This window comes from Nerophis lumbriciformis, linkage group LG25 (assembly GCF_033978685.3).
Source record: "Nerophis lumbriciformis linkage group LG25, RoL_Nlum_v2.1, whole genome shotgun sequence".
NCBI lineage: Eukaryota > Metazoa > Chordata > Actinopteri > Syngnathiformes > Syngnathidae > Nerophis > Nerophis lumbriciformis.
Window position 1 is genome coordinate 1516626 of NC_084572.2, and position 144179 is coordinate 1660804.

Sequence of the window (144179 nt, forward strand, 5' to 3'; positions counted from 1 at the left end):
GAAGCCACGCCCCCTCCAGCTCCATGCGGACCTGAGTGACGTCAGGTGCGCAACACCACGTAAATCGTTGGCCAACCAAAAAGTAACCTCAGTACGCTATAGCCAACATTCACCAGGAGATGGCAACAGACAAACATAGATCACTCTATTACATTCCTCCCCTTTTAGAAATGTATAGAAGTTACTCAAAATAAAAAATGCAGCAGCTCGATTAAAAAACTGTACTTAAGCCACATTCTTTTCTCTTTTTTTTAGTACTGAACTCTTAACCCTCATTTGTAAAAAATAACATGCTTATTATACAAACAGTATTTGTACACCTTTAACACAGATTTTTATACTGTCTTCAGAGATTCAGTTTTTTTGGTGGTACTCGAAACATTTCTGGGTACCTGCGAAAGGGTGTTCAGCATGGTTAGAAAAATAGTGACAGAGAATAGAACAAGGATGGACAATTCAACCCTTAACTCAACAATGAGTAGATGAGTGTTATGTGTGTGTATATGTGTAAATAAATGAACACTGAAATTCAAGTATTTCTTTTATTAATATATATATATATATATATATATATATATATATATATATATATATATATATATATATATATATATATATAATAAAATATATATATAGCTAGATTTCACTGAAAGTCAAATATTTCTTATATATATATATATATATATATGTATATATATATATATATATATATATATATATATATATATATATATATATATATATATATATATATATATATATATGAAATACTTGACTTGGTGAATTCTAGCTGTAAATATACTCCTCCCCTCTTAGCCCCGCCCCCAACCACGCCCCCGCCCCACCCTGACCACGCCCCCCACCCCCCACCCCCAACCTCCCGAAATCGGAGGTCTCAAGGTTGGCAAGTATGCTTCTTACAACAAAAAGGAGTAGAAAGAAGCAAAGCTCACGGCAGGGCCGGCCCGTGGCATAGGCCGTATAGGCAAATGCTAAGGGCGCCGTCCATCAGGGGGCGCCACGCCAGTGCCACAAATCTTGGAGAAAAAAAAAAAAAGTTGGTACTATTATTTCTAAATACAAAAAAAAATCCCACGTTAATTAAAATGCAAAGTAAAGCCTATATAATAGAAATATTATTTGTTACAACATTACCCCCCCCCCCCCCCCCCCCCCCCCCCCCCCGCACGGTGCGCCCTCTCCCTTCCCGTATCATGACTCTTTTTGGACGTCACCACATCAAAAAAATCAACACAAGATGTCAAAACGGTCAAAACTGTCAGGTGCCCAGGGAAGAAAAAAGAGAAAAGAAGAGGAGGAGAAACGAGAAAAGACAGAGGTAGCAGGTAGGTAACATTAGCCTACATGAAATGATTTGTCTGTTACAGAATGTGATAGTAACCTGGCTTTTTAGCATTATGCTAATGTTACATGATTCGGCAATTGCTAATCAATAAATAGCTAGTTCTGTTTTAACGTCGGGTTAATATTGTGGAGGGGGCTAAATTGTTATGGAAAATAATAATGTAACGTTAGGTAATTACTGTACTCCCACCTTACATTCCTCAGGGACATTTGTATTAGATCTTTTAAGCAGGTGTTTTTTGTTTACATTGTTATTGCCTTCTGGTTAGCTAATGTTTGCCCTGCAGGTAATAGTCACTTTTCCACCCCTTTATATATTAGGTATAGTTGTAAGCCTAGTTGTTAAAGTGCACATCATTAATGTAAATTAAGCAATATGTATGTAAAAAATATTGTATTTCATATATTCATTTTTTATTTTTTGCATTCATTTATTTATTCATATTTTTTTTTAAATCTTGTTAACTATTCTGATTGTTAATTTGCTTTCTTTAAGTAAAAAAAATGTCAAAGACAAAGCTATTCGGTTTCTTGTGAGTATATACACTTCACTGCCGATGTGGGGGGGCGCCACCTAAAATCTTGCCTAGGGCGCCAGATTGGTTAGGGCCGGGCCTGGCTCACGGTGCATCCGGAAAGTATTCACAGCGCTTGACTTTTTCCACATTTTGTTAAGGCCTTATTACCAAATATAATGAATATGGTATGGTAGAGTGGCCAGACGGAAGGCGTTTCCTTCGTAAAAAGCTTGCCAAAATGTACCCGACAGACTCTCACACCATGAGAAACAAAGTTGTCCGGTCTGATCAGACAAAGATTGAACTCTTTGGCGTGAATGCCAGGCATCATGTTTGGAGGAAACCAGACCAGGCCAATACCATCCCTACAGTGAAGCATGGTGGTGGCAGCATCATGCTGTGGGGGTGTTTTTCAGCGGCAGCAACATGGGAGACTAGAGGGAAAGATGAAGACAGCAATGTTCAGAGACATCCAGGATGAAAACCAACGCTTCCCATACAAACCTGATGGAGCGTGAGAAAGAAGAATGGGCAGAGAGGAATGGGTGAAACTGCCCAAGGTTAGGTGTGTAGTTGCTGCCAAAGGTGCACCAACAAAATATTAAGCAAATGTTGTGAATACTTATGCACATGTGATTTTTATTTTTTTATAAATTAGAAGAAAAAAAAAATCACAAACTGTTCACATTGTAATTTTGGGGGTATTTTCTGTAGAATTTTGAGGACAACAATGCATTTATTCCAGTTTGAAAAAAAGCTTGAACATAAAATGTAGAAAGAGTGAATTGCTGTGAATACTTTGAGTATTTTGTTCCGCACAGTAGCTCAGTTACAAAGGATGGAAAGGATAAGGATGGAAAGGATAACGCACACAAGGACACAAAAAAAGGACGAAAACAAAAGGTATAAAGTAGACAAAAAAATGTACCATAGTAGCAATATAAAATATAACATATATGTAATATTTACAAAATATATATACAGTCAATATATATATATATATATATATATATATATATATATATATATATATATATATATATATATATATATATATATATATATATATCATAATATTATATAATATACAACAAATCCCAATTACTATGTACTTTACAGTATTTGTAACAGCTGCAGCAAAAAACAAAAATACTATTTTCAACTCACTTTAGTCAATCATAATTTTAAAAAAAACATATTTTTCCATGTTGTTTGTGATTTATGTTGCTTGTTTAAATAAAGAGTAAAAACAAGTTAAAAAAAAAAACACATATTTTTCCATGTTACTTGTTTAAATAAAGAGTAAAAACAAGTTCAAAAAAATAAACACGTGTTTTTTTTGTGTTGCTTGTTTAAATAAAGAGTAAAAACAAGTTGAAAAAAACCCACATATTTTTCCATGTTGTTTGCTTGTTTAAATAAACAGTAAAAACAAGTTTAAAAAAACACACACGTATTTTTCCATGTTGTTTGTGAGTTACGTGGCTTGTTTGAATAAAGAGTAAAAACAGGTTAAAAAAAACACGTATTTTTCCATGTTATTTGTGAGTTGCTTGTTTAAATAAAGAGTAAAAACAAGTTTTAAACAAATAAACATGTATTTGTCCGTGTTGCTTGTTTAAATAAAGAGTAAAAACAATTTAAAAAAAACACGTATTTTTCCATGTTGTTTGTGAGTCACGTTGCTTGTTTATAGATAAACAGTAAAAACAAGTAAAAAAACATGTATTTTTCCATGTTGCTTGTTTAAATAAAGAGTAAAAACAAGTTTAAAGAAAACCCGTATTTTACCATGTTGCTTGTTTAAATAAAGAGTAAAAACAAGTTTAAAAAAAACACACATTCTTCTATGTGAGTTACTTTGCTTGTTTAAATAAAGAGCAAAAACAAGTTTAAAAAAAACCCAACGTATTTTTCCATGTTGTTTGTGAGTTGAGTTGCTTGTTTAAATAAAGAGTAAAAACAAGTAAAAAAAAAAACCACGTATTTTTCCATGTTGTTTGTGATTTACGTTGCTTGTTTAAATAAAGAGTAAAAACAAGTTTTAAAAAAAACATATTTTTCCGTGTGGCTTGTTTAAATAAAGAGTAAAAACAAGTTAAAAAAAACACGTATTTTTCCATGTTGTTTGTGATTTATGTTGCTTGTTTAGATAAAGAGTAAAAACAAGTTTTAAAAAAAAACACATATTTTTCCGTGTTGTTTGTTTAAATAAAGAGTAAAAACAAGTTTAAAAAAAACATAAACACATATTTTTCCATGTTGCTTGTTTAAATAAAGAGTAAAAACAAGTTTAAAAAAAACACACGTATTTTTCCATGTTGTTTGTGAGTTACGTGGCTTGTTTAAATAAAGAGTAAAAACAGGTTAAAAAAACATGTATTTTTCCATGTTATTTGTGAGTTGCTTGTTTAAATAAAGAGTAAAAACAAGTTTAAAAAAAATAAACATGTATTTGTCCGTGTTGCTTGTTTAAATAAAGAGTAAAAACAAGTTAAAAAACATGTATTTTTCCATGTTGTTTGTGATTTACGTTGCTTGTTTAAATAAAGAGTAAAAACAAGTTAAAAAAACACGTATTTTTCCATGTTGTTTGTTAGTTACGTTGCTTGTTTATGAATAAAGAGTAAAAACAAGTTTAAAAAAACACATCTTTTTCCATGTTGTTTGTGAGTTACGTTGCTTGTTTAAATAAAGAGTAAAAACAAGTTTAAAGAAAACCCGTATTTTACCATGTTGCTTGTTTAAATAAAGAGTAAAAACAAGTTTAAAAAAACCCACATATTCTTCTATGTTTGTGAGTTACGTTGCTTGTTTAAATAAAGAGCAAAAACAAGTTTAAAAAACAACAACGTATTTTTCCATGTTGTTTGTGAGTTGAGTTGCTTGTTTAAATAAAGAGTAAAAACAAGTAAAAAAAAACCCACGTATTTTTCCATGTTGTTTGTGATTTACGTTGCTTGTTTAAATAAAGAGTAAAAACAAGTTTTAAAAAAAACACATATTTTTCCGTGTGGCTTGTTTAAATAAAGAGTAAAAACAAGTTAAAAAAACACGTATTTTTCCATGTTGTTTGTGATTTATGCTGCTTGTATAAATAAAGAGTAAAAACAAGTTTAAAAAAAAAACACACATTTTTCCGTGTTGTTTGTTTAAATAAAGAGTAAAAACAAGTTTAAAAAAAACATAAACACATATTTTTCCGTGTTGCTTGTTTAAATAAAGAGTAAAAACAAGTTTAAAAAAAACACACATATTTTTCCATGTTGTTTGTGAGTTACGTGGCTTGTTTAAATAAAGAGTAAAAACAGGTTAAAAAAAACACGTATTTTTCCATGTTATTTGTGAGTTGCTTGTTTAAATAAAGAGTAAAAACAAGTAAAAAAAAAAAATAAACACATATTTTTCCATGTTGCTTGTTTAAATAAAGAGTAAAAACAAGTTCAAAAAAATAAACACGTGTTTTTTTTGTGTTGCTTGTTTAAATAAAGAGTAAAAACAAGTTAAAAAAAACCCACATATTTTTCCATGTTGTTTGCTTGTTTAAATAAACAGTAAAGACAAGTTTAAAAAAACACACACGTATTTTTCCATGTTGTTTGTGAGTTACGTGGTTTGTTTAAATAAAGAGTAAAAACAGGTTAAAAAAAACACGTATTTTTCCATGTTATTTGTGAGTTGCTTGTTTAAATAAAGAGTAAAAACAAGTTTAAAAAAAATAAACATGTATTTGTCCGTGTTGCTTGTTTAAATAAAGAGTAAAAACAAGTTAAAAAAACACATATTTTTCCATGTTTGTGAGTTACGTTGCTTTTTTAAATAAAGAGTAAAAACAAGTTAAAAAAACCATGTATTTTTCCATGTTGTTTGTGAGTTACGTTGCTTGTTTATAGATAAAGAGTAAAAACAAGTAAAAAAACACGTATTTTACCATGTTGCTTGTTTAAATAAAGAGTAAAAACAAGTTAAAAAAAAAAACACATTCTTCTATGTTTGTGAGTTACGTTGCTTGTTTAAATAAAGAGCAAAAACAAGTTTAAAAAAAAACAACGTATTTTTCCATGTTGTTTGTGAGTTGAGTTGCTTGTTTAAATAAAGAGTAAAAACAAGTTAAAAAAAAACCACGTATTTTCCCATGTTGTTTGTGATTTACGTTGCTTGTTTAAATAAAGAGTAAAAACAAGTTTTAAAAAAAACACATCTTTTTCCGTGTGGCTTGTTTAAATAAAGAGTAAAAACAAGTTAAAAAAACACGTATTTTTCCATGTTGTTTGTGATTTATGCTGCTTGTATAAATAAAGAGTAAAAACAAGTTTTTAAAAAAAACACATATTTTTCCGTGTTGTTTGTTTAAATAAAGAGTAAAAACAAGTTTAAAAAAAAACAAACACATATTTTTCCGTGTTGCTTGTTTAAATAAAGAGTAAAAACAAGTTTAAAAAAAACACACGTATTTTTCCATGTTGTTTGTGAGTTATGTGGCTTGTTTAAATAAAGAGTAAAAACAGGTTAAAAAAACACGTATTTTTCCATGTTATTTGTGAGTTGCTTGTTTAAATAAAGAGTAAAAACAAGTTTAAAAAAAATAAACATGTATTTGTCCGTGTTGCTTGTTTAAATAAAGAGTAAAAACCAGTTAAAAAACATGTATTTTTCCATGTTGTTTGTGATTTACGTTGCTTGTTTAAATAAAGAGTAAAAACAAGTAAAAAAAACACGTATTTTTCCATGTTGTTTGTGAGTTACGTTGCTTGTTTATGAATAAAGAGTAAAAACAAGTTTAAAAAAACACATCTTTTTCCATGTTGTTTGTGAGTTACTTTGCTTGTTTAAATAAAGAGTAAAAACAAGTTTAAAGAAAACCCGTATTTTACCATGTTGCTTGTTTAAATAAAGAGTAAAAACAAGTTTAAAGAAAACCCGTATTTTACCATGTTGCTTGTTTAAATAAAGAGTAAAAACAAGTTTAAAAAAAAACACATATTCTTCCATGTTTGTGAGTTACGTTGCTTGTTTAAATAAAGAGTAAAAACAAGTTTAAAAAAAATTACGTATTTTTCCATGTTGTTTGTGAGTTGAGTTGCTTGTTTAAATAAAGAGTAAAAACAAGTTTTAAAAAAAACATGTATTTTTCCGTGTTGCTTGTTTAAATAAAGAGTAAAAACAAGTTTTTTTTTAAAAAACACGTATTTTTCCATGTTGTTTGTGAGTTGCTTGTTTAAATAAAGAGTAAAAACTGGTTAAAAAAAACACGTATTTTTCCATGTTATTTGTGAGTTGCTTGTTTAAATAAAGAGTAAAAACAAGTTTAAAAAAAATAAACATGTATTTGTCCGTGTTGCTTGTTTAAATAAAGAGTAAAAACAAGTAAAAAGAAACACATATTTTTCCATGTTGTTTGTGAGTTAAAACAAGGAGTAAAAACAAGTTAAAAAAAATAAACACGTGTTTTTTTCGTGTTGCTTGTTTAAATAAAGAGTAAAAACAAGTTTAAAAAAACACATATTTTTCCATGTTGTTTGTTTAAATAAAGAGTAAAAACAAGTTTTAAAAAAACACATATTCTTCCATGTTTTTGAGTTACATTGCTTGTTTAAATAAAGAGTAAAAACAAGTTTAAAAAAAAAACCACGTATTTTTCCGTGTTGCTTGTTTAAATAAAGAGTAAAAACAAGTTAAAAAAAACACGTATTTTTCCATGTTGTTTGTGATTTATGTTGCTTGTTTAAATAAAGAGTAAAAACAAGTTTTTTTTTAAAAACACATATTTTTCCATGTTGTTTGTGAGTTAAAACAAGGAGTAAAAACAAGTAAAAAAAAATAAACACGTGTTTTTTTCGTGTTGCTTGTTTAAATAAAGAGTAAAAACAAGTTTAAAAAAACACATATTTTTCCATGTTGTTTATTTAAATAAAGAGTAAAAACAAGTTTTAAAAAAACACATATTCTTCCATGTTTTTGAGTTACATTGCTTGGTTAAATAAAGAGTAAAAACAAGTTTAAATTTTTTTTTATTTTTCCATGTTGTTTGTGAGTTGAGTTGCTTGTTTAAATAAAGAGTAAAAACAAGTTTAAAAAAAAACACACGTATTTTTCCGTGTTGCTTGTTTAAATAAAGAGTAAAAACAAGTTAAAAAAAACACATATTTTTCCATGTTGTTTGTGAGTTAAAACAAGGAGTAAAAACAAGTTAAAAATAAATAAACATGTTTTTTTTTGTGTTGCTTGTTTGAATAAAGAGTAAAAACAAGTTTAAAAAAACACATATTTTTCCATGTTGTTTGTTTAAATAAAGAGTAAAAACAAGTTTTAAAAAAACACATATTCTTCCATGTTTTTGAGTTACATTGCTTGTTTAAATAAAGAGTAAAAACAAGTTTTAAAAAAAAATGTATTTTTCCATGTTGTTTGTGAGTTGAGTTGCTTGTTTAAAACAAGTTTTTAAAAAAAACACATATTTTTCCGTGTTGTTTGTTTAAATAAAGAGTAAAAACAAGTTTAAAAAAAAACAAACACATATTTTTCCGTGTTGCTTGTTTAAATAAAGAGTAAAAACAAGTTTAAAAAAAACACACGTATTTTTCCATGTTGTTTGTGAGTTATGTGGCTTGTTTAAATAAAGAGTAAAAACAGGTTAAAAAAACACGTATTTTTCCATGTTATTTGTGAGTTGCTTGTTTAAATAAAGAGTAAAAACAAGTTTAAAAAAAATAAACATGTATTTGTCCGTGTTGCTTGTTTAAATAAAGAGTAAAAACCAGTTAAAAAACATGTATTTTTCCATGTTGTTTGTGATTTACGTTGCTTGTTTAAATAAAGAGTAAAAACAAGTAAAAAAAACACGTATTTTTCCATGTTGTTTGTGAGTTACGTTGCTTGTTTATGAATAAAGAGTAAAAACAAGTTTAAAAAAACACATCTTTTTCCATGTTGTTTGTGAGTTACTTTGCTTGTTTAAATAAAGAGTAAAAACAAGTTTAAAGAAAACCCGTATTTTACCATGTTGCTTGTTTAAATAAAGAGTAAAAACAAGTTTAAAGAAAACCCGTATTTTACCATGTTGCTTGTTTAAATAAAGAGTAAAAACAAGTTTAAAAAAAAACACATATTCTTCCATGTTTGTGAGTTACGTTGCTTGTTTAAATAAAGAGTAAAAACAAGTTTAAAAAAAATTACGTATTTTTCCATGTTGTTTGTGAGTTGAGTTGCTTGTTTAAATAAAGAGTAAAAACAAGTTTTAAAAAAAACATGTATTTTTCCGTGTTGCTTGTTTAAATAAAGAGTAAAAACAAGTTTTTTTTTTAAAAACACGTATTTTTCCATGTTGTTTGTGAGTTGCTTGTTTAAATAAAGAGTAAAAACTGGTTAAAAAAAACACGTATTTTTCCATGTTATTTGTGAGTTGCTTGTTTAAATAAAGAGTAAAAACAAGTTTAAAAAAAATAAACATGTATTTGTCCGTGTTGCTTGTTTAAATAAAGAGTAAAAACAAGTAAAAAGAAACACATATTTTTCCATGTTGTTTGTGAGTTAAAACAAGGAGTAAAAACAAGTTAAAAAAAATAAACACGTGTTTTTTTCGTGTTGCTTGTTTAAATAAAGAGTAAAAACAAGTTTAAAAAAACACATATTTTTCCATGTTGTTTGTTTAAATAAAGAGTAAAAACAAGTTTTAAAAAAACACATATTCTTCCATGTTTTTGAGTTACATTGCTTGTTTAAATAAAGAGTAAAAACAAGTTTAAAAAAAAAACCACGTATTTTTCCGTGTTGCTTGTTTAAATAAAGAGTAAAAACAAGTTAAAAAAAACACGTATTTTTCCATGTTGTTTGTGATTTATGTTGCTTGTTTAAATAAAGAGTAAAAACAAGTTTTTTTTTAAAAACACATATTTTTCCATGTTGTTTGTGAGTTAAAACAAGGAGTAAAAACAAGTAAAAAAAAATAAACACGTGTTTTTTTCGTGTTGCTTGTTTAAATAAAGAGTAAAAACAAGTTTAAAAAAACACATATTTTTCCATGTTGTTTATTTAAATAAAGAGTAAAAACAAGTTTTAAAAAAACACATATTCTTCCATGTTTTTGAGTTACATTGCTTGGTTAAATAAAGAGTAAAAACAAGTTTAAATTTTTTTTTATTTTTCCATGTTGTTTGTGAGTTGAGTTGCTTGTTTAAATAAAGAGTAAAAACAAGTTTAAAAAAAAACACACGTATTTTTCCGTGTTGCTTGTTTAAATAAAGAGTAAAAACAAGTTAAAAAAAACACATATTTTTCCATGTTGTTTGTGAGTTAAAACAAGGAGTAAAAACAAGTTAAAAATAAATAAACATGTGTTTTTTTTGTGTTGCTTGTTTGAATAAAGAGTAAAAACAAGTTTAAAAAAACACATATTTTTCCATGTTGTTTGTTTAAATAAAGAGTAAAAACAAGTTTTAAAAAAACACATATTCTTCCATGTTTTTGAGTTACATTGCTTGTTTAAATAAAGAGTAAAAACAAGTTTAAAAAAAAAATGTATTTTTCCATGTTGTTTGTGAGTTGAGTTGCTTGTTTAAATAAAGAGTAAAAACAAGTTTAAAAAAAAACACACGTATTTTTCCGTGTTGCTTGTTTAAATAAAGAGTAAAAACAAGTTTTAAAAAAAACACACGTATTTTTCCATGTTGTTTGTGAGTTGCTTGTTTAAATAAAGAGTAAAAACAAGTTTTTAAAAAAAAACACGTATTTTTCCATGTTGTTTGTGAGTTGCTTGTTTAAATAAAGAGTAAAAACTGGTTAAAAAAAAACACGTATTTTTCCATGTTATTTGTGAGTTGCTTGTTTAAATAAAGAGTAAAAACAAGTTTAAAAAAAATAAACATGTATTTGTCCGTGTTGCTTGTTTAAATAAAGAGTAAAAACAAGTTTAAAAAAACACATATTTTTCCATGTTGTTTGTGAGTTAAAACAAGGAGTAAAAACAAGTTTAAAAAAAATAAACACGTGTTTTTTTCGTGTTGCTTGTTTAAATAAAGAGTAAAAACAAGTTTAAAAAAACACATATTTTTCCATGTTGTTTGTTTAAATAAAGAGTAAAAACAAGTTTTAAAAAAACACATATTCTTCCATGTTTTTGATTTACATTGCTTGTTTAAATAAAGAGTAAAAACAAGTTAAAAAAAACACGTATTTTTCCGTGTGGCTTGTTTAAATAAAGAGTAAAAACAAGTTAAAAAAACACGTATTTTTCCATGTTGTTTGTGATTTATGTTGCTTGTTTAAATAAAGAGTAAAACCAAGTTTAAAAAAAAACCCACATATTTTTCCATGTTGTAAAAACAAGTTAAAAAAAACACACGTATTTTTCCGTGTTGTTTGTTTAAATAAAGAGTCAAAACAAGTAAAAAAACACACGTATTTTTCCATGTTGTTTGTGATTTACGTTGCTTGTTTAAATAAAAAGTAAAAACAAGTTTAAAAAAAATCCGTATTATTCCGTGTTGCTTGTTTAAATAAAGAGTAAAAAAACAAGTTAAAAAAATACGTATTTTTCCATGTTGTTTGTGATTTACGTTGCTTGTTTAAATAAAGAGTAAAAACAAGTTTAAAAAAAAACACATATTTTTCCGTGTGGCTTGTTTAAATAAAGAGTAAAAACAAGTTAAAAAAAACACGTATTTTTCCATGTTGTTTGTGATTTATGTTGCTTGTTTAAATAAAGAGTAAAAACAAGTTTAAAAAAAACAACCACATATTTTTCCATGTTGTTTGTGAGTTACGTTGCTTGTTTAAATAAAGAGTAAAAACAAGTTAAAAAAACACACGTATTTTTCCGTGTTGTTTGTTTAAATAAAGAGTCAAAACAAGTAAAAAAAACACGTATTTTTCCATGTTGTTTGTGATTTACGTTGCTTGTTTAAATAAAAAGTAAAAACAAGTTTTTTAAAAATCCGTATTATTCCGTGTTGCTTGTTTAAATAAAGAGTAAAAAAACAAGTTAAAAAAAACACGTATTTTTCCATGTTGTTTGTGATTTACGTTGCTTGTTTAAATAAAGAGTAAAAACAAGTTTAAAAAACCACGTATTTTTCCATGTTGTTTGTGAGTTACGTTGCTTGTTTAAATAAAGAGTAAAAACAAGTTTAAAAAAAAACACATATTTTTCCGTGTGGCTTGTTTAAATAAAGAGTAAAAACAAGTTAAAAAAACACGTATTTTTCCATGTTGTTTGTGATTTATGTTGCTTGTTTAAATAAAGAGTAAAAACAAGTTTTTAAAAAAAACACATATTTTTCCATGTTGTTTGTGATTTACGTTGCTTGTTTAAATAAAGAGTAAAAACAAGTTTAAAAAAAACAACACATATTTTTCCGTGTTGCTTGTTTAAATAAAGAGTAACTCTTTAAAAAAACACGTATTTTTCCATGCTGTTTGTGAGTTACGTTGCTTGTTTAAATAAAGAGTAAAAACAAGTTAAAAAAAAAACACGTATTTTTTCATGTTGTTTGTGATTTACGTTGCTTGTTTAATAAAGAGTAAAAACAGGTTAAAAAGATGACCGTTTCCACGTAGCTTGAAAACGTATACCTTTATTTTGACACACACAAACCGGAAGTTACGCCTCCTCTCGTCCCACAGTCTTAGTTGTTTTTCCTCGACATAAACATGATTCCGGATAAACATTCGTTTTTTTTGTTGCAAACTGAGCGCCAACTTTACACGACTTTAGATGAGCCAACATTAGTTCGAGTGAAACAGGCGTCGTTTGCTTTAAGAAAAAACCCAGCGATAAAGGGACAATAGGAGCGCGTTTGTCTGTAACGGGATGGACACGTACGGACAATTCCCCGTGAAAATGTCCCTGGCGGACATGAAAGTGGCCAACATGGAAGTGAGCAACATGAGCGACATCAACAAGGCCAACCCTCACGGCTGCGACAACGGCGCTCTGACGGACAGGTTCGGGGTTCTGATCCAGGGACTTCTGGCCATCGTCGCCTTCAGCACGCTGATGTGTGAGTGTGTCTCTCTCCCACCAACAATGATATTTTTGTTATTGTTGCGACAAATGTAACAAAAAAAATAGAAAACAATACTACTTCATTAGATTAATAGTCAATATCAGGCTGTTTTGACCATAGACATCTTATAAGTAGACGCAGCATTGGCTGCTGTGACGCGAGAAATTGGGCCGCCATCTTGAAGTGGTGATGAGGAGCCCGCGAGCAGCCTAAACCAGTGTTTTTCATGGGAAATTATGCAATTTCACCTAATTGGTCCAATTTTTTTTTGCAAATCAATAATAATTAAAGCTGCAAGCAGCATTGGTCTGGCCCGCGTATTTGCCAGGTGCTAGTCCTAAGCAGAGGTGGGTAGTAACGCGCTACATTTACTCCGTTACATCTACTTGAGTAACTTTTGGGATAAATTGTACTTCTAAGAGTAGTTTTAATGCAACATACTTTTACTTTTACTTAAGTATATTTATAGAGAAGGAACGCTACTTTTACTACGCTACTTTTATCTACATTCAGCTCGCTACTCGCTACTAATTTTTATCGATCTGTTAATGCACGCTTTGTTTGTTTTGGTCTGTCAGACAGACCTTCAAAGTGCCTGTCTTACTGGTGACGTTTCACTCCGTTCCACCAATCAGATGCAGTCACTGGTGACGTTGGACCAATCAAACAGAGCCAGGTGGTCACATGACCCGACTTAAACAAGTTGAAAAACTTATTGGGGTGTTACCATTTAGTGGTCAATTGTACGGAATATGTACTGTACTGTACAATCTAATAATAAAAGTTCCAATCAATCAATCAAAAGTGTGAAGGAAAAAAGATACTTGTTTTATTTCAACCGTACCGTCAAAAGCCTCAATACTGACCGCACATGAGGACGTTCCTGTCTTCACAATAAAAGTGCCGCGCCATCGCGCCTGCGCTTTCAAAACAAGAGTCTCCGAAAGCCAGCGTAAACAAGCTAGCAAGCCACGGAGTTTGACACCAATATATTTCTTGTAAAGTGTATAAAAACGAATATGGAAGCTGGACAAATAGGATGCCAAAAACCCACCACTTTCATGTGGTATTAGACAGAAAGGAGGAACTTTTCTTCTCCTCCATTTGAAAACGTGGACGTTATCATCACGACTGTCTGATTACAATCAACGCAAGTCATCAGAATCAGGTAATACACCAACTTATATTCTAGTCTTCATTAAAGAAAGGAATCTATATGTTAAACATGCATGTATATTCATTAAAACACCTTTAACATGTAAACAAAAACAGCAAAATAAATAAATATAAATTATATACTGTATATATATATATATATATATATATATATATATATATATATATATATATATATATATATATATATATATATATCAATGTATATCAATGTATATGTATGTATGTATATATATATATATATATATATGTATGATATGAGTGTGTATGTTACTCATCAGTTACTTAGTACTTGAGTAGTAACATACTTTTTACTTTTCCTCAAGTAAATATTTGGGTGACTACTCCTTACTTTTACTTGAGTAATAAATCTCTAAAGTAACAGTACTCTTACTTGAGTACAATTTCTGGCTACTCTACCCACCTCTGGTCCTAAGTGTCCCAATACTTTTGTCTACTTTTAGTCTGAAGTGTCCCAAGACTTTTGTCTAGTGTACCTACCTTGTCTGCATTGTGTGGGCACGCTGGTGCTTCCTGCTTTTGAGCAGCCATCTTAAAAAAACAGCAGCGCAGCAGCATCAGTGCAGCGGGTCTTTGAAGGGTCATAAAATCAAAACCGGAGCAGGTATTAAAAAGCTGTTCTATACTTTTATACACAAGGGTTCAATCTCTCTCCTGTGTTAGTTTGAAGCCTAAACGACAAACGCGCTCAGAGGAGATAAATTTTGAAGGAAGGTGACCGGTTTTTACAAAAATGTTGTTTTGAAGGGGGAATAGCAAACTTCCTGTTGATTTTTGCTGGGGGTTGTCAATTTATGAAATGTAGGTCTAAGTGAGACCTACATAGAGGTTTTTGTTTCATGTCTCTCCGACCTTCCCAGTGGGAGTTACAGGCAGTTTTGTCATTTTTTTCTTCCGAGGAGCAGTTTTTTCTCCGTTTTATTCAAAAATTGCTCTAGAGCGCAATTTTTAAATTTGGGGTTAGGTTTTTTATTAGATCGCAATTTCTGCTAGTCCTGATGTGTGTGTTCAGTTCGGTGAGTTTTGAAGCATGTTAAGAGGGTCAAATTACAGCTCAAAGAGGCAAAAGTGACTGTTTTTAGTACATTTTTGTCTTGAAGGGGGAATTGCCAACTTCCTGTTGATTTCTGCCCGAGAAAATTAATTAATGAAAAGTAGGGCTAAGTGAGCCCTACATAGAGGTTTTTTGTTTCATGTCTCTACAACATTCATACTGGGAGTTATAAGCAGTTTTCTTTCTAGGGGGCGCTAGAGCGCAATTTTGAGTTTTGGGGTTCGGTTTTTTTATTAAAAGACAATTTTCGCAGGTCCTGATGTGTGGGTCAAATATGGTGAGTTTTGAAGCATGTTAAGTGGGTCAAATAGTGCTCAAAGAGGCGGCGGAATAATAATAAAACCTTAGAAAAACAATAGGTCCTTATGTCCCATTGTAAAAGGACTCCCGTTGGGATTCCTTTTACAATGGGCCACGCGGGCCCTAATAATCTGCAAATAATGTGCCGTTGCTTAGTGTCTGTGCTGTGTAAAACTCGACAGGGTAACCACTAGGGCTGTGAATCTTTGGTTGTCCCACGATTCGATTTAATATCAATTGTTGGGGTCACGATTCGATTCAAAATCGATATTTTTTTTTCAATTCAACACGATTCTCGATTCAAAAACGATTTTTTTCCCGATTCAAAACAATTCTCTATTCATTCAATACATAGGATCTCAGCAGGATCTACCCCAGTCTGCTGACATGCAAGCAGAGTAAAAATCTTTTATAATTGTAAAGGACAATGTTTTATCAACTGATTGCAATAATATAAATTTGTTTTAACTATTAAATGACCTAAAAATATGACTTATTTTATCTTTGTGAAAATATTGGACACAGTGTGTTGTCAAGCTTATGAGATGCGATGCAAGTGTAAGCCACTGTGACACTATTGTTCATTTGTTTTTATTTTTTATAAATGTCTAATGATAATGTCAATGAGGGATTTTTAATCACTGCTATGTTGAAATTGTAACTAATATTGATACTGTTGTTGATAATATTTATTTTTGTTTCACTACTTTTGGTTTGTTCTGTGTGGTGTTTGTGTCTCCTCTCAATTGCTCTGTTTATTGCACTTCTGAGTGTTGCTGGGTCGGGTTTGGTTTTGGAATTGGATTGCACTGTTATGGTATTGCTGTTTATTGTTTTGTTGGATTGATTAATTTAAAAAAAAATTAAAATTAAAATTTAAAAAATTAAAATTAAAAAATAGATTTTTTCGCGATTCGAATTCGAATCGATTTTTCCCCACACCCCTAGTAACCACATAGTACTCCATGTCAGTATGTGGCAGCAGGTAGTTAATGTCATGTTCTGTGGTTTGGATTATGTTTTGTTTTTTTCTGGTTGTTTAAGACTCTTTTAGTTCATGTTTACGCTCCCTTGTTTGGTCACCATGGTTACTTATTAGTTTCACCTGTCATTTGTTTGGACTCACGCACCTGTTGCCAATCATGTCACTGTTATTTAAGCCGGTCATTTTCTGTTGGTCGTCCTGGCGACATTGTCATTACCATGCCCTGTTTATTCAATAGTTTATGCTTCATGCCATGCCACGTAAGTTTTGTTTTTTCACGTCACAGTAAGTGTAGTTTTGTTTCATGTCCATAGTTTTTGTCTAAGTGTTAGTTTTGTTCATAGCCAAGTTTGTTCTCTGCCTTGTGCGCGCCTTTTGTTTACACTTTTTGCTATAGTCAGAATTAAATCATTTATTTACCTGCACACCTTGTCCAGTCTGGTTCGCTTGCATTCCGGGAAAGCAACCCACGCAATCATTTGCGTCGCCATAGTCCCATGTCGTGACAGTTAATTGCTTTGTAAAAGTCGGAATGTGTCAGGTGAGACAAAGGATGGTTTGTTGTGATCCCAATGTGCAGACCACAGTGGGAGGCAGTGTGCAGGTAAAAAGGTATGTAATGCTTAAACCAAAAATGAACAAACGGGAAAGGAAAAGGCAGTGGCTATGCAAATCGAAAGTAAAACTGAACTGGCTACAAAGTAAACAGAAACAGAATGCTGGACGACAGCAAAAACTTACGGCGTCGACAAAGTACATCCGTACATGACATGACAATCAACAATGTCCACACAAAGAAGGATAGCAACAACTTAAATAACCTTGCTTTGTGTGGGGAATAGCGTAGAAAATGGATGGATGGATGGATAATATAATATACCGTATTTTCCGCACTATTAGCCGCACCTAAAAACCACAAATTTACTCAAAAGCTGACAGTGCGGCTTATAACCCGGTGCGCTTTATATATGGATTAATATTAAGATTCATTTTCATAAAGTTTAGGTCTCGCAACTACGGTAAACAGCCGCCATCTTTTTTCCCCGTAGAAGAGGAAGCGCTTCTTCTTCTACGGCAAGCAACCGCCAAGGTAAGCACCCGCCCCCATAGAACAGGAAGCGCTTCTTCTTCTACTGTAAGCAACCACCCGCCCCCGTAGAAGAAGAAGAAGGGCGCGGATATTACGTTTCATTTCCTTTGTGTGTTTACATCTGTAAAGACCACAAAATGGCTCCTACTAAGCGACAGGGATCCGGTTCATGAAAAGACGCAATCTCTCCATCCGCACACGGACTACTATTTCACAGCAACTGCCTAAAGACTTTCAAGAAAAGCTGGCTACTTTCCGTGCATATTGTAAAAACAAGATAGCTGAAAAAAAGATCCGGCCAGAGAACATTATCAACATGGACGAGGTTCCACTGACTTTTGATATTCCTGTGAACCGCACTGTGGATACAACGGGAGCACGTACGGTGAATATTCGCACCACAGGGAATGAGAAGTCATCCTTCACTGTGGTTCTAGCTTGCCATGCTAATGGCCAGAAACTTCCACCCATGGTGATATTCAAAAGGAAGACCTTGCCAAAAGAGACCTTTCCAGCCGGCGTCATCATAAAAGCTAACTCGAAGGGATGGATGGATGAAGAAAAGGTGAGCGAGTGGTTAAGGGAAGTTTACGCGAAGAGGCCGGGTGGCTTTTTTCACGCAGCTCCGTCCATGTTGATATACGACTCCATGCGCGCCCACATCACGCTGGTTTTTAATATATTATTAAAGTTTGACTGACCTATCTGACTGTTTTTTTGACATTCCTTTAGCGCAGTTAGATGCGGCTTACAACACGGGGCGGCTTATAGGTGGACAAAGTTTTGAAATATGCCGTTCATTGAAGGCGCGGCTTATAACCCAGGGCGGTTTATGGTGCGGAAAATACGGTAGTAAAATAAATTTGATGGCAAAGATATTTCTAAAACAATCTTCATTAGAGATGTCCGATAATGGCTTTTTGCCGATATCCGATATTCTGATATTGTCCAACTCTTTAATTACCAATACCGATATCAACCGATACCGATATCTACCGATATATACAGTCGTGGAATTAACACATTATTCTGCCTAATTTGGACAACCAGGTATGGTGAAGATAAGGTACTTTAAAAAATAAATAAAAATAAGATAAATAAATTAAAAATCATTTTCTTGAATAAAAAAGAAAGTAAAACAATATAAAAACAGTTACATAGAAACTAGTAATGAATGAAAATGAGTCAAATGAAGTGTTAAAGGTTAGTACTATTAGTGGAGCAGCAGCACGCACAATCATGTGTGCTTACGGACTGTATCCCTTGCAGACTGTATTGATATATATTGATATATAATGTATATTAATAACAGAAAGAAACAACCCATTTGTGTGAATGAGGAAGGTTTTTTTGGGTTGGTGCACTAATTGTAAGTGTATCTTGTGTTTTTTATGTTGATTTAATAAAAAAATACCGATAATAAAAAAAACGATACCGATAATTTCCGATATTACATTTTAACGCATTTATCGACATCTCTAATCTTCATACTTCCTCCAAACAAGCCGTTTGGAATTTTTCCCAATAAGTGAGTTTTTTTTCCATTTGTGGTCAAAATTAGGGCTGCAGCTAACGATTATTTTTCTATCGATTAATCTATAGATTATTTTTTCGATTAATCGGTTAATCTATAGATTATTTTTTCGATTAATCTATAGATTATTTTTCCTTTTACCGATTATTTTTTTTATTTAAAATGAAGAGGAAAAAATAAATGTAGGCCAGTTTTTTCAAAAGGCATGGCTTTTATTTACAAAAAAAAAAAGTATGGCCACTCAGTCAACATTGACAACAACATGACAAAATATTCTGTAACAATGTAAATTTAAAACTTTTAACATTTAACAAAATTAAAAGTAGCTTATTTGCTTTTTAATGTGCAAATATAAAAGTAAACATCCAGTGCAAATCTTAATATTCTGGAATAGTATAAGCATTTCAAAAGTAAAAGTATTGCTTATTTTGCTTTAAAATGTGCAAAAATAAAGATAAACATCCAATACAAAAAAGTGCAAAACGGAAATATTCTGTAACAAGTGTAAACATTTCAACAAAAGTAAAAGTATTGCTTATTTGCTAAAATGTGCAAAAATAAAGCTAAACATCCAATACAAAAAAGTGTACAGTGTAAACATTTCAACAAAAGTAAAAGTATTGCTTATTTTGCTTAATAACACAACAATGATAGTATGATTAAAGTGAAAGTTAATTGTTGGTTTGTACATAGTATATGTAACTGTTAATGTTGTAAAAGGTATTTGCACAACTAATTAACGTTAGCGTTTGTGACACGTCTTGTGCCGTGGGGTTCTTTCAGGACCGACAGACTGAACGCCAGACGGCTTTGTCAGGTTTACAATCTTTTAATTTTACACAGTCTTTTCTCTTCCAACTCTTTTCTCTCCTCGCTTTTCGGCTCCTCTTCCTCGCTCGCTCGGATCGCGCACCTGGGCACGATTGCGGCGTCGCTCCCGGCGCGCCCCGCCTCGTCGCTCGCTCGCCGCCGCCGCCTCTCCACAGCGTTAAAGAGGAGCGCGTCTTTGTAAACACTGAACAGGCACGCCAAACGCGCCTCTCAGAGCGAAACGGTGCTTTAGTTTATGAATTTACAACGCAGATACAAATGACACATTCATGTTTTTGTGTAATGATAACAACGTATACGCACGCGGACGATTGACTTGTTGATGGTGATGGCAAGAACGCTGTCGGGGGTTTTCTTTTCAAATGTTCGTTCATAGCCGTTGTGCTGCTATGATAGGCCATTTCCGCTCGACACAGTGTGCATACAACAACATTATTAGGCCGTTTATTGAAATACTCCCACACTTTTGACGACTTTTGGCGTGCTTTTTTCCCCTCGCTCGCATCGTCTGCTTTGCGCTCCGCCATGACAGTAGTGTGACGTAAATATGCGACGCGCCGACGCACAAAAACGGCGTCGACGTATTTACGTAACCGATGACGTCGACTACGTCGACGCGTCGTTTCAGCCTTAGTCAAAATTGAGCCAAAGTGCTTTGCACGAGGCTGCACTTTATTCATTAAGTTCCTATTCTCATGTTGTGGGGCAGACTGACTCCAACATGCAGATGCATCCTCCGCTGTTTTTAATTTTTAATACAAAGTAGTGTATTATTCAAACTTCATCTGTCAGTAGGCTCGTTATGGAAGTGCTAAAAACGACGACATAAATGGCGGCAAGAAAACGCAGTCAAAACGGCGCATTTTGAACAGACGGTCAGAAAATGGCTTGAAAACGGTTTCTAAAACATCATCTATGCAACATTTTGACTTAAGAACTATCATTACATGTTATGTAGACCACAAGGAAGTGTTTTAAAAGTCGAAACATATAATAATATTAACCCAAAAAATTATTCCAGGTTGCTGTGCTAAATAAAAACCAAAAAAACCCCACTAAAATCACACATTATAATTACAATAGCATTATTAATATTGTATGCGCAGCTTGTTTGATGACACACACATTGTGGTAAACATACGTGACTTCCTCATTTGACTTCCTGTTGTAATTTGAAGCTGCAGATGTCAAAGTTGAAGCATTCCTACTCGTGGCTCCTTCTTGTAGGAAACACTAAATGTTAAAAGAGTCATATTGGGCCAAAAATACATAACAAATCTGTCTGGAGCCGCACAAATTGAAAGCCTTATATAAGTGTTGTAATGAAGACAACACATGATGTAAGTGTCTATATTAGCTATATTAGCCTACTATCAAAATGACTTTAAAAGCCTTATATAAGTGTTGTAATGAAGACAACACATGATGTAAGTGTCTATATTCGCTAGATTAGCCTACTATCAAAATGACTTTAAAAGTCTTACATAAGTGTTATAATGAAGACAACACATGATGTAAGTGTCTATATTCGCTATATTAGCCTACTATCAAAATGACTTTAAAAGCCTTTTATAAGTGTTATAATGAAGGCAAAACATGTCCATATTAGCCAACTATCAAAATGACTTTAAATGCCTTATACAAGTGTTATAATGAAGGCAACACATGATGTAAGTGTCTATATCAGCCTACTATCAAAATGACTTTAAAAGCCTTATATAAGTGTTATAATGAAGACAACACATGATGTAAGTGTCTATATTAGCCTACTATCAAAATGACTTTAAAAGTCTTATATAAGTGTTATAATGAAGACAACACATGATGTAAGTGTCTATATTCGCTATATTAGCCTACTATCAAAATGACTTTAAAAGCCTTATATAAGTGTTATAATGAAGACAACACATGATGTAAGTGTCTATATTAGCCTACTATCAAAATGACTTTAAAAGTCTTATATAAGTGTTATAATGAAGACAACACATGATGTAAGTGTCTATATTCGCTATATTAGCCTACTATCAAAATGACTTTAAAAGCCTTATATAAGTGTTATAATGAAGACAACACATGATGTAAGTGTCTCAAAACAGCAGCTTGGAATTTGGGACATGCTCTCCCTGAGAGAGCATGAGGAGAGGTGAGGGGTAGGGGGGTAGGGGGGGGGAGTTAGTGCTGCAAGGGGTTCTGGGTATTTGTTCTGTTGTGTTTATGTTGTGTTACGGTGCGGATGTTCTCCTGAAACGTGTTTGTCATTCTTGTTTGGTGTGGGTTCACAATGTGGCGCATATTTGTAACAGTGTTAAACTTGTTTATACGGCCACCCTCAGTGTGACCTGTATGGCTGTTGACCAAGTATGCCTTGCATTCACTTGTGTGTGTGAAAAGCCGTAGATATTATGTGACTGGGCCGGCACATTTTTTAAAAGCTCCAGGGAGCGAAAGAGCCGCAGGTTGCTGAGCCGCTGTGGGCTGTAAGAGTGGATATACTGTGCAGGAACAATGATAAACAACTTGTGATTCCTGCAGCTGACTTGGAGAATGTGGGCCATGGCGAGTGCATCTGAGTGTGCTGGATACACTCAGCACTTTGTGCTTTGTGAAAGGTCAACGCACTTGCAGTGATTTCATCAAGCGGCGCCGCAGCGAGCCCAGCGCTGCACAATGGAGCCCATCGATGCACCTCCACTTAGTCGTTTATTAATAGGCGGCTCTGCGATGAGGTAGCGACTTGTCCAGGGTGTACCCTAGGGATGTCCCGATCCAGGTTTTTGCACTTCCGATCCGATACCGATATTGTTTTTGCATTTCCGATACCGATACTGACCGATACTTGCCTATCCGAGCATGTATTAGAGTTTAAAGTTATTTAGCCTACTTAGTTGTCAGAATCATGTTGAAAAGGGTTTTAGTACTCTTGATAACAACTAGCCAGCTGAATTAGGGGAGTTTGAATAATACACAATGGTTGGTAACAAGAAACTGACCTGTTTATTCAAGGATAAACACAAAATAGACAAAATGATACATGACAAACAGAAATGGCATCATTGAACTAGGGCTGGGCGATATGGCCTTTTTTTAATATTGCCATATTTTAAGGCCATATTGCGATACACGATATATACCGTATTTTCCGCACCATAAGCCGCCCCGTGTTATAAGCCGCATCTAACTGCGCTAAAGGGAATGTCAAAAAAACAGTCAGATAGGTCAGTCAAACTTTAATAATATATTAAAAACCAGCGTGATGTGGGCGTGCATGGAGTCGTATATCAACATGGACGGAGCTGCGTGAAAAAAGCCACCCGGCCTCTTCGCGTAAACTTACCTTAACCACTCGCTCATCTTTTCTTCATCCATCCATCCCTTCGAGTTAGCTTTTATGATGACGCCGGCTGGAAAGGTCTCTTTTGGCAAGGTCTTCCTTTTGAATATCACCATGGGTGGAAGTTTCTGGCCATTAGCATGGCAAGCTAGAACCACAGTGAAGGATGACTTCTCATTCCCTGTGGTGCGAATATTCACCGTACGTGCTCCCGTTGTATCCACAGTGCGGTTCACAGGAATATCAAAAGTCAGTGGAACCTCGTCCATGTTGATAATGTTCTCTGGCCGGATCTTTTTTTCAGCTATCTTGTTTTTACAATATGCACGGAAAGTAGCCAGCTTTTCTTGAAAGTCTTTAGGCAGTTGCTGTGAAATAGTAGTCCGTGTGCGGATGGAGAGATTGCGTCTTTTCATGAACCGGAAACCTGTCGCTTAGTAGGAGCCATTTTGTGGTCTTTACAGATGTAAACACACAAAGGAAATGAAACGTAATATCCGCGCGCTTCTTCTTCTTCTACGGGGGCGGGTGGTTGCTTACAGTAGAAGAAGCGCTTCCTGTTCTATGGGGGCGGGTGCTTACCTTGGCGGTTGCTTGCGTAGAAGAAGAAGCACTTCCTCTTCTACGGGGAAAAAAGATGGCGGCTGTTTACCGTAGTTGCGAGACCGAAACTTTATGAAAATGAATCTTAATATTAATCCATATATAAAGCGCACCGGGTTATAAGCCGCACTGTCAGCTTTTGAGTAAATTTGTGGTTTTTAGGTGCGGCTAATAGTGCGGAAAATACGGTATGTGGATATTTTGCCTTAGCCTTGAATGAACACTTGATGCATATAATCACAGCAGTATGATGATTCTATGTGTTTTGATTGATTGATTGAGACTTTTATTAGTAGGTTGCACAGTGAAGTACATATTCCGTACAATTGACCACTAAATGGTAACACCCCAATAAGTTTTTACACTTGTTTAAGTCGGGGTCCACTTAAATTGTTTCATGATACAGATATATACTATCAGATATATACTATCATCATAATACAGTCATCACACAAGATAATCACATTGAATTATTGACATTATTTATAATCCAGGGTGTGGAGGGTAAGTGTCAAAAAGACAGCCAAAAGAGTTTGATATGAGAATAAATCTAAAGTTAAAATATCGGGTAGAAATGCACCCATTTGCAGGAAATGTAGTCTTGATTTTCAACATTTTCTTTCAAGGCTTGCATGTCTACTAGAGATGCGCGGTTTGCGGGCACAACCGCGGAGTCCGCGGATTATCCGCGGATCGGGCGGATGAAATAAAAAAAAATTAGATTTTATCCGCGGGTCGGGTCGGGTCGGGTCGGGCGGTTGAAATAAAAAAAAATTAGATTTTAAATAGATTCAGGCGGGTGGCAGTTAAACCAATTGGTAAATATATATACATAGTTAAATGTTGTTACCCACATACGAAAAACGAGCAGGCACCTGCAGCATATGCCACAACAGAAGAAGAAAAAAAAAGAAGAGATGGACACTTTTACGGAGCGGAGAAGGGACGCCTCGCCGGGGTCCGGGACCGAGGCCCCTTCCCCCGAGAGGGCCCCACCGGGAGCCGTAGCTGAGGCGATCCGCGAGAAGGGCCCGACGCACGTCCAGGGTCACCACCGCGCCCACCGCACCGACACCCCGCCTCGTCCGCCTTCGCCGCGGCCGGCGTCACGCGCGGCAGGTAAGCAGCTTACCTGCCCGCCACCCCCGTGGCCGGGGGCTCGTAACAGTGGTCACTCCGCGCGCTCCGCCCGCGCAGCTTACCTGCCCGCCACCCCTGTTGCCGGGGGCGCGTAACAGGGGTCACTCCGCGCGCAGTGCGCTCACGAAAGGGGTGGGGCTCACCCTGGTTGATATAGACAGCAGGACGGTGGCCATGGAAATCGGAACCCGCTAAGGAGTGTGTAACAACCCACCTGCCGAATCAACTAGCCCTGAAAATGGATGGCGCTGGAACGTCGGGCCCATATACCCGGCCGTCGCCGGCAGCGAGACGCGCTTGGTGGTGCGCTCAGCGCGGCTCCCATATGATTGCGCACTGGTGTGCGTCTGGGTCGTGACAGCGTGGCACGCGAATGTCTGTGCTGCATTGGATCAGTCTCCTTTCTTTAACAGGCAAAAGCTTTATAACCTCACTAATGCCTTGCATCGTCTATATTAGATATATAACAACGGGCGGGTGCAGGCGGGTGCGGTTCTGATCAAATGTTAGATCGGGTGGATTGCGGATGGTTGACGACTTTCTGATGCGGTTGCGGATGAAATAATTGCCTATCCGCGCATCTCTAATGTCTACATTAAAACATTCTTCTTCATACTGCATTAATATATGCTACTTTTAAACTTTCATGCAGAGAAGGAAATCACAACTAAAAAAATCACTAATTATTTCATACGGTGTTGATGTGGAAATTTTTGCCTCAGCATTTTGATGGTGTGGACGTGTGGCACCGAATGGAGATAAGCGTCTCGACAGACGTCACAATATTTGAACAATGATGACGAAAACTGTTTTCTCTGTCGTGTCCGCGTGTCGAAAATTGTTATGCGCTTATTTTTTTATTATTAGATTTTGTGCGTGGCATAGATTTGCTATGCGCAGAGGACGCTTGAGCAGTGCGCAATTGCACAGGCGAGCACCATAGAGGGAGCGTTGCTCGCACGGCTGCGCTAGCATCACAGCTAACGTTAGCCATGCTGCTACCTCTCTGCTCGGGGAGGGCGTATACGTATGTGACGTATGACGTGACAGTATGTGACGTATGACGTGACAGTATGTGACGTATGACGTGACAGTATGTGACGTATGACGTGACAGTATGTGACGTATGACGTGACAGTATGTGACGTATGACGTGACAGTATGTGACGTATGACGTGACAGTATGTGACGTATGACGTGACAGTATGTGACGTATGACGTGACAGTATGTGACGTATGATGTGACAGTATGTGACGTATGATGTGACAGTATGTGACGTATGTAAGAAGGTGCACTTGCTGTCTGTGAGAGGGAGACACAGGAAAGAGTGAGAAGAGTCTGTCGTGTAATGCCAGCAGCTAAAAGCAACTGCGTGAGAATCCACAGACCTGTGCATGTGTTGAAGGTGTGCTGGAAAATGCGGAACGGAAATTAGGGAGCAGCAGAAAAGTGGAATGTATTATTTAAATCGGTGCGTTGGAAAACACGGACTGGAGTTTTTTTTAAAAACTGGATCTGGATCAGCATTTTCCCATACCTTGCCGATACGCAATTTTTGGCAAATATCGGCGGCCGATCCGATCCAAATATCGGATCGGGACATCCCTAGTGTAAACCGCCTTCCGCCCGATTGTAGCTGAGATAGGCTCCAGCGCGACCCCGAAGGGAATAAGCGGTAGAAAATGGATGGATGGATAATAGGCGTCTGGTGTTGGGAGGATTTATTTAGTTTTGTGCTGCTCGGCATCAAGAGGCATTCAGCTGGATTCCTCAAGAGGCTCGGCAGAGACATTGTTGAAAAAAACTCAATCTGTGACAACAATAACATATTTCTGTTTGCAGTGAAAAGATTCCGGGAGCCTGTGGGGATCCGGCGACCTTGGAGGATCTGGTTAGAAATGTTTATTATCTTCACTCCACATTAGGGTTGTACGGTATACCGGTGCTAGTATAGTACTACGATACTAATGAACCATATTCGGTACTATACCGCCTCTGAAAAGTACGCATTTTGGCTTAAAAACTAACGAAAAAGGTGAAGTTACAACACTGAAACGCCCTCAGGAAGAGGTGCTTTATTTTAAGACATGGCTAGATAGCGACTAAAGTCCATCCGCAGTCGCCAGTGTTTTAGCTACTTCTAAATCACTAATCCTCGTCTCCATGGCGACAAATAAAGTATTATTATCACTGCAGGACGAGGAATAGCTAAACATGCTTCACTACACACCGTAGGAGGATACAATAGCTCACCGGGTGGATCTACACCTGACATCCACTGTAATGATACCAAGTACAATAGCGTATCTAGTCGATACTACTATGATTACATCGATATTTTTAAGTATCACAAAATCTTTTTTCGTTTTTAAAAAATGTAGATGATATTTATAAACTCAGGACATACAGTGGGGCAAAAAAGTATTTAGTCTGCCACCGATTGTGCAAGTTCTCCCACTTAAAATGATGACAGAGGTCTGTAATTTTCATCATAGGTACACTTCAACTGTGAGAGACAGAATGTGAAAAAAAATACAGGAATTCACATTCTAGGAATTTTAAAGAATTTATTTGTAAATTATGGTGGAAAATAAGTATTTGGTCACTTCAAACAAGGAAGATCTCTGGCGCTCACAGACCTGTAACTTCTTCTTTAAGAAGCTCTTCTGTTCTCCACTTGTTACCTGTATTAATGGCACCTGTTTGAACTGGTTATCTGTATAAAAGACACCTGTCCACAGCCTCAAACAGTCAGACTCCAAACTCCACTATGGCCAAGACCAAAGAGCTGTCGAAGGACACCAGGAAAAGAATTGTAGACCTGCACCAGACTGTGAAGAGTGAATCTACAATAGGCAAGCAGCTTGGTGTGAAACAATCAACTGTGGGAGCAATTATCAGAAAATGGAAGACATACAAGACCACTGATAATCTCCCTCGATCTGGGGCTCCACGCAAGATCTCATCCCGTGGGGTCAAAATGATCATGAGAACGGTGAGCAAAAATCACAGAACCACACGGGGAGACCTGGTGAATGACCTGCAGAGAGCTGGGACCAAAGTAACAAAGGTTACCATCAATAACACAATACGCCGACAGGGAATCAAATCCTGCTTAAGCCAGTGCATGTCCAGGCCCGTCTGAAGTTTGCCAGAGAGCACATGGATGATACAGCAGAGGATTGGGATGAATGTCATGTGGTCAGATGAAACCAAAATAGAACTTTTTGGTACAAACTCAACTCGTCGTGTTTGGAGAAAGAAGAATACTGAGTTGCATCCCAAGAACACCATACCTACGTGAAGCATGGAGGTGGAAACATCATGCTTTGGGGCTGTTTTTCTGCTAAGGGGACAGGCCGACTGATCCGTGTTAAGGAAAGAATGAATGGGGCCATGTATCGAGAGATTTTGAGCCAAAACCTCCTTCCATCCGTGAGAGCTTTGAAGATAAAACGTGGCTGGGTCTTCCAGCATGACAATGATCCCAAACACACCGCCCGGGCAACGAAGGAGTGGCTCCGTAAGAAGCATTTGAAAGTCCTGGAGTGGCCTAGCCAGTCTCCAGACCTCAACCCCATAGAAAATCTGTGGAGGGAGTTGAAAGTCTGTGTTGCTCGGCGACAGCCCCAAAACATAACTGCTCTCGAGAAGATCTGCATGGAGGAATGGGCCAAAATACCAGCTACTGTGTGTGCAAACCTGGTAAAGACCTATAGTAATCGTTTGACCTCTGTTATTGCCAACAAAGGTTATATTACAAAGTATTGAGTTGAATTTTTGTTATTGACTAAATACTTATTTTCCACCATAATTTACAAATAAATTATTTAAAAATCCTACCATGTGAATTCCTGGATTTTTTTTCACATTCTGTCTCTCACAGTTGAAGTGTACCTATGATGAAAATGACAGACCTCTGTCATCATTTTAAGTGGGAGAACTTGCACAATTGGTGGCTGACTAAATACTTTTTTGCCCCACTGTATGTCCCTGGACTTTGAATATGACCAATGTATGATCCTGTAACTACTTGGTATCGGATTAATACCCAAATGTGTGGTATCATCCAAAACTAATGTCAAGTATCAAAGAAGAGAAGAATAAGTGATTATTACATTTGAACAGAAGTGTAGATAGAACATGTTGAAAGAGAATGTAAGCAGATATCAACAAGTAGATTAATAATTCATTTTCTACCATTTGTCCTTTATAATGTTGACCAAATATTAGAATGATAAATGACATATGTTACTGACTTCCTTTTTATTGTCATTCGTAGACTAGACTTCCTTTTTATTGTCATTCAAATTTGAACTGTACAGCACAGATAAGAACGACATTTCGTTACATAAGCTCATGGTAGTGCAGGATAAAAAAGCAATAAGGTGCATATATAAATAAATAAATATATATAAATAATATATATCATATATATAAAATAAATATATATATATAAATATATATATAAATTAAAGCTGCAAGCAGCATTGGTCGGGCCCGCGCATTTGGCAGGTGCTAGTCCTAACTGTCCCAATACTTTTGTCCAGTGATAGTCATAAGTGTCCCAATACTTTTGTCTACTTTTAGTCTGAAGTGTCCCAAGACTTTTGTGTAGTGTACCTACCTTGTCTGCATTGTGTGGGCACGTTGGTGCTTCCTGCTTTTAAGCAGCCATCTTAAAAAAACAGCAGCGCAGCAGCATCAGTGCAGCGGGTCTTTGAAGTGTCATAAAATCAAAACCGGAGCAGTTAGAAAAAAAGCGCTTCTGTCATTGTAATCACAAGGGTTCAATCTCTCTCCTGTGTTAGTTTGAAGGCGAAACGACAAACGCGCTCAGAGGAGTTTGTTTTTGAAGGAAGGTGACCGGTTTTTACAAAAAATTTGTTTTGAAGGGGGAATAGCAAACTTCCTGTTGATTTTTGCTGGGGGTTGTCAATTTATGAAATGTAGGTCTAAGTGAGACCTACATAGAGGTTTTTGTTTCCAGTGGGAGTTACAGGCAGTTTTGTCAGTTTTTTCATCCGAGGAGCAGTTTTTTCTCCGTTTTATTCAAAAATTGCTCTAGAGCGCAATTTTTAAATTTGGGGTTAGGTTTTTTTATTAGATCACAATTTTAGCCAGTCCTGATGTGTGCGTTCAGTTTGGTGAGTTTTGAAGCGTGTTAAGGGGGTCAAATTACAGCTCAAAGAGGCAAAAGTTACTGTTTTTAGTACTTTTTTGTCTTGAAGGGGGAATAGCCAACTTCCTGTTGATTTTTGCCCGAGAATATACTATTATAAAATCTAGGTCTAAGTCAGACCTACATAAAGGTTTTTGTTTCATGTCTCTCCGACCTTCCTAGTGGGAGTTACAGGCAGTCTAGTTTTTTTTTTCCTAGGGGGCGCTAGAGCGCAATTTTGAGTTTTGGGGTTTGGTTTTTTGATAAAAAGTTTTGCCGTTTATTACTGATGTGTGTGTAAAATTTGGTGAGTTTTGAAGCATGCTAAGGGGGTCAAATTACAGCGCAAAGTTGCGGAAGAATAATAATAATAAAACCTTAGAAAAACAATAGGTCCTTATGCAATGGGCCATGCGGGCCCTAATAAATAAATAGATTACTGTACAGATAAATATATAGCACTTTTTCACATGCGTCCATGTTTATGGATGTATGTTATATTGTCTTTTTTATTCCAGCGAGTTAATCCAGGAGTCTTTGTTTGTTTACTTACTTCTAAAAGACAAGTTGTCTAGTATGTTCACTATTTTATTTAAGGACTAAATTGCAATAATAAACATATGTTTCATGTACACTAAGATTTATTGTTAAAAAAAAGCCAATAATGCAATTTTTTGTGGTCCCCTTCATTTAGAAAAGTATCAAAGTAGCGAAAAGTATCTAAATACATTTTGGTACCGGTACCAAAATATTGGTATCGGGACAACACTAGTGTGTACTAGGGCTGCAACAACTAATCAATTATAAAAATAGTTGGCGATTAATTTAGTCATGGATTCATTGGATCTATGCTATGAGCATGCGCAGAGGCTACTATTTTATTTTTATTTTTTTATAAACCTTTATTTATAAACTGCAACATTTACAAACAATAATCAAAATAAGTATGGTGCCAGTATGCTGTTTTTTCCCCCAATAAAATACTGGAAAGGATAGAAATGTAGTTTGTCTCTTTTATCCGATTATTAATCGATTAATCGAAGTAATAATCGACAGATTAATCGATTATCAAATTAGTTGTTAGTTTCAGCTCTAGTGTGTATAGAACAAAAAATAATATCACACTAATTAGAAGGTACGATGCCCCCATAGAACAGGGGTGTCCAAACTTTTTCCACCAAGGGGATATTTAAAAAAAAAAAAAGGTGTAAATGTGAGAAATATTTCAACACCAAGCTTTGTGTAATTGATAGTTCAAGTTAAAAGGAGTATTCTGACCTTATATCAATAAAATAACCAAAATAAGCTCCGATACGAGCAGTACTGAAGCCACTTTACGTGGACAGCCTCAACGTCACCCAATAAACACACATGGTGGGTCTTTTCTTGTATTTAAACAACTGTTTTTACAAAAGCTTAAACTGGTGTGAGACAGCAGCTACACAACAGCTAAGCACACAAGCTAGACATGCGTCATAAGTGTCCTTACTAGAACAATATTGCCGTCTAAAGCAGCACATTTGTCAATATAAACAAGTATCAAATAGTTCTAGTTGCATATTAATTACTTACTTCAAGGCAGACGCGCATTAGACAGTATCCAGTAACAAGCGTGTCCGCATCATTTGACTTGCTGTTACTCAATGAGTCATTGTGGCAACTAGGTGTCACCAGTAAAACACAATTACCACTCTATTTCAACTTAAAGACAACTTACCGTATTTTCCGCACCATAAGGCGCCCTGGGTTATAAGCCGCGCCTTCAATGAACGGCATATTTCAAAACTTTGTCCACCTATAAGCCGCCCCGTGTTGTAAGCCGCATCTAACTGCGCTAAAGGAATGTCAAAAAAACAGTCAAATAGGTCAGTCAAACTTTAATAATATATTAAAACCAGCGTGATGTGGGCGCGCATGGAGTCGTATATCAACATGGACGGAGCTGCGTGAAAAAAGCCACCCGGCCTCTTCGCGTAAACTTAAACTTACCTTAACCACTCGCTCATCTTTTCTTCATCCATCCCTTCGAGTTAGCTTTTATGATGACGCCGGCTGGAAAGGTCTCTTTTGGCAAGGTCTTCCTTTTGAATATCACCATGGGTGGAAGTTTCTGGCCATTAGCATGGCAAGCTAGAACCACAGTGAAGGATGACTTCTCATTCCCTGTGGTGCGAATATTCACCGTACGTGCTCCCGTTGTATCCACAGTGCGGTTCACAGGAATATCAGTTGCTGTGAAATAGTAATCCGTGTGCGGATGGAGAGATTGCGTCTTTTCATGAACCGGATCCTTGTCGCTTAGTAGGAGCCATTTTGTGGTCTTTACAGATGTAAACACACAAAGGAAATGAAACGTACGGTGATATCCGCGTGCTTTTTCTTCTTCTACGCGGGCGGGTGGTTGCTTACAGTAGAAAAAGAAGCGCTTCCTGTTCTATGGGGGCGGGTGCTTACCTTGGCGGTTGCTTGCGTAGAAGAAGAAGCGCTTCCTCTTCTACGGGGAAAAAAGATGGCGGCTGTTTACCGTAGTTGCGAGACCGAAACTTTATGAAAATGAATCTTAATATTAATCCATATATAAAGCGCACCGGGTTATAAGCCGCACTGTCAGCTTTTGAGAAAATTTGTGGTTTTTAGGTGCGCCTTATAGTGCGGAAAATACGGTAAGTGCATTCCAGGTGGTTAATAATAAATAGGTCAGTGTTTTTCTTACCTAGCATTGTTCTCCGTTTGACTAACTTCACTTGATCAATGACATTTTTGAATTGAATTGTTATGATTTGTGCTGACATATCAGATTAATATCTGTATTGTATGGAGACAGCAGCTACACAACAGCTAAGCACACAAGCTAGACATGCGTCATAAGTGTCCTTACTAGAACAATATTGCCGTCTAAAGCAGCACATTTGTCAATATAAACAAGTATCAAATAGTTCTAGTTGCATATTACTTGTGCATACAAAGTCTCCAAGGCAGACGCGCATTAGACAGTATCCAGTAACAAGCGTGTCCGCATCATTTGACTTGCTGTTACTTAATGAGTCATTGTGGCAACTAGGTGTCACCAGTAAAACACAATTACCACTCTATTTCAACTTAAAGACAACTTAAGTCCATTCCAGGTGGTTAATAATAAATAGGTCAGTGTTTTTCTTACCTAGCATTGTTCTCCGTTTGACTAACTTCACTTGATCAATGACATTTTTGAATTGAATTGTTATGATTTGTGCTGACATATCAGATTAATATCTGTATTGTATGGAGATAGCAGCTACACAACAGCTAAGCACACAAGCTAGACATGCGTCATAAGTGTCCTTACTAGAACAATATTGCCGTCTAAAGCAGCACATTTGTCAATATAAACAAGTATCAAATAGTTCTAGTTGCATATTACTTGTGCATACAAAGTCTCCAAGGCAGACGCGCATTAGACAGTATCCAGTAACAAGCGTGTCCGCATCATTTGACTTGCTGTTACTCAATGAGTCATTGTGGCAACTAGGTGTCACCAGTAAAACACAATTACCACTCCATTTCAACTTAAAGACAACTTAAGTCCATTCCAGGTGGTTAATAATAAATAGGTCAGTGTTTTTCTTACCTAGCATTGTTCTCCGTTTGACTAACTTCACTTGATCAATGACATTTTTGAATTGAATTGTTATGATTTGTGCTGACATATCAGATTAATAATCTGTATTGTATGGAGACAGCAGCTACACAACAGCTAAGCACACAAGCTAGACATGCGTCATAAGTGTCCTTACTAGAACAATATTGCCGTCTAAAGCAGCACATTTGTCAAAATAAACAAGTATCAAATAGTTCTAGTTGCATATTACTTGTGCATACAAAGTCTCCAAGGCAGACGCGCGTTAGACAGTATCCAGTAACAAGCGTGTCCGCATCATTTGACTTGTAGAACAATATTGCCGTCTAAAGCAGCACATTTGTCAATATAAACAAGTATCAAATAGTTCTAGTTGCATATTACTTGTGCATACAAAGTCTCCAAGGCAGACGCGCGTTAGACAGTATCCAGTAACAAGCGTGTCCGCATCATTTGACTTGTAGAACAATATTGCCGTCTAAAGCAGCACATTTGTCAATATAAACAAGTATCAAATAGTTCTAGTTGCATATTACTTGTGCATACAAACTCTCCAAGGCAGACGCGCATTAGACAGTATCCAGTAACAAGCGTGTCCGCATCATTTGACTTGTAGAACAATATTGCCGTCTAAAGCAGCACATTTGTCAATATAAACAAGTATCAAATAGTTCTAGTTGCATATTACTTGTGCATACAAAGTCTCCAAGGCAGACGCGCGTTAGACCGTATCCAGTAACAAGCGTGTCCGCATCATTTGACTTGCTGTTACTTAATGAGTCATTGTGGCAACTAGGTGTCACCAGTAAAACACAATTACCACTCTATTTCAACTTAAAGACAACTTAAGTCTATTCCAGGTGGTTAATAATAAATAAGTTAGTGTTTTTCTTACCTAGCATTGTTCTCCGTTTGACTAACTTCACTTGATCGAAACGTTCCACACTACAAAATTAAATGTTTTAATTGAATTGTTATGATTTGTGCTGACATATCAGATTAATATCTGTATTGTATGGAGACAGCAGCTACACAACAGCTAAGCACACAAGCTAGACATGCGTCATAAGTGTCCTTACTAGAACAATATTGCCGTCTAAAGCAGCACATTTGTCAAAATAAACAAGTATCAAATAGTTCTAGTTGCATATTACTTGTGCATACAAAGTCTCCAAGGCAGACGCGCATTAGACAGTATCCAGTAACAAGCGTGTCCGCATCATTTGACTTGCTGTTACTTAATGTGTCAAGACTTGGTCCTGGGAGTTTGCTTTTCCAGGATGCAACGGAAAGTTGGCACGGGCGAGACGGGAATTAAGGTACATGATTTATTATTATCAAAAAAAAAGGAATAAATGAAAGCGCGCACAGTGGCGGAGAACAAACTATGAAAAACAAAAAGACTATAAACATGGAACCAAAACTTACTTTGACAAGGGACATGAAGCAGGATCTTAGAGGAATGAACAGAGCATAAATGTGGTGTGAGGTCGTCAGGACGAACAACAGAAAATGAATGAACTTAAATACTTATGGACATGATTAACAACAGGTGCGTGACTCAAAACAGGTGCGTGACATGACAGGTGAAACTAATGGGTAACTATGGTGACAAAACAAAACAAAAGTGCACAAAAAGTCCAAAAATAAAACCTGATCACACAGACATGACATAATGAGTCATTGTGGCAACTAGGTGTCACCAGTAAAACACAATTACCACTCTATTTCAACTTAAAGACAACTTAAGTCTATTCCAGGTTGTTAATAATAAATAGGTTAGTACTACAAAATGACATTTTTAAATGTAGTTGTACTGGGACACTCGATGGTTACCGTTAGCAACATGTCAGATTGGTCTTATGTGATGTTGCGTAAGAAAGTGAGACAAAATGTTGAATCCCTCGCAGGTTTTACGACACATCCAAGCAGGCCATCGGCGCTCTCTTCATCCACTTCGCCAACGTCTTTCTGTCCACGCTCACCAAGGAGGACCCGTGCTCGCTGTCAGTTAACGCCTCCGTTTTGTTTTACTCCATAAATCAAATCGTGATAATAATCCTCTTTTTTTTTTCTTTTTTCTAGCTACCTGATGAACTTCCTGCTGGACGCCACAGTAGGGATGCTGGTCATCTGGCTGGCGGTCAAAGTGGCGTCCAGAGTGGTGGAGCACAAGCAGTGGACGCTGCTCACCTTTGGAGAGTACGGTGAGCGCAGGGATGCTGGAATCAATCAATCAATCAATCAATGTTTATTTATATAGCCCTAAATCACAAGTGTCTCAAAGGGCTGCACAAGCCACAACCACATCCTCGGTACAAAGCCCACATAAGGGCAAGGAAAAACTTACCCCAGTGGGACGTCGATGTGAATGACTATGAGAAACCTTGGAGAGGACCGCATATGTGGGTAACCCCCCCCCCCTCTAGGGGAGACCGAAAGCAATGGATGTCGAGTGGGTCTGACATAATATTGTGAGAGTCCAGTCCATAGTGGATCCAACATAATAGTAAGAGTCCAGTCCATAGTGGATCTAACATTATAGTGAGAGTCCAGTCCATAGTGGATCTAACATAATAGTAAGAGTCCAGTCCATAGTGGATCTAACATAATAGTAAGAGTCCAGTCCATAGTGGATCTAACATAATAGTGAGAGTCCAGTCCATAGTGGATCTAACATAATAGTGTCAGAGTCCAGTCCATAGTGGATCTAACATAATAGTAAGAGTCCAGTCCATAGTGGATCTAACATAATAGTTAGAGTCCAGTCCATAGTGGATCCAACATAATAGTAAGAGTCCAGTCCATAGTGGATCTAACATAATAGTAAGAGTCCAGTCCATAGTGGATCTAACATAATAGTAAGAGTCCAGTCCATAGTGGATCTAACATAATAGTAAGAGTCCAGTCCATAGTGGATCTAACATAATAGTGAGAGTCCAGTCCATAGTGGATCTAACATAATAGTAAGAGTCCAGTCCATAGTGGATCTAACATAATAGTGAGAGTCCAGTCCATAGTGGATCTAACATAATATTGTGAGAGTCCAGTCCATAGTGGATCCAACATAATAGTAAGAGTCCAGTCCATAGTGGATCTAACATAATAGTGAGAGTCCAGTCCATAGTGGATCTAACATAATATTGTGAGAGTCCAGTCCATAGTGGATCCAACATAATAGTAAGAGTCCAGTCCATAGTGGATCTAACATAATAGTTAGAGTCCAGTCCATAGTGGATCTAACATAATATTGTGAGAGTCCAGTCCATAGTGGATCCAACATAATAGTAAGAGTCCAGTCCATAGTGGATCTAACATAATAGTGAGAGTCCAGTCCATAGTGGATCTAACATAATAGTGAGAGTCCAGTCCATAGTGGATCTAACATAATAGTGAGAGTCCAGTCCATAGTGGGTCTGACATAATATTGTGAGAGTCCAGTCCATAGTGGATCTAACATAATAGTGAGAGTCCAGTCCATAGTGGATCTAACATAATAGTGAGAGTCCAGTCCATAGTGGATCCAACATAATAGTAAGAGTCCAGTCCATAGTGGATCTAACATAATAGTGAGAGTCCAGTCCATAGTGGATCTAACATAATAGTGTGAGAGTCCAGTCCATAGTGGATCTAACATAATAGTGAGAGTCCAGTCCATAGTGGATCCAACATAATAGTGAGAGTCCAGTCCATAGTGGATCTAACATAATAGTGAGAGTCCAGTCCATAGTGGATCTAACATAATAGTGTGAGAGTCCAGTCCATAGTGGATCCAACATAATAGTAAGAGTCCAGTCCATAGTGGATCTAACATAATAGTGAGAGTCCAGTCCATAGTGGATCTAACATAATAGTGTGAGAGTCCAGTCCATAGTGGATCCAACATAATAGTGAGAGTCCAGTCCATAGTGGATCCAACATAATAGTAAGAGTCCAGTCCATAGTGGATCTAACATAATAGTGAGAGTCCAGTCCATAGTGGATCTAACATAATAGTGAGACTCCAGTCCATAGTGGATCCAACATAATAGTGAGAGTCCAGTCCATAGTGGATCTAACATAATAGTAAGAGTCCAGTCCATAGTGGATCTAACATAATAGTAAGAGTCCAGTCCATAGTGGATCCAACATAATAGTAAGAGTCCAGTCCATAGTGGATCTAACATAATAGTAAGAGTCCAGTCCATAGTGGATCCAACATAATAGTAAGAGTCCAGTCCATAGTGGATCTAACATAATAGTGAGAGTCCAGTCCATAGTGGATCTAACATAATAGTGAGAGTCCAGTCCATAGTGGATCCAACATAATAGTGAGAGTCCAGTCCATAGTGGATCTAACATAATAGTAAGAGTCCAGTCCATAGTGGATCTAACATAATAGTAAGAGTCCAGTCCATAGTGGATCCAACATAATAGTAAGAGTCCAGTCCATAGTGGATCTAACATAATAGTAAGAGTCCAGTCCATAGTGGATCTAACATAATAGTGAGAGTCCAGTCCATAGTGGATCTAACATAATAGTGTGAGAGTCCAGTCCATAGTGGATCTAACATAATAGTGAGAGTCCAGTCCATAGTGGATCCAACATAATAGTAAGAGTCCAGTCCATAGTGGATCTAACATAATAGTGAGAGTCCAGTCCATAGTGGATCTAACATAATAGTGAGAGTCCAGTCCATAGTGGATCCAACATAATAGTAAGAGTCCAGTCCATAGTGGATCTAACATAATAGTGAGAGTCCAGTCCATAGTGGATCTAACATAATAGTGTGAGAGTCCAGTCCATAGTGGATCCAACATAATAGTAAGAGTCCAGTCCATAGTGGATCTAACATAATAGTAAGAGTCCAGTCCATAGTGGATCTAACATAATAGTGAGAGTCCAGTCCATAGTGGATCTAACATAATAGTGTGAGAGTCCAGTCCATTGTGGATCCAACATAATAGTAAGAGTCCAGTCCATAGTGGATCTAACATAATAGTGAGAGTCCAGTCCATAGTGGATCTAACATAATAGTAAGAGTCCAGTCCATAGTGGATCTAACATAATAGTGAGAGTCCAGTCCATAGTGGATCTAACATAATATTGTGAGAGTCCAGTCCATAGTGGATCCAACATAATAGTAAGAGTCCAGTCCATAGTGGATCTAACATAATAGTGAGAGTCCAGTCCATAGTGGATCTAACATAATAGTGTGAGAGTCCAGTCCATAGTGGATCCAACATAATAGTAAGAGTCCAGTCCATAGTGGATCTAACATAATAGTGAGAGTCCAGTCCATAGTGGATCCAACATAATAGTGAGAGTCCAGTCCATAGTGGATCCAACATAATAGTAAGAGTCCAGTCCATAGTGGATCTAACATAATAGTGAGAGTACAGTCCATAGTGGATCTAACATAATATTGTGAGAGTCCAGTCCATAGTGGATCTAACATAATATTGTGAGAGTCCAGTCCATAGTGGATCCAACATAATAGTAAGAGTCCAGTCCATAGTGGATCTAACATAATAGTGAGAGTCCAGTCCATAGTGGATCTAACATAATAGTAAGAGTCCAGTCCATAGTGGATCTAACATAATAGTGAGAGTACAGTCCATAGTGGATCTAACATAATATTGTGAGAGTCCAGTCCATAGTGGATCCAACATAATAGTAAGAGTCCAGTCCATAGTGGGGCCAGCAGGACACCATCCCGAGCGGAGACGGGTCAGCAGCGCAGAGATGTTCCCAGCCGATGCACAGGCGAGCGGTCCACCCCGGGTCCCGACTCTGGACAGACCGATGACGTTAAGATTGTTGTCTCTAATGACCTCATTAACTAATAACGTCTTGGGAGACAATGATCTTATGTTTAAAAAGCCCATATTATAAGTATTGGTCTGTTTTGACGAGTTTTTGTTTAAATTATCCGTAGTAGAAATATTAATAATGTTGCGTTTATTATACGTAGTGCACTTTAAATAGTTTCGACCATATCTAGGAATTGATACGACGGGAATTTTCAGATTGTTTGCTTGATGCTGCGATCGACTGAACGCATCATGATTTGCCACCTCAGTAGAATGCATATCTACCCCGGACACATTCACAACAGAAAACACATTATGTGAGTTGTGTGTTATTCTAAGAAAATTGCTATGCGTACAGGAATTATCCAGCCTGGTGCTGGCTAGTTCTAGCTTAACTGACTCCTCACCCGGACTAGCAGGCTCTGTAATTGCCTGTGACCGGGCTTGCTCTAGTGTAGTTAGTCAAATGTGACTTAAACAGTAGTCTATGTTCTTAGACAGGATGATGGCGCCTTCCTGGTTAGGGTGAAGGCCGTCTCTCATCAGCAAGCCTGGTTTGCCCCAGAAAGAGGGCCAATTATCAATAAACGTTAGTCCCTGTTGTCTACAGAAGCTAGCCAGCCACTTGTTAAGCGAGACTAATCTGCTATATCTCTCATCATTGCCTCTCGCAGGCAGGGGGCCAGAGACAATTACTCGATGCCTGGACATCTTTCTAGCGAGATCACAAGTCCTGGCTATGTTTCTCTGTGTAATCTCTGACTGTCTCATTCTAGTGTCATTGGAGCCAACGTGTACAACTATATTCGCATAACTAGTGGTACGATTAGCCTGTCGTACGTGTTTACTAGGCCTGTTGCGAGTTAGCTCCCTAAGATTAGCCTCAATGTCAGGTGCTCTGGCCCCAGGGATGCACTTAATTGTGGCTGGTTTGCTAAGCTTTATGTTTCGGGTGATGGAGTCCCCTATGACTAAGGTGTGGTGCCCGGTAGACTGGTGTGTAGGACTAGCTAAAGAGCTAAATCTATTATGCGTCTCAACCGGTACACCGTAGCTTGTAGGCCGCTTAGGACTACTACAGGCTGGGCTAGTTAGCTCGCTACAGCTAATGCTAGCAATGTGGTGTGGAACGCTCGTCTTGTGCTCTGGGGGCGCTCTTTGATGTCGTAGCATCAAAATATCACAGCACTTGCTTATTATTTGCACCGTATTTTTGATAAAGGCGCCGCTTTGAAAGTAAACATGACAGCACGTTCTCATTGGTGGAAAAAGCTCATCCTCAAAGCATTACAGGCCTTTTTGTTGCTGGGGGAGGTAACTACAATGCAAAAAATGAAATCTAAGTAAGATGAAATATGTCAAATAAGGGTGATATTTGCTTATTTTCTGTCTGATAAGATCATTCTTCTCACTAAGCAGTAGAGATGCGCGGATAGGCAATTTATTTCATCCGCAACCGCGTCAGAAAGTCGTCAACCATCCGCCATCCACCCGATGTAACGTTTAATCAGAACTGCACCCGCCCGCCATCCGCCCGTTGTTATATATCTAATATTAATAAAAAATTTAAAAAAAGGGTGAAAACTACGCGAATTGCACCTTGTGCAGACAAGATTTTTCGATCGGACACGGAGGAATTAGCGATGTAAAAGACCACGTTGGGACAAAAAAACACAAGTCTAATGCCGTTGCTAGCGATACAAGTGGAAAACTTTCAACGTTTTTCGTCGCCCAAACAGATTCTTTGGATGTGATAAATGCCGAAGTTTTATTTACGGAGGCAATAATTGAGCATGGACTTCCAATCGCACTGGCTGATCACATGGGACAGTTAAATGTTTGTAATGCAACCTTTAAAAATCATTACGCGGTGATCGCGGTCCCAAAAATAAACTTTTCTTGCATGATAATGTCCAGAAAAATTCGCTTTATATTACTATAGAGTCCTTTTAACGAATGAGTTTGATGGTTTATCACAAACCTTAAATGAAAGAAGTCCTTTGTTCTCCTGCACCGCATGCGCTTTGGCCTTGCTTCGTGTTTGGTGCGCAATCCTGTCGGCTGTATTTCACAGCACGACATACTGTTAAAAGTGTTTATACTATTTATACTTTCAATGAACAAATTGAAGTCTTGTGAAAGGTTGACAGGATAACTGGCATTAACTGTCAAAATAATTTCAAACTATTGAAGTTAGCTTACAGAATAAACATGTCAATCAACCCATATGATTTTTGCTGTAATATTTTTGTTTTGAAAAGTCACTGTGACTGATAGAAAAGTGATGGTTTTAGCAACATTTTAACCTGTCTGAATGCTAATAATCATTTTGCGTCGGGGGGCGAAGCCCTGAACCCTCCACCAGGACTTTGTCCTGGACCTACCGGGGCCTGCGGCCCTTGGACCCTGGCTACTAGGTTTTTCTGATTTAAAAGTTGGCAGGTATGGTGAGGTTATAAAGCTTTTGCCTGTTAAAGAAAGGAGACTGATCCAACGCAGCACAGACTTGCGCGTGCCACGCTGTCACGACCCAGACGCACACCAGTGCGCAATCATATGGGAGCCGCGCTGAGCGCACCTCCAAGCGCGTCTCGCTGCCGGCGACGGCCGAGTATGGGCCCGACGCTCCAGCGCCATCCATTTTCAGGGCTAGTTGATTCGGCAGGTGGGTTGTTACACACTCCTTAGCGGGTTCCGACTTCCATGGCCACCGTCCTGCTCTCTATATCAACCAGGGTGAGCCCCACCCCTTTCGTGAGCGCACTGCGCGCGGAGTGACCCCTGTTACGCGCCCCCGGCAACAGGGGTGGCGGGCAGGTAAGCTGCGCGGGCGGAGCGCGCGGAGTGACCCATGTTACGAGCCCCCGGCCACGGGGGTGGCGGGCAGGTAAGCTGCTTACCTGCTGCGCGTGACGCCGGCCGCGGCGAAAGCGGATGAGGCGGGGTGTCGGTGCGGTGGGCGCGGTGGTGACCCTGGACGTGCGTCGGGCCCTTCTCGCGGATCGCCTCAGCTACGGCTCCCGGTGGGGCCCTCTCGGGGGAAGGGGCCTCGGTCCCGGACCCCGGCGAGGCGTCCCTTCTCCGCTCCGTAAAAGTGTCCATCTCTTTTTTTTTTTTTTCTTCTGTTGTGGCATATGCTGCAGGTGCCTGCTCGTTTTTCGTATGTGGGTAACAACATTTAACTATGTATATATATTTACCAATTGGTTTAACTGACACCCGCAAAAAAAATAAAAAATAAAAAATAAAAAAATCTAATTAATCCGCCCGACCCGACCCGCGAGCGGATAAAATCTTATTTTTTTAAATTTCATCCGCCCGATCCGCGGATAATCCGCGGACTCCGCGGTTGTGTCCGCAAACCGCGCATCTCTACTAAGCAGATTTTATGTTAGAGTGTTTTACTTGTTTTAAGGGTTTTGGTCCTAAATGATGTCAGTAAGATATTACAGCTTGTTGCTGAGATTTGATGAGCTATATTGAGTAAAACATGCTTGAAACTAGAATATCAAGTGTTGCAAAGCTGTGTCATCAACACTCACAAGTATAAAACTACTTTTTTAAAGTCATCATTTCTTATTTCAAGCATGAAATAAAAAATCATGACTTTGACACAATTGTGTCTCATAATTAAAACAGATGACAGCCAAATGGACTTTGCTGTTTTATTTTCAATGAAACAATAGAAAATATGTACTCATATAGTAGTACAGTTGGCACAGTACAGTAAACTGACAGTTAATATTTAAACATTTGACATTTCTAACTATTTTGAACAGAAATAGTTCATGCACATTCAGATAAATTCCTCAAAATTAGAATAAAAACATTTTGGCCGGGGGCCCGGGCTGTATATATGCACACTAATTGACTGAAAGAGCACGCACTTGGCGCGATGATGTCATGTTATCCATGGAAAAATGCATTTTTAGACAATATGATTTGCCTGAGCGGCTAGGAGACCCCGAGAGTAACAAGCGCTTGCCTTGTTGCCTTTCCATTAAGAACAATAAATTAGTTTTTAGTATAAGTTTGTTGGTTTCAAGAAATGTAATGCCGAGCGCATATCATTATGTCAAGATAATGGCACTAGCATTTACTTCATTTAAGAATATTTTTCAACATATTGAGCAAAAAGGTCTCTTTTTTATCTACCAAGAAAAGTGCACTTGTTATTAGTGAGAATATACTTATTTTAAGGTATTTTTGGGTTCATTGAGGTTAGCTAATTAGGGCCCGCATGGCCCATTGCAAAAGGACTCCCGAAGGACCTATTGAATTTCTAAGGTTTTATTATTATTATTATTCTTCCGCAACTTTGCGCTGTAATTTGACCCCCTTAACATACTTCAAAACTCACCAAATTTTACACACACATCAGTAATATACGGCAAAACTTTTTATCAAAAAACCAAACTTCAAAACTCAGGTTCCTAGCGCCCCCTAGGAAAAAAAAAAAAACTAGACTCCCTGTAACTCCCACTAGGAAGGTCAGAGAAACATGAAACAAAAACCTTTATGTAGGTCTGACTTAGACCTAGATTTCATAATAGTATATTCTTGGGCAAAAATCAACAGGAAGTTTGCAATTCCCCCTTCAAGACAAAAAAAGTACTAAAAACAGTCACTTTTGCCTCTTTGAGCTGTAATTTGACCCCCTTAACATGCTTCAAAACTCACCAAACTGAACGCACACATCAGGACTGGCAAAATTTGCGATCTAAAAAAAAAAACATAACCCCAAATTTAAAAATTGCGCTCTAGAGCAATTTTTGAATAAAACGGAGAAAAAACTGCTCCTCGGAAGAAAAAAATGCCAAAACTGCCTGTAACTCCCACTGGGAAGGTCGGAGAGACATGAAACAAAAACCTCTCCGTAGGTCTCACTTAGACCTACATTTCATAAATTGACAACCCCCAGCAAAAATCTACAGGAAGTTTGCTATTCCCCCTTCAACACAACATTTTTGTAAAAACCGGTCACCTTTCTTCAAACATTATCTCCTCTGAGCGTGTTTGTCGTTTCGGCTTCAAACTAACACAGGAGAGAGATTGAACCCTTTTCATTAAAAGTTATCGAAAGAGTTTTAATACCGGCTCCGGTTTTGATTTTATGACCCTTCAAAGAGCCGCTGCGCTGATGCTGCTGTTTTTTCAAGAAGGCTGCTTAAAAGCAGGAAGCACCAGCGTGCCCACACAATGCAGACAAGGTAGGTACACTAAACAAAAGTATTGGGACAATTCGGACTAAAAGTAGACAAAAGTATTGGGACACTTATGACGAAAACTGAACAAAAGTATTGGGACACTTAGGACTAGCACCTGCCAAATACGCGGGCCCGACCAATGCTGCTTGCAGCTTTAATTATTATTATTATTCTTCCGCAACTTTGCGCTGTAATTTGACCCCCTTAACATACTTCAAAACTCACCAAATTTTACACACACATCAGTAATATACGGCAACACTTTTTATCAAAAAACCAAACCTCAAAACTCAGGTTCCTAGCGCCCCCTAGGAGAAAAAAAAAACTAGACTGCCTGTAACTCCCACTAGGAAGGTCGTAGAGACATGAAACAAAAACCTTTATGTAGGTCTGACTTAGACCTAGATTTCATAATAGTATATTCTCGGGCAAAAATCAACAGGAAGTTTGCAATTCCCCCTTCAAGACAAAAAAGTACTAAAAACAGTCACTTTTGCCTCTTTGAGCTGTAATTTGACCCCCTTAACATGCTTCAAAACTCACCAAACTGAACGCACACATCAGGACTGGCAAAATTTGCGATCTAATAAAAAAACCTAACCCCAAATTAAAAAATTGCGCTCTAGAGCAATTTTTGAATAAAACGGAGAAAAAACTGCTCCTCGGAAGAAAAAAATGACAAAACTGCCTGTAACTCCCACTGGGAAGGTCGGAGAGACATGAAACAAAAACCTCTCCGTAGGTCTCACTTAGACCTACATTTCATAAATTGACAACCCCCAGCAAAAATCTACAGGAAGTTTGCTATTCCCCCTTCAACACAACATTTTTGTAAAAACCGGTCACCTTTCTTCAAACATTATCTCCTCTGAGCGTGTTTGTCGTTTCGGCTTCAAACTAACACAGGAGAGAGATTGAACCCTTTTCATTAAAAGTTATCGAAATAGTTTTAATACCGGCTCCGGTTTTGATTTTATGACCCTTCAAAGAGCCGCTGCGCTGATGCTGCTGTTTTTTCAAGAAGGCTGCTTAAAAGCAGGAAGCACCAGCGTGCCCACACAATGCAGACAAGGTAGGTACACTAGACAAAAGTATTGGGACAATTCGGACTAAAAGTAGACAAAAGTATTGGGACACTTATGACGAAAACTGAACAAAAGTCTTGGGACACTTAGGACTAGCACCTGCCAAATACGCGGGCCCGACCAATGCTGCTTGCAGCTTTAATTTGACTTGTTTTGGAAAGTCTTGACAAGCCGAATTTTCTTGTTCTATTGGCAGATAATTTTGCTGAGTTCAAGTAAAATACCCCTCATTTTTGTATTATTTTTTTCTTCTTGTTTTTGAACACTGACTTTTTGCAGTGTAAATACTGCCATCTTGTGGCCAACCCACGCAAAGAAGGCTTGGAATCTACTTTCCTGAGGTGGAACATTTTATTAGTTGTGTACATTTGGAGGTCCTCCCCTTCCCCAACATTGTTTCCACACTTTATATATGTTAAACAGTTTTTATACTATTTTAAATAAGCGCGAGTTTAATTTGATGCATATTTTGTACTAAGGTTGTCCCGATACCGATATTTTGGTACCGGCACCAGTACCAAAATGTTTTTCGATACTTTTCTAAATAAAGGGGACCACAAAAAATGGCATTATTGGCTTTATTTTAACTGAAAATCTTAGGGTACATTAAACATTTTATTATTGCAATTTACACTGCAAAAAGTCAGTGTTCAAAAACAAGAAAAAAAATACAAAAATGAGGGGTATTTTATTTGAACTAAGCAAAATTATCTGCCAATAGAACAAGAACATTTGGCTTGTCAAGACTTTCCAAAACAAGTAAAACATGTCATGACTTGGTCCTGGGTGTTTGCTTTTCCGGAATGCAACGGAAAGTTGGCTCGGGCGAGACGGGAATGTAAATACATGATTTATTTAATATATAAAAAAAAAGTACAAACGAAAAGCGCACACAGTGGCGGAGAACAAACTATGAAACCAAAAGACTATAGCATTAATAAAGAAAACTTACTTGGCATGGACTAAAAGGAGCAGCATGAACAATGGACATGAAATCAAGTGTCAGAAATGTGCCGAGCATAATTGTGGGATGTCACCAGACAGACAAACTGAAAACAATGAACTTAAATACTACAGACATGATTAACGAAAACAGGTGCGTGACTCAAAACGTGAAACAGGTGCGTGACGTGACAGGTGAAAACTAATGGGTTGCTATGGTGACAAACAAGAGTGCACAATGAGTCCAAACGTGGAACAGGTGACGCTAATGGGTAATCATGGAAACAAGACAAGGGAGTGAAAAGCCAGAAACTAAAGAGTCCAATAACTAAACAAAACATGACTAAAACAAAACATGATGACACAGACATGACATAAAATTAGCTAACCTCAATGAACCCCAAAATACCTCAAAATAAGTATATTCTCACTAATAACAAGTGCACTTTTCTTGGTAGAAAAAAAAGAGACCTTTTTGCTCAATATGTTGAAAAATATTCTTAAATGAAGTAAATGCTAGTGCCATTATCTTGACATAATGATATGCGCTCGACATGGGGATTTTTTTTTTTTTACATGCTTGAAATAAGAAATGATGACTTTAAAAAAGTAGTTTTATACTTGTGAGTGTTGATGACACAGCTTTGCAACACTTGATATTCTAGTTTCAAGCATGTTTTACTCAATATAGGTCATCAAATCTCAGCAACAAGCTGTAATATCTTACTGACATCATTTAGGAGCAAAACACTTAAAACAAGTAAAACACTCTAACATAAAATCTGCTTAGTGAGAAGAATGATCTTATCAGACAGAAAATAAGCAAATATCACCCTTATTTGACATATTTCATCTTACTTAGATTTCACTTTTTGCAGTGTAGTCCTTAAAGAAAATAGTGAACATATTTTAGTAGTAAGTAAACAAACAGCAGTAACATTGTGTCATTTATACACCTATTATTTTGTACACATTATGAAGGACAAACTGTAAAAATGGATAATTAATCTACTTGTTCATTTACTGTTAATATCTGCTTATTTTCTGTTTCAACATGTTCTATCTTCACTTCTGTTCAAATGTAATAATCACTTATTCTTCTCTTCTTTAGTTTTGGATGATACCACACATTTAGGTGTGGATGTGATACCAAGTAGTTACAGGATCATACATTGGTCATATTCAAAGTCCTCATGTGTCCAGGGACGTATTTACTGACTTTATCAACATAATATACATTTTTAAAAAAGGAAAAAAGATTTTGTGATGCTAAAAAATATCGATGTAATCATAGTAGTATCGACTAGACACGCTCTTGTACTTGGTATCATTACCTTTAAAAGTCACTTTGAAACATACGTACATGTCCTTTAAAAGTCACTTTGAAACAACATTGATTAGACATACATGTCCTTTAATAAAAGTCACTTTGAAACATACGTACATGTCCTTTAAAAGTCATTTTGAAACAACGATGATTACGTACATGTCCTTTAAAAGTCACTTTGAAACATACGTACATGTCCTTTAAAAGTCACTTTGAAACATACGTACATGTCCTTTAAAAGTCACTTTGAAACAACGTTGATTAGACGTATGTGTCCTTTAAAAGTCACTTTGAAACAACGTTGATTAGACGTACATGTCCTTTAAAAGTCACATTGAAACAACGTTGATTAGACGTACATGTCCTTTAAAAGTCACTTTGAAACAACATTGATTAGACGTATGTGTCCTTTAAAAGTCACTTTGAAACTAAAAGTCACTTTGAAACATACGTACATGTCCTTTAAAAGTCACTTTGAAACAACGTTGATTACGTACATGTCCTTTAAAAGTCACTTTGAAACAACGTTGATTAGACGTATGTGTCCTTTAAAAGTCACTTTGAAACTAAAAGTCACTTTGAAACATACGTACATGTCCTTTAAAAGTCACTTTGAAACAACGTTGATTAGACGTATACGTCCTTTAAAAGTCACTTTGAAACAACGTTGATTAGACGTACATGTACTTTAATAAAAGTCACTTTGAAACATACGTACATGTCCTTTAAAAGTCATTTTGAAACGACGTTGATTAGACGTACATGTCCTTTAAAAGTCACTTTGAAACAACGTTGATTAGACGTATGTGTCCTTTAAAAGTCACTTTGAAACTAAAAGTCACTTTGAAACATACGTACATGTCCTTTAAAAGTCACTTTGAAACAACGTTGATTAGACGTATAAGTCCTTTAAAAGTCACTTTGAAACAACGTTGATTAGACGTACATGTCCTTTAAAAGTCATTTTGAAACAACGATGATTACGTACATGTCCTTTAAAAGTCACTTTGAAACATACGTACATGTCCTTTAAAAGTCACTTTGAAACATACGTACATGTCCTTTAAAAGTCACTTTGAAACAACGTTGATTAGACGTATGTGTCCTTTAAAAGTCACTTTGAAACAACGCTGATTAGACGTACATGTCCTTTAAAAGTCACATTGAAACAACGTTGATTAGACGTACATGTCCTTTAAAAGTCACTTTGAAACAACGTTGATTAGACGTATGTGTCCTTTAAAAGTCACTTTGAAACTAAAAGTCACTTTGAAACATACGTACATGTCCTTTAAAAGTCACTTTGAAACAACGTTGATTACGTACATGTCCTTTAAAAGTCACTTTGAAACAACGTTGATTAGACGTATGTGTCCTTTAAAAGTCACTTTGAAACTAAAAGTCACTTTGAAACATACGTACATGTCCTTTAAAAGTCACTTTGAAACAACGTTGATTAGACGTATACGTCCTTTAAAAGTCACTTTGAAACAACGTTGATTAGACGTACATGTACTTTAATAAAAGTCACTTTGAAACATACGTACATGTCCTTTAAAAGTCATTTTGAAACGACGTTGATTAGACGTACATGTCCTTTAAAAGTCACTTTGAAACAACGTTGATTAGACGTATGTGTCCTTTAAAAGTCACTTTGAAACTAAAAGTCACTTTGAAACATACGTACATGTCCTTTAAAAGTCACTTTGAAACAACGTTGATTAGACGTATAAGTCCTTTAAAAGTCACTTTGAAACAACGTTGATTAGACGTACATGTCCTTTAAAAGTCACTTTGAAACATACGTACATGTCCTTTAAAAGTCACTTTGAAACATACGTACATGTCCTTTAAAAGTCACTTTGAAACATACGTACATGTCCTTTAAAAGTCACTTTGAAACAACCATGATTAGACGTACATGTCCTTTAAAAGTCACTTTGAAACAACGTTGATTAGACGTATGTGTCCTTTAAAAGTCACTTTGAAACAACGTTGATTAGACGTACATGTCCTTTAATAAAAGTCACTTTGAAACATACGTACATGTCCTTTAATAAAAGTCACTTTGAAACATACGTACATGTCCTTTAAAAGTCATTTTGAAACAACCATGATTAGACGTACATGTCCTTTAAAAGTCACTTTGAAACAACGTTGATTAGACGTATGTGTCCTTTAAAAGTCACTTTGAAACAACGTTGATTAGACGTACATGTCCTTTAATAAAAGTCACTTTGAAACATACGTACATGTCCTTTAAAAGTCACTTTGAAACAACGATGATTAGACGTACATGTCCTTTAAAAGTCACTTTGAAACAACGTTGATTACGTACATGTCCTTTAAAAGTCACTTTGAAACTAAAAGTCACTTTGAAACATACGTACATGTCCTTTAAAAGTCACTTTGAAACAACGTTGATTAGACGTACATGTCCTTTAAAAAGTCACTTTGAAACAACGTAGCAAAATAGTTGTATTTGTAAATTGAGAGAACGTTGATGTCTAACGTTGAATCCACCTTGTTGGTTGGAAATATGACCAAAATTTAACTTGACATTAGTTTTGGATGATACCACACATTTAGGTGTGGATGTGATACCAAGTAGTTACAGGATCATACATTGGTCATATTCAAAGTCCTCATGTGTCCAGGGACGTATTTACTGACTTTATCAACATAATATACATTTTTAAAAAGTAAAAAAGATTTTGTGATGCTAAAAAATATCGATGTAATCATAGTAGTATCGACTATTGTACTTGGTATCATTACAGTGGATGTCAGGTGTAGATCCACCCATGGCGTTTGTTTACATTGTGACGGCGGTGAGCTATTGTATCCTCCTACGGTGTGTAGTGAAGCATGTTTAGCTATTCCTCGTCCTCCAGTGATAATGATACTTGTAAGAAACTTACTTTACCATGTTTTAAAGCACCTCTTCTTGAGGGTGTTTCAGTATTATAACTTCACCTTTATCTTGACTTTTTAGGCCAAAAATGTGTCCGTTCTCCCTTTTCTGTCTCCACACTGTGTCTGCTTGTAAGTACTCTGTGTGTGTGTGCTGCCCAACATGCTCCTCTGCTTTTCTGTCTCCACACTGTGTCTGCTTGTAAGTACTCTGTGTGTGTGTGCTGCCCAACATGCTCCTCTGCTTTTCTGTCTCCACACTGTGTCTGCTTGTAAGTACTCTGTGTGTGTGTGCTGCCCAACATGCTCCTCTGCTTTTCTGTCTCCACACTGTGTCTGCTTGTAAGTACTCTGTGTGTGTGCGCTGCCCAACATGCTCCTCTGCTGGTAAAAGCAGCAATGTCATGACGTGACAAAAGTTTGTTTTGCATAATCGGGCTCCTTTTAAGAGTTGATTAACCAAAGAAGTGTTTATTGGTGGTGCAGGTGACCCCCCCCAGGCGGCGGCGTGGCTGGGTCAGTGTGGCGTCTACCTGCTCATCATGGTGCTGGAGAAAGGCGCCATCAGCCTGGTGTTGCTGGTCCCGGGCTGGTCCAAAGTACGTCAATCTCTTGCGAGAAATAAACAAGTTGGTGAATTTACATTTATTTTGAAAATCAAAATGGATCTGCCCGTCCTTCACAGCTCCAGGCGCTCCTGCTGGGCTACATCGCTGACCCTCAGCTGGAGTTGGTGCTGGTCATGCTCATCGTGCCCTTCATCGTCAACGTAAGTACACACCTTTCTTCAAGTCACACAGGTGAGCCAGCAGGAACTAGACGTGGAAACAACGTTGATTAGACGTACATGTCCTTTAAAAGTCACTTCGTACATGTCCTTTAAAAGCCACTTTGAAACATACGTACATGTCCTTTAAAATTCACTTTGAAACATACGTACATGTCCTTTAAAAGTCACTTTGAAACATACGTACATGTCCTTTAAAAGTCACTTTGAAACAACGTTGATTAGACGTACATGTCCTTTAAAAGTCACTTTGAAACATACGTACATGTCCTTTAAAAGTCACTTTGAAACATACGTATATGTCCTTTAAAAGTCACTTTGAAACAACGTTGATTAGACGTACATGTCCTTTAAAAGTCACTTTGAAACATACGTACATGTCCTTTAAAAGTCACTTTGAAACATACGTACATGTCCTTTAAAAGTCACTTTGAAACAACGTTGATTATACTTACATGTCCTTTAAAAGTCATTTTGAAACATACGTACATGTCCTTTAAAAGTCACTTTGAAACAACGTTGATTAGACGTACATGTCCTTTAAAAGCCACTTTGAAACATACGTACATGTCCTTTAAAAGCCACTTTGAAACATACGTACATGTCCTTTAAAAGTCACTTTGAAACATACGTACATGTCCTTTAAAAGCCACTTTGAAACATACGTACATGTCCTTTAAAAGTCACTTTGAAACATACGTACATGTCCTTTAAAAGCCACTTTGAAACATACGTACATGTCCTTTAAAAGCCACTTTGAAACATACGTACATGTCCTTTAAAAGTCACTTTGAAACATACGTACATGTCCTTTAAAAGTCACTTTGAAACATACGTACATGTCCTTTAAAAGTCACTTTGAAACAACGTTGATTATACTTACATGTCCTTTAAAAGTCATTTTGAAACATACGTACATGTCCTTTAAAAGTCACTTTGAAACAACGTTGATTAGACGTACATGTCCTTTAAAAGCCACTTTGAAACATACGTACATGTCCTTTAAAAGCCACTTTGAAACATACGTACATGTCCTTTAAAAGTCACTTTGAAACATACGTACATGTCCTTTAAAAGTCCCTTTGAAACAACGTTGATTATACTTACATGTCCTTTAAAAGTCATTTTGAAACATACGTACATGTCCTTTAAAAGTCACTTTGAAACAACGTTGATTAGACGTACATGTCCTTTAAAAGCCACTTTGAAACATACGTACATGTCCTTTAAAAGCCACTTTGAAACATACGTACATGTCCTTTAAAAGTCACTTTGAAACATACGTACATGTCCTTTAAAAGTCACTTTGAAACAATGTTGATTAGACGTACATGTCCTTTAAAAGTCACTTTGAAACAACGTTGATTATACTTACATGTCCTTTAAAAGTCACTTTGAAACATACGTACATGTCCTTTAAAAGTCACTTTGAAACAACGTTGATTAGACGTACATGTCCTTTAAAAGTCACTTTAAAACATACGTACATGTCCTTTAAAAGTCACTTTGAAACATACGTACATGTCCTTTAAAAGCCACTTTGAAACATACGTACATGTCCTTTAAAAGTCACTTTGAAACATACGTACATGTCCTTTAAAAGCCACTTTGAAACATACGTACATGTCCTTTAAAAGTCACTTTGAAACATACGTACATGTCCTTTAAAAGTCACTTTGAAACATACGTACATGTCCTTTAAAAGTCACTTTGAAACATACGTACATGTCCTTTAAAAGTCACTTTGAAACATACGTATATGTCCTTTAAAAGTCACTTTGAAACAACGTTGATTAGACGTACATGTCCTTTAAAAGTCACTTTGAAACATACATACATGTCCTTTAAAAGTCACTTTGAAACATACGTACATGTCCTTTAAATGTCACTTTGAAACAACATTGATTATACTTACATGTCCTTTAAAAGTAATTTTGAAACATACGTACATGTCCTTTAAAAGTCACGTTGAAACAACATTGATTAGACGTACATGTCCTTTAAGTCACTTCGAAACAACGTTGATTAGACGTACATGTCCTTTAAAAGTCACATTGAAACAACGTTGATTAGACGTACATGTCCTTTAAAAGTCACTTTGAAACAACATTGACTAGACGTACATGTCCTTTAAAAGTCACATTGAAACAACATTGATTAGACGTACATGTCCTTTAAAAGTCACGTTGAAACAACATTGATTAGACGTACATGTCCTTTAAGTCACTTCGAAACAACATTGATTAGACGTACATGTCCTTTAAGTCACTTCGAAACAACGTTGATTAGACGTACATGTCCTTTAAAAGTCACATTGAAACAACGTTGATTAGACGTACATGTCCTTTAAAAGCCACTTTGAAACATACGTACATGTCCTTTAAAAGCCACTTTGAAACATACGTACATGTCCTTTAAAAGTCACTTTGAAACATACGTACATGTCCTTTAAAAGTCACTTTGAAACAATGTTGATTAGACGTACATGTCCTTTAAAAGTCACTTTGAAACAACGTTGATTATACTTACATGTCCTTTAAAAGTCACTTTGAAACATACGTACATGTCCTTTAAAAGTCACTTTGAAACAACGTTGATTAGACGTACATGTCCTTTAAAAGTCACTTTGAAACATACGTACATGTCCTTTAAAAGTCACTTTGAAACATACGTACATGTCCTTTAAAAGTCACTTTGAAACAACGTTGATTAGACGTACATGTCCTTTAAAAGTCACTTTGAAACATACGTACATGTCCTTTAAAAGTCACTTTGAAACATACGTACATGTCCTTTAAATGTCACTTTGAAACAACATTGATTATACTTACATGTCCTTTAAAAGTAATTTTGAAACATACGTACATGTCCTTTAAAAGTCACGTTGAAACAACATTGATTAGACGTACATGTCCTTTAAGTCACTTCGAAACAACGTTGATTAGACGTACATGTCCTTTAAAAGTCACATTGAAACAACGTTGATTAGACGTACATGTCCTTTAAAAGTCACTTTGAAACAACATTGACTAGACGTACATGTCCTTTAAAAGTCACTTTGAAACAACGTTGATTAGACGTACATGTCCTTTAAAAGTCACGTTGAAACAACATTGATTAGACATACATGTCCTTTAAGTCACTTCGAAACAACGTTGATTAGACGTACATGTCCTTTAAAAGTCACTTCGAAACAACGTTGATTAGACGTACATGTCCTTTAAAAGTCACTTTGAAACATACGTACATGTCCTTTAAAAGTCACTTTGAAACAACGTTGATTAGACGTACATGTCCTTTAAAAGTCACTTTAAAACATACGTACATGTCCTTTAAAAGTCACTTTGAAACATACGTACATGTCCTTTAAAAGCCACTTTGAAACATACGTACATGTCCTTTAAAAGTCACTTTGAAACATACGTACATGTCCTTTAAAAGTCACTTTGAAACATACGTACATGTCCTTTAAAAGTCACTTTGAAACATACGTACATGTCCTTTAAAAGTCACTTTGAAACAACGTTGATTAGACGTACATGTCCTTTAAAAGTCACTTTGAAACATACATACATGTCCTTTAAAAGTCACTTTGAAACATACGTACATGTCCTTTAAATGTCACTTTGAAACAACATTGATTATACTTACATGTCCTTTAAAAGTAATTTTGAAACATACGTACATGTCCTTTAAAAGTCACGTTGAAACAACATTGATTAGACGTACATGTCCTTTAAGTCACTTCGAAACAACGTTGATTAGACGTACATGTCCTTTAAAAGTCACATTGAAACAACGTTGATTAGACGTACATGTCCTTTAAAAGTCACTTTGAAACATACGTACATGTCCTTTAAGTCACTTCGAAACAACGTTGATTAGACGTACATGTCCTTTAAAAGTCACATTGAAACAACGTTGATTAGACGTACATGTCCTTTAAAAGCCACTTTGAAACATACGTACATGTCCTTTAAAAGCCACTTTGAAACATACGTACATGTCCTTTAAAAGTCACTTTGAAACATACGTACATGTCCTTTAAAAGTCACTTTGAAACAATGTTGATTAGACGTACATGTCCTTTAAAAGTCACTTTGAAACAACGTTGATTATACTTACATGTCCTTTAAAAGTCACTTTGAAACATACGTACATGTCCTTTAAAAGTCACTTTGAAACAACGTTGATTAGACGTACATGTCCTTTAAAAGTCACTTTGAAACATACGTACATGTCCTTTAAAAGTCACTTTGAAACATACGTACATGTCCTTTAAAAGTCACTTTGAAACAACGTTGATTAGACGTACATGTCCTTTAAAAGTCACTTTGAAACATACGTACATGTCCTTTAAAAGTCACTTTGAAACATACGTACATGTCCTTTAAATGTCACTTTGAAACAACATTGATTATACTTACATGTCCTTTAAAAGTAATTTTGAAACATACGTACATGTCCTTTAAAAGTCACGTTGAAACAACATTGATTAGACGTACATGTCCTTTAAGTCACTTCGAAACAACGTTGATTAGACGTACATGTCCTTTAAAAGTCACATTGAAACAACGTTGATTAGACGTACATGTCCTTTAAAAGTCACTTTGAAACAACATTGACTAGACGTACATGTCCTTTAAAAGTCACTTTGAAACAACGTTGATTAGACGTACATGTCCTTTAAAAGTCACGTTGAAACAACATTGATTAGACATACATGTCCTTTAAGTCACTTCGAAACAACGTTGATTAGACGTACATGTCCTTTAAAAGTCACTTCGAAACAACGTTGATTAGACGTACATGTCCTTTAAAAGTCACTTTGAAACATACGTACATGTCCTTTAAAAGTCACTTTGAAACAACGTTGATTAGACGTACATGTCCTTTAAAAGTCACTTTAAAACATACGTACATGTCCTTTAAAAGTCACTTTGAAACATACGTACATGTCCTTTAAAAGCCACTTTGAAACATACGTACATGTCCTTTAAAAGTCACTTTGAAACATACGTACATGTCCTTTAAAAGTCACTTTGAAACATACGTACATGTCCTTTAAAAGTCACTTTGAAACATACGTACATGTCCTTTAAAAGTCACTTTGAAACAACGTTGATTAGACGTACATGTCCTTTAAAAGTCACTTTGAAACATACGTACATGTCCTTTAAAAGTCACTTTGAAACATACGTACATGTCCTTTAAATGTCACTTTGAAACAACATTGATTATACTTACATGTCCTTTAAAAGTAATTTTGAAACATACGTACATGTCCTTTAAAAGTCACGTTGAAACAACATTGATTAGACGTACATGTCCTTTAAGTCACTTCGAAACAACGTTGATTAGACGTACATGTCCTTTAAAAGTCACATTGAAACAACGTTGATTAGACGTACATGTCCTTTAAAAGTCACTTTGAAACAACATTGACTAGACGTACATGTCCTTTAAAAGTCACATTGAAACAACATTGATTAGACGTACATGTCCTTTAAAAGTCACGTTGAAACAACATTGATTAGACGTACATGTCCTTTAAGTCACTTCGAAACAACATTGATTAGACGTACATGTCCTTTAAGTCACTTCGAAACAACGTTGATTAGACGTACATGTCCTTTAAAAGTCACTTTGAAACAACGTTGATTAGACGTACATGTCCTTTAAAAGCCACTTTGAAACATACGTACATGTCCTTTAAAAGCCACTTTGAAACATACGTACATGTCCTTTAAAAGTCACTTTGAAACATACGTACATGTCCTTTAAAAGTCACTTTGAAACAATGTTGATTAGACGTACATGTCCTTTAAAAGTCACTTTGAAACAACGTTGATTATACTTACATGTCCTTTAAAAGTCACTTTGAAACATACGTACATGTCCTTTAAAAGTCACTTTGAAACAACGTTGATTAGACGTACATGTCCTTTAAAAGTCACTTTAAAACATACGTACATGTCCTTTAAAAGTCACTTTGAAACATACGTACATGTCCTTTAAAAGCCACTTTGAAACATACGTACATGTCCTTTAAAAGTCACTTTGAAACATACGTACATGTCCTTTAAAAGTCACTTTGAAACATACGTACATGTCCTTTAAAAGTCACTTTGAAACATATGTACATGTCCTTTAAAAGTCACTTTGAAACAACGTTGATTAGACGTACATGTCCTTTAAAAGTCACTTTGAAACATACATACATGTCCTTTAAAAGTCACTTTGAAACATACGTACATGTCCTTTAAATGTCACTTTGAAACAACATTGATTATACTTACATGTCCTTTAAAAGTAATTTTGAAACATACGTACATGTCCTTTAAAAGTCACGTTGAAACAACATTGATTAGACGTACATGTCCTTTAAGTCACTTCGAAACAACGTTGATTAGACGTACATGTCCTTTAAAAGTCACATTGAAACAACGTTGATTAGACGTACATGTCCTTTAAAAGTCACTTTGAAACAACATTGACTAGACGTACATGTCCTTTAAAAGTCACTTTGAAACAACGTTGATTAGACGTACATGTCCTTTAAAAGTCACGTTGAAACAACATTGATTAGACATACATGTCCTTTAAGTCACTTCGAAACAACGTTGATTAGACGTACATGTCCTTTAAAAGTCACTTCGAAACAACGTTGATTAGACGTACATGTCCTTTAAAAGTCACATTGAAACAACGTTGATTAGACGTACATGTCCTTTAAGTCACTTCGAAACAACGTTGATTAGACGTACATGTCCTTTAAAAGTCACTTCGAAACAACGTTGATTAGACGTACATGTCCTTTAAAAGTCACTTTGAAACATACGTACATGTCCTTTAAAAGTCACTTTGAAACAACGTTGATTAGACGTACATGTCCTTTAAAAGTCACTTTAAAACATACGTACATGTCCTTTAAAAGTCACTTTGAAACATACGTACATGTCCTTTAAAAGCCACTTTGAAACATACGTACATGTCCTTTAAAAGTCACTTTGAAACATACGTACATGTCCTTTAAAAGTCACTTTGAAACATACGTACATGTCCTTTAAAAGTCACTTTGAAACATACGTACATGTCCTTTAAAAGTCACTTTGAAACAACGTTGATTAGACGTACATGTCCTTTAAAAGTCACTTTGAAACATACATACATGTCCTTTAAAAGTCACTTTGAAACATACGTACATGTCCTTTAAATGTCACTTTGAAACAACATTGATTATACTTACATGTCCTTTAAAAGTAATTTTGAAACATACGTACATGTCCTTTAAAAGTCACGTTGAAACAACATTGATTAGACGTACATGTCCTTTAAGTCACTTCGAAACAACGTTGATTAGACGTACATGTCCTTTAAAAGTCACTTTGAAACAACATTGACTAGACGTACATGTCCTTTAAAAGTCACATTGAAACAACATTGATTAGACGTACATGTCCTTTAAAAGTCACGTTGAAACAACATTGATTAGACGTACATGTCCTTTAAGTCACTTCGAAACAACATTGATTAGACGTACATGTCCTTTAAGTCACTTCGAAACAACGTTGATTAGACGTACATGTCCTTTAAAAGTCACTTTGAAACAACGTTGATTAGACGTACATGTCCTTTAAAAGCCACTTTGAAACATACGTACATGTCCTTTAAAAGCCACTTTGAAACATACGTACATGTCCTTTAAAAGTCACTTTGAAACATACGTACATGTCCTTTAAAAGTCACTTTGAAACAATGTTGATTAGACGTACATGTCCTTTAAAAGTCACTTTGAAACAACGTTGATTATACTTACATGTCCTTTAAAAGTCACTTTGAAACATACGTACATGTCCTTTAAAAGTCACTTTGAAACAACGTTGATTAGACGTACATGTCCTTTAAAAGTCACTTTAAAACATACGTACATGTCCTTTAAAAGTCACTTTGAAACATACGTACATGTCCTTTAAAAGCCACTTTGAAACATACGTACATGTCCTTTAAAAGTCACTTTGAAACATACGTACATGTCCTTTAAAAGTCACTTTGAAACATACGTACATGTCCTTTAAAAGTCACTTTGAAACATACGTACATGTCCTTTAAAAGTCACTTTGAAACATACGTACATGTCCTTTAAAAGTCACTTTGAAACATACGTACATGTCCTTTAAAAGTCACTTTGAAACAACGTTGATTAGACGTACATGTCCTTTAAAAGTCACTTTGAAACATACATACATGTCCTTTAAAAGTCACTTTGAAACATACGTACATGTCCTTTAAATGTCACTTTGAAACAACATTGATTATACTTACATGTCCTTTAAAAGTAATTTTGAAACATACGTACATGTCCTTTAAAAGTCACGTTGAAACAACATTGATTAGACGTACATGTCCTTTAAGTCACTTCGAAACAACGTTGATTAGACGTACATGTCCTTTAAAAGTCACTTTGAAACAACGTTGATTAGACGTACATGTCCTTTAAAAGCCACTTTGAAACATACGTACATGTCCTTTAAAAGCCACTTTGAAACATACGTACATGTCCTTTAAAAGTCACTTTGAAACATACGTACATGTCCTTTAAAAGTCACTTTGAAACAATGTTGATTAGACGTACATGTCCTTTAAAAGTCACTTTGAAACAACGTTGATTATACTTACATGTCCTTTAAAAGTCACTTTGAAACATACGTACATGTCCTTTAAAAGTCACTTTGAAACAACGTTGATTAGACGTACATGTCCTTTAAAAGTCACTTTAAAACATACGTACATGTCCTTTAAAAGTCACTTTGAAACATACGTACATGTCCTTTAAAAGCCACTTTGAAACATACGTACATGTCCTTTAAAAGTCACTTTGAAACATACGTACATGTCCTTTAAAAGTCACTTTGAAACATACGTACATGTCCTTTAAAAGTCACTTTGAAACATATGTACATGTCCTTTAAAAGTCACTTTGAAACAACGTTGATTAGACGTACATGTCCTTTAAAAGTCACTTTGAAACATACATACATGTCCTTTAAAAGTCACTTTGAAACATACGTACATGTCCTTTAAATGTCACTTTGAAACAACATTGATTATACTTACATGTCCTTTAAAAGTAATTTTGAAACATACGTACATGTCCTTTAAAAGTCACGTTGAAACAACATTGATTAGACGTACATGTCCTTTAAGTCACTTCGAAACAACGTTGATTAGACGTACATGTCCTTTAAAAGTCACATTGAAACAACGTTGATTAGACGTACATGTCCTTTAAAAGTCACTTTGAAACAACATTGACTAGACGTACATGTCCTTTAAAAGTCACTTTGAAACAACGTTGATTAGACGTACATGTCCTTTAAAAGTCACGTTGAAACAACATTGATTAGACATACATGTCCTTTAAGTCACTTCGAAACAACGTTGATTAGACGTACATGTCCTTTAAAAGTCACTTCGAAACAACGTTGATTAGACGTACATGTCCTTTAAAAGTCACTTTGAAACATACGTACATGTCCTTTAAAAGTCACTTTGAAACAACGTTGATTAGACGTACATGTCCTTTAAAAGTCACTTTAAAACATACGTACATGTCCTTTAAAAGTCACTTTGAAACATACGTACATGTCCTTTAAAAGTCACTTTGAAACATACGTACATGTCCTTTAAAAGTCACTTTGAAACATACGTACATGTCCTTTAAAAGTCACTTTGAAACATACGTACATGTCCTTTAAAAGTCACTTTGAAACAACGTTGATTAGACGTACATGTCCTTTAAAAGTCACTTTGAAACATACATACATGTCCTTTAAAAGTCACTTTGAAACATACGTACATGTCCTTTAAATGTCACTTTGAAACAACATTGATTATACTTACATGTCCTTTAAAAGTAATTTTGAAACATACGTACATGTCCTTTAAAAGTCACGTTGAAACAACATTGATTAGACGTACATGTCCTTTAAGTCACTTCGAAACAACGTTGATTAGACGTACATGTCCTTTAAAAGTCACATTGAAACAACGTTGATTAGACGTACATGTCCTTTAAAAGTCACTTTGAAACAACATTGACTAGACGTACATGTCCTTTAAAAGTCACATTGAAACAACATTGATTAGACGTACATGTCCTTTAAAAGTCACGTTGAAACAACATTGATTAGACGTACATGTCCTTTAAGTCACTTCGAAACAACATTGATTAGACGTACATGTCCTTTAAGTCACTTCGAAACAACGTTGATTAGACGTACATGTCCTTTAAAAGTCACTTTGAAACAACGTTGATTAGACGTACATGTCCTTTAAAAGTCACTTTGAAACATACGTACATGTCCTTTAAAAGTCACTTTGAAACAACGTTGATTAGACGTACATGTCCTTTAAAAGTCACTTTGAAACATACATACATGTCCTTTAAAAGTCACTTTGAAACATACGTACATGTCCTTTAAATGTCACTTTGAAACAACATTGATTATACTTACATGTCCTTTAAAAGTAATTTTGAAACATACGTACATGTCCTTTAAAAGTCACGTTGAAACAACATTGATTAGACGTACATGTCCTTTAAGTCACTTCGAAACAACGTTGATTAGACGTACATGTCCTTTAAAAGTCACATTGAAACAACGTTGATTAGACGTACATGTCCTTTAAAAGTCACTTTGAAACAACATTGACTAGACGTACATGTCCTTTAAAAGTCACATTGAAACAACATTGATTAGACGTACATGTCCTTTAAAAGTCACGTTGAAACAACATTGATTAGACGTACATGTCCTTTAAGTCACTTCGAAACAACATTGATTAGACGTACATGTCCTTTAAGTCACTTCGAAACAACGTTGATTAGACGTACATGTCCTTTAAAAGTCACTTTGAAACAACGTTGATTAGACGTACATGTCCTTTAAAAGTCACTTTGAAACATACGTACATGTCCTTTAAAAGTCACTTTGAAACAACGTTGATTAGACGTACATGTCCTTTAAAAGTCACTTTGAAACATACATACATGTCCTTTAAAAGTCACTTTGAAACATACGTACATGTCCTTTAAATGTCACTTTGAAACAACATTGATTATACTTACATGTCCTTTAAAAGTAATTTTGAAACATACGTACATGTCCTTTAAAAGTCACGTTGAAACAACATTGATTAGACGTACATGTCCTTTAAGTCACTTCGAAACAACGTTGATTAGACGTACATGTCCTTTAAAAGTCACATTGAAACAACGTTGATTAGACGTACATGTCCTTTAAAAGTCACTTTGAAACAACATTGACTAGACGTACATGTCCTTTAAAAGTCACATTGAAACAACATTGATTAGACGTACATGTCCTTTAAAAGTCACGTTGAAACAACATTGATTAGACGTACATGTCCTTTAAGTCACTTCGAAACAACATTGATTAGACGTACATGTCCTTTAAGTCACTTCGAAACAACGTTGATTAGACGTACATGTCCTTTAAAAGTCACTTTGAAACAACGTTGATTAGACGTACATGTCCTTTAAAAGTCACTTTGAAACATACGTACATGTCCTTTAAAAGTCACTTTGAAACAACGTTGATTAGACGTACATGTCCTTTAAAAGTCACTTTGAAACAACGTAGCAAAATAGTTGTATTTGTAAATTGAGAGAACGTTGATGTCTAACGTTGAATCCACCTTGTTGGTTGGAAATAAGACCAAAATTCAATGGTCAAATCGACGTCACAACCTAACATTGGGGCGGTATAGCTCGGTTGGTAGAGCGGCCGTGCCAGCAACTTGAGGGTTCCGGGTTTGATCCCCGCTTCCACCATCCTAGTCACTGCCGTCGTGTCCTTGGGCAAGACACTTTTACCACCCACACTGCTTTAAATGGAACTTACATATTGGCTTTCACTTTGTAAAGCGCTTTGAGTCACTAGAGAAAAAGTGCTATATAAATATACTTCACTTCACGTTTTCCTGTCTTTGCTGGACTCAAGGCTTGTCTCCCCTCTGCAGTCCATCATGTTCTGGGTGGTGGACAGCCTGACCATGAGGAAGAACAAGAGCCCGATGAGCGTGGACGACTCGTGCGACAGCTCGCTGAAGGCCGACCCGCTGCCCTGGGCCGTGGACCACGAGTCTCGGGTGAGAGGAACTAGTCAACCGAGCGTGTTCATGCTGCCACCAGGGGGCATGTTTACACCACACCGTCTTTGGCATCATTCAGTTATTGGGGTGTGTATTTTTTTTAGCGTCTCACCTGAGTGTCTCACTTTTCTGTGCCTTTGCAGGTTCTCCTCACAGTGGACACAGACACCGACGAGGCCTCGGGGGGTGAAGACCACGAGCCCGGCGAGGATTTGCCTGCCGTGCAGTACTCCGGAGCTACGCTGAGGCCCAGCTGGGTCGTGGTGTGAAGCTCTGAACACACACACACACACACACACACACACACACACACACACACACACACTTACCTGGACAAATGAAATGTGTGTAGGGGGGGGGGGATAAGCCACCCACGTTCTTTTGGGACTATTGGGAAGATCCCCACCCTCAAAGAGGAGCCTGAACTGCTTTGAATCCACCTTTTGATGCAAGGTGTAATCATCACTCCTACACACATGCAAGGAAGTCAGCGTTTATTACAAGACTGACACTAACCGCCTCAAACACACAGCTGGGGCTTCAATCGGTTCCTGTGGCCAAAAAAAAAAGACATTTAATGGGAAATTAGCAGAATGAAAATTCTTCTGTTTACATCTGTGAGGACTGAACATGTTTCTGGAGCTGAATGTCGACATTTGTTCAATCATTTTGTAACGTATACAGCACAGACCAAAAGTTTGGACATACCAGAAAAAATACATTTTTTTGGACAATTTAATGGGAAATATGAAAATTCTTCTGTTTACATCAGTGAGAACTAGGGATGTCCGATAATGGCTTTTTTGCTGATATTCCGATATTATCCAACTATTACCGTATTTTCCGCACTATAAGCTGCCCCGGGTTATTAGCCGCACCTTCAATGAATGGCATATTTCAAAACTTTGTCCACCTATAAGCCGCCCCGGACTATAAGCCGCATCTAACTGCGCTAAAGGGAATGTCAAAAAAACAGTCAGATAGGTCAGTCAAACTTTAATAATATATTAAAAACCAGCGTTCTAACAACTCTGTTCACTCCCAAAATGTACGCAAATGTGCAATCACAAACATAGTAAAATTCAAAATAGTGCAGAGCAATAGCAACATAATGTTGCTCGAACGTTAATGTCACAACACACAAAATAAACATAGCGCTCACTTTCTGAAGTTATTCTTCATTCGTAAATCCTTCGTCTTCGGTGTCCGAAGTGAAAAGTTGGGCAAATGTGAGATCCAAAATGGCCGGTTCCGTCTCGTCGAAGTCATCGGAGTCAGTGTCACTGTTATCCAGCAGTTCTGTGAATCCTGCCTTCCGGAAAGCTCGGACCACAGTTGTGACCGAAATATCTGCCCAGGCATTTACGATCCACTGGCAGATGTTGGCGTATGTCGTCTGGCGCTGTCTCCCTGTCTTAGTGAAGGTGTGTTCGCCTTCTGTCATCCATTGTTCCCACGCAGTTAGCAGTCTAGCTTCGAATGCCCTGTTGACACCAATATCTAGCGGCTGGAGGTCTTTTGTCAATCCACCCGGAATGACGGCGAGTATTGAATTAAGCGCGTAAGCGTGTCTCTTAATGTGATGTTATGAGCTAGCAAATATAACAACTACACTACCCAGCATGCAACGATAGTGACGAGCATGCGCGGTAGCCCTGAGAAGCGTTGTTGTATGCTGGCAGTTAGAATGTGGTTATGAGCACGCTGTGAGTAAACGTTGAGAACTCAGTTAACACGCCTCGTCTGCATTATTTATAATTAGACAGACAACACACTTAATAGGAGCCATTTTGGGGTCTTTACATAAACACACAAATGGAAATGAAACATCACATATCCCAGCATGCACCGCGCTTCTTCTTCTACGGGGGCGGGTGGTTGCTTACAGTAGAAGAAGAAGCGCTTCCTGTTCTATGGGGCGGGTGCTTACCTTGGCGGTTGCTTGCGTAGAAGAAGAAGCGCTTCCTGTTCTACCGGGAAAAAAGATGGCGGCTGTTTACCGAAGTTGCGAGAACGAAACTTTATGAAAATGAATCTTAATATTAATCCATATATAAAGCGCACCGGGTTATAAGCCGCACTGTCAGCTTTTGAGTAAATTTGTGGTTTTTAGGTGCGGCTAATAGTGCGGAAAATACGGTAATTGCCGATACAGATATATACAGTCATGGAATTAACACATTATTATGTCTAATTTGGACAACCAGGTGTGGTGAAGATAAGGTCCTTTTTTTAAAAAAAATTATAAAATAAAATAAGATAAATAAATTAAAAACATTTTCTTGAATAAAAAAGAAAGTAAAACAATATAAAAACAGTTACATAGAAACTAGTAATGAATGAAAATGAGTCAAATTAACTGTTAAAGGTTAGTACTAGGGATGTCCGATAATGGCTTCTTGCCGATATCCGATATTCCCCAACTCTTAATTACCGATACTGATATCAACTGATACCGATATCAACCGCTACTGATATCAACCGATACCGATATATACAGTCATGGAACTAACACATTATTATGCCTATTTTGGACAACCAGGTTTGGTGAAGATAAGGTCCTTTTTAAAAAAAAAAAAGTAAAATAAAATAATATAAATACATTAAAATCATTTTCTTGAATAAAAAAGAAAGTAAAACAATATATAACTTCTTGCCGATATCCGATATTCCGATATTGTCCAAGTCTTAATTACCGATACTGATATCAACTGATACCGATATCAACCGATACTGATATCAACCGATACCGATATATACAGTCATGGAACTAACACATTATTATGCCTATTTTGGACAACCAGGTATGGTGAAGATAAGGTCCTTTTTTTTAAAAAAAAAAGTAAAATAAAATAATATAAATACATTAAAAACATTTTCTTGAATAAAAAAGAAAGTAAAACAATATAAAAACAGTTACATAGAAACTAGTAATGAATGAAAATGAGTCAAATTAACTGTTAAAGGTTAGTACTAGGGATGTCTGATAATGGCTTCTTGCCGATATCCGATATTCCGATATTGTCCAAGTCTTTATTACCGATACCGATATCAACCAATACTGATATCAACTGATACAGATATATACAGTCATGGAACTGACACATTATTATGCCTAATTTGGACAACCAGGTGTGGTGAAGATAAGGTCCTTTTTTTTAAAAAATTATAAAATAAAATAAGATAAATAAATTAAAAACATTTTCTTGAATAAAAAAGAAAGTAAAACAATATAAAAACAGTTACATAGAAACTAGTAATGAATGAAAATGAGTCAAATTAACTGTTAAAGGTCAGTACTAGGGATGTCCGATAATGGCTTCTTGCCGATATCCGATATTCCGATATTGTCCAACTCTTAATTACCGATACCGATATCAACCGATACTGATACATACAGTGGTGGAATTAACACATTATTATGCCTAATTTGGACAACCAGGTATGGTGAAGATAAGGTCCTTTTTAAAAAAAAAAGTAAAATAAAATAACATAAATACATTAAAAACATTTTCTTGAATAAAAAAAGAAAGTAAAACAATATAAAAACAGTTACATAGAAACTAGTAATGAATGAAAATGAGTAAAATTAACTGTTAAAGGTTAGTACTAGGGATGTCCGATAATGGCTTTTTGCCGATATTCCGATATTGTCCAAGTCTTAATTACCGATACCGATATCAACCGATACAGATATATACAGTCATGGAACTAACACATTATTATGCCTAATTTGGACAACCAGGTGTGGTGAAGATAAGGTCCTTTTTAAAAAAAAAATTATAAAATAAGATAAATAAATTAAAAACATTTTCTTGAATAAAAAAGAAAGTAAAACAATATAAAAACAGTTACATAGAAACTAGTAATGAATGAAAATGAGTCAAATTAACTGTTAAAGGTTAGTACTAGGGATGTCCAATAATGGCTTTTTGCCGATATCCGATATTCCCCAACTCTTAATTACCGATACTGATATCAACTGATACCGATATCAACCGCTACTGATATCAACCGATACCGATATATACAGTCATGGAACTAACACATTATTATGCCTATTTTGGACAACCAGGTTTGGTGAAGATAAGGTCCTTTTTAAAAAAAAAAGTAAAATAAAATAATATAAATACATTAAAATAATTTTCTTGAATAAAAAAGAAAGTAAAACAATATATAACTTCTTGCCGATATCCCGATATTGTCCAAGTCTTAATTACCGATACTGATATCAACTGATACCGATATCAACCGATACTGATATCAACCGATACCGATATATACAGTCGTGGAATTAACACATTATTATGCCTAATTTGGACAACCAGGTATGGTGAAGATAAGGTCCTTTTTTAAAAAAAAAGTAAAATAAAATAACATAAATAAATTAAAAACATTTTCTTGAATAAAAAAGAAAGTAAAACAATTTAAAAACAGTTACATAGAAACTAGTAATGAATGAAAATGAGTAAAATTAACTGTTAAAGGTTAGTACTAGGGATGTCCGATAATGGCTTTTTGCCGATATTCGATATTCCCCAACTCTTAATTACCGATACTGATATCAACTGATACCGATATCAACCGATACCGATATATACAGTGGTGGAATTAACACATTATTATGCCTAATTTGGACAACCAGGTTTAGGGAAGATAAGATTCTTTTTTTTTTTTAAATTATGAAATAAAATAAGATAAATAAATTAAAAACATTTTCTTGAATAAAAAAGAAAGTAAAACAATATAAAAACAGTCACATAGAAACTAGTAATGAATGAAAATGAGTAAAATTAACTGTTAAAGGTTAGTACTAGGGATGTCCGATAATGGCTTTTTGCCGATATCCGATATTGTCCAAGTCTTAATTACCGATACCGATATCAACCGATACCGATACATACAGTGGTGGAATTAACACATTATTATGCCTAATTTGGACAACCAGGTATGGTGAAGATAAGGTCCTTTTTAAAAAAAATTTGATAAAATAAGATAAATAAATTAAAAACATTTTCTTGAATAAAAAAGAAAGTAAAACAATATAAAAACAGTTACATAGAAACTAGTAATGAATGAAAATGAGTCAAATTAACTGTTAAAGGTTAGTACTAGGGATGTCCGATAATGGCTTCTTGCCGATATCCGATATTCCCCAACTCTTAATTGCCGATACTGATATCAACTGATACCGATATCAACCGCTACTGATATCAACCGATACCGATATATACAGTCATGGAACTGACACATTATTATGCCTAATTTGGACAACCAGGTGTGGTGAAGATAAGGTCCTTTTTTAAAAAAAATTATAAAATAAAATAATATAAATAAATTAAAAACATTTTCTTGAATAAAAAAGAAAGTAAAACAATATAAAAACAGTTACATAGAAACTAGTAATGAATGAAAATGAGTAAAATTAATTGTTAAAGGTTAGTACTAGGGATGTCCGATAATGGCTTTTTGCCGATATCCGATATTGTCCAAGTCTTAATTACCGATTCCGATATCAACTGATACCGATATCAACCGATACTGATATCAACCGATACCGATATATACAGTCATGGAATTAACACATTATTATGCCTAATTTGGACAACCAAGTGTGGTGAAGATAAGGTCCTTTAAAAAAAAATTAATAAGATAAATAAATTAAAAAAAATTCTTGAATAAAAAAGAAAGTAAAACAATATAAAAACAGTTACATAGAAACTAGTAATGAATGAAAATGAGTCAAATTAACTGTTAAAGGTTAGTACTAGGGATGTCCGATAATGGCTTCTTGCCGATATCCGATATTCCCCAACTCTTAATTACCGATACTGATATCAACTGATACCGATATCAACCGCTACTGATATCAACCTATACCGATATATACAGTCATGGAACTAACACATTATTATGCCTATTTTGGACAACCAGGTTTGGTGAAGATAAGGTCCTTTTTTTTAAAAAAAAGTAAAATAAAATAATATAAATACATTAAAATCATTTTCTTGAATAAAAAAGAAAGTAAAACAATATAAAAACAGTTACATAGAAACTAGTAATGAATGAAAATGAGTCAAATTAACTGTTAAAGGTTAGTACTAGGGATGTCCGATAATGGCTTCTTGCCGATATCCGATATTCCGATATTGTCCAAGTCTTGATTACCGATACCAACCGATACTGATATCAACCGATACCGATACATACAGTCATGGAACTAACACATTATTATGCCTAATTTGGACAACCAGGTGTGGTGAAGATAAGGTCCTTCTTTTTTTTTTAAATTATGAAATAAAATAAGATAAATTAATTAAAAACATTTTCTTGAATAAAAAAGAAAGTAAAACAATATAAAAACAGTTACATAGAAACTAGTAATGAATGAAAATGAGTCAAATTAACTGTTAAAGGTTAGTACTAGGGATGTCCGATAATGGCTTTTTGCCGATATCCGATATTGTCCAAGTCTTAATTACCGATACCGATATCAACCGATGCTGATATCAATTGATACTGATATATACAGTCGTGGAATTAACACATTATTATGCCTAATTTGGACAACCAGGTATGGTGAAGATAAGGTCCTTTAAAAAAAAATGAATAAGATAAATAAATTAAAAAAAAATTCTTGAATAAAAAAGAAAGTAAAACAATATAAAAACAGTTACATAGAAACTAGTAAGTAATGAAAATGAGTCAAATGAAGTGTTAAAGGTTAGTACTATTAGTGGAGCAGCAGCACGCACAATCACGTGTGCTTACGGACTGTATCCCTTGCAGACTGTATTGATATATATTGATATATAATGTAGGAACCTACCACAATATTAATAACAGAAAGAAACAACCCTTTTGTGTGAATGAGTGTAAATGGGGGAGGGAGGTTTTTTGGGTTGGTGCACTAATTGTAAGTGTATCTTGTGTTTTTTATGTTGATTTAATAAAAAACAAAAAACGATACCGATAATTTCCGATATTTCAAGAACTTCAAGAGGTCGTCACCCGAAATGGTTTTCACTTCACAGGTGTGCTTGAAGCTCATCCGGAGAATGCCAAGCGTGTGCAAAGCGGTGAACAGAGCAAAGGGTGGCTATTTTGAAGAAACTAGAATATAAAACATGTTTTCAGTTAAGTACATAATTCATAGTTGTGACGCCTTCAGTGACAATCTACAATGTAAATAGTCATGAAAATAAAGAAAACACATAGAATGAGAAGGTGTGTACAAACTTTTGGTCTGTACTGTATATGTCAAAGTTATTTTGTCTTATTAGAGAAATCGAATGTGCCGTATTTTCCGGAGTATAAGCCGCACCGGCCGAAAATGCATAATGAAGGAAAAAACATATAAGTCACACTGGAGTATAAGTCGCATTTTGTGGGGAAATGTATTTGATAAAAGCCAACAGCAAGAATAGACATTTGAAAGGCAATTTAAATCCCATGAAATCTTATACGTCTAGTCTCTTACGTGAATGACATCAATAATATTATAATGTGTTCATCATTTCACACATAAGTCACTCCTGAGTATAAGTCGCACCAAACTATGAAAAAAACTGCGACTTATAGTCCGGAAAATACGGTAACAACAACAAAAATGGGGAAAGTAGAGCAAATAGTGTAAAAAGTCTAATAATGACTGAAACACACGAAGCATCAAAGAGGCCTTCGTCTTGTCCTTGGATTTTGATCCTTGATGGAATAAGTTTGGACACCCCTGGTGGATCTACAAACCCCGTTTCCATATGAGTTGGGAAATTGTGTTAGATGTACCGTATTTTCCGCACCATAAGGCGCCCTGGGTTATAAGCCGCGCCTTCAATGAACGGCATATTTCAAAACTTTGTCCACCTATAAGCCGCCCCGTGTTGTAAGCCGCATCTAACTGCGCTAAAGGAATGTCAAAAAAACAGTCAGATAGGTCAGTCAAACTTTAATAATATATTAAAACCAGCGTGATGTGGGCGTGCATGGAGTCGTATATCAACATGGACGAAGCTGCGTGAAAAAAGCCACCCGGCCTCTTCGCGTAAACTTACCTTAACCACTCGCTCACCTTTTCTTCATCCATCCATCCCTTCGAGTTAGCTTTTATGATGACGCCGGCTGGAAAGGTCTCTTTTGGCAAGGTCTTCCTTTTGAATATCACCATGGGTGGAAGTTTCTGGCCATTAGCATGGCAAGCTAGAACCACAGTGAAGGATGACTTCTCATTCCCTGTGGTGCGAATATTCACCGTACGTGCTCCCGTTGTATCCACAGTGCGGTTCACAGGAATATCAGTTGCTGTGAAATAGTAATCCGTGTGCGGATGGAGAGACTGCGTCTTTTCATGAACCGGATCCCTGACGCTTAGTAGGAGCCATTTTGTGGTCTTTACAGATGTAAACACACAAAGGAAATGAAACGTACGGTGATATCCGCGCGCTTTTTCTTCTTCTACGCGGGCGGGTGGTTGCTTACAGTAGAAGAAGAAGCGCTTCCTGTTCTATGGGGGCGGGTGCTTACCTTGGCGGTTGCTTGCGTAGAAGAAGAAGCGCTTCCTGTTCTACCGGGAAAAAAGATGGCGGCTGTTTACCGTAGTTGCGAAATCGAAACTTTATGAAAATGAATCGTAATATTAATCCATATATAAAGCGCACCGGGTTAAAAGCCGCACTGTCAGCTTTTGAGTAAATTTGTGGTTTTTAGGTGCGGCTAATAGTGCGGAAAATATGGTAAATATAAACGGAATACAATGATTTGCAAATCCTTTTCAACCAATATTCAGTTGAATATGCTACAAAGACAACATATTTGATGTTCAAACTCATAAACTTTATTTATTTTTTGCAAATAATAATTAACTTTAGAATTTCATGGCTGCAACACGTGCCAAAGTAGTTGGGAAAGGGCATGTTCACCACTGTGTTACATGGCCTTTCCGTTTAACAACACTCAGTAAACGTTTGGGAACTGAGGAGACACATTTTTGAAGTGGAATTCTTTCCCATTCTTGCTTGATGTTCAACTTAAGTTGTTCAACAGTCCGGGGGTCTCCGTTGTGCTATTTTAGGCTTCACATTTTCAATGGGAGACAGGTCTGCACTACACGCAGGCCAGTCTAGTACCCGCACTCTTTTACTATGAAGCCACGTTGATGTAACACGTGGCTTGGCATTGTCTTGCTGAAATAAGCAGGGGCGTCCATGGTAACGTTGCTTGGATGGCAACATATGTTGCTCCAAAACCTGTATGTACCTTTCAGCATTAATGGTGCCTTCACAGATGTGTAAGTTACCCATGTCTTGGGCACTAATACACCCCCATACCATCACACATGCTGCCTTTTACACTTTGCACCTATAACAATCCGGATGGTTCTTTTCCTCTTTGGTCCGGAGGACACGACGTCCACAGTTTCCAAAAACAATTAGAAATGTGGACTCGTCAGACCACAGAACACTTTTCCACTTTGTATCAGTCCATCTTAGATGAGCTCAGGCCCAGCGAAGCCGACGGCGTTTCTGGGTGTTGTTGATAAAGGGTTTTCGCCTTGCATAGGAGAGTTTTAACTTGCACTTACAGATGTAGCGACCAACTGTAGTTACTGACAGTGGGTTTCTGAAGTGTTCCCGAGCCCATGTGGTGATATCCTTTACACACTGATGTCGCTTGTTGATGCAGTACAGCCTGAGGGATGGAAGGTCACGGACTTAGCTGCTTACGTGCAGTGATTTCTCCAGATTCTCTGAACCCTTTGATGATATTATGGACCGTAGATGGTGAAATCCCTAAATTCCTTGCAATAGCTGGTTGAGAAAGGTTTTTCTTAAACTGTTCAACAATTTGCTCACGCATTTGTTGACAAAGTGGTGACCCTCGCCCCATCCTTGTTTGGGAATGACTGAGCATTTCATGGCAGCTGCTTTTATAGCCAATCATGGCACCCACCTGTTCCCAATTTGCCTGTTCACCTGTGGGATGTTCCAAATAAGTGTTTGATGAGCATTCCTCAACTTTATCAGTATTTATTGCCACCTTTCCCAACTTCTTTGTCACGTGTTGCTGGCATCAAATTCTAAATTAATGATTATTTGTTTATCAGTTTGAACATGAAATATGTTGTCTTTGTAGCATATTCAACTGAATATGGCTTGAAAATGATTTGCAAATCATTGTATTCCGTTTATATTTACATCTAACACAATTTCCCAACTCATATGGAAACGGGGTTTGTATTTTTCCGACTATAAGTCGCAGTTTTTTTTCATAGTTTGGCCGGGGGTGCGACTTATACTCAGGAGCGACTTATGTGTGAAATTATTAACACATTAGCGTAAAATATCAAATAATATTATTGATCTCATTCACGTAAGAGACTAGTCCAGGGGTCGGCAACCCAAAATGTTGAAAGAGCCATATTGGACCAAAAATACAAAAACAAATCTGTCTGGAGCCACAAAAAATTAAAAGCCATATTACATACAGATAGTGTGTCATGAGATATAAATTGAATTAAGAGGACTTAAAGGAAACTAAATGAGCTCAAATATAGCTACAAATGAGGCATAATGATGCAATATGTACATATAGCTAGCCTAAATAGCATGTTAGCATCGATTAGCTCGCAGTCATGCAGTGACCAAATATGTCTGATTAGCACTCCACACAAGTCAATAACATCAACAAAACTCACCTTTGTGCATTCATGCACAACGTTAAAAGTTTGGTGGACAAAATGAGACAGAAAAAGGATAAAACACGTCCTAGAAAGTCGGAGAAAGTTATACATGTAAACAAACTAAGGTGAGTTCAAGGACCGCCAAAATTAGTAGGACAAAACGGCGCTCGCCAAATACTGGAATCAGTGAAGCATGTTTAATATAAACAGTGTGCTTTATAACAATTAGGGAGGTTTGTGTCATGTTTGTCCTCCTACAGAAACCATATTAACACAAAAAATATATATTTTTTGCCCTCATCTTTTTCCATTTTTCATACATTTTTGAAAAAGCTCCAGAGAGCCACTAGGGAGGCGCTAAAGAGCCGTCTAGAGCCGCGGGTTGCCGACCCCCGGACTAGACGTATAAGCATACTTGCCAACCCTCCCGAATTTTCCGGGAGACTCCCGAAATTCAGCGCCTCTCCCGAAAACCTCCCGGGACAAATATTCTCCCGAAAATCTCCCGATTTGAAGCCACGCCCCCTCCAGCTCCATGCGGACCTGAGTGAGGACAGCCTTTTTTTTTATGACGGGAGGACAACAGGGTGACAAGAACTAAATCATCCAGACGAGAGATAAATTGTATGATTATGTTTATCTTACCTAAAAATAAATATATTTATTAATTTACAAAAAAAACAACTAAATACATGTTTACTATATTTTGAAAACAACAATAATTGTATCTTTATTTGTATTTTTTCCTGACTCCTTATTACATCCAGCCATAGAATTATACATTAAAATAATCATATTTGAAATAATTGATTTTAAATCATCATAATTAATTTAAAATGACCATATTTAATTATTAAAATAATTGCTTATTTATCAACAACTTTAGCCTTTATTAATTTACAAAATGTATTGATTTATTAATGTATTAATTTACAAAAAAAAACAACTAAATACATGTTTACTATATTTTGCTAAAAACATCAAAAATAATTGTATTTTTATTTGTATTTTTCATGACGGGAGGACAACAGGGTGACAAGAACTAAATCATCCAGACGAGAGATAAATTGTATTATTATGTTTATCTTACCTAAAAATAAATATATTTATTAATTTACAAAAAAAACAACTAAATACATGTTTACTATATTTTGAAAACAACAATAATTGTATCTTTATTTGTATTTTTTCCTGACTCCTTATTACATCCAGCCATAGAATTATACATTAAAATAATCATATTTGAAATAATTGATTTTAAATCATCATAATTAATTTAAAATGACCATATTTAATTATTAAAATAATTGCTTATTTATCAACAACTTTAGCCTTTATTAATTTACAAAATGTATTGATTTATTAATGTATTAATTTACAAAAAAAAACAACTAAATACATGTTTACTATATTTTGCTAAAAACATCAAAAATAATTGTATTTTTATTTGTATTTTTCATGACGGGAGGACAACAGGGTGACAAGAACTAAATCATCCAGACGAGAGATAAATTGTATTATTATGTTTATCTTACCTAAAAATAAATATATTTATTAATTTACAAAAAAAACAACTAAATACATGTTTACTATATTTTGAAAACAACAATAATTGTATCTTTATTTGTATTTTTTCCTGACTCCTTATTACATCCAGCCATAGAATTATACATTAAAATAATCATATTTGAAATAATTGATTTTAAATCATCATAATTAATTTAAAATGACCATATTTAATTATTAAAATAATTGCTTATTTATCAACAACTTTAGCCTTTATTAATTTACAAAATGTATTGATTTATTAATGTATTAATTTACAAAAAAAAACAACTAAATACATGTTTACTATATTTTGCTAAAAACATCAAAAATAATTGTATTTTTATTTGTATTTTTCATGACGGGAGGACAACAGGGTGACAAGAACTAAATCATCCAGACGAGAGATAAATTGTATTATTATGTTTATCTTACCTAAAAATAAATATATTTATTAATTTACAAAAAAAACAACTAAATACATGTTTACTATATTTTGAAAACAAAAATAATTGTATCTTTATTTGTATTTTTTCCTGACTCCTTATTACATCCAGCCATAGAATTATACATTAAAATAAACATATTTGAAATAATTGATTTTAAATCATCATAATTAATTTAAAATGACCATATTTAATTATTAAAATAATTGCTTATTTATCAACAACTTTAGCCTTTATTAATTTACAAAATGTATTGATTTATTAATGTATTAATTTACAAAAAAAAACAACTAAATACATGTTTACTATATTTTGCTAAAAACATCAAAAATAATTGTATTTTTATTTGTATTTTTCATGACGGGAGGACAACAGGGTGACAAGAACTAAATCATCCAGACGAGAGATAAATTGTATTATTATGTTTATCTTACCTAAAAATAAATATATTTATTAATTTACAAAAAAAACAACTAAATACATGTTTACTATATTTTGCTAAAAACACCAAAAATAATTGTATTTTTATTTGTATTTTTTCCTGACTCCTTATTACATCCAGCCATAGAATTATACATTAAAATAATCATATTTGAAATAATTGATTTTAAATTATCATAATAATTCATTTAAAATGACCATATTTAATTATTAAAATAATTGCTTGTTTATCAACAACTTTAGCATTTATTAATTTACAAAATGTATTAATTTATTAATGTATTAATTTACAAAAAAAAAAAAACTAAATACATGTTTACTATATTTTGCTAAAAACATCAAAAATAATTGTATTTTTATTTGTATTTTTCATGACGGGAGGACAACAGGGTGACAAGAACTAAATCATCCAGACGAGAGATAAATTGTATTATTATGTTTATCTTACCTAAAAATAAATATATTTATTAATTTACAAAAAAAACAACTAAATACATGTTTACTATATTTTGCTAAAAACATCAAAAATAATTGTATTTTTATTTGTATTTTTTCCTGACTCCTTATTACATCCAGTCATAGAATTATACATTAAAATAAACATATTTGAAATAATTGATTTTAAATTATCATAATAATTCATTTAAAATTACCATATTTAATTATTAAAATAATTGCTTGTTTATCAACAACTTTAGCATTTATTAATTTACAAAATGTATTAATTTATCAATGTATTAATTTACAAAAAAAACAACTAAATACATGTTTACTATATTTTGCTAAAAACATCAAAAATAATTGTATTTTTATTTGTATTTTTCATGACGGGAGGACAACAGGGTGACAAGAACTAAATCATCCAGACGAGAGATAAATTGTATTATTATGTTTATCTTACCTAAAAATAAATATATTTATTAATTTACAAAAAAAAAAACTAAATACATGTTTACTATATTTTGCTAAAAACATCAAAATTAATTGTATTTTTATTTGTATTTTTTCCTGACTCCTTATTACATCCAGCCATAGAATTATACATTAAAATAAACATATTTGAAATAATTGATTTTAAATGATCATAATTAATTTAAAATGACCATATTTAATTATTAAAATAATTGCTTGTTTATCAACAACTTTAGCTTTTATTAATTTACAAAATGTATTAATTTATTAATGCATTAATTTACAAAAAAAACCAACTAAATACATGTTTACTATATTTTGCTAAAAACATCAAAAATAATTGTATTTTTATTTGTATTTTTCATGACGGGAGGACAACAGGGTGACAAGAACTAAATCATCCAGACGAGAGATAAATTGTATTATTATGTTTATCTTACCTAAAAATAAATATATTTATTAATTTACAAAAAAACCCCAACTAAATACATGTTTACTATATTTTGCTAAAACATCAAAAATAATTGTATTTTTATTTGTATTTTTCATGACGGGAGGACAACAGGGTGACAAGAACTAAATCATCCAGACGAGAGATACATTGTATGATTATGTTTATCTTACCTAAAAATAAATATATTTATTAATTTACAAAAAAACACAACTAAATACATGTTTACTATATTTTGCTAAAAACATCAAAAATAATTGTATTTTTATTTGTATTTTTTCCTGACTCCTTATTACATCCAGCCATAGAATTATACATTAAAATAAACATATTTGAAATAATTGATTTTAAATTATCATAATTAATTTAAAATGACCATATTTAATTATTAAAATAATTGCTTGTTTATCAACAACTTTAGCATTTATTAATTTACAAAATGTATTAATTTATTAATGCATTAATTTACAAAAAAAACAACTAAATACATGTTTACTATATTTTGCTAAAAACATCAAAAATAATTGTTTTATTTGTATTTTTCATGACGGGAGGACAACAGGGTGACAAGAACTAAATCATCCAGACGAGAGATACATTGTATGATTATGTTTATCTTACCTAAAAATAAATATATTTATTAATTTACAAAAAAAAAAAACTAAATACATGTTTACTATATTTTGCTAAAAACATCAAAAATAATTGTATTTTTATTTGTATTTTTTCCTGACTCCTTATTACATCCAGCCATAGAATTATACATTAAAATAAACATATTTGAAATAATTGATTTTAAATTATCATAATAATTCATTTAAAATTACCATATTTAATTATTAAAATAATTGCTTGTTTATCAACAACTTTAGCATTTATTAATTTACAAAATGTATTAATTTATCAATGTATTAATTTACAAAAAAAACAACTAAATACATGTTTACTATATTTTGCTAAAAACATCAAAAATAATTGTATTTTTATTTGTATTTTTCATGACGGGAGGACAACAGGGTGACAAGAACTAAATCATCCAGACGAGAGATAAATTGTATTATTATGTTTATCTTACCTAAAAATAAATATATTTATTAATTTACAAAAAAAAAACTAAATACATGTTTACTATATTTTGCTAAAAACATCAAAATTAATTGTATTTTTATTTGTATTTTTTCCTGACTCCTTATTACATCCAGCCATAGAATTATACATTAAAATAAACATATTTGAAATAATTGATTTTAAATGATCATAATTAATTTAAAATGACCATATTTAATTATTAAAATAATTGCTTGTTTATCAACAACTTTAGCTTTTATTAATTTACAAAATGTATTAATTTATTAATGCATTAATTTACAAAAAAAAACAACTAAATACATGTTTACTATATTTTGCTAAAAACATCAAAAATAATTGTATTTTTATTTGTATTTTTCATGACGGGAGGACAACAGGGTGACAAGAACTAAATCATCCAGACGAGAGATAAATTGTATTATTATGTTTATCTTACCTAAAAATAAATATATTTATTAATTTACAAAAAAAACCCAACTAAATACATGTTTACTATATTTTGCTAAAACATCAAAAATAATTGTATTTTTATTTGTATTTTTCATGACGGGAGGACAACAGGGTGACAAGAACTAAATCATCCAGACGAGAGATACATTGTATGATTATGTTTATCTTACCTAAAAATAAATATATTTATTAATTTACAAAAAAAACCAACTAAATACATGTTTACTATATTTTGCTAAAAACATCAAAAATAATTGTATTTTTATTTGTATTTTTTCCTGACTCCTTATTACATCCAGCCATAGAATTATACATTAAAATAAACATATTTGAAATAATTGATTTTAAATTATCATAATTAATTTAAAATGACCATATTTAATTATTAAAATAATTGCTTGTTTATCAACAACTTTAGCATTTATTAATTTACAAAATGTATTAATTTATTAATGCATTAATTTACAAAAAAAACAACTAAATACATGTTTACTATATTTTGCTAAAAACATCAAAAATAATTGTTTTATTTGTATTTTTCATGACGGGAGGACAACAGGGTGACAAGAACTAAATCATCCAGACGAGAGATACATTGTATGATTATGTTTATCTTACCTAAAAATAAATATATTTATTAATTTACAAAAAAAAACAACTAAATACATGTTTACTATATTTTGCTAAAAACATCAAAAATAATTGTATTTTTATTTGTATTTTTTCCTGACTCCTTATTACATCCAGCCATAGAATTATACATTAAAATAAACATATTTGAAATAATTGATTTTAAATTATCATAATTAATTTAAAATGACCATATTTAATTATTAAAATAATTGCTTGTTTATCAACAACTTTAGCTTTTATTAATTTACAAAATGTATTAATTTATTAATGCATTAATTTACAAAAAAAAAAAACTAAATACATGTTTACTATATTTTGCTAAAAGCATCAAAAATAATTGTTTTATTTGTATTTTTCATGACGGGAGGACAACAGGGTGACAAGAACTAAATCATCCAGACGAGAGATAAATTGTATTATTATGTTTATCTTACCTAAAAATAAATGTATTTATTAATTTACAAAAAAAACAACTAAATACATGTTTACTATATTTTGCTAAAAACATCAAGAATAATTGTATTTTTATTTCTATTTTTTCCTGACTCCTTATTACATCCAGCCATAGAATTATACATTAAAATAAACATATTTGAAATAATTGATTTTAAATTATCATAATTAATTTAAAATGACCATATTTAATTATTAAAATAATTGCTTGTTTATCAACAACTTTAGCCTTTATTAATTTACAAAATGTATTAATTTATTAATGTATTAATTTACAAAAAAAAACAACTAAATACATGTTTACTATATTTTGCTAAAAACATCAAAAATAATTGTATTTTTCATGACGGGAGGACAACAGGGTGACAAGAACTAAATCATCCAGACGAGAGATAAATTGTATTATTATGTTTATCTTACCTACAAATAAATATATTTATTAATTTACAAAAAAAAACAACTAAATACATGTTTACTATATTTTGCTAAAAACATCAAAAATAATTGTATTTTTATTTGTATTTTTTCCTGACTCCTTATTACATCCAGCCATAGAATTATACATTAAAATAAACATATTTGAAACAATTGATTTTAAATGATCATAATAATTAATTTAAAATGACTATATTTAATTATTAAAATAATTGCTTGTTTATCAACAACTTTAGCATTTATTAATTTACAAAATGTATTAATTTATTAATGTATTAATTTACAAAAAACAACAACTAAATACATGTTTACTATATTTTGCTAAAAACATCAAAAATAATTGTATTTTTATTTGTATTTTTTCCTGACTCCTTATTACATCCAGCCATAGAATTATACATTACAATAAACATATTTGAAATAATTGATTTTAAATTATCATAATAATTCATTTAAAATGACCATATTTAATTATTAAAATAATTGCTTGTTTATCAACAACTTTAGTATTTTATTCATTACATTTTGAAGCTCTCAGAAGCCAAATTATGTTATATTCCTTAATATTTATTTATGCAAGTTTGAAGTATCAATTATCTAATTTCATGGGATTTAGCGATTAGGAGTGACACGTAAACATATAGCATGTTCTATATGTTATAGTTATTTGAATGACTCTTACCATAATATGTTACGTTAACATACCAGTTGGTTATTTATGCCTCATATAACGTACACTTATTCAGCCTGTTGTTCACTATTCTTCATTTATTTTAAATTGCCTTTCAAATGTCTATTCTTGCTGTTGGCTTTTATCAAATACATTTCCCCCCAAAAATGCGACTTATATATGTTTTTTCCCTTCTTTATTATGCATTTTCGGCCGGTGCGACTTATACTCTGAAAACTACGGTAAGTAAATGACACCTTCTAGAAGTTCTTGTGTCATTTATTGACTTCTGTTACATTCACCACAGACACATTAGCCATTTCCCTGAAACTTCAGCTTTTTCTTCAAAACATTCCAAATGCCGGCCATTTTACGTTGTATATTTGCACGTTACAGTATTTATTCTCATCATTTATGTGTACCGTATTTTTCGGACTATAAGTCGCATTTTTTTTCATAGTTTGGCTCCAGTGTGATTTACATATGTTTTTTTCCTTCTTTATTATGCATTTTCGGCAAGTACGACTTATACTCTGAAAAATACGGTACTTGACTTTTTTTTTTTTTTCATACCGCAATTTAGTGATGTGTCCGGCAACACCGATGCATCGGCGCATGCGTCGAGCTCATAGAGCAAAACCCTGTGTCGGTTTTAGAAAGTCACGTGACCGATCATGAGCTGTTTTGGTCACGTGACCGATACGCCAACTGTGTCGCCTCCTCTGTGCCCTGTGAGCGGCTCTTTTCTACAGCCGGAGAAATAATAACTAAGAAGAGAAATTGTCTAAAATGTAATACGTCGGAAAAACTTTTTTTTTAAATTTTTTTTATAAAAATGTGTAAAAAATAAAATTAAAAAAATACCCAGTCCACAATCATCCACAACACGTTCTCTTAGATTTCCATGTTATGATACATGTTCACATTATTTATTGACTGTATCTAAAAAAGATACAAATATATTTTTATTTAAATGAAGATATGAAATAATCCTAAATGAAATACGATGACTTGGTTTATATTATTGTATATACTAGGGCAGGGGTCACCAACGCGGTGCCCGCGGTCACCAGGTAGCCCGTAAGGACCAGATCAGTCGCCCGCTGGCCTGTTCTAAAAATAGCTCAAAGAGCAGCACTTACCAGTGAGCTGCCTCTATTTTTTAAATTGTATTTATTTACTAGCAAGCTGGTCTCGCTTTGCTCCACATTTTTAATTCTAAAAGAGACAAAACTCAAATAGAATTTGAAAATCCAAGAAAATATTTTAAAGACTTGGTCTTCACTTGGAATAAGCGGTAGAAAATGGATGGATGGATGGGTCTTCACTTGTTTAAATAAATTCATTTATTTTTGACTTTGCTTCTTATTACTTTTAGAAATACAATTTTAGAGAAAAAATACAACCTTAAAAATGATTTTAGGATTTTTAAACAAATATACCTTTTTACCTTTTAAATGTCTTCCTCTTCTTTCCTGACAATTTAAATCAATGTTCAAGTAAAAATTTTTTTTTTTTTTAATTGTAAAGAATAATAAATATTTTAGCTTCTGGTTTTTCGACGAAGAATATTTGTGAAATATTTCTTCAAACATACTATGATTAAAATTCAAAAAAATTATTCTGGCAAATCTAGAAAATCTGTAGAATCAAATTTAAATCTTATTTCAAAGTATTTTGAATTTCTTTTAAAATTTTTGTTCTGGAAAATCTAGAAGAAATACTGATTTGTCTTTGTTAGAAATATAGCTTGGTCCAATTTGTTAAATATTCTAACAAAGTGCAGATTGGATTTTAACCAATTTAAAACATGTCATCAAAATTCTAAAATGTATCTTAATCAGGAAAAATGACTAATGATGTTCCATAAATTCTTTTTTTATTTTTTTCAAAAAGATTCAAATTAGCTAGTTTTTCTCTTCTTTTTGTCGGTTGAATTTTGAATTTTAAAGAGTCGAAATTGAAGATAAACTATGTTTCAAAATTTTATTTTTATTTTTTTCGTGTTTTCTCCTCTTTTAAACCGTTCAATTAAGTGTTTTTTTCAACATTTATTCTCTACAAAAAACCTTCCGTAAAAGGAAAAAAATGACGGAATGACAGACAGAAATACCCATTTTTTTATATATATAAATGTATTAATTTAGCTATTCTTGTTTAAATCACACTTACGTGTAACTTACAAATGACAATATATTTATTTATTGAAGTGTGTATCAAACTGGTAGCCCTTCGCATTAATCAGTACCCAAGAAGTAGTTTTTGGTTTCAAAAAGGTTGGTGACCCCTGTACTAGGGCATCAAATCAGTGTCAGTTGAGTCGGTCCATAGGTTGCCTGTAGGGATTTTTAATGTCCAGCAGATGTCAGTATTTAGTGACACAGTATCGACACAGTATCAATATAGTTTTGCAATGTGTCCAAACGCTTCATGACGCCTCATCAACCCATCACTACCGCAATTGTTAAAAGACTTGAATTATTTTATTGTCAATGTAGTTTTGTATCTTTTTATAAGTGATCTCTGGCAGTGGTCGCCATGGTGCTTCTTACAGGATCATCCTTGGTCAACTGTCACCGTAAATAAAGACAATTGACACATGAGTCGCTGTGTGCTGGTGAATTACACACATGTGTGTGTGTGTGTGTGTGTGTGTGTGTGTGTGTGTGGGCGGGGCCAGTGGCACTGTGACCTCCACCTGATGACAAGTTATCGCAGCCCCCTGCATGTCAAGGGGTTAGTTAGCGGGGCCGGTCGTCGCGGCAACCAGGTGTGATCTTGAGCGTGATGACGCCACGTTCAGGACACGCTGACAGACTGGGAATAAAACACGCCGGTCACTCCTAAGTTCGTTTGGATGACGTACACAAAAACCCCAAAGCGGGGAAGTTGTCACGTTGTGTAAATGGTCAATAAAAACAACAAATCCTTTTCAACTTTTTTCAAGACTGCAAAGACAAGATATTTAACGTTCCAACTGGTAAACTTTATTTTTTGAACGTATTAGCTCATTTGGAATTTGATGCCTGCAACATGTTTAAAAAAATTATTTTGAACATCCCACATCATCAAAAGGTTCAGAGAATCTGGAGAAATCACTGCACGTAAGCAGCAAAGCCAAAAAAACAACATTAAATGCCTCAGGCTGTACTGCATCAGAAAGCGACATCAGTGTGTAAAGGATATCACCACATGGGCTCAGGAACACTTCAGAAAACTACTGTCAGTAACTACAGTTTGTCGCTACATCTGGAAGTGCAAGTTAAAACTCTCCTATGCAAAGCGAAAGCCGTTTATCAACAACACCCAGAAACGCCGTCGGCTTCGCTGGGCCTGAGCTCATCTAAGATGGACTGATACGAAGTGGAAAAGTGTTCTGTGGTCAAATAGTTTTTGGAAACTGGACGTCGTGTCCTCCGGACAGAACCATCCGGATTGTTCTAGGTGCAAAGTGTAAAAGGCAGCATGTGTGATGGTATGGGGGTGTATTAGTGCCCAAGACATGGGTAACTTACACATCTGTGAAGGCACCATTAATGCTGAAAGGTACATACAGCAAGATATGTTGCCATCCAAGCAACGTTACCATGGACGCCCCTGCTTATTTCAGCAAGACAATGCCAAGCCACGTGTTACATCAATGTGGCTTCATAGTAAAAGAGTGCGGGTACTAGACTGGCCTGCCTGTAGTCCAGACCTGTCTCCCATTGAAAATGTGTGGAGCATTATGAAGCCTAAAATAGCAGAAGGGAGACCCCCGGACTGTTGAACAACTTAAGCTGTACATCAAGCAAGAATGGGAAAGAATTCCACTTCAAAAATGTGTCTCCTCAGTTCCCAAACGTTTACTGAGTGTTGTTAAAAGGAAAGGCCATGTAACACAGTGTGACAACATTTTGCAATGTGTTGCTGCCATTAAATTCTAAGTTAATGATTATTTGCAAAAATGTGAACATGAAATATCTTGTCTTTGCAGTCTATTCAATTGAATATAAGTTGAAAAGGATTTGTTGTATTCTCTTTTTATTGACCATTTACACAACGTGACAACTTCACTGCTTTTGGCTTTTGTAGGTTAGAAATGATTAATGAATACCATTAATATCAAGAGTAAGATGCAAGATTCATTGTTATTATTTGAGTGTGGAGATGTCTGATAATGGCTTTTTTGCCGATATCCGATATTCCGATATTATCCAACTCTTAATTACTGATACTGATATATACAGTGGTGGAATTAACACATTATTATGCCTCATTTTGTTGTGATGCCCCGCTGGATGCATTAAACAATGTAACAAGGTTTTCCAAAATAAATCAACTCAAGTTATGGCAAAAAAAAATGCCAACATGGCACTGCCATATTTATTATTGAAGTCACAAAGTGCATTTTTTTTTTTTTAACATGCCTCAAAACAGCAGCTTGGAATTTGGGACATGCTCTCCCTGAGAGAGCATGAGGAGGTTGAGGTGGGCGGGTTGGGGGGGGGATTTTTGGTAGGGGGTAGCAGGGGGTGTATATTGTAGCGTCCCGGATGAGTTAGTGCTGCAAAGGGGTTCTGGGTATTTGTTCTGTTGTGTTACGGTGCGGATGTTCTCCCGAAATGTGTTTGTCATTCTTGTTTGGTGTGGGTTCACAGTGTGGCGCACATTTGTAACAGTGTTAAAGTTGTTTATATGGCCACCCTCAGTGTGACCTGTATGGCTGTATGGCTTTTGACCAAGTATGCATTCACTTGTGTGTGTGAAAAGCCGTAGATATTATGTGTTTGGGCCGGCACGCAAAGGCAGTGCCTTTAAGGCAGCGTTTCTCAAAGTGTGGGGCGCGCCCCACTGGTGGGGAATAGAGACATGACAGGTGGGGCGCGAGGAACGGGAGGAAATTTCACTTTAAATTTTTTTTTAAAGTTATTATATTCTTAGATTATTTTTTTTACTATGCTTTCATTTTCTATACACACTGTAAATCACTTTGTGATTCTGTCTGTAAATAAATGGAAATTACCGGTACTTATTTTTACTGTAGGCTTTAAATTTCTCGGTAGGAGCGAAAGTTTGACAGACATAGCAACAGTAACTAATGGGGGCGGGGCTAAGCGGAACAAACTTTCGCGCGGATGGGTAGCAGGCTGTGTGGACCACAATTACACAAATATATACATTTGTGACTCGCACCTCAAAGGTCGTCGAGCCAGAGCCAGCGCCTGCAGAGAAACAAAAATGTGACGGGCACACACTGTGTCATTCACCGGGAAGCACTCGCGTCAAGGCAGCTCAGCCCCGAACTCAATGAGGTTTTAACAGATGTTGTGAGCGCGGTAAATTTGATCAGAACACGACCACTGAAAGTGCGACTGTTCTCTGCACTGTGTGAGGAAATGGGAGCTGATCATACAGCCGTGCTGTTTCACAGTGAAGCAAGGTGGCTCTCCTGGGGGAAAGTGCTGTCACTTGCCCTGTCTTGCCAAATGCATAGCTCCTCCTTTTTTTTGTTGCAAAGATTGCCAAGTGGCACTTTTATTTGATTTATTATTGAACTTGATGCAAGTTATTTGATTTATTATTGAACTTGATGCAAGTTATAACACTTTTTTTTAATTTATTATTGAACTTGATGCAAGTTATAACACTTTTGTTTTATTTATTATTGAACTTGATGCAAGTTATAACACTTTTTTTGATTTATTATTGAACTTGATGCAAGTTATAACACTTTTTTTGATTTATTATTGAACTTGATGCAAGTTATTGGATTTATTATTGAACTTGATGCAAGTTATTTGATTTATTATTGAACTTGATGCAAGTGATAACACTTTTATTTGATTTATTATTGAACTTGATGCAAGTTATAACACTTTTTTGGATTTTTTATTGAACGTGATGCAAGTTATAACACTTTTATTTGATTTATTATTGAACTTGATGCAAGTTATAACACTTTTTTTTATTTATTATTGAACGTGATGCAAGTTATAACAGTTTTTTTGATTTATTATTGAACGTGATGCAAGTTATAACACTTTTTTTGATTTATTATTGAACGTGATGCAAGTTATAACACTTTTGTTTTATTTATTATTGAACTTGATGGAAGTTATTTTATTTATTATTGAACTTGATGCAAGTTATACCACAGCTGCACAGTTATTTTATTTATTATTGGACTTAATGTTATTTTATGTTATTGAGTTTGAATGTATACAACTTGATGTTCAATAAATTTGAAAATGTTAAAGCTTGGCATTAGCGCTCTGTTGGGGAGATGGGGGCAGGCGGGGCTTGAAAACTCCCCCTTGTCCAAAGTGGGGGATGACAAAAAAAGTTTGAGAACCACTGCTTTAAGGTTTATTGGCGCTCTGTACTTCTCCCTACGTCCGTCTACATAGCGGTGGTTTAAAAAGTCATACATTTTACTTTTGAAACCGATACCGATAATTTCCGGTACATTTTAAAGCATTTATCGGCAGTCCGGTATTATCGGACATCTTTATTTGAGTGTGCCCCGGGACCCTGTGTAGTGGATAAGTTGGGGCCCTGAGGTAAAAAAAAAAGATAAAGAACACCTGCTAAAAACAAACATTTTATTTACACGTATCAAATGATTACAGTATAAAAATCTGAGTTAATTATAAAGTTAATTAAAAAACTGAGAGTACTAACTTTGGTACTCTACAGTCCAGTACCAAACGGGCGGTGTGAGTGCAGATAAAAACGGTACCTCTTAATGAGCGAGACGTCACGCCCGGTTGGAGCCGTGCGCTCGCTCCCCCGTGTCAAACATGTGCGGCGCCACATAGTCCTGGTACTGTCCGTCTATGAGCTTGGCGCCGTTGTTCCTGGCGAACCAGCAGTCCACGCTTTGAGCGCCGCTGTAGATGCGGCGCCTCTTCCGGACCACCGGCACCGAGCGGCCCCTCACCTTCAGGAGCGCCGAGGGCTCCCCGTCCTTTTCTCCTGCGGCGAGCGCCACCTCCTCGTACAGGAACTGACCTGTAAAGAGGGGAAAGGTCACGAGCGGACAAAATGACAGGAGGTGGCGCCGCCTACCCAGGAGGCCGTGGCAGCCGCGTGACAGCCCCTCGCTGTCCTGGATGTAGAAGCCCAGGTGGTCTCTCTGGTGGGGGGCGGGGTTCTTGTAGTGGTGCAGCAGGATCACGAAGCTGACGTCGCCGCCGACGCCCACCGTCACGTTGGACTTGGCCACGATGGCCACCGAGAGGGCGCCGCTGTCCACGGAGACGCTGGAGCGGCAGGGCAGCACCAGGCGATCCCGCCCGTCCAGGATGACCTTGTTGGGCGTCACCTCGATGTAGGCGCGCCTGGGCCGCTCCACCACGATGGTGACGCTGCTGAAGTATGTGCGCCGCTGCTTGTGGCTGCCGGGCGGGGGCGGGGCGCCGATGAGTTTACCGTTCACCGTCACGCCTGAAGAGAACACCTTGACAATTGTGGCTCACAACTAACATCATACTTACATCATATTCATCAATTTGATCTTCAAATATGTATCATATTTGCATCCATAACAAGTTTGCAGTAAATATATCGTCATATTTGCACCAATCAATATGTATCATATTTGCATCCATAACATGTTTGCAGTAAATATATTGTCATATTTGCACCAATCAATATGTATCATATTTGCATCCATAACAAGTTTGCAGTAAATATATCGTCATATTTGCACCAATCAATATGTATCATATTTGCATCCATAACATGTTTGCAGTAAATATATCGTCATATTTGCACCAATAAATATGATGTTCAAATATGTATCATATGTGCAACAATCCCTATCATGTTTGCAGTAAATGTGTCGTGTTTGCAATTTCAACAATCAATATGTATCATATTTGCATCCATTATAAGTTTGCAGTAAATATATCGTCATATTTGCAACAATCAATACGATGTTCAATATATGTATCATATTTACATCACTCCACATCATATTTGCAGTAAATATATCGTTATATTTGCATCAATCAATATGATGTTCAAATATTTATCAATTTGATGTTCAAATATGTATCATATTTGCATCCATAACAAGTTTGCAGTAAATATATCGTCATATTTGCACCAATCAATATGTATCATATTTGCATCTATAACATGTTTGCAGTAAATATATCGTCATATTTGCACCAATCAATATGTATCATATTTGCATCTATAACATGTTTGCAGTAAATATATTGTCATATTTGCACCAATCAATATGTATCATATTTGCATCTATAACATGTTTGCAGTAAATATATTTTCATATTTGCACCAATCAATATGTATCATATTTGCATCAATAACATGTTTGCAGTAAATATATCGTCATATTTGCACCAATCAATATGTATCATATTTGCATCTATAACATGTTTGCAGTAAATATTTTGTCATATTTGCACCAATCAATATGTATCATATTTGCATCCATAACATGTTTGCAGTAAATATATCGTCATATTTGCACCAATCAATATGTATCATATTTGCATCCATAACATGTTTGCAGTAAATATATCGTCATATTTGCACCAATCAATATGTATCATATTTGCATCCATAACATGTTTGCAGTAAATATATCGTCATATTTGCACCAATCAATATGTATCATATTTGCATCCATAACATGTTTGCAGTAAATATATCGTCATATTTGCACCAATCAATATGTATCATATTTGCATCCATAACATGTTTGCAGTAAATATATCGTCATATTTGCAACAATCAATATGTATCATATTTGCATCTATAACATGTTTGCAGTAAATATATCGTCATATTTGCACCAATCAATATGTATCATATTTGCATCAATAACATGTTTGCAGTAAATATATCGTCATATTTGCACCAATCAATATGTATCATATTTGCATCTATAACATGTTTGCAGTAAATATATCGTCATATTTGCACCAATCAATATGTATCATATTTGCATCTATAACATGTTTGCAGTAAATATATCGTCATATTTGCACCAATCAATATGTATCATATTTGCATCCATAACATGTTTGCAGTAAATATATCGTCATATTTGCACCAATCAATATGTATCATATTTGCATCCATAACATGTTTGCAGTAAATATATCGTCATATTTGCACCAATCAATATGTATCATATTTGCATCCATAACATGTTTGCAGTAAATATATCGTCATATTTGCACCAATCAATATGTATCATATTTGCATCTATAACATGTTTGCAGTAAATATATCGTCATATTTGCAACAATCAATATGTATCATATTTGCATCTATAACATGTTTGCAGTAAATATATCGTCATATTTGCACCAATCAATATGTATCATATTTGCATCAATAACATGTTTGCAGTAAATATATCGTCATATTTGCACCAATCAATATGTATCATATTTGCATCTATAACATGTTTGCAGTAAATATATCGTCATATTTGCACCAATCAATATGTATCATATTTGCATCTATAACATGTTTGCAGTAAATATATCGTCATATTTGCACCAATCAATATGTATCATATTTGCATCAATAACATGTTTGCAGTAAATATATCGTCATATTTGCACCAATCAATATGTATCGTATTTGCATCTATAACATGTTTGCAGTAAATATATCGTCATATTTGCACCAATCAATATGTATCATATTTGCATCAATAACATGTTTGCAGTAAATATATTGTCATATTTGCACCAATCAATATGTATCATATTTGCATCAATAACATGTTTGCAGTAAATATATGGTCATATTTGCACCAATCAATATGTATCATATTTGCATCAATAACATGTTTGCAGTAAATATATCGTCATATTTGCACCAATCAATATGTATCATATTTGCATCTATAACATGTTTGCAGTAAATATATCGTCATATTTGCACCAATCAATATGTATCATATTTGCATCCATACCATGTTTGCTGTAAATATATCATCATATTTGCACCAATCAATATGTATCATATTTGCATCCATAACATGATTGCTGTAAATATATCGTCATATTTGCACCAATCAATATGTATCATATTTGCAGTAAATATATCGTCATATTTGCATCAATCAATATGATGTTCAAATATTTATCAATTTGATGTTCAAATATGTATCATATTTGCATCCATAACAAGTTTGCAGTAAATGTGTCGCCACATTTGCAACAATCAATATGATGTTGAAATATGTATCATATTTACATCACTCCATATCATATTTGCGGTAAATATATCATCATATTTGCACCAATCAGCATGATATTCAAATCTGTATCATAAATGCACAGATCCATATTATGTTTGCAGTAAATGTGTCGTCATGTTTGTAATTGCACCAATCAATATGTATCATATTTGCATCTATAATATGTTTGCAGTAAATATATCGTCATATTTGCACCAATAAATATGATGTTCAAATATGTATCATATGTGCAACAATCCCTATCATGTTTGCAGTAAATGTGTCGTGTTTGCAATTTCAACAATCAATATGTATCATATTTGCATCCATTATATGTTTGCAGTAAATATATCGTCATATTTGCACCAATCAATATGATGTTCAATATATGTATCATATTTACATCACTCCACGTCATATTTGCAGTAAATATATCGTTATATTTGCATCAATCAATATGATGTTCAAATATTTATCAATTTGATGTTCAAATATGTATCATATTTGCATCCATAACAAGTTTGCAGTAAATGTGTCGCCACATTTGCAACAATCAATATGATGTTGAAATATGTATCATATTTACATCACTCCATATCATATATGCGGTAAATATATCATCATATTTGCACCAATCAGCATGATATTCAAATCTGTATCATATGTGCACCAATCCATATTATGTTTGCAGTAAATGTGTCGTCATGTTTGTAATTGCACCAATCAATATGTATCATATTTGCATCCATAACATGTTTGCAGTAAATATATCGTCATATTTGCACCAATCAATATGTATCATATTTGCATCAATAACATGTTTGCAGTAAATATATTGTCATATTTGCACCAATCAATATGTATCATATTTGCATCTATAACATGTTTGCAGTAAATATATCGTCATATTTGCACCAATCAATATGTATCATATTTGCATCTATAACATGTTTGCAGTAAATATATTGTCATATTCACCCCAATCAATATGTATCATATTTGCATCAATAACATGTTTGCAGTAAATATATCGTCATATTTGCACCAATCAATATGTATCATATTTGCATCTATAACATGTTTGCAGTAAATATATCGTCATATTTGCACCAATCAATATGTATCATATTTGCATCCATAACATGTTTGCAGTAAATATATCGTCATATTTGCACCAATCAATGTGTATCATATTTGCATCTATAACATGTTTGCAGTAAATATATCGTCATATTTGCACCAATCAATATGTATCATATTTGCATCTATAACATGTTTGCAGTAAATATATCGTCATATTTGCACCAATCAATATGTATCATATTTGCATCTATAACATGTTTGCAGTAAATATATCGTCATATTTGCACCAATCAATATGTATCATATTTGCATCTATAACATGTTTGCAGTAAATATATTGTCATATTTGCACCAATCAATATGTATCATATTTGCATCTATAACATGTTTGCAGTAAATATATCATCATATTTGCACCAATCAATATGTATCATATTTGCATCTATAACATGTTTGCAGTAAATATATTGTCATATTTGCACCAATCAATATGTATCATATTTGCATCAATAACATGTTTGCAGTTAATATATCGTCATATTTGCACCAATCAATATGTATCATATTTGCATCTATAACATGTTTGCAGTAAATATATCGTCATATTTGCACCAATCAATATGTATCATATTTGCATCAATAACATGTTTGCAGTAAATATATCGTCATATTTGCACCAATCAATATGTATCATATTTGCATCCATAACATGTTTGCAGTAAATATATTGTCATATTTGCACCAATCAATATGTATCATATTTGCATCCAAAACATGTTTGCAGTAAATATATCATCATATTTGCACCAATCAATATGTATCATATTTGCATCTATAACATGTTTGCAGTAAATATATTGTCATATTTGCACCAATCAATATGTATCATATTTGCATCCATAACATGTTTGCAGTAAATATATCGTCATATTTGCACCAATCAATATGTATCATATTTGCATCTATAACATGTTTGCAGTAAATATATTGTCATATTTGCACCAATCAATATGTATCATATTTGCATCTATAACATGTTTGCAGTAAATATATCGTCATATTTGCACCAATCAATATGTATCATATTTGCATCAATAACATGTTTGCAGTAAATATATCGTCATATTTGCACCAATCAATATGTATCATATTTGCATCAATAACATGTTTGCAGTAAATATATCGTCATATTTGCACCAATCAATATGTATCATATTTGCATCAATAACATGTTTGCAGTAAATATATCGTCATATTTGCACCAATCAATATGTATCATATTTGCATCTATAACATGTTTGCAGTAAATATATCGTCATATTTGCACCAATCAATATGTATCATATTTGCATCCATAACAAGTTTGCAGTAAATATATCGTCATATTTGCACCAATCAACATGTATCATATTTGCATCAATAACATGTTTGCAGTAAATATATTGTCATATTTGCACCAATCAATATGTATCATATTTGCATCAATAACATGTTTGCAGTAAATATATCGTCATATTTGCACCAATCAATATGTATCATATTTGCATCTATAACATGTTTGCAGTAAATATATCGTCATATTTGCACCAATCAATATGTATCATATTTGCATCTATAACATGTTTGCAGTAAATATATCGTCATATTTGCACCAATCAATATGTATCATATTTGCATCTATAACATGTTTGCAGTAAATATATCGTCATATTTGCACCAATCAATATGTATCATATTTGCATCCATAACATGTTTGCAGTAAATATATTGTCATATTTGCACCAATCAATATGTATCATATTTGCATCTATAACATGTTTGCAGTAAATATATCGTCATATTTGCACCAATCAATATGTATCATATTTGCATCAATAACATGTTTGCAGTAAATATATCGTCATATTTGCACCAATCAATATGTATCATATTTGCATCTATAACATGTTTGCAGTAAATATATCGTCATATTTGCACCAATCAATATGTATCATATTTGCATCTATAACATGTTTGCAGTAAATATATTGTCATATTTGCACCAATCAATATGTATCATATTTGCATCAATAACATGTTTGCAGTAAATATATCGTCATATTTGCACCAATCAATATGTATCATATTTGCATCAATAACATGTTTGCAGTAAATATATTGTCATATTCGCCCCAATCAATATGTATCATATTTGCATCTATAACATGTTTGCAGTAAATATATCGTCATATTTGCACCAATCAATATGTATCATATTTGCATCTATAACATGTTTGCAGTAAATATATTGTCATATTCGCCCCAATCAATATGTATCATATTTGTATCCATACCATGTTTGCAGTAAATAAATCGTCATATTTGCACCAATCAATATGTATCATATTTGCATCAATAACATGTTTGCAGTAAATATATCGTCATATTTGCACCAATCAATATGTATCATATTTGCATCTATAACATGTTTGCAGTAAATATATCGTCATATTTGCACCAATCAATATGTATCATATTTGCATCTATAACATGTTTGCAGTAAATATATCATCATATTTGCACCAATCAATATGATGTTCAAATATGTATCATATTTACATCCATAACATGTTTTCAGTAAATATATCACCATATTTGTCCCAATCAATATGTATCATATTTGCATCCATAACATGTTTGCAGTAAATATATTGTCGTATTTGCACCAATCAATATGTATCATATTTGCATCTATAAAACATCATATTATATTATATTATTATTATATTATTATATATTATATATATTATATTATATTATATTATTATAATATATATATATATTATATTATATATTATTATATTATATTATTATATATATTATAATATATATATTATATTATAATATATATTATATTATATTATATTATATTATATTATATATATATTATATTATATTATATATATTATATATATATATAATATATTATATTATTATTATTATATTATTATATTATATTATATTATAAAACATCATATCGTCATATTTGCACCAATCAATATGTATCATATTTGCATCAATAACATGTTTGCAGTAAATATATCGTCATATTTGCACCAATCAATATGTATCATATTTGCATCTATAACATGTTTGCAGTAAATATATCGTCATATTTGCACCAATCAATATGTATCATATTTGCATCTATAACATGTTTGCAGTAAATATATCGTCATATTTGCACCAATCAATATGTATCATATTTGCATCAATAACATGTTTGCAGTAAATATATCGTCATATTTGCACCAATCAATATGTATCATATTTGCATCAATAACATGTTTGCAGTAAATATATCGTCATATTTGCACCAATCAATATGTATCATATTTGCATCAATAACATGTTTGCAGTAAATATATTGTCATATTTGCACCAATCAATATGTATCATATTTGCATCCATAACATGTTTGCAGTAAATATATCGTCATATTTGCACCAATCAATATGTATCATATTTGCATCTATAACATGTTTGCAGTAAATATATCGTCATATTTGCACCAATCAATGTGTATCATATTTGCATCAATAACATGTTTGCAGTAAATATATTGTCATATTTGCACCAATCAATATGTATCATATTTGCATCAATAACATGTTTGCAGTAAATATATTGTCATATTCGCCCCAATCAATATGTATCATATTTGCATCCAAAACATGTTTGCAGTAAATATATCGTCATATTTGCACCAATCAATATGTATCATATTTGCATCTATAACATGTTTGCAGTAAATATATCGTCATATTTGCACCAATCAATATGTATCATATTTGCATCAATAACATGTTTGCAGTAAATATATTGTCATATTTGCACCAATCAATATGTATCATATTTGCATCTATAACATGTTTGCAGTAAATATATCGTCTTATTTGCACCAATCAATATGTATCATATTTGCATCTATAACATGTTTGTAGTAAATACATCGTCATATTTGCACCAATCAATATGTATCATATTTGCATCTATAACATGTTTGCAGTAAATATATCGTCATATTTGCACCAATCAATATGTATCATATTTGCATCAATAACATGTTTGCAGTAAATATATTGTCATATTCGCCCCAATCAATATGTATCATATTTGTATCCATACCATGTTTGCAGTAAATATATTGTCATATTTGCACCAATCAATATGTATCATATTTGCATCTATAACATGTTTGCAGTAAATATATCGTCATATTTGCACCAATCAATATGTATCATATTTGCATCAATAACATGTTTGCAGTAAATATATCATCATATTTGCACCAATCAATATGTATCATATTTGCATCAATAACATGTTTGCAGTAAATATATTGTCATATTTGCACCAATCAATATGTATCATATTTGCATCTATAACATGTTTGCAGTAAATATATCGTCATATTTGCACCAATCAATATGTATCATATTTGCATCCATAACATGTTTGCAGTAAATATATTGTCATATTTGCCCCAATCAATATGTATCATATTTGCATCCATAACATGTTTGTAGTAAATATATTGTCATATTTGCCCCAATCAATATGATGTTCAAATATGTATCATATTTACATCCATAACATGTTTTCAGTAAATATATCACCATATTTGCCCCAATCAATATGTATCATATTTGCATCCATAACATGTTTGCAGTAAATATATCATCATATTTGCACCAATCAATATGATGCTCAACTATGTATCATATATGAACCACTCCATACCATATTCAAATATGTATCATATTCATGTTTAGTTTCCACACTGTCATTAAAAGGTGTCATGGGTGTTGTACCAGAAAAGCTGTGATCGGAAACGAGGCGCAGGACGTCTCCCGGCTCGCCGTTGATATTGAAGCAGACGGCCATCTTGCTGAGAGGAAAGTCCACCACAAAGTGAGGGTCACCGTCCGCTGAAATGAAGAAGAGTTGAACTGGTTAAAAAGCTACTTAACCAACAGGAAGCAATAGGAGAACACACTTCTACAGAGCTGAAAATATCTTGTGGCGTACCCCAGGGATCAATACTAGGACCAGAATTGATCAACCTCTATATAAATGACATTTGTAAAGTTACAAAGGATTTAAAGTTAGTTTTATTTGCAGATGACACAACTGTGTTTTGTTCAGGAGAGAACACGCAGAAGAGAGTACAAATAATAACAGAAGAAATGAACAAATGAAAAAGATGCTTTGACAAAAAGAGACTATTTGAATCTCAGTAAGACTAAAATAACCCTATTTGGTAACAGTAGAAGAGAAAGTCAAACACAAATACAAAAATAGAGAGAGTAAATATTGAAAGGGTCATAGAAAACACATTTTTGGGTGTAATAATAGATGATAAAATTAATTGGAAACCTCATGTCAAAAATATACAACAAAGTAGCAAGAAACACGTCAATAATGAATAACGCAAAACATGTTCTAGTGCAGTGTTTTTCAACCACTGTGCCGCGGCACACTAGTGTGACGTGAGATACAGTCTGGTGTGCCGTGGGAAATTATCTATTTTCACCTATTTGGGTTAAAAATAGGGATGTCCGATAATGGCTTTTTTGCCGATATCCGAAATTCCAATATTGTCCAACTCTTAATTACCGGTAACGACATCAACCGATACCGATATATACAGTCGTGGAATTAACACATTATTATGCCTAATTTGGACCACCAGGTGTGGTGAAGATAAGGTCCTTTTTAAAAAAATAAAAAATAAAATAAAATAAGATAAATAAATTAAAAACATTTTCTTGAATAAAAAAGAAAGTAAAACAATATAAAAACAGTTACATAGAAACTAGTAATGAATGAAAATGAGTCAAATGAAGTGTTAAAGGTTAGTACTATTAGTGGAGCAGCAGCACGCACAATCATGTGTGCTTACGGACTGTATCCCTTGCAGACTGTATTGATATATATTGATATATAATGTAGGAACCTACCACAATATTAATAACAGAAAGAAACAACCCTTTTGTGTGAATGAGTGTAAATGGGGGAGGGAGGTTTTTTGGGTTGGTGCACTAATTGTAAGTGTATCTTGTGTTTTTTATGTTGATTTAACTGGAAAAAAAACAAACAAACAAAAAAAACCGATACCGATAATAAAAAAAACCAAAACTGATAATTTCCGATATTACATTTTAAAGCATTTATCGGCCGATATTATTGGACATCTCTAGTTAAAAATATTTTTTGCAAACCAGTAATTATAGTCTGCAAATGATGTGTCGGTGCTGTCTAGAGCTCGGCAGAGTAACCGTGTAATACTCTTCCATATCAGTAGGTGGCAGCAGGTAACTAATTGCTTTGTAGATGTCAGAAACAGCGGGAGGCAGTGTGCAGGTAAAAAGGTGTCTAATGCTTAAACCAAAAAGAAACAAAAGGTGAGTGCCTGTAAGAAAAGGCATTGAAGCTTAGGGAAGGCTACGCAGAACGAAACTAAAACTGAACTGGCTACAAAGTAAACAACAACAGAATGCTGGACGACAGCAAAGACTTACTGTGGAGCAAAGACAGCGTCCACAATGTACATCCGAACATGACATGACAATCAACAATGTCCCACAAAGAAGGATAAAAACAACAAAAATATTCTTGATTACCAAAACAAAGTAGATGCGGGAAATAACACTCAAAGGAAGACATGAAACTGCTACAGGAAAATATAAAAAAAAAAAAAAAAAAGCCACTGAAATAGGAGCGCAAGACAAGACAAGAACACATTTATTGGCCGATAATATCGGCAGGCCGATAAATGCGTTAAAATGTAATATCGGAAATTATCGGTATCGTTTTTTTAATTATCGGTATTGGTTTTTTTTTAATTGTATTTTATTATTTTTTTATTAAATCAACATAAAAAACACAAGATACACTTACAATTAGTGCACCAACCCAAAAAACCTCCCTCCCCCATTTACACTCATTCACACAAAAGGGTTGTTTCTTTCTGTTATTAATATTGTGGTAGGTTCCTACATTATATATCAATATATATCAATACAGTCTGCAAGGGATACAGTCCGTAAGCACACATGATTGTGCGTGCTGCTGCTCCACTAATAGTACTAACCTTTAACACTTCATTTGACTCATTTTCATTATTTACTATGTAACTGTTTCTATATTGTTTTACGTTCTTTTTTATTCAAGAAAATGTTTTTAATTTATTTATCTTATTTTATTTCTTTTTTTTTTTTTTAAAAAGGACCTTATCTTCACCACACCTGGTGGTCCAAATTAGGCATAATAATGTGTTAATTCCACGACTGTATATATCGGTATCGGTTGATATTGGTACCGGTAATTAAAGAGTTGGACAATATCGGAATATTGGATATCGGCAAAAAGCCATTATCGGACATCCCTAAAAATAATGTAGGAACCACAATATTAATAACAGAAAGAAACAACCCTTTTGTGTGAATGAGTGTAAATGGGGGAGGGAGGTTTTCTGGGTTGGTGCACTAATTGTAAGTGTATCTTGTGTTTTTTATGTTGATTTAATAAAAAATAAAAAATAAATAAAAAATAAAAAACGATACTGATATAAAAAAACGATACCGATAATTTCCGATATTACATTTTAAAGCATTTATCGGCCGATAATATCGGCAGGCCGATATTATCGGCCGATAAATGCGTTCTTGTCTTGTCTTGCGCTCCTATTTTAGTGGCTTTTTCTCTTTTTTTTGGTATTTTCCTGTAGCAGTTTCATGTCTTCCTTTGAGTGTTATTTCCCGCATCTACTTTGTTTTAGTAATGAAGAATATTTTTGTTGTTTTTATCCTTCTTTGTGGGACATTGTTGATTGTCATGTCATGTTTGGATGTACTTTGTGGACGCTGTCTTTGCTCCACAGTAAGTCTTTGCTGTCGTCCAGCATTCTGTATTTGTTTACTTTGTAGCCAGTTCATAATGGCAGGCCGATATTATCGGACATCTCTAGTTAAAAATATTTTAATATAATATTGTGTTTTTTTCCATATACAACAACCTATCTGGATTCAATAAAAATAATCGATAAGGAATCGGTTCGATAAGAGGATTCAATAATGGGCTCGAACTCGATAATTTCTTATCAAACATCATCCCTACGCAGTACCCATCCACATCCTTGATCTTTGCCTTCGTATGAAACAGAACTTTTGGTTTTTTTTGTTGATGTATTATTTGCCGAGTCTATCCATCTTAAGGCTGTGAGAAGCCAGCAAGGTAAAGAGCAGTGTGATGACAGAGCGACTGTAATAACAGGGTAATTAGCCTCCTTCGTCTTTACTGTAACACAAACGCCTCACTCTCAATTAGACCCTCCGCTCTTCCTCCCAGGTCTGGTTCTGGTGGCCGTGTGAAGCCGCGTGCAAATGACAGGCTGGAGGTGTACTGTGCGAGCACTTTAATGGGAGAGTGTGGCGTCACCTGATGTTTTGGAGATGGTGACAGACTTCTTGGCGGGTCTCCTCTCCACTTCACCTGCGAGTAGGAGAGAATGCATGTTGAGTTTCCTGATGCATCGTGGAACAGGGGTGAGATCATATCAGCTCAGGTTCTTCCCACTCCTTTTCAAACGCGCTACATTTACTCCGTCACATCTACTTGAGTAACTTTTGGGATAAATTGTACTTCTAAGAGTATTTTTAATGCGACATACTTTTACTTTTACTTGAGTATATTTATAGAGAAGAAACGCTACTTTTAGGGCTGCAGCTAACGATTATTTTTCTATCGATTAATCTATAGATTTTTTTTCCCGATTAATCGGTTAATCTATAGATTATTTTTTCGATTAATCTATAGATTATTTTTCCTTTTACCGATTTTTTTTTAATTTAAAATGAAGAGGAAAAAATAAATGTAGGCCAGTTTTTTCAAAAGGCATGGCTTTTATTTACAAAAAAAAAAGTATGGCCACTCAGTCAACATTGACAACAACATGACAAAATATTCTGTAACAATGTAAACATTTAAAACTTTTAACATTTAACAAAATTAAAAGTAGCTTATTTGCTTTTTAATGTGCAAATATAAAAGTAAACATCCAGTGCAAATCTTAATATTCTGGAATAGTATAAGCATTTAAAAAGTAAAAGTATTGCTTATTTTGCTTTAAAATGTGCAAAAATAAAGATAAACATCCAATACAAAAAAGTGCAAAACGGAAATATTCTGTAACAAGTGTAAACATTTCCACAAAAGTAAAAGTATTGCTTATTTGCTAAAATGTGCAAAAAATAAAGCTAAACATCCAATACAAAAAAGTGTACAGTGTAAACATTTCAACAAAAGTAAAAGTATTGCTTATTTTGCTTAATAACACAACAATGATAGTATGATTAAAGTGAAAGTTAATTGTTGGTTTGTACATAGTATATGTAACTGTTAATGTTGTAAAAGGTATTTGCACAACTAATTAACGTTAGCGTTTGTGACACGTCTTGTGCCGTGGGGTTCTTTCAGGACCGACAGACTGAACGCCAGACGGCTTTGCCAGGTTTACAATCTTTTAATTTTACACAAAGTCTTTTCTCTTCCAACTGCGCGGATCGCGCACCTGGGCACGATTGCGGCGTTGCTCCCGGCGCGCCCCGCCTCGCCGCTCGCTCGCCGCCGCCGCCTCTCCACAGCATTAAAGAGGAGCGCGTCTTTGTAAACACTGAACAGGCACGCCAAACGCGCCTCTCAGAGCGAAACGGTGCTTTAGTTTATGAATTTACAACGCAGATACAAATGACACATTCATGTTTTTGTGTAATAATGACAACGTATACGCACGCGGACGATTGACTTGTTGATGGTGATGGCAAGAACGCTGTCGGGGGTTTTCTTTTCAAATGTTCGTTCATAGCCGTTGTGCTGCTATGATAGGCCATTTCCGCTCGACACAGTGTGCATACAACAACATTATTAGGCCGTTTATTGAAATACTCCCACACTTTTGACGACTTTTGGCGTGCTTTTTTCCCCTCGCTCGCATCGTCTGCTTTGCGCTCCGCCATGACAGTAGTGTGACGTAAATATGCGACGCGCCGACGCACAAAAACGGCGTCGACGTATTTACGTAACCGATGACGTCGACTACGTCGACGCGTCGTTTCAGCCTTAGCTACTTTTACTCCGCTCCATTTACCATATTTTTCGGACTATAAAGTCGCAGTCGCCTCACCTGCCATCATGGAAAGAAAAAACATGTAAAAAGAAGAAAAAAAAAATTTAATTGTTAAATGTATCCAGTGATTATACTATAAAGTTATTTTCCATTTAACTTCACCAGTTTTAGATTATTTTTATTCAAAATCGCTGAATTTTCACATTTGCCGTTCAAATACTTAGAAGAGACGGTGCGGTGATCAGCAGCCAGTTGAGGCACGTCACTCAGTGCCTCAACATGGATTGCGCAATGACTCGGCTAACTGCTGGCCTGCTGTGCAGTGAGACTGTATTGCTATATGAATTATATTATACATTTCCATAGTTAGCTGAGGTATATAATGTACAGTGTATTTTGTCAACAACTGTATGTGTGTAACGTATTTCTTGTGCTGAGCGATCATAAAACGGCTGCAAAAGACGCACTGGCTGAGGCTCGCCTCCTGCACCCCCGCCGTAGAATTGTTATATCAACTAAAGCCCACACTTAAACTCTCCACGTGCAAGATTGAATCTATTTAAAAAAATTATTTCATAAGAAGCCAAAAAATGCAAAAACAATAATGTTTGTGTTGGAGGAGTTGTGAATGACCGCAGGGCCACAACATTAGGTACACCTGCAGACTGCAGGTGTACCTAATTCACAACTCCTCCAACACGAACATTATTGTTTTTGCACTTTTTGGCTTCTTATTAAATAAATAAATAATTTTTATGGGCTTTCCTCTTTGTGATGTTAAGTTCCTGTTATGCGCTGTTATACAGTATATGCCTTGAGCTCTTATTTTGAAGGCGCTAAGAGCGGAAGTGATGACACGTTGTAGTGGAGCGGAGGTTTTTGAAAGAATGTAAATAAAGTGGTCCTCGTGTAAACTGGATCCTCCGTGTTTGTTATTTTGTAGTTTCATACAGTATAGGCGACATTTATAAACCCTCGGTTACACTTTTTTAAATAGATTCAATCTTGCACGTGGAAAGTTTAAGTGAGGGCTTTAGTTGATTTAACACTTCCGTCAGGGGTTGCATTAATCCAGCACAACAGCGGCGAATGGACTTCATTTATAAGTAAAGGTAAGACCATAATAATGTTTTTTTTTATTAAATGTGCTTTTTTGTGTGCTACAGTTTGTATGTGTAAAGTTAAAGTTAAGTTAAAGTACCAATGATTGTCACACACACACTAGGTGTGGTGAAATTTGTTATGCACCCCCTGACGGGAGTGTTGTATCAACTAAAGCCCACACTTAAACTCTCCACGTGCAAGATTGAATCTATTTAAAAAAGTTATTTCATAAGAAGCCAAAAAGTGCAAAAACAATAATGTTCGTGTTGGAGGAGTTGTGAATGACCGCAGGGCCACAACATTAGGTGCACCTGCAGACTGCAGGTGTACCTAATTCACAACTCCTCCAACACAAACATTATTGTTTTTGCACTTTTTGGCTTCTTATTAAATAACTTTTGTAACCTATTTTCATGGGCTTTCCTCTTTGTGATGTTAAGTTCCTGTTATGCGCTGTTATACAGTATATGCCTTGAGCTCTTATTTTGAAGGCGCTAAGAGCGGAAGTTATGACACGTTGTAGTGGAGCGGAGGTTTTTGATAAAAGGTAAATAAAGTGGTCCTCGTGTAAACTGGAGCCTCCGTGTTTGTTATTTTGTAGTTTCATACAGTATAGGCCACATTTATAAACCCTCGGTTACACTTTTTTAAATAGATTCAATCTTGCACGTGGAAAGTTGAAGTGAGGGCTTTAGTTGATTTAACACTTCCGTCAAGGGGTGCATTCTACGGCGGGGGCGCATTAATCCAGCACAAAAGCGGCGCATGGACTTCATTTATAAGTAAAGGTAAGACCATAATAACGTTTTTTTGATTAAATGTGCTTTTTTGTGTGCTACAGTTTGTATGTGTAAAGTTAAAGTTAAGTTAAAGTAGCAATGATTGTCACACACACACTAGGTGTAATGAAATGTGTCCTCTGCATTTGACCCATCCCCTTGATCACCCCCTGGGAGGTGAGGGGAGCAGTGGGCAGCAGCGGCGCCGCGCCCGGAAATAATTTTTGGTGATTTAACCCCCAATTCCAAGCCTTGATGCTGAGTGCCAAGCAGGGAAGAATGCTGGTATGAGCTTTTAAATATAACCCGTTAACTGCTGCCAATCAAATGGTGAATAAGATACTCTTTAGGGTTCATATGTTTGTAAATGTGACTGTGATGAAGTCAGTGCCTCACCAGTCATCAACCTCACCGCACGTCACTGCAGTCATTTGTTGTGAGTTTATGCACTGTGTTGGTTTTGTTCTTGGAACAAGGTGATGTTCATGCACGGTTCATTTTGTGCACCAGTGAAAAAACATCTAACTTCCATCCATCCATATTATTCCGCTTATCCGAGGTTGGGTCGCGGGGGCAGCAGCCTAAGCAGGGAAGCCCAGACTTCCCTCTCCCCAGCCACTTCGTCCAGCTCCTCCCGGGGGATCCCGAGGCGTTCCCAGGCCAGCCGGGAGAGATAGTCTTCCCAGCGTGTCCTGGGTCTTCCCCGTGGCCTCCTACCGGTCGGACGTGCCCGAAACACCTTCCTAGGGAGGCGTTCGGGTGGCATCCTGACCAGATGCCCGAACCACCTCATCTGGCTCCTCTCCATGTGGAGGAGCAGCGGCTTTACTTTGAGCTCCCCCCGAATGACAGAGCTTCTCACCCTATCTCTAAGGGAGAGCCCCGCCACCCGGCGGAGGAAACTCATTTCGGCCGCTTGTACCCGTGATCTTGTCCTTTCGGTCATGACCCAAAGCTCATGACCATAGGTGAGGATGGGAACGTAGATCGACCGGTAAATCGAGAGCTTTGCCTTCCGGCTCAGCTCCTTCTTCACCACAACGGATCGATACAGCGTCCGCATTACTGAAGATGCCGCACCAATCCGCCTGTCGATCTCACGATCCACTCTTCTCTCACTCGTGAACAAGACTCCGAGGTACTTGAACTCCTCCACTTGGGGCAAGATCTCCTGCCCAACCCGGAGATGGCACTCCACCCTTTTCCGGGAGAGAACCATGGACTCGGACTTGGAGGTGCTGATTCCCATCCCAGTCGCTTCACACTCGGCTGCGAACCGATCCAGTGAGAGCTGAAGATCTTGGCCAGATGAAGCCATCAGGACCACATCATCTGCAAATAGCAGAGACCTAATCCTGCAGCCACCAAACCAGATCCCCTCAACGCCCTGACTGCGCCTAGAAATTCTGTCCATAAAAGTTATGAACAGAATGGGTGACAAAGGGCAGCCTTGGCGGAGTCCAACCCTCACTGGAAACGTGTCCGACTTACTGCCGGCAATGCGGACCAAGCTCTGACACTGATCATACAGGGAGCGGACTAAGGCTGAAGAGACGCGTCGACGTAGTCGACGTCATCGGTTACGTAAATACGTCGACGCCGTTTTTGTGCGTCGGCGCGTCGCATATTTACGTCACACTACTGTCATGGCGGAGCGCAAAGCAGACGATGCGAGCGAGGGGAAAAAAGCACGCCAAAAGTCGTCAAAAGTGTGGGAGTATTTCAATAAACGGCCTAATAATGTTGTTGTATGCACACTGTGTCGAGCGGAAATGGCCTATCATAGCAGCACAACGGCTATGAACGAACATTTGAAAAGAAAACCCCCGACAGCGTTCTTGCCATCACCATCAACAAGTCAATCGTCCGCGTGCGTATACGTTGTCATTATTACACAAAAACATGAATGTGTCATTTGTATCTGCGTTGTAAATTCATAAACTAAAGCACCGTTTGCTCTGAGAGGCGCGTTTGGCGTGCCTGTTCAGTGTTTACAAAGACGCGCTCCTCTTTAACGCTGTGGAGAGGCGGCGGCGGCGAGCGAGCGGCGAGGCGGGGCGCGCCGGGAGCGACGCCGCAAGAGACAGGGGACGACGAGCGAGCGAGGAAGAGGAGCTGAAAAGCGAGGAAAGAAAGAGAAAAGAGTTGGAAGAGAAAAGACTTTGTGTAAAATTAAAAGATTGTAAACCTGGCAAAGCCGTCTGGCGTTCAGTCTGTCGGTCCTGAAAGAACCCCACGGCACAAGACGTGTCACAAACGCTAACGTTAATTAGTTGTGCAAATACCTTTTACAACATTAACAGTTACATATACTATGTACAAACCAACAATTAACTTTCACTTTAATCATAACACAACATTGTTGTGTTATTAAGCAAAATAAGCAATACTTTTACTTTTGTTGAAATGTTTACACTGTACACTTTTTTGTATTGGATGTTTAGCTTTATTTTTGCACATTTTAGCAAATAAGCAATACTTTTACTTTTGTTGAAATGTTTACACTTGTTACAGAATATTTCCGTTTTGCACTTTTTTGTATTGGATGTTTATCTTTATTTTTGCACATTTTAAAGCAAAATAAGCAATACTTTTACTTTTGAAATGCTTATACTATTCCAGAATATTAAGATTTGCACTGGATGTTTACTTTTATATTTGCACATTAAAAAGCAAATAAGCTACTTTTAATTTTGTTAAATGTTAAAAGTTTTAAATGTTTACATTGTTACAGAATATTTTGTCATGTTGTTGTCAATGTTGACTGAGTGGCCATACTTTTTTTTTTGGAAATAAAAGCCATGCCTTTTGAAAAAACTGGCCTACATTTATTTTTTCCTCTTCATTTTAAATAAAAAAAATAATCGGTAAAAGGAAAAATAATCTATAGATTAATCGAAAAAATAATCTATAGATTAACCGATTAATCGAAAAAAATAATCTATAGATTAATCGATAGAAAAATAATCGTTAGCTGCAGCCCTAGAGCGGACTGCCACAATAAGACAGTCCGTTACCCCATACTCTCTGAGCACTCCCCACAGGACTTCCCGAGGGACACGGTCGAATGCCTTCTCCAAGTCCACAAAGCACATGTAGACTGGTTGGGCAAACTCCCATGCACCCTCAAGGACCCTGCCCAGAGTATAGAGCTGGTCCACAGTTCCACGACCAGGACGAAAACCACACTGTTCCTCCTGAATCCGAGGTTCGACTATCCTGCGCCGGATAGTCGAACATCTAACTTTGTTTTGAATTTTAAAAAAATATATATAATAATATTTTTCACTAAAGAAGGGTTCGGTGAATTTGAAACTGGTGAGGTTTGGAGTCTTGTTCACGAGTGGGGGAAGAGTGGATCGAGAGATCGACAGGCGGATCGGTGCGGCATCTTCAGTAATGCGGACGCTGTATCGATCCGTTGTGGTGAAGAAGGAGCTGAGCCGGAAGGCAAAGCTCTCGATTTACCGGTCGATCTACGTTCCCATCCTCACCTATGGTCATGAGCTTTGGGTCATGACCGAAAGGACAAGATCACGGGTACAAGCGGCCGAAATGAGTTTCCTCCGCCGAGTGGCGGGTCTCTCCCTTAGAGATAGGGTGAGAAGCTCTGTCATTCGGGGGGAGCTCAAAGTAAAGCCGCTGCTCCTCCACATGGAGAGGAGCCAGATGAGGTGGTTCGGGCATCTGGTCAGGATGCCACCCGAACGCCTCCCTAGGAAGGTGTTTCGGGCACGTCCGACCGGTAGGAGGCCACGGGGAAGACCCAGGACACGCTGGGAAGACTATCTCTTCCGGCTGGCCTGGGAACGCCTCGGGATCCCCCGGGAGGAGCTGGATGAAGTGGCTGGGGAGAGGGAAGTCTGGGCTTCCCTGCTTAAGCTGCTGCCCCCGCGACCCGACCTCGGATAAGTGGAAGAAGATGGATGGATGGATGGATGGATGGGGTTTGCTACCTCCAACAAGGTTAAGAACAACTGATCTAGTGGTTGAAAATCACTGGTGCAGAAAATAGTGTAATAGTACAAAAGCACATTTATGGAAGAGAATAATTGACAGCTGATTTGTAACGATGGCTCCGGATGATCTTACCGATGTTGTTGCGAAGACTTGAACTCTGTCTGTCGTCTTCTCTCTGCAAAATCCTTCCCTCTTCGTCGCCCGGCAGCTGATTGCCGCCGTCTGACGTGACGTTGGACGTGGGCGCCGTGGTGCCGTCCGCCAACGCCTCGGGCGTGTCCACCAGCATGTTGGTGAGGGGGGTGAGGAAGCGATAGGTCATTGACAGATTTGCGGCCTGCTGGACGAGCTCTTCTCTCCCCCTGCTGGTTGGACTACGCAGGCGTGAGCGCAGCTTCTCCTTGACGCTGAGGAAACCCCACACCCGTTCCGTAAAGTCGCTCGCCGTCCAAGCCAAAGTGTCTCCCCATCCCTGCGTGGGGCCCGGGCTTCTAGAGCCCGCCTCCACCGCCGCCTTCACATGCTTCTCCGTTTCCGACTGCCGCCGCCGCAGTGGCACGTCGGCCTCCAGGACCACGGTCTTGTCGTCGTTGCTGGCCGTCACCTGTACGTGGAGGGACTCGGCGCTCCGGTTGCTCAGCTTGCCGGCCACGACCAACTCCGAGCCGTTGAAGTAGTTGCGGAAGAGATGCTGCGTGACGTTTTCCACAGAGTCCTCCGCGTAGTTGATCCTGATGTCCGACAGCAGCGGTGTTCCGATCTCCTCGTAGAACCTGGACAAGGGACACAGAATACTTGTCAACTGTGTCCAATCTACCGTATTTTTCGGACTATAAGTCGCAGTTTTTTTCATACAAACCCCGTTTCCATTGTGTTAGATGTAAATATAAACAGAATGCAATGATTTGCAAATCCTTTTCAACCCATATTCAGTTGAATATGCTACAAAGACAACATATTTGATGTTCAAACTGATAAACAAATAATCATTAATTTAGAATTTGATGGCAGCAACACGTGACAAAGAAGTTGGGAAAGGTGGCAATAAATACTGATAAAGTTGAGGAATGCTCATCAAACACTTATTTGGAACATCCCACAGGTGTGCAGGCTAATTGGGAACAGGTGGGTGCCATGATTGGGTATAAAAGTAGATTCCATGAAATGCTCAGTCATTCACAAACAAGGATGGGGCGAGGGTCACCACTTTGTCAACAAATGCGTGAGCAAATTGTTGAACAGTTTAAGAAAAACCTTCCTCAACCAGCTATTGCAAGGAATTTGTCATGTCTGTGTAATCATACGCCGGATAGTCGAACCTCGGATTCAGGAGGAACAGTGTGGTTTTCGTCCTGGTCGTGGAACTGTGGACCAGCTCTATACTCTGGGCAGGGTCCTTGAGGGTGCATGGGAGTTTGCCCAACCAGTCTACATGTGCTTTGTGGACTTGGAGAAGGCATTCGACCGTGTACCCCGGGAAGTCCTGTGGGGAGTGCTCAGAGAGTATGGGGTAACGGACTGTCTTATTGTGGCAGTTCGCTCCTTGTATAATCAGTGCCAGAGCTTGGTCCGCATTGCCGGCAGTAAGTCGGACACGTTTCCAGTGAGGGTTGGACTCCGCCAAGGCTGCCCTTTGTCACCGATTCTGTTCATAACCTTTATGGACAGAATTTCTAGACGCAGTCAGGGCGTTGAGGGGATCTGGTTTGGTGGCTGCAGGATTAGGTCTCTGCTATTTGCAGATGATGTGGTCCTGATGGCTTCCTCTGGCCAAGATCTTCAGCTCTCGCTGGATCGGTTCGCAGCCGAGTGTGAAGCGACTGGGATGGGAATCAGCACCTCCAAGTCCGAGTCCATGGTTCTCTCTCGGAAAAGGGTGAAGTGCCATCTCCGGGTTGGGGAGGAGATCTTGCCCCAAGTGGAGGAGTTCAAGTACCTCGGAGTCTTGTTCACGAGTGGGGGAAGAGTGGATCGTGAGATCGACAGGCGGATCGGTGCGGCATCTTCAGTAATGCGGACGCTGTATCGATCCGTTGTGGTGAAGAAGGAGCTGAGCCGGAAGGCAAAGCTCTCGATTTACCGGTCAATCTACGTTCCCATCCTCACCTATGGTCATGAGCTTTGGGTCATGACCGAAAGGACAAGATCACGGGTACAAGCGGCCGAAATGAGTTTTCTCCGCCGAGTGGCGGGGCTCTCCCTTAGAGATAGGGTGAGAAGCTCTGTCATCCGGGAGGAGCTCAGAGTAAAGCCGCTGCTCCTCCACATCGAGAGGAGCCAGATGAGGTGGTTCGGGCATCTGGTCAGGATGCCACCCGAACGCCTCCCTAGGGAGGTGTTTCGGGCACGTCCGACCGGTAGGAGGCCACGGGGAAGACCCAGGACACGCTGGGAAGACTATCTCTCCCGGCTGGCCTGGGAACGCCTCGGGATCCCCCGGGAGGAGCTGGACGAGGTGGCTGGGGAGAGGGAAGTCTGGGCTTCCCTGCTTAAGCTGCTGCCCCCGCGACCCGACCTCGGATAAGCGGAAGAAGATGGATGTCTGTGTAATCATGTTTTGTTTTAAGTCATGTTTTGTTTAGTTATAGGACTCTTTAGTTTCTGTCTTTTCACTCCCTTGTCTTGTTTCCATGATTACCCCATTAGTTTCACCTGTTCCACGTTTGGACTCATTGTGCACTCTTGATTGTCACCATAGCAACCATTAGTTTTCACCTGTCACGTCACGCACCTGTTTCACGTTTTGAGTCACGCACCTGTTTTCGTTAATCATGTCTGTGTTATTTAAGCTTTTCATTTTCTGTTGTTCGTCCGTACGACCTCACCACATTTACGCTCTGTCCATTCCTCTGAGATCCTGCTTCATGTCCCTTGTCAAAGTAAGTTTTTGTTCCATGTTTATAGTCTTTTTGTTTTTCATAGTTTGTTCTCCGCCACTGTGCGTGCTTTTCATTTGTATTTTTTGCTATAGTCTTTTGGTTTCAGAGTTTATTCTCCGCCACTGTGCGCGCTTTCGTTTATTCCTTTTTTTTTGATAAATATAAATAAATCATGTACCTCCATTCCCGTCTCGCCCGAGCCAACTTTCCGTTGCATCCCGGAAAAGCACACACCCAGGACCAAGTCATGACAGAATTTAGGGATTTCACCATCTACGGTCCGTAATGTCATCAAATGGTTCAGAGAATCTGGAGAAATCACTGCACGTAAGCAGCTAAGCCCGTGACCTTCCATCCCTCAGGCTGTACTGCATCAACAAGCGACATCAGTGTGTAAAGGATATCACCACATGGGCTCAGGAACACTTCAGAAACCCACTGTCAGTAACTACAGTTGGTCGCTACATCTGTAAGTGCAAGTTAAAACTCTCCTATGCAAGGCGAAAACCGTTTATCAACAACACCCAGAAACACCGTCGGCTTCGCTGGGCCTGAGCTCATCTAAGATGGACTGATACAAAGTGGAAAAGTTTTTCTTTGGTCTAACGAGTCTACATTTCAAATTGTTTTTGGAAACTGTGGACGTCGTGTCCTCCGGACCAAAGAGGAAAAGAACCATCCGGATTGTTCTAGGCGCAAAGTGTAAAAGCCAGCATGTGTGATGGTATGGGGGTGTATTAGTGCCCAAGACATGGGTAACTTACACATCTGTGAAGGCACCATTAATGCTGAAAGGTACATACAGGTTTTGGAGCAACATATGTTGCCATCCAAGCAACGTTACCATGGACGCCCCTGCTTATTTCAGCAAGACAATGCCAAGCCCCGTGTTACATCACCGTGGTTTCATAGTAAAAGAGTGCGGGTACTAGACTGGCCTGCGTGTAGTGCAGACCTGTCTCCCATTGAAAATGTGTGGTGCATTATGAAGCCTAAAATAGCATAAGGGAGACCCCCGGACTGTTGAACAACTTAAGCTGTACATCAAGCAAGAATGGGAAAGAATTCCACCTGAGAAGCTTCAAAAATGTGTCTCCTCAGTTCCCAAACGTTTACTGAGTGTTGTTAAAAGGAAAGGCCATGTAACACAGTGGTGAACATGCCCTTTCCCAACTACTTTGGCACGTGTTGCAGCCATGAAATTCTAAGTTAATTATTATTTGCAGAAAAAAAATAAAGTTTATGAGTTTGAACATCAAATATCTTGTCTTTGGTTTGTCGTGATCCCAGTATGCAGAGCACAGCAGGAGACAGCGTGCACTTGGCCGGGGGCCGGGCTGTATATATGCGCACTAATTGAGTAAAAGAGCACGCACTTGGCGCGATGATGTCATGTTATCCATGGAAAAATGCATTTTTAGACAATATGATTTGCCTGAGCGGCTAGGAGACCCCGAGAGTAACAAGCGCTTGCCTTGTTGTCTTTCCATTAACAACAATAAATTAGTTTTTAGTATAAGTTTGTTGGTTTCAAGAAATGTAATGCCGAGCGCATATCATTATGTCAAGATAATGGCACTAGCATTTACTTCATTTAAGAATATTTTTCAACATATTGAGCAAAAAGGTCTCTTTTTTTTCTACCAAGAAAAGTGCACTTGTTATTAGTGAGAATATACTTATTTTAAAGGTATTTTTTGGGTTCATTGAGGTTAGCTAATTTGACTTGTTTTGGAAAGTCTTGACAAGCCACATTTTCTTGTTCTATTGGGACATACTTTTGCTTAGTGCAAATAAAATACCCCTCATTTTTGTATTTTTTTTTTCTTGTTTTTGAACACTGACTTTTTGCAGTGTATACCGTGAAATGTTATTTCAGAGTATCGAAAATAAGCATTTTTAGGGTTTTTTATGTAACCTTTGCAATATTTGCTGTATTTCAAAATTCCCTAGGGCTCTTGGAGTGTAAATATTCATATTTTTTCCTCATAAGGTCTTGTAAGTTATGTTTTCAGCGAGGTTGTAACCTTCGTAATGTTCTAACGTGACCGTGCAAATCTAAGTAAGATGAAATATGTCAAATAAGGCTGATATTTGCTTATTTTCTGTCTGATAAGATCATTCTTCTCACTAAGCAGATTTGATGTTAGAGTGTTTTACTTGTTTTAAGTGTTTTGGTCCTAAATGATGTCAGTAAGATATTACAGCTTGTTGCTGAGATTTGATGACTGTCATGACTTGGTCCTGGGTGTGTGCTTTTCCGGGATGCAACGGAATGTTGGCACGGGCGAGACGGGAATGAAGGTACATGATTTATTTATATTTATCAAAAAAAAGGAATAAATGAAAGCGCGCACAGTGGCGGAGAATAAACTATGAAACCAAAAGACTATAGCAAAACAGTACAAATGAAAAGCACGCACAGTGGCGGAGAACAAACTATGAAAAACAAAAAGACTATAAACATGGAACAAAAACTTACTTGGCTTGGACAAAAATAGTTGCATGAAGAATGGACATGGAAAGAATGGACAGAGCATAAATGTGGTGAGGTCGTCAGAAAGACAAACTGAAAAACACTGAACTTAAATACTACAGACATGATTAACGAAAACAGGTGCGTGACGTGGCAGGTGAAAACTAATGGGTTGCTATGGTGACAATCAAGAGTGCACAATGAGTCCAAACGTGGAACAGGTGAAACTAATGGGGTAATCATGGAAACAAGACAAGGGAGTGAAAAGACAGAAACTAAAGAGTCCTATAACTAAACAAAACATGATTACACAGACATGACAATGACCTATATTGAGTAAAACATGCTTGAAACTAGAATATCAAGTGTTGCAAAGCTGTGTCATCAACACTCACAAGTATAAAACTACTTTTTTAAAGTAATAACTTCTTATTTTAAGCATGAAAAAAAAAAAATCATGACTTTGACACAATTGTGTCTCATAATTAAAACAGATGACAGCCAAATGGACTTTGCTGTTTTATTTCCAATGAAACAATAGAAAATATGTACTCATATAGTAGTACAGTTGGCACAGTACAGTAAACTGACAGTTAATATTTAAACATTTAACATTTCAAACTATTTTGAACAGAAATAGTTCATGCACATTCAGATAAATTCCTCAAAATTACAATTAAAAATGTTTTCCCGGGGGCCGGGCTGTATATATGCACACTAATTGACTGAAAGAACACGCACTTGGCGCGATGATGTCATGTTATCCATGGAAAAATGCATTTTTAGACAATATGATTTGCCTGAGCGGCTAGGAGACCCCGAGAGTAACAAGCGCTTGCCTTGTTGCCTTTCCATTAAGAACAATAAATTAGTTTTTAGTATAAGTTTGCTGGTTTCAAGAAATGTAATGCCGAGCGCATATCATTATGTCAAGATAATGGCACTAGCATTTACTTCATTTAAGAATATTTTTCAATATATTGAGCAAAAAGGTAAAAAAAAAATTCTATCAAGAAAAGTGCACTTGTTATTAGTGAGAATATACTTATTTTAAAGGTATTTTTTGGGTTCATTGAGGTTAGCTAATTTGACTTGTTTTGGAAAGTCTTGACAAGCCACATTTTCTTGTTCTATTGGCAGATAATTTTACTTAGTTCAAATAAAATACCCCTCATTTTTGTATTTTTCTGACTTTTTGCAGTGTGGTCTGATTCTGTTTTTGAAGTTGCAGGCCACATTTTGTTGCTTTAAATGGCAGAAAGAAAACATTCCATCTGCAAACATGCTATTGTAGCGGCGTCCTTGCAGGGGTTTTACCTTCCGGCCTGGCAAATCTGCTTGCGTAACCTCTCCAACCGAGCGCCACCCCGCTCGAGAGGTGCGCTCACCTGCATAAAAGCCCAGCTAAGTCCTCCATCCTGCCCTCCTCACCTTCCGAGCGCCGTGTTTGTTCAAGGCCTATTATCTGTCGGCCGCGCACACGTACTCGCACGACACGTGTGCATTCCTCACGCCGCTGTGCAAACATGCTCGCACGGCGGCCAGAACGGGTGGATGGTAGAGAATAAAGAGCAGGAAAGACGAGGGGGTATCGCTGAGGGTCTCCGGCCTGATTAGAGAGGGCGGCTGTCATCACCAACACATTTTTGGGGGTGGTGGTTTTATCGCGGTGATGAATAATGGACGGACAGAAGCGGAGGATTAAAAACAGGAGCAGGAGGCGATGCAAATATAATCATTTAGCACTCACAATGGATTTATCAAGACTAGAGACAACATAACTTTTGATGACGTTTAATCAATGTCGGCTTGTGACGTTGATTTAACCGTTGAATTTTGGTAATTTTCCCACACAAATACAACGTTGAAACAACATGCTTTTTGACGACGTTTAATCAATGTTGGATTTTGACGTTGATTTGACCATTGAAATTTGGTCATTTTCCCAACACAAATACAACGTTGAAACAACATGCTTTTTGACGACGTTTAATCAATGTTGGGTTCTGACGTTGATTTGACTATTGAAATTTGGTCATTTTCCCAACACAAATACAACGTTGAAACAACATGCTTTTTGACTACGTTTAATCAATGTCGGGTTCTGACGTTGATTTGACCGTTGAATTTTGGTCATTTTACAACACAAATACAACGTTGAAACAACATGCCTTTTGACAACGTTTAATCAATGTTGGGTTCTGACGTTGATTTAACCGTTGAATTTTGGTAATTTTCCCACACAAATACAACGTTGAAACAACATGCTTTTTGACAACGTATAATCAATGTTGGGTTCTGACGTTGATTTGACCATTGAATTTTAGTCATTTTCCAACTAATATTTTACAACACAAATATAACGTCGAAACAACATGCTTTTTGACGACGTTTAATCAATGTTGGGTTCTGACGTTGATTTAACCGTTAAATTTTGGTAATTTTCCCACACAAATACAACGTTGAAACAACATGCTTTTTGACGACGTTTAATCAATGTTGGATTTTGACGTTGATTTGACCATTGAAATTTGGTCATTTTCCCAACACAAATACAACGTTGAAACAACATGATTTTTGACGACGTTTAATCAATGTTGGGTTCTGACGTTGATTTAACCGTTGAATTTTGGTAATTTTCCCACACAAATACAACGTTGAAACAACATGCCTTTTAGCAACGTATACCGGTAATCAATGTTGGGTTCTGACGTTGATTTGACCATTGAATTTTGGTAATTTTCCAAACAATATTTTAAAACACAAATACAACGTTGAAACAACATGCTTTTTGACGACGTTTAATCAATGTTGGGTTCTGACGTTGATTTGACCATTGAAATTTGGTCATTTTACAACACAAATACAACGTTGAAACAACATGCTTTTTGACAACGTTTAATCAATGTTGGGTTCTGACGTTGATTTGACCATTGAATTTTAGTCATTTTCCAACTAATATTTTACAACACAAATACAACGTTGAAACAACATGCTTTTTGACGACGTTTAATCAATGTTGGGTTCTGACGTTGATTTGACCATTGAATTTTGGTCATTTTCCAACACAAATACAACGTTGAAACAACATGCTTTTTGACGACGTTTAATCAATGTTGGGTTCTGACGTTGATTTGACTATTGAATTTTGGTCATTTTCCAACACAAATACAACGTCGAAACAACATGCTTTTTGACGACGTTTAATCAATGTTGGATTTTGACGTTGATTTGACTATTGAAATTTGGTCATTTTCCCACACAAATACAACGTTGAAACAACATGATTTTTGACTACGTTTAATAAATGTCGGGTTCTGACGTTGATTTGACCGTTGAATTTTGGTCATTTTACAACACAAATACAACGTTGAAACAACATGCTTTTTGACGACGTTGAATTCACCGTTGAAATTTGGTCATTTTCCAACCAATATTTTACAACACAAATACAACGTTGAAACAACATGCTTTTCGACAACATTTAATCAATATTGGGTTCTGACGTTGATTTGACCATTGAATTTTGGTCATTTTCCAACACAAATATAACGTTGAAACAACATGCTTTTTGACGACGTTTAATCAATGTTGGATTTTGACGTTGATTTGACTATTGAAATTTGGTCATTTTCCCAACACAAATACAACGTTGAAACAACATGCTTTTTGACGACGTTTAATCAATGTCGGGTTCTGACGTTGATTTGACCGTTGAATTTTGGTCATTTTCCAACACAAATACAACGTTGAAACATCATGCTTTTTGACGACGTTTAATCAATGTTGGATTTTGACGTTGATTTGACCATTGAAATTTGGTCATTTTCCCAACACAAATACAACGTTGAAACAACATGATTTTTGACTACGTTTAATAAATGTCGGGTTCTGACGTTGATTTGACCGTTGAATTTTGGTCATTTTACAACACAAATACAACGTTGAAACATCATGCTTTTTGACGACGTTTAATCCATTCTGCATTCTGACGTTGACTTGACCATTGAATTTTGGTAATTTTCCAACCAATATTTTAAAACACAAATACAACGTTGAAACAACATGCTTTTTGACGACGTTTAATCAATGTTGGGTTCTGACGTTGATTTGACCATTGAATTTTGGTCATTTTACAACACAAATACAACGTTGAAACAACATGCTTTTTGACAACGTATAATCAATGTTGGGTTCTGACGTTGATTTGACCATTGAATTTTAGTCATTTTCCAACTAATATTTTACAACACAAATACAACGTTGAAACAACATGCTTTTCGACAACATTTAATCAATATTGGGTTCTGACGTTGATTTGACCATTGAAATTTGGTCATTTTCCCAACACAAATACAACGTTGAAACAACATGCTTTTTGACGACGTTTAATAAATGTTGGATTTTGACGTTGATTTAACAGTTGAACTTTGGTCATTTTTCAACACAAATACAACGTCGAAACAACATGATTTTTGACGACGTTTAATCAATGTCGGCTTGTGACGTTGATTTAACAGTTGAACTTTGGTCATTTTTCAACACAAATACAACGTCGAAACAACATGCTTTTCGACAACATTTAATCAATATTGGGTTCTGACGTTGATATGACCATTGAATTTTGGTCATTTTCCAACGCAAATACAACGTCGAAACAACATGATTTTTGACGACGTTTAATCAATGTTGGATTTTGACGTTGATTTGACCATTGAATTTTGGTCATTTTTCAACACAAATACAACGTTGAAACAACATGCTTTTTGACGACGTTTAATCAATGTTGGATTTTGACGTTGATTTGACCATTGAAATTTGGTCATTTTCCCAACACAAATACAACGTTGAAACAACATGATTTTTGACGACGTTTAATAAATGTTGGGTTCTGACGTTGATTTAACAGTTGAACTTTGGTCATTTTTCAACACAAATACAACGTTGAAACAACATGCTTTTTGACGACGTTTAATCAATGTCGGCTTGTGACGTTGATTTAACAGTTGAACTTTGGTCATTTTTCAACACAAATACAACGTCGAAACAACATGCTTTTCGACAACATTTAATCAATATTGGGTTCTGACGTTGATATGACCATTGAATTTTGGTCATTTTCCAACGCAAATACAACGTCGAAACAACATGATTTTTGACGACGTTTAATCAATGTTGGATTTTGACGTTGATTTGACCATTGAATTTTGGTCATTTTTCAACACAAATACAACGTTGAAACAACATGCTTTTTGACGACGTTTAATCAATGTTGGATTTTGACGTTGATTTGACCATTGAAATTTGGTCATTTTCCCAACACAAATACAACGTTGAAACAACATGATTTTTGACGACGTTTAATAAATGTTGGGTTCTGACGTTGATTTAACAGTTGAACTTTGGTCATTTTTCAACACAAATACAACGTCGAAACAACATGATTTTTGACGACGTTTAATCAATGTCGGCTTGTGACGTTGATTTAACAGTTGAACTTTGGTCATTTTTCAACACAAATACAACGTCGAAACAACATGCTTTTCGACAACATTTAATCAATATTGGGTTCTGACGTTGATATGACCATTGAATTTTGGTCATTTTCCAACGCAAATACAACGTCGAAACAACATGATTTTTGACGACGTTTAATCAATGTTGGATTTTGACGTTGATTTGACCATTGAAATTTGGTCATTTTCCCAACACAAATACAACGTTGAAACAACATGATTTTTGACTACGTTTAATAAATGTCGGGTTCTGACGTTGATTTGACCGTTGAATTTTGGTCATTTTACAACACAAATACAACGTTGAAACAACATGCTTTTTGACGACGTTTAATCAATGTTGGATTTTGACGTTGATTTGACCATTGAAATTTGGTCATTTTCCCAACACAAATACAACGTTGAAACAACATGATTTTTGACTACGTTTAATCAATGTTGGGTTCTGACGTTGATTTAACCGTTGAATTTTGGTAATTTTCCCACACAAATACAACGTTGAAACAACATGCTTTTTGACAACGTATAATCAATGTTGGGTTCTGACGTTGATTTGACCATTGAATTTTGGTCATTTTCCAACACAAATACAACGTTGAAACAACATGATTTTTGACTACGTTTAATCAATGTCGGGTTCTGACGTTGATTTGACCGTTGAATTTTGGTCATTTTACAACACAAATACAACGTTGAAACATCATGCTTTTTGACAACGTTTAATCCATTCTGGATTCTGAGGTTGATTTGACCATTGAATTTTGGTAATTTTCCAAACAATATTTTAAAACACAAATACAACGTTGAAACAACATGCTTTTTGACGACGTTTAATCAATGTTGGGTTCTGACGTTGATTTGACCATTGAAATTTGGTCCTTTTACAACACAAATACAATGTTGAAACAACATGCTTTTTGACAACGTATAATCAATGTTGGGTTCTGACGTTGATTTGACCATTGAATTTTAGTCATTTTCCAACTAATATTTTACAACACAAATACAACGTTGAAACAACATGCTTTTCGACAACATTTAATCAATATTGGGTTCTGACGTTGATTTGACCATTGAATTTTGGTCATTTTCCAACACAAATACAACGTCGAAACAACATGCTTTTTGACGACGTTTAATCAATGTTGGATTTTGACGTTGATTTGACCATTGAAATTTGGTCATTTTCCCAACACAAATACAACGTTGAAACAACATGCTTTTTGACTACGTTTAATCAATGTCGGGTTCTGACGTTGATTTGACCGTTGAATTTTGGTAATTTTCCCACACAAATACAACGTTGAAACAACATGCTTTTTGACAACGTATAATCAATGTTGGGTTCTGACGTTGATTTGACCATTGAATTTTGGTCATTTTCCAACACAAATACAACGTTGAAACAACATGCTTTTTGACTACGTTTAATCAATGTCGGGTTCTGACGTTGATTTGACCGTTGAATTTTGGTCATTTTCCAACACAAATACAATGTTGAAACAACATGCTTTTTGACGACGTTTAATCAATGTTGGATTTTGACGTTGATTTGACTATTGAAATTTGGTCATTTTCCCAACACAAATACAACGTTGAAACAACATGATTTTTGACTACGTTTAATCAATGTCGGGTTCTGACGTTGATTTGACCGTTGAATTTTGGTCATTTTACAACACAAATACAACGTGGAAACAACATGCCTTTTGACAACGTTTAATCAATGTTGGGTTCTGACGTTGATTTAACCGTTGAATTTTGGTAATTTTCCCACACAAATACAACGTTGAAACAACATGCTTTTTGACGACGTTTAATCAATGTTGGGTTCTGATGTTGATTTGACCATTGAAATTTGGTCATTTTCCCACACAAATACAACGTTGAAACAACATGCTTTTTGACGACGTTTAATCAATGTCGGGTTCTGACGTTGATTTGACCGTTGAATTTTGGTCATTTTCCAACACAAATACAACGTTGAAACATCATGCTTTTTGACGACGTTTAATCAATGTTGGGTTCTGACGTTGATTTGACCGTTGAATTTTGGTCATTTTCCCACACAAATACAACGTTGAAACAACATGCTTTTTGACGACGTTTAATCAATGTTGGATTTTGACGTTGATTTGACTATTGAAATTTGGTCATTTTCCCAACACAAATACAACGTTGAAACAACATGATTTTTGACTACGTTTAATCAATGTCGGGTTCTGACGTTGATTTGACCGTTGAATTTTGGTCATTTTACAACACAAATACAACGTGGAAACAACATGCCTTTTGACAACGTTTAATCAATGTTGGGTTCTGACGTTGATTTAACCGTTGAATTTTGGTAATTTTCCCACACAAATACAACGTTGAAACAACATGCTTTTTGACAACGTATAATCAATGTTGGGTTCTGACGTTGATTTGACCATTGAATTTTAGTCATTTTCCAACTAATATTTTACAACACAAATACAACGTCGAAACAACATGCTTTTTGACGACGTTTAATCAATGTTGGGTTCTGACGTTGATTTAACCGTTAAATTTTGGTAATTTTCCCACACAAATACAACGTTGAAACAACATGCTTTTTGACGACGTTTAATCAATGTTGGATTTTGACGTTGATTTGACCATTGAAATTTGGTCATTTTCCCAACACAAATACAACGTTGAAACAACATGATTTTTGACGACGTTTAATCAATGTTGGGTTCTGACGTTGATTTAACCGTTGAATTTTGGTAATTTTCCCACACAAATACAACGTTGAAACAACATGCCTTTTAGCAACGTATACCGGTAATCAATGTTGGGTTCTGACGTTGATTTGACCATTGAATTTTAGTCATTTTCCAACTAATATTTTACAACACAAATACAACGTTGAAACAACATGCTTTTCGACAACATTTAATCAATATTGGGTTCTGACGTTGATTTGACCATTGAATTTTGGTCATTTTCCAACACAAATACAACGTCGAAACAACATGCTTTTTGACGACGTTTAATCAATGTTGGATTTTGACGTTGATTTGACCATTGAAATTTGGTCATTTTCCCAACACAAATACAACGTTGAAACAACATGATTTTTGACTACGTTTAATCAATGTTGGGTTCTGACGTTGATTTAACCGTTGAATTTTGGTAATTTTCCCACACAAATACAACGTTGAAACAACATGCTTTTTGACAACGTATAATCAATGTTGGGTTCTGACGTTGATTTGACCATTGAATTTTGGTCATTTTCCAACACAAATACAACGTTGAAACAACATGATTTTTGACTACGTTTAATCAATGTCGGGTTCTGACGTTGATTTGACCGTTGAATTTTGGTCATTTTACAACACAAATACAACGTTGAAACATCATGCTTTTTGACAACGTTTAATCCATTCTGGATTCTGAGGTTGATTTGACCATTGAATTTTGGTAATTTTCCAAACAATATTTTAAAACACAAATACAACGTTGAAACAACATGCTTTTTGACGATGTTTAATCAATGTTGGGTTCTGACGTTGATTTGACCATTGAAATTTGGTCCTTTTACAACACAAATACAACGTTGAAACAACATGCTTTTTGACAACGTATAATCAATGTTGGGTTCTGACGTTGATTTGACCATTGAATTTTAGTCATTTTCCAACTAATATTTTACAACACAAATACAACGTTGAAACAACATGCTTTTCGACAACATTTAATCAATATTGGGTTCTGACGTTGATTTGACCATTGAATTTTGGTCATTTTCCAACACAAATACAACGTTGAAACAACATGATTTTTGACTACGTTTAATCAATGTCGGGTTCTGACGTTGATTTGACCGTTGAATTTTGGTCATTTTACAACACAAATACAACGTTGAAACATCATGCTTTTTGACAACGTTTAATCCATTCTGGATTCTGAGGTTGATTTGACCATTGAATTTTGGTAATTTTCCAAACAATATTTTAAAACACAAATACAACGTTGAAACAACATGCTTTTTGACGACGTTTAATCAATGTTGGGTTCTGACGTTGATTTGACCATTGAAATTTGGTCCTTTTACAACACAAATACAACGTTGAAACAACATGCTTTTTGACAACGTATAATCAATGTTGGGTTCTGACGTTGATTTGACCATTGAATTTTAGTCATTTTCCAACTAATATTTTACAACACAAATACAACGTTGAAACAACATGCTTTTTGACAACATTTAATCAATATTGGGTTCTGACGTTGATTTGACCATTGAATTTTGGTCATTTTCCAACACAAATACAACGTTGAAACAACATGCCTTTTGACGACGTTTAATCAATGTTGGATTTTGACGTTGATTTGACTATTGAAATTTGGTCATTTTCCAACACAAATACAACGTTGAAACAACATGATTTTTGACTACGTTTAATCAATGTCGGGTTCTGACGTTGATTTGACCGTTGAATTTTGGTCATTTTACAACACAAATACAACGTTGAAACATCATGCTTTTTGACAACGTTTAATCCATTCTGGATTTTGAGGTTGATTTGACCATTGAATTTTGGTAATTTTCCAAACAATATTTTAAAACACAAATACAACGTCGAAACAACATGCTTTTTGACGACGTTTAATCAATGTTGGGTTCTGACGTTGATTTGACCATTGAAATTTGGTCATTTTACAACACAAATACAACGTCAAAACAACATGCTTTTTGACTACGTTTAATCAATGTTGGGTTCTGACGTTGATTTGACCATTGAATTTTAGTCATTTTCCAACTAATATTTTACAACACAAATACAACGTTGAAACAACATGCTTTTTGACTACGTTTAATAAATGTCGGGTTCTGACGTTGATTTGACCGTTGAATTTTGGTCATTTTCCAACACAAATACAATGTTGAAACAACATGCTTTTTGACGACGTTTAATCAATGTTGGATTTTGACGTTGATTTGACTATTGAAATTTGGTCATTTTCCAACACAAATACAACGTTGAAACAACATGATTTTTGACTACGTTTAATCAATGTCGGGTTCTGACGTTGATTTGACCGTTGAATTTTGGTCATTTTACAACACAAATACAACGTTGAAACATCATGCTTTTTGACAACGTTTAATCCATTCTGGATTCTGAGGTTGATTTGACCATTGAATTTTGGTAATTTTCCAAACAATATTTTAAAACACAAATACAACGTTGAAACAACATGCTTTTTGACGACGTTTAATCAATGTTGGGTTCTGACGTTGATTTGACCATTGAAATTTGGTCCTTTTACAACACAAATACAACGTTGAAACAACATGCTTTTTGACAACGTATAATCAATGTTGGGTTCTGACGTTGATTTGACCATTGAATTTTAGTCATTTTCCAACTAATATTTTACAACACAAATACAACGTTGAAACAACATGCTTTTCGACAACATTTAATCAATATTGGGTTCTGACGTTGATTTGACCATTGAATTTTGGTCATTTTCCAACACAAATACAACGTTGAAACAACATGCCTTTTGACGACGTTTAATCAATGTTGGATTTTGACGTTGATTTGACTATTGAAATTTGGTCATTTTCCCAACACAAATACAACGTTGAAACAACATGATTTTTGACTACGTTTAATAAATGTCGGGTTCTGACGTTGATTTGACCGTTGAATTTTGGTCATTTTACAACACAAATACAACGTTGAAACATCATGCTTTTTGACGACGTTTAATCCATTCTGGATTCTGACGTTGATTTGACCATTGAATTTTGGTAATTTTCCAACCAATATTTTAAAACACAAATACAACGTTGAAACAACATGCTTTTTGACGACGTTTAATCAATGTTGGGTTCTGACGTTGATTTGACCATTGAAATTTGGTCATTTTACAACACAAATACAACGTCAAAACAACATGCTTTTTGACTACGTTTAATCAATGTCGGGTTCTGACGTTGATTTGACCGTTGAATTTTGGTCATTTTACAACACAAATACAACGTTGAAACATCATGCTTTTTGACAACGTTTAATCCATTCTGGATTCTGAGGTTGATTTGACCATTGAATTTTGGTAATTTTCCAAACAATATTTTAAAACACAAATACAACGTTGAAACAACATGCTTTTTGACGACGTTTAATCAATGTTGGGTTCTGACGTTGATTTGACCATTGAAATTTGGTCATTTTACAACACAAATACAACGTCAAAACAACATGCTTTTTGACTACGTTTAATCAATGTTGGGTTCTGACGTTGATTTGACCGTTGAATTTTGGTCATTTTACAACACAAATACAACGTTGAAACATCATGCTTTTTGACAACGTTTAATCCATTCTGGATTCTGAGGTTGATTTGACCATTGAATTTTGGTAATTTTCCAAACAATATTTTAAAACACAAATACAACGTCGAAACAACATGCTTTTTGACGACGTTTAATCAATGTTGGGTTCTGACGTTGATTTAACCGTTGAATTTTGGTAATTTTCCCACACAAATACAACGTTGAAACAACATGCTTTTTGACAACGTTTAATCAATGTTGGGTTCTGACGTTGATTTGACCATTGAATTTTAGTCATTTTCCAACTAATATTTTACAACACAAATACAACGTTGAAACAACATGCTTTTTGACGACGTTTAATCAATGTCGGGTTCTGACGTTGATTTGACCGTTGAATTTTGGTCATTTTCCAACACAAATACAACGTTGAAACAGCATGCTTTTTGACGACGTTTAATCAATGTTGGGTTCTAACATTGATTTGACAATTGAATTTTAGTAATTTTCCAACCAATATTTTACAACACAAATACAACGTTGAAACAACATGCCTTTTGATGACGTTTAATCAATGTCAGGTTGTGACGTTGATTTAACAGTTGAACTTTGGTAATTTTTCAACACAAATACAACGAGATAATGGCTTTTTTGCCGATATCCGATATTGTCCAACTCTTAAATACCGATTCCGATATCAACCGATATATACAGTGGTGGAATTAACACATTATTATGCCTAATTTTGTTGTGATGCCCCGCTGGATGCATTAAACAATGTAACAAGGTTTTCCCAAAATAAATCAACTCAAGTTATGGAAAAAAATGCCAACATGGCAGTGCCATATTTATTATCGAAGTCACAAAGTGCATTATTTTTTTTTAACATGCCTCAAAACAGCAGCTTGGAATTTGGGACATGCTCTCCCTGATGACACAGCTTTGCAACACTTGATATTCTAGTTTCAAACATGTTTTACTCAAAATAGGTAATCAAATCTCAGCAACAAGCTGTAATATCTTACTGAGATCATTTAGGACCAAAACACTTAAAACAAGTAAAACACTCTAACATAAGATCTGTTTAGTCCAGGGGTCGGCAACCCAAAATGTTGAAAGAGCCATATTGGACCAAAAATACAAAAACAAATCTGTCTGGAGCCGCAAAAAATGAAAAGCCATATTACATACAGATAGTGTGTCATGAGATATACATTGAATTAAGAGGACTTAAAGGAAACTAAATGAGCTCAAATATAGCTACAAATGAGGCATAATGATGCAATATGTACATATAGCTAGCCTAAATAGCATGTTAGCATCGATTAGCTCGCAGTCATGCAGTGACCAAATATGTCTGATTAGCACTCCACACAAGTCAATAACATCAACAAAACTCACCTTTGTGGATTCATGCACAACGTTAAAAGTTTGGTGGACAAAATGAGACAGAAAAAGGATAAAACACGTCCTAGAAAGTCGGAGAAAGTTATACATGTAAACAAACTAAGGTGAGTTCAAGGACCGCCAAAATTAGTAGGACAAAACGGCGCTGGCCAAATACTTGAATCAGTGAAGCATGTTTAATATAAACAGTGTGCTTTATAACAATTAGGGAGGTTTGTGTCATGTTTGTCCTCCTACAGAAACCATATTAAAACAAAAAATATATTTTTTTTCCCCTCAACTTTTTCCATTTTTCATACATTTTTGAAAAAGCTCCAGAGAGCCACTAGGGCGGCGCTAAAGAGCCGCGGGTTGCCGACCCCTGGTTTAGTGAGAAGAATGATCTTATCAGACAGAAAATAAGCAAATATCACCCTTATTTGACATATTTCATCTTACTTAGATTTCATTTTTTGCAGTGCACCAGCAGAAATCATTAAAAAACGAAACTCAGTTGACAGTAAAAAGTCACAATTGTTGGGTATGACTTTAAAGCATAACCAAGCATGCATCACTATAGCTCTTGTCTCAAAGTAGGTGTACTGTCACCACCTGTCACATCACACCAGCGTTTCTCAAAGTGTGGGGCGCGCCCCACTGGTGGGGAATAGAGACATGACAGGTGGGGCGCGAGGAACGGGAGGAAATTTCACTTTAAAAAATTTTTTTAATTATTATATTTTTAGATTATTTTTTTTACTATGCTTTCATTTTCTATACACACTGTAAATCACTTTGTGATTCTGTCTGTGAAATCCGCTATATAAATAAATGGAAATTACCGGTACTTATTTTTACTGTAGGCTTTATATTTCTCGGTAGGAGCGAAAGTTTGACAGACATAGCAACAGTAACTAATGGGGGCGGGGCTAAGCGGAACAAACTTTCGAGCGGATGGGTAGCAGGCTAATGTGTGGATCACAATTACACAAATATATACATTTGTGACTCGCACCTCAAAGGTCGTCGAGCCAGAGCCAGCGCCTGCAGAGAAACAAAAATCTGACGGGCACGCACTGTGTCATTCACCGGGAAGCACTCGCGTCAAGGCAGCTCAGCCCCGAACTCAATGAGGTTTTAACAGATGTTGTGAGCGCGGTAAATTTGATCAAAACACGACCACTGAAAGTGCGACTGTTCTCTGCACTGTGTGAGGAAATGGGAGCTGATCATACAGCCGTGCTGTTTCACAGTGAAGCAAGGTGGCTCTCCTGGGGAAAAGTGCTGTCACTTGCCCTGTCTTGCCAAATGCATAGCTCCTCCTTTTTTTTGTTGCAAAGATTGCAAAGTGGCACTTTTATTGTATTTATTATTGAACTTGATGCAAGTTATTTGATTTATTATTGAACTTGATGCAAGTTATAACACTTTTGTTTTATTTATTATTGAACTTGATGCAAGTTATAACACTTTTTTTTTTTTATTATTGAACTTGATGCAAGTTATAACACTTTTGTTTTATTTATTATTGAACTTGATGCAAGTTATAACACTTTTTTTGATTTATTATTGAACTTGATGCAAGTTATAACACTTTTTTTTATTTATTATTGAACTTGATGCAAGTTATTGGATTTATTATTGAACTTGATGCAAGTTATAACACTTTTATTTGATTTATTATTGAACTTGATGCAAGTTATAACACTTTTTTTTATTTATTGAACTTGATGCAAGTTATAACACTTTTTTGGATTTATTATTGAACTTGATGCAAGTTATTTGATTTATTATTGAACTTGATGCAAGTTATAACACTTTTTTTGATTTATTATTGAACGTGATGCAAGTTATAACACTTTTTGATTTATTATTGAACTTGATGCAAGTTATAACACTTTTTTTGATTTATTATTGAACTTGATGCAAGTTATAACACTTTTATTTGATTTATTATTGAACTTGATGCAAGTTATAACACTTTTTTGATTTATTATTGAACGTGATGCAAGTTATAACACTTTTTTTGATTTATTATTGAACTTGATGCAAGTTATAACAGTTTTTTTTATTTATTATTGAACCTGATGCAAGTTATAACACTTTTTTTGATTTATTATTGAACTTGATGCAAGTTATAACACTTTTGTTTTATTTATTATTGAACTTGATGGAAGTTATTTTATTTATTATTGAACTTGATGCAAGTTATACCACAGCTGCACAGTTATTTTATTTATTATTGAACTTAATGTTATTTTATGTTATTGAGTTCGAATGTATACAACTTGATGTTCAATAAATTTGAAAATGTTAAAGCTTGGCATTAGCGCTCTGTTGGGGCGATGGGGGCAGGTGGGGCTTGAAAACTCCCCCTTGTCCAAAGTGGGGGATGACAAAAAAAGTTTGAGAACCACTGCATCACACCCTGACTTATTTGGACTTTTTTGCTGTCTTCCTGTGTGTAGTGTTTTAGTTCTTGTCTTGCGCTCCTATTTTGGTGGCTTTTTCTCTCTTTTTTTGGTATTTTCATGTCTACATCTACTTTGTTTTTATCCTTCCTCGTGGCGACATTGTCAATTGTCATGTCATGTTCGGATGTACAAACCCCGTTTCCATATGAGTTGGGAAATTGTGTTGGATGTAAATATAAACGGAATACAATGATTTGCAAATCATTTTCAAGCCATATTCAGTTGAATATGCTACAAAAATCATCAAAAGGTTCAGAGAATCTCGAGAAATCACTGCACGTAAGCGATGATATTACGGACCTTCGATTCCTCAGGTGGTACTGCATCAAAAAGCGACATCAGTGTGTAAAGGATATCACCACATGGGCTCAGGAACACTTCAGAAACCCACTGTCACTAAATACAGTTGGTCGCTACATCTGTAAGTGCAAGTTAAAACACTACTATGCAAAGCGAAAGCCATTTATCAACAACACCCAGAAACGCCGCCGGCTTCGCTGGGCCTGAGCTCATCTAAGATGGACTGATACAAAGTGGAAAAGTGTTCTGTGGTCTGACGAGTCCACATTTCAAATTGTTTTTGGAAACTGTGGACGTCGTGTCCTCCGGACCAAAGAGGAAAAGAACCATCCGGATTGTTCTAGGCGCAAAGTGTAAAAGGCAGCATGTGTGATGGTATGGGGGTGTATTAGTGGCCAAGACATGGGTAACTTACACATCTGTGAAGGCACCATTAATGCTGAAAGGTACATACAGGTTTTGGAGCAACATATGTTGCCATCCAAGCAACGTTATCATGGACGCCCCTGCTTATTTCAGCAAGACAATGCCAAGCCAAGTGTTACATCAACGTGGCTTCATAGTAAAAGAGTGCGGGTACTAGACTGGCCTGCCTGTAGTCCAGACCTGTCTCCCATTAAAATGTGTGGCGCATTATGAAGCCCAAAATACCACAACGGAGACCCCCGGACTGTTGAACAACTTAAGCTGTACATCAAGCTGTCATGTCTGTGTAATCATGTTTTGTTTTAAGTCATGTTTTGTTTAGTTTCTGGCTTTTCACTCCCTTGTCTTGTTTGCATGATTACCCATTAGTTTCACCTGTTCCACGTTTGGACTCATAGTGCACTCTTGATTGTCACCATAGCAACCCATTAGTTTTCACCTGTCACGTCACGCACCTGTTTCACGTCTTGAGTCACGCACCTGTTTTCGTTAATCATGTCTGTAGCATTTAAGTTCAGTGTTTTTCAGTTTGTCTTTCTGACGACCTCCACATTTATGCTTCTATACACTCTTCATCCTCTAAGATCCTGCTTCATGTCCCTTGTCATAGTAAGTTTTTGTTCCATGTTTATAGTCTTTTTGTTTTTCATAGTTTGTTCTCCGCCACTGTGCGTGCTTTTCTTTTGTACTTTTTTGCTATAGTCTTTTGGTTTCATAGTTTATTCTCCGCCTCTGTGCGCGCTTTTTGTTTGATCCTTGTTTTTTGTATTTATAGTCTTTAAATAAAAAATGTACTTACATTCCCGTCTCGCCCGAGCCAACTTTCCGTTGCATCCCGGAAAAGCAAACACCCAAGATCAAGTATTGACACAAGCAAGAATGGGAAAGAATTCCACCTGAGAAGCTTCAAAAATGTGTCTCCTCAGTTCCCAGTGTTGTTAAAAGGAAAGGCCATGTAACACAGTGGTGAACATGCCCTTTCCCAACTACTTTGGCACGTGTTGCAGCCATGAAATTCTAAGTTAATTATTATTTGCAAAAAAATAAATAAGGTTTTTGAGTTTGAACATGAAATATCTTGTCTTTGTAGTGCATTCAATTGAATATGGGTAGAAAAGGATTTGCAAATCATTGTATTCCGTTTATATTTACATCTAACACAATTTCCCAACTCATATGGAAACGGGGTTTTGTACATTGTGGACGCCGTCTTTGCTCCACAGTAAGTCTTTGCTGTCGTCCAGCATTCTGTTTTTGTTGACTTTGTAGCCAGTTCAGTTTTAGTTTTGTTCTGCATAGCCTTCCCTAAGCTTCAATGCCTTTTCTTAGGGGCACTCACCTTTTGTTTATTATTTTGTTTAAGTATTAAATACCTTTTTACCTGCACCCTGCCTCCCGCTGTTTCCGCCATCGACAAAGCAATTAGCTACCGGCTGCCACCTACTGATATGGAAGAGTATTACACGGTTACTCTGCCGAGCTCTAGACAGCACCGACACATCATTTGCAGACTATAATTACGGGAACCTGGAGCTTGAGGGTTCCAGGTTCGATCCCCGCTTCTGCCATACTAGTCACTGCCGTTGTGTCCTTGGGCAAGGCACTTAACCCACCTGCTCCCAGTGCCACCCACACTGCTTTAAATATAACTTACATATTGGGTTTCACTATGTAAAAGCGCTTTGAGTCACTAGAGAAAAACGCTATATAAATATAATTCACTTCACTTCTCCATTTTGATGTTTTTGGCTTTAAGTGTTCAAGACGTACCCTTTCAGCATGGCGCCGGCGTTGGCCTCCTCGAGGACGCGTCGGGACAGGCCGCAGTTCTCCGAAGACATGCGCTCCAGAAGTTTGTAGTCCACGTCGTGCCCGATACCGATGGTGAAGATGCAGAACTTCTCCCCCGCGGCCGAGCGGGTGTTCCCCGGCACGGCCGTGGACCGGGACTCGCCCACCGTGTGGCGTCCGTCTGTGAGGAAGATGATGAGGGACACGCTATTGGGGTTGGCGTCCGGACCTGACAGGTAACCGCGGAGAAGATCCGAGCCGGTCCGGATGGCGCCGTGGATGTCGGTTCCTACGAGAGGACGTCAGTGAGAAGAACCCTTCACAAGCATCCTGGACTGCGGCGTGCCCGTCTTACCTCCAGTGGGCATCAGAGTGTAGATGAACTTCTTGGCGTCTCTGATGTTGAGGGCCGTGACGGGGACCAGGCTACTGGGCTTCCAGACTTTGATCTTGTTGGAGAAGCTGATGAAGTTAAAGTGGTCCACAGCTCGCAGGTCCCTCAGGATGGTGAACAAAGCATCTTTGGTCTAGGAAGAGAGAAGACCAGAACATGACCACGTGCCTTAAACCGGTGTTTTTCAACCTTTTTTTGAGCCAAGGCACTAGAGATGCGCGGTTTGCGGACACAACCGCGGAGTCCGCGGATTATCCGCGGATTATCCGCGGATCGGGCGGATGAAATTAAAAAAAATAAGATTTTATCCGCGCGCGGGTCGGGTCGGGCGGATTAATTAGATTTTTTTTTTTTTTTTTTTTTTTTGCGGGTGGCAGTTAAACCAATTGGTAAATATATATACATAGTTAAATGTTGTTACCCACATACGAAAAACGAGCAGGCACCTGCAGCATATGCCACAACAGAAGAAGAAAAAAAAGAAAAGAGATGGACACTTTTACGGAGCGGAGAAGGGACGCCTCGCTCCCGGTGGGGCCCCTTCCCCCGAGAGGGCCCCACCGGGAGCCGTAGCTGAGGCGATCCGCGAGAAGGGCCTGACGCACGTCCAGGGTCACCACCGCGCCCACCGCACCGACACCCCGCCTCGTCCGCTTTCGCCGCGGCCGGCGTCACGCGCAGCAGGTAAGCAGCTTACCTGCCCGCCACCCCCGTGGCCCACCGGGAGCCGTAGCTGAGGCGATCCGCGAGAAGGGCCTGACGCACGTCCAGGGTCACCACCGCGCCCACCGCACCGACACCCCGCCTCGTCCGCTTTCGCCGCGGCCGGCGTCACGCGCAGCAGGTAAGCAGCTTACCTGCCCGCCACCCCCGTGGCCCACCGGGAGCCGTAGCTGAGGCGATCCGCGAGAAGGGCCTGACGCACGTCCAGGGTCACCACCGCGCCCACCGCACCGACACCCCGCCTCGTCCGCTTTCGCCGCGGCCGGCGTCACGCGCAGCAGGTAAGCAGCTTACCTGCCCGCCACCCCCGTGGCCGGGGGGTCGTAACAGGGGTCACTCCGCGCGCTCCGCCCGCGCAGCTTACCTGCCCGCCACCCCTGTTGCCGGGGGCGCGTAACAGGGGTCACTCCGCGCGCAGTGCGCTCACGAAAGGGGTGGGGCTCACCCTGGTTGATATAGAGAGCAGGACGGTGGCCATGGAAGTCGGAACCCGCTAAGGAGTGTGTAACAACCCACCTGCCGAATCAACTAGCCCTGAAAATGGATGGCGCTGGAGCGTGGGCCCATACCCGGCCGTCGCCGGCAGCGAGACGCGCTTGGAGGTGCGCTCAGCGCGGCTCCCATATGATTGCGCACTGGTGTGCGTCTGGGTCGTGACAGCGTGGCACGCGCAAGTCTGTGCTGCATTGGATCAGTCTCCTTTCTTTAACAGGCAAAAGCTTTATAACCTCACCATACCTGCCAACTTTTAAATCAGAAAAACCTAGTAGCCAGGGTCCAAGGGCCGCAGGCCCCGGTAGGTCCAGGACAAAGTCCTGGTGGAGGGTTCAGGGCTTCGCCCCCCGACGCAAAATGATTATTAGCATTCAGACAGGTTAAAATGTTGCTAAAACCATCACTTTTCTATCAGTCACAGTGACTTTTCAAAACAAAAATATTACAGCAAAAATCATATGGGTTGATTGACATGTTTATTCTGTAAGCTAACTTCAATAGTTTGACATTATTTTGACAGTTAATGCCAGTTATCCTGTCAACCTTTCACAAGACTTCAATTTGTTCATTGAAAGTATAAACACTTTTTACAGTAAACAAATGGTAAAACAGTACTAAACAATTCCATTAAAAAAAAAATTGGTGTCATTATTAACTTTCTGTCCAAGCTTGTATAATCTACTGCCTTGTTCAATTGTAAAAAATATTCTGTGCCTAAAATTCACATTTCTATCACAATTATCATACTGTAAACATGGTAAGCTAACTTCATTAAAATTAATAGTCCTGTCAATAGCATGGAATTACAATTCAAATGTAGTTTTTTTGTAAGCCTTTCAAAAGAATTCAAAATATGAAAAATTAATGAAAATTAATTTAAGCCATCAGACACTTGAAAAGTGGCACATCACATCTCTAATGTAATCATTTTAACTTTTCAACAGAAATAGCACTGCAAAAATATTAAGGACATACTTCTGTATTTTGGTAGTTATGCTGTCAACATTTAACAAGATTTCTTCAACTTGGACTTGAAAGCATAAATAGTATCAACACTTTTAACAGTATGTCGTGCTGTGAAATACAGCCGACAGGATTGCGCACCAAACACGAAGCAAGGCCAAAGCGCATATGCATGGTGCAGGAGAACAAAGGACTTCTTTCATTTAAGGTTTGTGATAAACCATCAAACTCATTCGTTAAAAGGACTCTATAGTAATATAAAGCGAGTTTTTCTGGACATTATCATGCAAGAAAAGTTTATTTTTGGGATCGCGATCACCGCGTAATGATTTTTAAAGGTTGCATTACAAACATTTAACTGTCCCATGTGATCAGCCAGTGCGATTGGAAGTCCATGCTCAATTATTGCCTCCGTAAATAAAACTTCGGCATTTATCACATCCAAAGAATCTGTTTGGGCGACGAAAAACGTTGAAAGTTTTCCACTTGTATCGCTAGCAACGGCATTAGACTTGTGTTTTTTTGTCCCAACGTGGTCTTTTACATCGCTAATTCCTCCGTGTCCGATCGAAAAATCTTGTCTGCACAAGGTGCAATTCGCGTAGTTTTCACCCTTTTTTTTTTTTTTTTTATTAATATTAGATATATAACAACGGGCGGATGGCGGGCGGGTGCAGTTCTGATCAAACGTTACATCGGGTGGATGGCGGATGGTTGACGACTTTCTGACGCGGTTGCGGATGAAATAAATTGCCTATCCGCGCATCTCTACAAGGCACATTTTTTGCGTTGAAAAAATGCGGAGGCACACCACCAGCAGACATTATTAAAAACGAAACTCAGTTGACAGTAAAAAGTCGTTGTCACAATTGTTAGATTTGACTTTAAATCATAACCAAGCATGCATCACAATAGGTCTTGTCTCAAAGTAGGTGTACTGTCACCACCTGTCACATCACACCCTGACTTATTTGGAGGTTTTTGCTGTTTTCCTGTGTGTAGTGTTTTACTTCTATTTTGGTGGCTTTTTCTCTTTTTTTGGTATTTTCCTGTCGCAGTTTCATGTCTTCCTTTGAGTGATATTCCCTGCATCTACTTTGTTTTAGCCATCATTGTTTTTAATCCTTCTTTGCGGGGACATTGTTGATTGTCCCGTCATGTTCGGATGTACATTGTGGACGCCGTCTGTGCTCCACAGTAAGTCTTTGCTGTCGTCCAGCATTCTGTTGTTGTTTACTTTGTAGCCAGTTCAGTTTTAGTTTTGCTCTGCATAGCCTTCCCTAAGCTTCAATGCCTTTTGTTAGGGGCACTCGCCTCTTGTTAATTTTCGGTTTAAGCATTAGACACATTTTTACCTGCACCCTACCTCCCGCTGTTTCCGACATCTACAAAGCAATTAGTTACCTGCTGCCACCTACTGATATGGAAGAGTATTACACGGTTACTCTGCCGAGCTCTAGACAGCACCGACACTCAACAACAACACATCATTTGCAGACTATAATTACTGCTTTGCTAAAAATATTTTTAACCCAAATAGGTGAAATTAGATAATCTCCCACGGCACACCAGACTGCATCTCACGGCACACTAGTGTGCCGCGGCACAGTGGTTGAAAAACACTGCCTTAAACATCCATCATATTCCTTCAAATGCAATGCAAAAACTGCAATATAAGTAAGATGAAATATCTCAAATAAGGGTGATATTTGCTCATTTTCTGCCTGATAAGATAATTCTTCTCACAAAGCAGATTTTATGTTAGAGTGTAAGGCTGAAACGACGCGTCGACGTGGTCGACGTCATCGGTTACGTAAATACGTCGACGCCGTTTTTGTGCGTCGGCGCGTCGCATATTTACGTCACACTACTGTCATGGCGGAGCGCAAAGCAGACGATGCGAGCGAGGGGAAAAAAAGCACGCCAAAAGTCGTCAAAAGTGTCGGAGTATTTCAATAAACGGCCTAATAATGTTGTTGTATGCACACTGTGTCGAGCGGAAATGGCCTATCATAGCAGCACAACGGCTATGAACGAACATTTGAAAAGAAAACCCCCGACAGCGTTCTTGCCATCACCATCAACTAGTCAATCGTCCGCGTGCGTATACGTTGTCATCATTACACAAAAACATGAATGTGTCATTTGTATCTGCGTTGTAAATTCATAAACTAAAGCACCGTTTGCTCTGAGAGGCGCGTTTGGCGTGCCTGTTCAGTGTTTACAAAGACGCGCTCCTCTTTAACGCTGTGGAGAGGCGGCGGCGGCGAGCGAGCGGCGAGGCGGGGCGCGCCGGGAGCGACGCCGCAAGAGACAGGGGACGACGAGCGAGCGAGGAAGAGGAGCTGAAAAGCGAGGAAAGAAAGAGAAAAGAGTTGGAAGAGAAAAGACTTTGTGTAAAATTAAAAGATTGTAAACCTGGCAAAGCCGTCTGGCGTTCAGTCTGTCGGTCCTGAAAGAACCCCACGGCACAAGACGTGTCACAAACGCTAACGTTAATTAGTTGTGCAAATACCTTTTACAACATTAACAGTTACATATACTATGTACAAACCAACAATTAACTTTCACTTTAATCATACTATCATTGTTGTGTTATTAAGCAAAATAAGCAATACTTTTACTTTTGTTGAAATGTTTACACTGTACACTTTTTTGTATTGGATGTTTAGCTTTATTTTTGCACATTTTAGCAAATAAGCAATACTTTTACTTTTGTTGAAATGTTTACACTTGTTACAGAATATTTCCGTTTTGCACTTTTTTGTATTGGATGTTTATCTTTATTTTTGCACATTTTAAAGCAAAATAAGCAATACTTTTACTTTTGAAATGCTTATACTATTCCAGAATATTAAGATTTGCACTGGATGTTTACTTTTATATTTGCACATTAAAAAGCAAATAAGCTACTTTTAATTTTGTTAAATGTTAAAAGTTTTAAATGTTTACATTGTTACAGAATATTTTGTCATGTTGTTGTCAATGTTGACTGAGTGGCCATACTTTTTTTTTTGTAAATAAAAGCCATGCCTTTTGAAAAAACTGGCCTACATTTATTTTTTCCTCTTCATTTTAAATAAAAAAAATAATCGGTAAAAGGAAAAATAATCTATAGATTAATCGAAAAAAATAATCTATAGATTAACCGATTAATCGAAAAAATAATCTATAGATTAATCGATAGAAAAATAATCGTTAGCTGCAGCCCTATTAGAGTGTTTTACTTGTTTTAAGGGTTTTGGTCCTAAATGATCTCAGTAAGATATTACAGCTTGTTGCTGAGATTTGATGACCTATATTGAGTAAAACATGCTTGAAACTAGAATATCAAGTGTTGCAAAGCTGTGTCATCAACACTCACAAGTATAAAACTACTTTTTTAAAGTAATAACTTCTTATTTCAAGCATGAAAAAAAAAAATCATGACAGCCAAATGGACTTTGCTGTTTTATTTTCAATGAAACAATAGAAAATATGTACTCATATAGTAGTACAGTTGGCACAGTACAGTAAACTGACAGTTAATATTTAAACATTTAACATTTCTAACTATTTTGAACAGAAATAGTTCATGAACATTCAGATAAATTCCTCAAAATTACAATAAAATTTTTTTGGCCGGGGGCCGTGTTGGAATAATTGTTTGTAAGTTATCACAAAAGAAACGTTGTATTATGAATGCTGTCTTTCGAGGCCTAACAAGAGGAAGAACGCTCGTGAAACGCCACTGTGATTTCAACACGGACAGATGGCAGGATCTGCTCAACTCCCAGAGGAACTCTCTTTGAAGTGTTAAACGAACTCTCTCTGAAGTATTTCACAAACTCTCTTCCAACTATTTGGTAACTGAAATCAACGCTATTTACGACCCGCTGCCCTCTTGAAGTCCCTGTGGTCAGGAGACGGGAGGGGTTATCCATTGTCCTCCAACACCTGCCCCAGCTGGATCCAGGAAGAGCCCAAGCCCGAGAAATCCTCTTCTTGGACTTCAAAGCGACCGAAAACAATGACTCTTTTACACACTTACCATTCCTGCTGTGACATGTGTTGGTGTGTGAACATGGAACATCTGAATTAAAAGAGGAGACGAAAACCTTCTTCGTCAGAGCGTGGTGCAGGACTGTGCAGAGAGTGCAGTGGCCATGTCTCTCCTCAATATTGAGTCCAAATTGAATTCTGTCTCTGTTTGATTCCTTGCCTTTTGTCTTGTTTAATAGATAATAATAATAATAATAATACCTGGGATTTATATAGCGCTTTTCTAAGTACCCAAAGTCGCTTTATATGTAGAACCCATCAATCATTCACACCTGGTGGTGGTAAGCTACTTTCATAGCCACAGCTGCCCTGGGGTAGACTGACGGAAGCGTGGCTGCAATTTGCGCCAACGGCCCCTCCGACCACCACCTATCATTCATCATTCAATTCACCGGTTTGAGTGGCACCGGGGGCAAAGGGTGAAGTGTCCCGCCCAAGGACACAACGGCAGCGATTTCTTTGGATGGTATGAGGCGGGGAGCGAACCTGCAACCCTCAGGTTTCTGGCACGGTTGCTCTACCCACTACGCCATACCACCCCGATGTCCTGTGTTTGAACGTGACAGGCCGGGCTGTATATATGCACACTAATTGACTGAAAGAGCACACACTTGGCGCGATGATGTCATGTTATCCATGGAAAAATGCATTTTTAGACAATATGATTTGCCTGAGCGGCTAGGAGACCCCGAGAGTAACAAGCGCTTGCCTTGTTGCCTTTCCATTAACAACAATAAATTAGTTTTTAGTATAAGTTTGCTGGTTTCAAGAAATGATGTCAAGATAATGACACTAGCATTTACTTCATTTAAGAATATTTTTCAATATTTTGAGCAAAAAGGTCTTTTCTTTTTTCTACCAAAAAAAGTGCACTTGTTATTAGTGAGAATATACTTATTTTAAGGTATTTTTGGGTTCATTGAGGTTAGCTAATTTTTTTTTTTACTTGTTTTGGAAAGTCTTGACAAGCCGAATGTTCTTGTTCTATTGGCAGATCATTTTGCTTAGTTCAAATAAAATACCCCTAATTTAATCACGTTTTTGAACACTGACTTTTTGCAGTGTGTGTGCTTTTGTGTGAAGAACTTTCCCAAGATGTTCTCACTGCAAAAAGTCAGTGTTCAAAAACAAGAAAAAATTAAAGCTGCAAGCAGCGATGGACGGGACCGACTTTGAGGGCTCATAAAATACAAACCGGAGTAGTAATTAAAACTCTTTCATCAACTTTTAATCAGAAGGGTTCAATCTCTCTCCTGTGCTAATTTGAAGCCGACAAAACTAACGCGCTCAGAGGAGATAATGTTTGAAAAAAGTTTTTACACAACTTTTGTTTTGAAGGTGTAATTGCAAACTTCCTGTTGATTTTTGCTGGGTGTTGTCAGTGCATGAAATCTAGGTCTAAGTGAGACCTACATAGAAGTTTTTGTTTCATGTCTCTACGACATTCCTACTGGGACTTACAGGCAGTTTTGTCTGCGTTTTCTTCCTAGGGGGCGCTAGAGCGCAATTTTGAGTTTTGGGGTTTGGTTTTTTGATTAGATCGTAATTTTTGCCAGTGAGTTTTGGTGAGTTTTGAAGCATATTAAGGGGGTCAAATTACAGCTCAAAGAGGCGGCAATATAATAATAAAACGCTAGAAATTCAATAGGGTCCTCTGTCCCAAAGGGACTCGGTCCCTAAAAATACAAAATGAGGGGTATTTTATTTGAATTAAGCAAAATTATCTGCCAATAGAACAAGAACATTTGGCTTGTCAAGACTTTCCAAAACAAGTTAAAAAAAATTAGCTAACCTCAATGAACCCAAAAATAGCTTAAAATAAGTATATTCTCACTAATAACAAGTGCACTTTTCTTGGTAGAAAAAAAAGACCTTTTTGCTCAATATGTTGAAAAATATTCTTAAATGAAGTAAATGCTAGTGCCATTATCTTGACATAATGATATGCGCTCGGCATTACATTTCTTGAAACCAGCAAACTTATACTAAAAACTAATTTATTGTTGTTAATGGAAAGGCAACAAGGCAAGCGCTTGTTACTCTCGGGGTCTCCTAGCCGCTCAGGCAAATCTTATTGTCTAAAAATGCATTTTTCCATGGATAACATGACATCATCGCGCCAAGTGCGTGCTCTTTCAGTCAATTAGTGCGCATATATACAGCCCGGCCCCTGGCCCAAAATATTTTTATTGTAATTTTGAAGAATTTATCTGAATGTGCATGAACTATTTCTGTTCAAAATAGTTTGAAATGTCACATGTTAAATGTTTACCGTATTTTCCGCACTATTAGCCGCACCTAAAAACCACAAATTTACTCAAAAGCTGACAGTGCGGCTTATAACCCGGTGCGCTTTATATATGGATTAATATTAAGATTCATTTTCAGAAAGTTTCGGTCTCGCAACTACGGTAAACAGCCGCCATCTTTTTTCCCCGTAGAAGAGGAAGTGCTTCTTCTTCTACGCAAGCAACCGCCAAGGTAAGCACCCGCCCCCATAGAACAGGAAGCGCTTCTTCTTCTACTGTAAGCAACCACCCGCCCGCGTAGAAGAAGAAGAAGCGCGCGGATATTACGTTTCATTTCCTTTGTGTGTTTACATCTGTAAAGACCACAAAATGGCTCCTACTAAGCGACAGGTTTCCGGTTCATGAAAAGACGCAATCTCTCCATCCGCACACGGATTACTATTTCACAGCAACTGCCTAAAGACTTTCAAGAAAAGCTGGCTACTTTCCGTGCATATTGTAAAAACAAGATAGCTGAAAAAAAGATCCGGCCAGAGAACATTATCAACATGGACGAGGTTCCACTGACTTTTGATATTCCTGTGAACCGCACTGTGGATACAACGGGAGCACGTACGGTGAATATTCGCACCACAGGGAATGAGAAGTCATCCTTCACTGTGGTTCTAGCTTGCCATGCTAATGGCCAGAAACTTCCACCCATGGTGATATTCAAAAGGAAGACCTTGCCAAAAGAGACCTTTCCAGCCGGCGTCATCATAAAAGCTAACTCGAAGGGATGGATGGATGAAGAAAAGATGAGCGAGTGGTTAAGGGAAGTTTACGCGAAGAGGCCGGGTGGCTTTTTTCACGCAGCTCCGTCCATGTTGATATACGACTCCATGCGCGCCCACATCACGCTGGTTTTTAATATATTATTAAAGTTTGACTGACCTATCTGACTGTTTTTTTGACATTCCTTTAGCGCAGTTAGATGCGGCTTATAACACGGGGCGGCTTATAGGTGGACAAAGTTTTGAAATATGCCGTTCATTGAAGGCGCGGCTTATAACCCAGGGCGCCTTATGGTGCGGAAAATACGGTAAATATTAACTGTCAGTTTACTGTACTGTGCCAACTGTACTACTATATGAGTACATATTTTCTATTGTTTCATTGGAAATAAAACAGCAAAGTCCATTTGGCTGTCATCTGTTTTAATTATGAGACACAATTGTGTCAAAGTCATGATTTTTTATTTCATGCTTGAAATAAGAAATGATGACTTTAAAAAAGTAGTTTTCTACTTGTGAGTGTTGATGACACAGCTTTGCAACACTTGATATTCTAGTTTCAAGCATGTTTTACTCAATATAGGTCATCAAATCTCAGCAACAAGCTGTAATATCTTACTGAGATCATTTAGGAGCAAAACACTTAAAACAAGTAAAACACTCTAACATGAAATCTGCTTAGTGAGAAGAATGATCTTATCAGACAGAAAATAAGCAAATATCACCCTTATTTGACATATTTCATCTTACTTAGATTTGCACGGTCACGTTAGAACATTACGAAGGTTACAACCTCGCTGAAAACATAACTTACAAGACCTTATGAGGAAAAAGTATGAATATTTACACTCCAAGAGCCCTAGGGAATTTTGAAATACAGCAAATATTGCAAAGGTTACATAAAAAACCCTAAAAATGCTTATTTTCGATACTCTGAAAGAAAATTGCACGGTATACACTGCAAAAAGTCAGTGTTCAAAAACAAGAAAAAAAAATACAAAAATGAGGGGTATTTTATTTGCACTAAGCAAAATTATCTGCCAATAGAACAAGAAAATGTGGCTTGTCAAGACTTTCCAAAACAAGTCAAATTAGCTAACCTCAATGAACCCAAAAATACCTTAAAATAAGTATATTCTCACTAATAACAAGTGCACTTTTCTTGGTAGAATTTTTTTTTTACCTTTTTGCTCAATATATTGAAAAATATTCTTAAATGAAGTAAATGCTAGTGCCATTATCTTGACATAATGATATGCGCTCGGCATGGGGATTTTTTTTTTCATGCTTGAAATAAGAAATGATGACTTTAAAAAAGTAGTTTTCTACTTGTGAGTGTTGATGACACAGCTTTGCAACACTTGATATTCTAGTTTCAAGCATGTTTTACTCAATATAGGTCATCAAATCTCAGCAACAAGCTGTAATATCTTACTGAGATCATTTAGGACCAAAACAAGTAAAACACTCTAACATCAAATCTGCTTAGTGAGAAGAATTATCTTATCAG

The 144179-nt window shown here is 36.2% G+C and overlaps 2 protein-coding genes across 3 annotated transcripts in view; one reads left to right on the forward strand and one right to left on the reverse strand.

Moving 5' to 3' along the window:
* Positions 1 to 12484: 12484 nt before the first annotated feature.
* On the forward strand, positions 12485 to 65111 carry tmem110l (transmembrane protein 110, like). 2 transcript variants are annotated; one of them, XR_009817667.1, is made up of 9 exons: positions 12485 to 12880; positions 26795 to 26843; positions 35640 to 35735; positions 35815 to 35936; positions 51079 to 51128; positions 51483 to 51595; positions 51682 to 51765; positions 63829 to 63957; positions 64104 to 64250. XR_009817667.1 is itself a non-coding variant. In XM_061983549.1 (8 exons), exons 1-8 carry the CDS (start codon positions 12691 to 12693, stop codon positions 64227 to 64229), a joined length of 909 nt encoding a protein of 302 aa, XP_061839533.1. In that variant the 5' UTR covers positions 12485 to 12690; the 3' UTR covers positions 64230 to 65111. The 2 variants fall into 2 exon arrangements, 1 of the variants encoding a protein (XP_061839533.1); XM_061983549.1 differs by lacking the exon at positions 51079 to 51128 and having other exon boundaries at positions 64104 to 65111.
* A 23500-nt stretch (positions 65112 to 88611) lies between these two features.
* The window catches only part of itih5 (inter-alpha-trypsin inhibitor heavy chain 5), a 115427-nt gene continuing 59859 nt past the window's right edge, over positions 88612 to 144179 (reverse strand). The window contains exons 9-15 of the mRNA XM_061983542.1: positions 133387 to 133558; positions 133011 to 133320; positions 109597 to 110237; positions 101935 to 101988; positions 98307 to 98423; positions 89211 to 89588; positions 88612 to 89153 (exon numbers count right to left, since the gene is read on the reverse strand). Of these exons, the coding sequence (XP_061839526.1) occupies positions 88900 to 89153; positions 89211 to 89588; positions 98307 to 98423; positions 101935 to 101988; positions 109597 to 110237; positions 133011 to 133320; positions 133387 to 133558 (1926 nt within the window). The 3' untranslated portion in view covers positions 88612 to 88899. The remainder of the gene's footprint in view (positions 89154 to 89210; positions 89589 to 98306; positions 98424 to 101934; positions 101989 to 109596; positions 110238 to 133010; positions 133321 to 133386; positions 133559 to 144179) is intronic.

Bases quoted from the DNA above. Each gene is read 5' to 3' on its own strand.
- tmem110l (XM_061983549.1), top strand. From the start codon at position 12,691: ATGGACACGTACGGACAATTCCCCGTGAAAATGTCCCTGGCGGACATG. The intron at 12,881-26,794 runs GTGAGTGTGTCT...TTCTGTTTGCAG, and splicing joins CGCCTTCAGCACGCTGATGT to TGAAAAGATTCCGGGAGCCT. The intron at 35,937-51,482 runs GTGAGCGCAGGG...TTGGTGGTGCAG, and splicing joins GCTCACCTTTGGAGAGTACG to GTGACCCCCCCCAGGCGGCG.